The following is a 106,762-nucleotide window of genomic DNA, read 5'->3' on the forward strand; positions in this document are numbered from 1 at the left end:
GTTAAAAGTTTCTGTACCATTTTAAATAGATAGGTACAAATAAAGTGGAGTTTTGAAACCTTTGTTTACGGACTCTATCATCTCTAATAAGAGCAAAATGACACAGCTATTTTGCTCTATAGTCAGGCATAGTGACACCACGGTCATTGAAGCAGGTGTTGGTGCCTCCAGCAGTGTCTCCAGGTGCCAAGACCAGCATCTTCATGAAGCTTGTCAGAAGTGGCAGCCTTTCTTAGCAAACATCTGAGCTGGCCTAAAGTTTCATGAAACACACAGGTCAATACCAGCAGATGACTTGGCACCACTAATCATCACACTGGACCTCAAAATGGATTCTGCCTCTCTCTTCTCGTCCTCCAGACTCTGGCTTTGGTTTTCTAATGAAATTACAGCTTTATTGCTTCTGATGTTGTCTCTGGATCAGGGGCTGCAGAAAGTGTAGCCCACGTTCTGGGTCGGTCAGTTTATGGTGATATATTGACTTCAGCTCATGTTTTATGGATTAACCATTTTGCACCTGTTACTACCGGGCTTTTAAAAAAACTGTATTGAACCAGAAAGGAGAATGAAATACATTTTTCTCTTTTATTAAGGACTTCTGGCCTAAAGGATTCATATATAAAAATTAAATGTACATTTTAAGCAAAGAAGAGTTAATATAATCAAAGTACTTTTTCAAAGTCCTGTTTGGAAAGAAGTCATTGAGCTCTTGTTCTATAGCAGGAGTGTTTAAATCATTGTTCAACTATCCCAGTGAGACCAAACCATTATGCTTAAGTCTACTCTATAGATTATTTATTGACAAAAATAGAGAACACAGTCCTGCCAAGTTCAGTTAAAAAGAGTCTTAAATGTTCTCTAAGAAAGGTAACCCACTTTTCCCACTTTTGGATGCTGATAGTACTGTAAAACCGGCTGTAAATACATTTTAATCAAGTCCAATAAAGCTCATAATGCTACCAAGCCCTCTGACCATCAACAGCAGACCTGGCGGGGGAAGTAACTTGTCTATGGATTATTCGAAGCAGGGGCTAAAAGCAATAACCCTATGGTTAGAGGACAAAAGCCCTTCCCTCTGAGCCACCGTAGCCCACCAGCCAACATCTTTAGCAATTACCTTTTTATGGATGTATCATACTTGTGGAGTTCTTCATTTTGGAAATCTTCCCCATAATTGTGTGGGGCATATAATAACTTTTCTGTATCAAAAAAATAATTTTAATAGAGTTAAAAAGGTCTTGGAGAAACAGAACATTTAGCTTTGGTCAGTTATTACTTTAATTTAGCTTTATATAAAATTATTATATATTGTAACCTTCTGATTTCATTATATTTAATATATTTACACCTAAAGTGCTAAAGTAAAGAGAAAGAGTTTGAATAATTTCAGTCGTTACCGTTATTTTTTTTTTCTATAATCAGAAACGTCTCCTCACATCATGTGTTCTCCATTTTTCACTCTCAGGTATCTGAACTACTTCGCCACAAAGCCCAGCCCTACAGGTGTCCTGCTGGACTTATGGGAAGCGTGTCACCAAGGTGACGCAGACCTGGTCTCTCTGGCGACAGCTTTGGAGGATATGGGGAAAAGTGAAGTGCTGGTCGTCATGACAACAGATGGGGATTGCTGATTGGCCAAGAAACTGGAGATCAAGCAGGACATTTTAGGAGTTTTGTTTCGGGGGAAGGTGGGGGGTTGGTGTCCATGCAGGGATGAAAATGAGAACCCTTGCCTATGAATATGCACACGCTGACACAGATCTTTCAACAGCAGAGCATTTTGGTTGTACCACCCACTCCTTTGCTGACTCCTGACCAGCCGTTGTAGCCACGTATCAACCATAACCCATTCCCACGTGTGCCGTCCAACTGCCAACCTGATTCAGCTTCAGTTCTCCAAAGCAATATTGGATCAGCTAAATGAAAGAAAAAAAAAATGAGTGCCCAAATGGGGAAAATGCTGCAAAGTCTTTCAAGATTGTGATGTAACATGTAATTAAGTAATAGAAAATAACATATCTTACATATGTGAGAACAGTGTTAAATTGCAGAAATCTGTTTAGCAAACAAACACCTATATGAGAACATGGGGTTATTTTAGTAGCAGCATGGAAGAGCATGATTTAACACCATCTCATCTCATGGCACAGCCTTTTGTTTCCTTCATTCTCATTCAGAGTGGGCTGTGAATGACAGGCTGCACCAACCTGCCTGCAGCCGTACAGGCCAACGCACACACATACGTATGCACACATACACTCTGCAAAATACATACACGGAGAAAGTGGTCGTTAATCGGCTTGAAAACATGCAGGCCAGGAATTCTCGTCTTATGGATAAGGATCATATCCTGAAGGTTTCAGTCGGATCGCTTCTGGCTGAAAAGGGAAAAAACGCTCTGCCTTTTCGTAACTGTGGGAGTGGGAGATTAAATTGCAAAGTTGGTTGCAGGATTGGCAGATAACTAGGATGACTCTTTTTATTGTACCAACAAATGCCTCAAAGCCATGGTATATCGCGCCGACTCACAGGGGTGTTTCTCTTTCATCTCTCCTTGCATTCCTCCGTCTCTCTGCCACGCTCCCTATCTGCTGAGAATAAACTGCATCATCCCTCAAAAGTTTCCTTTGGGGAACGCTCTTTAATTTATTATCCATATTTGTGGATTGCATTTTTTTTCCCATGTTGTTGACAGAATTATAATATTGGACCTGTTTTACCATTTGTGCTTCTTTAAGCTGCTGAGCTGCTGTTGATTGTTATTTTGTTTTCATCTTAAAACGAAGTGCACAGCTTTTAGCCGTTGGTAAGAAAATTATCCTATTGTTTTTAATTTGATGCATCTTTTCAAAATGAACAATTTCAATTGCCTTGCAAAAGTATTCACACCTCAGACAACAGTTTTTCATATTTTGTGAGCTATAAAATTGTGATGGGATTTTATATGATAGATTGACAACAAGGAAGTTATAATTATGAATTAATTATGAAGCAAATGGATACTTATGCTCAGCAGACAAAGGTTATATACAATAAAATAAAAAAATGCATAGTATTTACACCAGCAAAATATGGCTGCTTTCCTAAACTTGCAGGGCAAGGTAAGAAGAGCATATGAGAGGCAGCCAGTTTTTCCATTGTAGCCCTGGAGGAGGTTCATAGATCATCTGCTCAGGTCATGGGCAATTCTAGAAAGGGGCCAGCGGGGGCCAGTGCCCCTGTAGATCATATCCTGGCCCCTGTTATGGCCCCTTTACTGAAGATATAATACTTAAAGAAGTTCTAATGATGATATGCGCTGGAAAGACATGGTTACTGATAGGTCCTTTGGATCTATTTCATTTTTTTCTTTAGAAATTCTGTTTTACTAATTATTTAAAAACAATAAGGTGATAGCGCCAGTGTTATTGAGATGGGAACCAAGTTTTTATTTGCTAAATGTTTTTTTTTTTTTCAAAACAAATTTTAAAAATGCTTTAATTCAGATTTTAGAGAAAATTTTAACTTAAATTAAGTCAAAAATATGTAATGTATGAATTTATATGGACCTTATAATGAATAGAATTTTAATTAAACCCAATTTAATAGAAATTTCACCTCATACAGTTTTCTTAATATATTTGAATCCCTTGCCCTGTTTTTTATTTCATTCTTTTCTGTGCCCCCATGAAAACACGCTGGCCCCCTCCTGGCCCTCTGGTACATTTGGTCTAGAACCGCCACTGGCTGAGGTGGAATAAGTTGTCAAAGGAGTGAACCAGCTGTTGTAAACTACGCATCTTCATAAGAAACAAACCGAAGGAATGGAATTTTTGAAAGACGCATGAGAAAACTCATTTATCATAAGCTATTTATAGCACCCTGCAAACATGTAAAAGAATGCCCATTGGTCTTCAAAACTCTATGTATGACTGGAAATGAACTCTGCAAATCCCACCATCCCCATAGTGGTACATCTTGGTAGCAGCATCGTTGTATGGGGATGTTTTGTTGTTTGGGTGTTTTTTGCAGCAGCAGCAATAGGAAACCTGTCAGGGTTGATTAGAAGATGGATCTGTAAGCGACTTCAAGCAACCTGAGAATCTAAAACCGCAAACATAATGGCAGAGCTTTAGGGGAATGTGTGGTCCCAAACTTTTGGCCTGGTTAAAATCCAAATCCAATTATTTAAAAAGTAATGTTCACAGATGCTTCCCATTTAAATTGTCTTAGACATCTTTCAAAGAACCAGCATATATGTTTGTTTCTAGATGTTTAAAGATGGTAAATAAAAAATAAATAAAAAAAACACACCAGACTTGATCACAATAATATCTGGAACACACAATTCCCAGTCGATAAGGAATTGAAGTTTCTGTTTCTGACATGACATTTGAAAAGGTTTAAGGTTGATGAACACTTTTGCAAGGCATCATAGTTCGTAAGTCCCAGCGCTTTGCTTTGTCTGAGAAGAGACGATTATAGAATAAATTAGCCTTACCTGAAATCAATTTGGCATCAAGGGACCATATATGTTAATTTACCGCAACACAAGCTTAATTATGTCTTGTAAGTCATTCTATCCTCCTTTATCCAGCAGTGATGGCTTATTGACGATCTATCTCCTGAGCTCCCTGCTCTGTGGCTAGGCTCCTGGAGCTATTTGTATTATCATTATCGATCTATCAGTTATTGTTAGATGAGAATATGAGAATTTCTTTATGTTTTGTTTCTTGAAGAAAGGCAAAGCAAGTGTTTATAGTTTTAAAACGACAGAAACCAAAACAGCGTCAGTATCCCACCTCCTCAGCTGTGAGTCATGCAGCTGTTTTGTGTGAATGAAGTGAGCGTGCCTGAGTAAATGGGTTTGTGGAGGCAGATTGGAGTTCACATACAAAAAAAATGTGTACATCATTTGGAGCTGTCATTTCTATAAGTGCTATGCAAGTAGAAAAGAAAAGTGAAGCTTTTCCAACTTCTTTTGGTTCCTCTAAGAGTATTTCTATTTTTACAGATCAGAACATTCACAGTTTTTTTGTTTGTTTTTTTTTTGTATCTTTAAGTGGTTTCTGGACATTCTGATTTTGCAAAAGCATTCTCCATCTGGACTGGGAGAGCTGGATCACTCATCTCACTGAGGATGCCATAAATGATAAAAATCAGAATGGCACATCAGGCTCAGGACAAACCGTGGCTTACATGGTGAACCATGCCTTGCAGGCCTTTGCCATGAAGAAACAGCAGACTACAACCCGTTCAGTGAGCCAGCAGGACTTTTTTTTTTGTCAATTCATGGAGCAGAACTTTCCCTGCTGAGAACTACAAAGTGTTTTGCCTGCAGATATCTGGGTGTCTACTTTTCGGCCATAATCTCTGGATTATTAAAGCCGAACGTGACTGGTTGGCTCATTTGAAGGAGACAAACTCTGCCTTTGTTCAAATATTGAGACATTTTTACAGAAAATCTAAATGGTTCAGTGACATTATTTCGTCTCTGTGAAGCACCGATTGTAAATACCTGTTTAGCATTCTTACTTGTAACTAAATATAATTTTTATGCAATAAATTATATTTCTTAGTTTAACATGATTATATGTTGTGTGCTTTTTTTATTTCTCTTAAAGTACATTATTGTAAAGTACCATAGTGAATTAGGAAAATCCAGCTGAATGTTTATCAAATGGTTCTGTTGGACAAAATGTCTTCTAAATGGCATCTGTTTCGTCAATTACGAACCAAAAAAAGCAAAGTACCTCAACCTGCACCACTTTGCTTCACACCTCGCTGAGAAATTCCCTTTAGGTCCATTTAGCTTTGAAAGCTTTTATCAGACAGGCCCTCACATTAACAGGTCTAGGAGACACTAATAGTGCCCTTCGAGGACTGACATTGGCATTTACACCGAGGGCTCTAACCTCAGTCCTTTTATGACTGAAGAATGGTTTGATTAAACTGTTTTGGCAGAAATAAACAAACCGGTGAGTCATCTTTACTGATGCTACACTTCAATACTTTGCACCTGTCCTATCAATTATCGCACAGCTAATTGAGAACTGACTTGATATCGATTGCATGAGTGAAGCGATGCTTTGATAATGTCGCCGACGCTGCCTTTGTTCTTTACACAAACCTTTCATGTTAACTAAATGAATGAAGTTACAAACCTGCTGTAAGTAAAGAGGAGTGAAAAAGTACTTACTCCTAGTTTTGCTTTTTTGTCTCACTTTAATCTTCCAGATCAAAAGACACATTTTTATGTGGGATAAAGATTACCAGAGTAAAACATAAACCGTTTAGGATTATTTTGAATGATAAACTCATGATTTACTTTATCAACGGAAACGTGTCCAAAAGACTGGGAGCTTGTGTGAAAAATTGCACACAAAACCTAATAATTGTTAGTAGAAGGGTTCAAATGTTTGTGTTAATTGGCAATGTTTTTTTGTTTGTTTTTTTAACATCTCTGCTGCTGGCTCTTCCTTCTTTAATTTGAAGCTGGAGCCATTAGAAAGTTTTGAAGTATAAATATTTAACATAAGGAATCTAACAATTATCATCCAAGCTTTGACCAGACCAATGCAGAAGCATGATTTAGTTTTGTCTACTTGCTGGTTCCGCTCTAAACCACTGTTCTACAGCATAGACCATTGTGTTTAAGTTTAAACACTGATGACAAAACGTCCTCATCAGATTCTGTTAGAGATGAGCATGAGAGACAGTCATTGGGGGGAAAAAAAACCTTATAAAGTCCTTCTTTGTCTCATCAGTCCACACCATATTTTCTGCCTTGCAAAAGGTTGTTGCTTTTGCTAAGTAAGCCCCATTCTTAATGTAGAATCACAGCACAAACTATTAAATTATTATACTGCAACTGCTATAGGGGAATCTTAAACTGAAAAGAGTTTAAATACAAGCATCAAGCATGAAGAGGAAAAATCTTGAGTTACTGTAAGCGTATTATGGTTTTAATTAAGCAAAACAGTAAGTCTATTATTGGGGACTTTATTTTAAAAATGTACAGAAAAGAAAAAAGAAAGGTTACATTTTTAAGAAAGTACACATCATGCCTCACAGCAGAGCAAATGAGTTATCAAAGAGACAGCCTGGAGAAGAAATTGTCTCACTTTTTTTTTTTTTCAAATAGTGCATTGTACTACCGCCTACAGTACATAAAGGTAAACATCTAAATAGGTTTTGTGCAGCATGTATGTGATCCACTGGGATGTCTGTAGGTTTCTTTCTGACTGGAGATTAGGAAAAATTCCTGTCATCGAACAATAAAAAAAGACAACAATCAAAAGATAAACAATAAAATATCACAGACGTATGTTTTCTACAAAACATCAGACTTTATTCTTTGCAGGAAGCTTTTTTTCCCCATGACTTGTCAGAAGGTGGCAGTTTTGATCAGTTTTTTTGTCTCTGTGATGGTCCCAGATTTAATCCTGATCTTTCCATCACTGAATCTGAACAGAAATAGTATGCAGACTTTCTCTTCCAGCACCTATTAGCAGCATCTCTACTAAAATGCGTTTGAGAAGAGAAGGTCCAGCATATGTATCCAGCATGAGAGGATCAGGATGACAGGATAAACTGTCCTACTGCTCCATCTCCTGGTTTATATGGATCGGTTGTAGATTAACTTTATTTATTTATTTATTTATTTTTATACAAATATACACACCTAATTGAGCCTTTGTTGAAAGTGATCATTAAAAATAATAAAAAAAAAACAATCTGTCTGGCAAAATGGCTCTTCTTTCTGGTAATGGTTATATTCTTTATGTTGTTGATCATAAGCTAAATCAAAAAAAGCTGTGATGTTTTTTTTAAGTTTTTCTGGTAGCTGTGCTATTAGGCCTATCTGAGGCGATACTCATTACAAAACCTAAGAGAAATGCTATTCTTTTAAGGGTTTAGTTTCTTTTTTCTAAATTATACTTAAAAATTTATATCACATCACATGTCAAAAGTTGTTAGGATTCTTGAATCATGGAATCAAGACACAGTACCAACTTTGTGACTATTTCTCGATCCTTTTAGATGGTAAATGCTATTAAACAATGTGAACTTTCATCTTCCTTACTAATGTGGTAAATCCACCCTAAAGACATGAAGGGCAAACAGTTCATATTTCTGAGCAGCTGAGTTTGCATTTGCTATAAGGCATAATCAATTTCAGTAATTAATTATATTATATTACGTTCATTCTTTGTTGTATTTAGTGAATTAAAATAACTTTTCAAACGTTTATATAAATATTATAATGTATAGAAGAAACTGCAGAATTAGTTCTTTTATTATTCGGCTTTTATTGTGAAAAGCTACTACGATCAACTTCCTGTCTATCAACGTAAGCTATTTTTCTGCCTTTAAAATATATAGGCCTATATATGTTCAGTCTTTCTTTTAATTTACATATATTGGCCACTATATTAAGTCGTTTTATATTTATATTTTTTAATTTCTTTTTTTTCCATATCGTGTTTGTTTGTTTTTGTCTTACAACCGGAAGTGGTGTTGCAGCTGCTAACCATCCGAGCTTGCACTTCGGAAGCCCCAGTAAATCAGCTGACCAGAAACACCAGTTTGCTGTCAACTGAATCTTTTATTTTTGGAAAAACCTGTTTGGAAAGCAGTGGAGCGAAAGTGTCGAAGTTTTCAGGGATGAGGTTTGTCTTGTTCATTTGTTTTCAACCATCGGTGGAGCTAGCTTGCTTTGCTTTTAGCTTTAACTGTTAACCCTAACTATTTTTTTAGACAAAGAATAAATAAGGTTAATGTAAAGTTTAGATAAATTATCGAAAAAACATCTTTTATTGATAGGGATATTGTGGTGCAGTATCCTGTTTCAGTAAGTCAAAGGGTTTTTGGTTTTAGTATCATGTGAATATTAGTTCCTCTTTAGTCACACTTAAGTTGCAAAATCAACTTTTACCTCAAGATAGTGGCTACATTTTACTGCGTAATTTTTATTTATTTATTTATTCTTCTGACACATCTGCAGCACGGTGATCGTGGAGGAGCTCTGTTAAACATTTAAGGACATTTTGATGAGAGGTGAGATTAAATTAGGGTCTTCTGTTTGAAGTCGGAGTAATGAGTCAAACAATCACATGTCTCAAAAACACGGGATGTGAGAAACGTTTTGTCTGGAATATTTGTCTCTGATTGAATAGGCAGGTCATGACTTGAGTTACTCAACAGAGACTTGATAGAAGACAGTGGGAGAGAGGTGCCTTCATAAACACATTGATGGTGATGGTGTTAATGAATAAGTCTGTGGGTTTCTCTGACTCCACATGCAGGGCCTGATGAGCAGCTTATTGAGCAGCTCCTCCAGAGTTACCTTTGATTAATGCTCTCTTTTTCAAGACATCCAGTTTATTAACAGTGGTTAACAGTGTTGTTTGATTTATTGTTTATTGTCTTGATCAGTTCTTGTTGGTATGTTTAGACCTTGTCATGATGTTTATAACCTTGCTGTCTTCTCTATAGATTTATCTCTAACCTGGCTTCTTTGTTACTAGGTCGTCATTAGCTGTTGGTCTTTATTGATGTTCTTTGATGAACCTCTGAATACTGAGATTATATTGCATTACTATGTTTGATTATATTATATCACTATGTTTAATAATCAGAAGGGAAATGGTTTTATTGGATTTTAGTAGTACAAGTAGTAAATGACACCGTATAAAAGTGCATGTCATATTTTTTTGGGGGGGATTATTTGTTAAAAGAATCTCCTAATGGATATGTGTTTTTTGTATTTACATCTAAGTTTGTGGATGTAACATGAAAAAATGGGGGGAAATTCAAGGGGAATGAATTAGGGCTGCACTATTATGCAAATTGATTGATCTGTTAGTTATTTTTTCGATTCATCGATTAATAATCAAATAGCACAAGGGTTCCTTAAAGGAGAACCCTTTTCCACTTGAGGAGTTCTGGATGGAGAGAATTGATTGACGAAAAAGTTTTTTCTTATCTTAAATGCACAATGTTTCTATATGTTTTTACAATCTTGGTATAATTTCTGCTCTAAGTTGGTTGCTCTGTCAGCTAAAGGCATGTTTTAGAGCTTGTATACTCCAGTTAGAAATTAATCAATTACTAAATTAGTTGACAATTATTTAAATATTCGATTAATCTGATTAGTTGTCTCAGCCCTAGTACGAATACTTTTTGCTACCTGATATTAAACTACAATGTGAGGAAATTATTGAGTTATAATTTAGGGGGATCTCTGCTGCTCTTTTGGAAACTTGTTTTTACTGCTCTAACATTATCTCATATTTCTCATTATTCTGTAGAACCAAACTTTTCACTTCTGTCTTCTCTTTTCCCCCAGCTTGCCCTTTTCTCTTCTGTTTTCACCCTCTGAGTACCCTGGACAGTACCTGTGAAAATGGACCGCACAGAGTCTGTGCAGCCCAGCGTCAACTCATCCTATCTCCCGCCTGGGTACGACGAACAGAGCTCAATCGAGGATGAGGAGGACGAAGATGCCAGTCCCTCTGCAGCTCTTCTTCCTAAAGTCTCCTCTGCGCCTCTGGCTGTGCGCTACAGTCCAGAGGACTCGTACTTTCTGGTATACCTTATCTTTTTTGTGATGGGCGTCGGTTCCCTGCTGCCGTGGAACTTCTTCATAACAGCCAAGCACTACTGGCACTACAAGCTGAGCAACAGCAGTGACCACAGCGGGCATTCTGGTCTCAGTGTGAGTAGAAGGCCAATGAGGTACAGCTGAATGTTTTTGTTTTGATTTGTTTGTGTCTGGACATTTCTAAAGATGTCTCTGCATCTGACATAGCACCACAAAGATCACAGTACGTTTGAGTGTCATTTCATATTTCGCTGAAATCCAACTTTCAGATTTGAACAGCAATTTAAATATAATAATGAAAGTATTTGGTGATTTAGATTCACTTAAACGGCACTAAAATAATGATCTGCCTATTCTTTAAAAAACATGATAGAAGAATATGTATATTTCTCTTCTCCTTTCCCAGGACTACTTTGAAAGTTACGTGACCCTAGCCTCAGCAGGGCCTTCTGTGTTTTGCCTAATACTTAACTATTTTCTGGTTAACAGGTGAGTAAGACTTCATGCACGTTTTTTCCAGCTACAAATAGATTCAATATGATAGACCAACACAGAAAATATATTTATATATTTTTTCTTTCCTGTAACCTTTTAATTATGGCAGCAATTTATTTATTACTCTCATACCCCTAAACAAATGGAGTTCAGCCTTCAGAAGTCCAGCTCTTTAGTGGAGAAACAGCACCATGATGACTGAAGAGCTTAACAACTGGGTTAGGAGGACTTTTCAATTTAAACATAGACATGTAATAATACATATAACCCTTAAAATTATATCATTGTACTAGGTCATCAAATCAATTCAGTTGAGTGTCAAATAAGCTGCCTGTAGTATCTTTAAAGGTCCAGCAGGTGTCAGTATTCTGTGGGACAATATCAACCCAGTATCAATACAGTTTGGAATCAACCCATCACAAGAGTTTATCTGCTCAGGAACATAACCCTAAATCTGCAGATTTATTAAGGTCAAATTTCAGAGCTAAATCAGATTTGGAATCGGAGTCCAGATTTAAAACTTTGCTTTCCACTTAATCCAAATTTAAAGCTGTTTTTGGAAAGAAGAATTTGCAAAAGTCTTGTCATGTTCACATCTAACATTGACCACTTTTATTGGCAGCAAATGTGATGCTTCTTATAAAGTATTAACTCGGGGGTTTGAATACATAAGCAGGTAAAAAAAAATTTTTTGATTAAAAAAAACAGGTTTTCATCCTGCTTCCCAATTTGGTCCAAGTGTGCTTTGCTTTTTCAAACCAAATATGAGATAATCGAGGATGGGAACTGCTTGGACGGATGGAACCAGCTCGCCCTCATTGTTTAATCCTTTTTCTGTTCCCAGGTTGTCGGCAAACGTTAGGATCCTTTCATCCCTCGTCGTGATGCTGCTTGTATTCGTGGTGACCACGGTGCTAGTAAAGGTGGACGTGTCGGAGCACAGGATGGAGTTCTTCGCCGGCACGCTTGCCAGTGTGGCTGTCGTCAGCGGAGCCTCCAACGTCTTCTGTGGCAGCGTGTTTGGGATCAGTGGCTATTTTCCCATGAGGATCTCCCAAGCCCTCATTTCAGGTTAGTCTGCTCACGTTTTCTGTGTGACGCCTTCAGCTCCAGTGCCTGTTGATCAGACAACTGTGTCAAATCGTTGCCTCATAACCAGAACTTTCTGCTGAGCTGAGGAGATCATTCAGAACATTTAATGTTGGTGGATTGGTTAAATTAAAAGACCCTAAAGAATTACTAGATATAAAGTTCCAAATTTTTACAAATAATGAACAAAATAAAAATAAATATATATGGGGTAATTCATATTTAATAAATACATAAGAAATTTGTGTCATTTCGTTTTACAAACTAATAGAAATTGTTCAACAATTTATTGGCCAAACATTTAAATTATTATGTAAATCAAGGATCAGAACCTACATTTTTGTTCTTAAAAAAATTTGTTGTATAACATAGAGGATGGAAAATAAGTATTTCAGCACCTTGTTATTTTACAAGGTCTCCCACTTAGAAATCATTGAGGGGTCTGAAATTGTCATCATAGGTGCATTTCCACTGGGAGAGACATAATCTAAAAAATACAATCCAGAAATCCCACTATATGATTTTTTTTTTGAGTATTTCATCAATGATACAGCTGCAAAAACTTATTTCAGCATCTATCAGCTAGAATTTTGACCCTCAAATATCTGTTAGTCTGCCTTCAAAATGTCCACCTCCAATTGATTTATTATCCTAAATTAGATGCACCTGTTTGAGGTCATTAACTGCATAAAGACACCTCTCCACCCCACACAACCAGTAAGAATCCAACTACTAACATGGCCAACACCAAAGAGCTGTCCAAACACACTAGAGACAAAATTGCACACTTCCACAGGGCTGGAAAGTGCTACAGGGAAATTGCCAAGCAGCTTGTTTTAAAAAGGTCCTCTGTTGGAGCAATCATTAGAAAATGGAAGAAGCTTAACATGGCTGTCACTCTCCCTCAGACTGGGGCTCCATGCAAGATCTTGTGGGGTCTCAATGATCCTAAGAAAGGTGAGAAATCAGCCCAGAACTACATGGGAAGAGCTGGTTAATCACCTGAAGAGAGCTGGGACCACTGTTTCCAAGGTTACTGTTGGTAATACACTAAGTGTCATGGTTTGTAATCATGCATAGCACGGAAGGTTCCCCATCTTAAGTTTGCTAATTACCATTTGGATGATCCAGAGGAGTCATGGGAAAAAGTCATGTGATCAGATGAGACCAAAATGGAACTTTTTGGTAAGAAGAGAATGACGAGTACCATCACCAAAACACCATACCTACTATGAAGCATGGGGATGGTAGCATCATACTTTGGGGGTGTTTTTCTCCACATGGGACAAGGTGACTGCAGTGTATTAAATTGAGGATGAACGGGGCCATGTATTACCAGATTTTGGGGCTCAACCTCCTTCCCTCAGAGCATTGAAGATGGGTCGAGGCTGGGTTTTCATGACAATGACCCAAAGCACACAGCCAGGATAACCAAGGAGTGGCTCTGGAAGAAGCATATCAAGGTTCTGCCGTAGCATACCCAGACTTAAACTAGGGTGACCAAACGTCCGTATTTCCCGGGACATATCCGTATTTCACGTCCTGTCCCGGGCGTCCCGGGTTTTTTTTAGAAAGTGAGGAAATGTCCTGATTTCACTGCGCACAACGCTCCGTGTGACGTAATCCCTGAGCCGCGTCAGTGCGGGCAGCCCTGTTCTTAATCAGAGGCTCTGTTCGAAAACTTAGGACGCATCCTCCAAGGACGCGATCTACCTAGACTGGATCTTTCGAAGTCCTTGAAAATAAGGAGACCGGAAGAGTTTTGGCTGTAAATTCGAACAGGTCCTCCCTTCGGCGGGTTTTACCGCCGTATGCTCTGTTGCTTAGCAACCGTGAAAGTTGACACACAAAGCAGGAAAAGAATGAATACTGAGGTTTTCAAAACTGTTTGTTTATTTATTTATTTTTTAAAAAGTTAAAGTGAACAAAGACTACACTCACAAGAATCCAGAGTGGAATAAAGGTTCCAACCACCGGGAGCAGGAACCAATCAAATCAAATGTAATGATAGAAACCTTAGTCAGTTAAATAACATGCTGCTGTCATTTTGCACATCTCTGATGTTGCTGCTATTTTCAAATATCCATTACTGTAAAAATGTCCATAGCTGCATATTGGTTATTTATTCCCCAGTTTTATATTGTTAAAACACTTTACAGTATTTAATTTTATATTTTAACTCTTCCCTATTATGTTATTCTTATACATTTTTGTAAGGTCCTCATTTGTGTGACCACTTTCAATAATCTTTCTGCTGCTGTAAATTTGCCTATTGTGGGACAACAAAGGGATTTTCTATTCTATTCTATAAAAGGGTTAGAAATATATAAGTAAATCAAAACAATGTATCTACAAAATGTATCTGCAAAATCTCTAATATTCAACAACAAAAAATACTTAGTTAAGCATATTGTGCAAAACAACAATAAAAAAATTAAACTCCTATCAGATTTATAGTTCCCACTATTTATAGTTCAAATGTCTCATTCCGCCCCCCCCCCCCCCCCCCCCCCCCCCCGCCCCCCGCTACAAGGTATCCTTCCCAAATGAAAATATGGTCACCCTACTTAACCCCAATAGAGAATCTTTGGAAGGAGCTCAAATTCCTTGTTTCTCAGTGACAGCCCAGAAACGTGACTGATCTAGAGAAGAACTGTGTAGAGGAATGGGCCAAAATCCCTCCTGCAGTGTGTGCAAACCTGATGAAAGACTACAGGAAACGTTTGACCTCTGTAATTGCAAGCAAAAGCTACTGTAACAAATATGAACTTTAAATATTTTTTTGCAGCTTTATCACACAAATAACTTTAAAAATAATACATTGTGATTTCTGATTTTTTTTATTTTTTAGATTATGTCTCTCACAGTGGTCATGCCCCTACGATGACAATTTCAGACCCCTCCATGAGAACATGCAAAATAGCAGGATGTTCAAATACCTATTTTCCTCATTGTATGTAAAAAAAACTTTTATTTCTGATGACCAAGTCAGTGAGAAGTGATTGGGAAATCAGTTGTCTGTGGATTCTTCTCCAAACCTAAAGCTAAACTCAGCAAAATAACACTCGAAAATTCCCCAAATGTAATTAATCAGCACTTTTTCAGATTTTTCTACAGTGGGTGCGTATTTACGCATTTTCCACTTCTCTCAAAATGTCCTATTTTGTAAAGGCAGTTATTTATTTCAGTCTGTCTTGCAATATTTCTAATTATTTTCCTTTTTAAAGGGGATATTTAAAAAAAATAAAATGTCAGTATGCACTGAGTTGTCATAACAGCACTATATTATTTCATGTCATTTTGCTGTGGTTTCATACAAATGCAATGTTAAACATTGGCCAGCAGATGGCATTAATATACAGGAAAGAAAGGTTAATCCGAATTTCTTGTTTCTATAAAAAATTTTTTTTTTTTTACATTTTTATCATTAAAGGAATAGTACACCCAAAACATGATTAGCCTTCATTTTCTACTCACCCCCATGCTGAACAACACTCTGGAGTACTTTTTTGATATCTCAAATGCATCTGGAGATCCGGGAGGCTTCTTGCTGTCTGCTGACATTCAAATAATGGAGGTCCATGGCGCCCGAGACAGAAAGGTCCATAAAAGTCCACAAAAACGTGTCAATATTCCTCCATACTGCTCGTCCAATGTAATCCAAGTGTCCTGAGTGGGTAGCATCCAGAATTTACTCGAAACGAAGTCATTTAGAACGTTTTAGATTCTAAACAGTAGTGTATAGGATTTCCTAATAGCGCCCCCATGCGCGCTCACGATTCTACGGAAGCCGGCAGACCAAACCGGAAGAAAGTGCGCATTCAGCGTCTGCTCTGCCGATAATGCAAGCGTAGAAGAAGAAATGTGCTGTTTACCTGTGCAAAGAAAGAAACAACGAAAGAAAAATGTCTGAGGACTTCAGTGATGAGGAAGAGCATGAGTTCTTTGCCGAGCTGAATGCGCTGGTTTGGTCTGCCGGCTTCTGTAGAATCGTGAGCGCGCATGGGGGCGCTATTAGGAAATCCTATACACTACTGTTTAGGCTCTAAAACGTTCTAAATGACTTCGTTTCGAGTAAATTCTGGATGCTACCCACTCAGGACACTTGGATTACATTGGACGAGCAGTATGGAGGAATATTGACACGTTTTTGTGGACTTTTATGGACCTTTCTGCCTCGGGCACCATAGACCTCCATTATTTGAATGTCAGCAGACAGCAAGAAGCCTCCCAGATCTCCAGATGCATTTGTGATATCAAAAAAGTACTCCAGAGTGTTGTTCAGCATGGGGGTGAGTAGAAAATGAAGGCTAATCATGTTTTGGGTGTACTATTCCTTTAATGTTCAATGCTAAATAACTAATGACACATTTAAGCAACAATTTTATAATGTATTTATTTAGTAAATGGTGTCATTTTGGGGAAAAAAGATCTATCCCTATGACTTATCTCATAAAGGATTTTACTCCTCTGCAGGGTTTACATGTTTGATGACTGAAACAGAAAACAGATTAACCAAATAACTATAGCATAAGTACTGCAATAATTATTTACAAACTTATAGGGAATTAAAGCTTTGAATAACAATTGTATTTAGTTATTTTGTTTAATGTTTATAAAGATTTAAAGTATTAAAACTTTATTTTCCAGTTGTATTTATTTTGTAACAAAATGTTTTTTTATTAACCATATATTGGTATTTTCACTTATTGCCCTCATATATATATTTTTTTTCTTCAAATGTAAACAGTACAGAGCTTCTTTTGTACATAAATGTCTGTTTTGTGGTGCTAGGTCAGGCCATGGGGGGAACCTTAACTGCGGTAGCATCAATAGTGACCCTAAGTGTGGCTGAGGACGTGACCAGCAACGCTCTGGCCTATTTCCTGACTGCAGACGTCTTTATCCTCATCTGCATCACCTCCTATTTGCTTTTGCCCAAGTTTGCATATTCAAGGTAAAAAGATCCAAATATTTCTTCTTGCTAAACTTTTTTTTTTTTCTTCCCTCCCATGTTTGGAAATGTTAATGTTCTTTAACTTGTGGAAAAATCAGTGAAATAAAATCTCCCATCTCTTCTGTCAGACACTACATGCTGGGGAAGAGCTGCGCCAGGCCCGGGGCGCTCACTGAGGACCACGCCGCTACAGTCCCACCGCTGCAGCCCATCATTAGAAAGGCTGGAATACTTGGCTTTTGCGTCTTCTATGTTTTCTTCATCACAATCTCTGTATTCCCCACCATCTCATCGGGGATCCAGTCTGTGAATGCAGACAGCGGCAGCCCCTGGACGACAACGTACTTCGTACCTCTGACCAGTTTCCTCCTTTATAATGTAGGAGACTTCTGTGGCAGGCAGGCGACGGCCTGGGTGCAGATCCCCGGTCCCACCAGCAGAGTCCTGCCCGCTCTGGTGCTGTGTCGCTCTGTAATGGTGCCACTCCTCATGTTCTGTAACTACCAGCCACGGGACCATCTTCATACGGTGCTGTTCCCTAGTGATGTGTACCCTGTGATCTTTAACTGCCTGTTAGGTCTCTCTAATGGATACCTGGGCACGCTGCCTATGATCTATGGACCAAAGGTGGTTCCCCGGGAGCAGGCAGAAGCTACAGGAGTGGTCATGTCATTCTTTCTCTCTCTGGGACTAGCGGCTGGATCTGCATGTTCTGTTCTCATTGTGCATAATATCTGAACTGGTGGTATTTCAAACTTTGTAGTGAGGGAACACTACAGCCTGTGTGCAATCAAGCATTTTATTTCCACTGAACCAAAGTGTTGCTCCCCCCCCATCTCTCATCATTTCAAATATAGTCTGTGCCAATTCTCAGGAGAGAATCCTCTTTCTACCTTTACATATGGGAGGCAGTATCTTCAGGATTAATTAATCAGATATGGTGGTATGTCACTTTAAATACTTGAAAATGAATTTATATCCAAATATACCCAATGTAAAAAAAACATTTGTAAAATCTGCAAAGAAATAAATTTGTTTTCTACAGTAAGCTTGTTTGGATCAGGTCTGTAGGGTTCCATGCTCTCACTATAAGCTCTGTACACAAGTCTAAGGTCAGGACAGATGCTTTTCCAAAACACTTTGAAATGAGTAAAAGTGGCTTTAGAACAAACTTCTATCCCTGAAGGGGAAATCTGTGCAGGTCAGAAGAGCAATTTGGATTCAAGTACACCAAGCTAAAAGCAGTAGAATATATAAAGATGTGGTGAGACCCAGGTATATTTGATCTCAGCTCTGCACTGGTGCAATTAGGTACTTTAAAGTCGTTTTTCCTACAAAATGTCAGATATTAGTCATTGCAATAATTGCAGCCTCATTTAAAAAAGAAAAAAAAGTTTAAAAATGTTACCATGAATATCTTTTACTAAAAAAGCAAAGAGAGAGGAGGCAGCAGGTAGGTTTGGAATCACTTTAATTGTCAAACTCACAAATTAACTGACAACCAGTTGCTTAAAACAGATTTGAGATTGTGTGCATTGGAGAAATATGTAAATCAAAGGTGCAAACATTGGGAGGAAGTCCCCCGATCAGCCCCTATAAAACAAAACCAAGATCCTCAAAGATCACATGTACACACTGCTAAAATAAGGACAAGCCAGAAACAAACTGGTTTGCAGATGCATTCAGTTTGGTTTAGAAAGGGGGAGGGGCTAGTTTAATTTGACATGTGAAGCAGGCAATACAGAATATAGAAACTAGTACAAAACTCAGAGGCCAAGTTTAAGGCCAACATACATAATCACCCCCCCATCCACAACTTCAAACCCCTTTCCAAGTCCCAAACTTGAGAACAAACAAATAGTCCCAGTCCCTTTCCACCATGCCATCATTGAAATCATAAAGTTAATTTTGTCACATCACAGCAGTTTTAGCCTATTAGACATGGATTAATAGTGGAAAGCAGCACTACAGTGATTTTATTTCCCTACAGGTCAGTTTTTTCTTTACACCCACACATGGCGCCTGCAGTGAGCCACAGCCTGGAAGACAGAAGAGCAGGTTTAGATGGATGTCCTAAAGACAAAAACACTACAAGCTCTAAAATGCAGTGCAATAAACCTTCACTGAGGTTTAGTGATTTTTTTTTTAGTACAAGAGTAGAAAATAAAGCATTTATAGGAAGTCAATTAAGCTCATATCATCCCGTTTTAAACTAAAGTGTCAAGAATGAAAAGTTTAAATCTGCCCCCCTAATACAAGTCATTTATGATGTAAGGACTTGTGTACTCACATTGCACTCTGTAGCTGTTTCCATGTTCTTGCACCAGTATCCAGGTCCCCAAGAGCACCTCTCTGTTCCCAGCAGCTTCCGCTCAGCCTCAGGGCAAGCTCCCAATTTCTGCAACACAGAGATCAGACTTGCCATTTAGATTAAAATCCATGACATCCAGAGGAAATCTGCCTCAGAATAAATCTACAAAAACTAAAATTCACGAGAGCTTTTGCACTTACTGTGCAAACGAAGTCTGGGTCTAGCATCTGGAGCAACAGTTGGACAAGCATCGGCTCGTACTGCTCCACCAGCTGGTCACACTAGAAAAGCTCTGGATGTTAGATGCCTGATTTAAGGAAATGTTAAAGACTATAGGAGATGTGACTTACCTCAGTCCTGTAAGCGTCGGGAAGGAAGCTGCATACTTTCTTCACAGCTTCTTCAATCTCTACCTCTGTGGCGTTCTTCTGCAGGATGCCATCGATGTAACTCACCGCCATCTTGCACACATCACAGTAGCCGCCAACCTTAAAACGAGTCTGATCCAGGGCAACTGAGGAGATTAAACAGTTCATTTGCACAAGTTGAACAGCTTTGAGCACTGCATTGCACAACTCCACGGTTTACATGAAAACAGAGTGGATTTTAAAGCTGTGATTTACCAACAAATGCCCGGCTGGCATCGTTGCAGAGTCCCAGCATTGTGCAAACAGTCTTTGGGTCAGCCTGCTGCACCAGCAGCTCAATGATGGCCTGGCCGTACGTTTCAATCAGGTCTTTGCACTGAGCGGTCAGAGAGGAGGGCAGCAACGTGCACACCTTCTCCACAGCCTGAACGACCTCCTCCTGCCATTAGATACAAGGATCAGACGGATGCCAGGAAAAGCAGCACTGATGGTTTTAAATCACTAGAACCTGTCAAAAGTCCCCACCTCTGTTGTATGATCCTCCAACATGGACTCCAGCTGCTTCATCACAAACTCGCAGATGGCACAAGTTCCAGACTCACGGACACGCACCATCGGCTGAAACAAGAATTAGGCAGCGTTTAATCATGCAGGACGAGTTATTTCTGATAATAAGACTCCCTTAAAACATGGCTTCCAACACCTACCTTGGAAACTGCAGGCTCAAGTTTGGTAGCAGGGAAAACCTTAGCCATTATAGTTTTGGCAGCAGGGACAGTCTTGGCAGCCTGAAGGTTCAACATGGGGACAGACTTCTTCATGGCAGCACAGAAACCAGCAAGAGTACAGATCTCCTTTGGTTGCTGGGGACAGAAAAGGACCATTAGCTTAGAATAGGTTACCCTAGCTTATGTGGTTAGAGTGAGCACGTCGTACAGCACTGCCAGTCATGCACTATGCACACGTTAGGCCACAACACCAGTCCAAACACGGTCAAACCAACCAATAGGGTTTACAACAGGAGAACCAGCTAAAACACAGTAACCCTGAGGCCACCACCACTCCTGTTTTATAGGAGGAAAGTGTATCTCAGCCCGATATGCCAACTACTGCCAAGATGCAAATAGGAGCATCTCAATAAACTAGATCAAGATGATAAAATAAATGCTAAGATTTTGCTATATAGATGTTATTCCCATTTATGGCTTACAGCTAATTAAAACCCAAAACTCAGTTTCCCAAAAAGTCCAAATGTTAAAGAAAACCCAGAAACAGCTTTGGGAATGTCACAACCTGCACCAAAAGACAGCCATTAAAGACCATTATAGCTGGCTGCTCAGGGAGCCATATAAAAGCAATGGAAAGTTTAACAGAAGGAAAAGAAAAAAAGGAAAAAAAAGGTTTAAACTTTCTATTCAAGAGTTTGAAAATGTTTCCTCCAGCTGGATTCTGTACTCACTGTCCTGCTCTCCTGATTGACACTCTAGATTTTGGAATATTTCTACACCTTTAACTGTTGATGCAGATAAAAATGTTCCTAACTGCTCAAGAATTTATTGAAAGCCTCTTCAGCATCAGATTTTTTTCTCCCCATTTTGACACTCCAAAGATCAGAATCTTTACAGAGAGTTTGGGTTTCTTGCCTCATTTCAGACAAACGAGCTCAATGCTATGCCACGTTAACAACGTGTGCAACAAATACAGAGGCCATACGCTGCCCAATATTCCAACTGAGAATTATTTTGGATTTTCGAATCAGCTGCAATCTGTCAAAGTTAACATCAAATACATCTATACAACAACAGCTTCACATTTTTATATTCAATGTTAACAGAGATGCCCCTGTGAGTTGCATGCGTGTGTAAATTGAAGCTTTTAGTCTGCTCACTTTATGCAACGCTCCTACAAAGACTCAAGTGTGGTGAATAGCCCAAAGCTAAAACCATTTCAAGGGTGTGAGGTTACCATTCCCATGCATCAGTGGCAGGCGTTTAGTGCTAGGGTGGATTTCACAACAGCAAGAAGCACTAAGGCTTTAAAGACTAAAGGCTGAACACAGAATGACCTACCTGGTCCTGGGAGCAGCAAATGAACCCAGGGTAAAAATAGGGAAAAGAACAGAATTACATGGATAAATGCAAATGGGGAACAGAAGCAAAATGAAATACAAACAAATAAGGGGTTTTTGGGAGCATTTCATACAGTGAAAACTGCTGCAGAAGTCAACATGGGCTCAGCAGCAAAAACAAAGGATCAGCCATTAGTACTCAGGTTTAGGCATTAGATCCATGTTACAGCCTGGCTTTAAGAGACAGAGAGGGGACTCTAGACACCTAGAGGACTCACCATGGACATGAGCTGCTGCACAACAACAGGTCCGTACTGCCCAACATACTGCTTACACTGCAATGAGAAATGGTAGGTAAACAATAAATAAAAACATCTCCACAGGAATTTGATTGATCTGAATTCTGAGCATAACAAGTCTTTACCATATCAGACAGGCCTGGTCCCAACAGGTCGCACTGGTTCTCAATGTTCTGAATCAGGGAGTCGATGAAAGAGGTGTTGGCTTTAGCTTCTGCCTGAGCATCAGTGAGGAACTTGATGCAGTCCTGACACACCTCATCACCATCCTACAAAAAAAAAAAAAAAGAAATATTTAAATAAAAAGACAGAAAAACTGGTGATATTAGATTAAAGATGTGACTAGAAGCACCTGCTCTGGAACCGCTTGTTTTGGAGTCTCCTGTTTGAGGTTCTCCTGAGGATACAGGAGCCCAGGAACATTGAGCAGGAAGGGAGCCACACGCTGGGAAAGATCCATCTGAGGGATTTCATTGGATACCAGCTCCTCCTGGGCATGAAGCTTGGCCAGAGCCATCTGCTCAGACTTGCACAAACCCATGGCGCCACACGCTACAGCAGGATCTTCCTTTAGAGACAAAAAAAAAAAACACAATGTTGAGTGGTTTAAATGTATTAGTGGATGGGAAGTTTTTCCTTCTTTCGATTTTATATTAAAGGCTCCACAAAGGGAGCCCTGTTGCCCTTTAGATTTTAACCAACTTCCCCATCAATAGCTCCCTTTCAGCAGGACACACAGCTGCTTCTAAACCCTCCATCCAGTGCATGCCAATGACCAGATGGACTATTATTTACTCAGTCTGACAGGAATAATAAACCGACATACTACACAATAGTAGCAGAGCTAATTAAAGCATTATATTTAGATAAACATTACGCACCACTTCCCCAGTAATTATCCCAATAAGGATGGGATAGTAGCTGTCCACCATCTCTTTGCACTCAGCACTCAGACTCTGGTCAGGGATGAGCTGACATGCCTTCTCCAGGTATCCCAGAATTTCAGCCTGTGACAAAGAAGCCAAACATATCAGCCTCTGATGCTGCTTTCAAAGCTCAGCAAGGATTGAAGAACCTCTGGATTCTGTTTAACCTTACCTGAGTTGCATTATCCTTCAGCAGCTGTCCGACAACCATCAACACCTCCTTACACAGGTCACATGGTACAGATTTCTGAAGACAGACAAAACTGCTTGGTAAATATTAGAGATTACTTAATTAATATTTTTAATGCAAAAAGCAAAATATAAAAAAGAATCAGAAATTAGGAGACTTCACCATCTGGGGTTTGTTCCACACATTCTGCTGGCAGTGAGGAACAGCTCCACACAGAGATGCAGTCTTTACATTTTGGCACCAGTAGGGGGGGCCGCGAGCACACTGCTCAGTGCCCAGCAGAGGCGTTCCTACAACTGAAAGAAAACAGTTATTAGAACACATCACCATAAACCAGAAAGAAAAGGTAGGAGAAGGTTCAATTATCATAAAATAAGAACTTCCCAACAGTAAAGAAATCCATCCTTTGATTTTCGGTCATTTACAGACTTTTATATGGCCAGAAACTGACCGTTACTACTACACACTAAATCATAAACAACTATCAATGTAGCCTAAAACCTCAGGAACAGTTCCACTTCACAACAAGTGGAACCAATGTTGCTGTAAAATAAGATGGTTCTCACTCAGAGGGCCAAACAGGAACAGACACAGGTTTGTACTTCCATCTATATAAGGTTTAACATGAACTGGCCTTCATTTTATTTACTATGTTTATGCTCTAATCTGACAGTTATGCTAAAAAGTATACCCTTAATCTTACCCTAAAGTGAAATTATGCTACCTCTAAACTGACTCCCCAGCAAAAAAAAAAAAAACAAGTGGGTGGGGGTCCACCACATAAAGACCACCCTTTTGTTCCCACACCCACAATATAAGTAAATACACCCAAATAGTACTAAATAGGCAACAAGTATACACATGTACAGTTTAGTGCATTTAAGTGGATTTCAGAAGTAAAGTTTCCAAGAGGAAGTTCAAAAGCTACTTTCAGTTATGTTATTGCTCAACCAGTGAGAGCATCAGGGAAGAGGAACCAAATGTAGATTTGACAGACCAGTGTCTAAATGGGGCCTCTGCTCCTGTAGATGTAACGCTGGGCTCAGATGCAGATTTTTTAAGAATTAAAAGTAATCCATCAACGCCTCATGTTCGGTCAATCCTTTAACATGCAGTCAAATCCTGATGTTGTGCAAACCAATTGGTGTGTTCATTGCTTAAGCAAGTTTGCGTGTATGGCCTGAGGGCAAATACTTGGCAGTCAGGATTCATGAATAAAAATCAGCATGATTTGCCAATTGGATCAGTTAAATTTGATGTGGCATTAAAAATACAAACAGTAAAGTACGGTTGTAAAACTAATACTGCTTAAGAGTAATGCAGATTTTTATATATATATATATATATATATATATATATATATATATATATATCCAAATAACCCAAATACAAAAATGATATCATCCCATCCTTACAGGGACTCATTCTCACTCTTTTAGTGAAGTGAAACCAATCATGTGGTAAAATACGAAAAGCACAGCTTTAACACTTCCCAGTCTAATGAGGGATCTTTCCCTACAAAGAGAAGCAAGACCTGAAAGTGACATTTAGATACTGCAAAGGAAATGTTTCCTCCTTGAACTAAATAAACTCAGAAGAACAGCTAATCGGGATACAGACAGGACAAAATATGGACTTGACTGATGAATAAGAACTTGCAACACTGAAACCACTGATCATTCACTGCAAAGAGGCCAGAGCCCCTCCCAACCACTATTTCAGTCACATGAGCAATCAGACAAAACAAGCTGTTCTCATGCAAACCAACTGTTCAAATGACGGAAACTTTCAGCACATGCTTTAGGATTACTGTAAACTTTTGTAAGTGAGCAAAAACAACATTTTTATTACTTTATGCATTTTATCAACCCACAGCTGTTCACTGCAATCAGATGACAGCAAGTTTAGCAAACAAGTAGTGGGACTGAAGAGAAAAGTTTGCAAGTTCTGTAAAACATTGACATGTTGAAGCTAGGATAGCTTAAAAAAGGCAAAAAAGTTAAATCAAATAATGCTTTATTTTAATTGAGAATAAGCACCAAATACACAGCCTTAAGCAAAATTAGAAGGCCAGATGGCTGCTTTTGTACCGATAAGAATAGCTGTATTAAATTTAGACCCAAAAAGATTAAGATTAGTATAAACTGCCTTTTTTTTAAGTTTTTTTTTCTTAGAAGTCATTTGTCACACTGAGCTATTTATATCTGAAAATTACCGGAATACCGGTTGATAAAGAGGAACATGCCAGCTAAAGGTACTCAAAACAGAAAAGAACTCTGAAAAAACATATATATATATATATATATTCAAATATATAGAAAGGCTAGTGAAAAATACTAAATTAAAAATTAAGCCCTAATATTTAAAAAGGAAACAAAAAATAAACCCAGTTGTGAAACCGTTAGCTAGCTAGCTTAGCTACATTGGCTAGCAGGCTAATATTAGCTAAACACTTACAGCATATACCTCAAAAAACATTTTGTCTTATAACTAGCTATGACTCGTTTTATATTTTCAGACGAAGCGATAGATTAATCATTGACTGGTGTCTCATAAAAATAAAAAAACAACACCTGATATAACGAGCCTTTGCCCTCCATGCTAACTTGTTTACAAAAACAGCGACTCATGAAAAACTTCCGCGTCCTGAAAAAGATCCGCACTAAGTTACACAATCAGAGAGCAGCTACCGTGGCCTGACAAAAGAAACACAAAAACGATTAAAACAACCGTGAAGTGTATCTAACGTCACCATTACCTGAGGACACGAAGAGCAGAGTTAACACCAGCATGACTGCGATGTTTCCAGTTGGACTGTAGAGGAGGAAGGTGGAAACTACCGAGCGGAGCGGCGTGATAATGCTTTTATTTCAGCTCTCTGTCAGCTGACTGCCCTCATGTGATTCTCCGTCAGCGATTCATCAGCACAGTATCAAAGGTCATCGCTTCAAGACTTTAAAGCCATTTTTTGAAGCCATTTTTAAGGGATATTACTTTTACCAAGCTCCGTAATTGATTATCCCCGTTAAAGTGCCTTATTCTTATAATTTGCATGCTTTATCAACACATCATGGTACCTTTACCTTAACAATTAAAATCATAATCTTACCCCAATTGCATATATAATTTAAATGTTTCTTAATTACAAATTTTAAAACTTAAATGCAAAAAACATTGATTTCAGCGTTTTTTTTATTTTTAACATTGTGTGTAGGGTATTGTCTCCCGCCCACTTTTTCCTACTATGAAACTATAAAGGTATTTCTATTTTTATAAAATGTTAAATTCCTTTCTAAACAATAAATCAATTACTTTTTAATGCAGTTGATTTAAAAGTGGTTGATCAGTCTATCTGAATTTAATATGCTTCTTTTGAAGTAATAATCATCAGATTAAGAGTGGGTCATACCTATTTAAATGACAATTTATATTTAATAGGGAGGAAAAATGATGATAAATGTGAAGGATGTGGAAAAAAAGATTGTAGAACATGTACTGATTAACTAAAACTTATGAACATGAAAAGGAGAGAAATTGAGAAGGATGGTTGGGAGGACAGGCAAAAAATGGAGAATACTTGGAAATGAAGGAAATATAAAGGATATTCATGGATTAAGGAAAGCATTATTTATCTACAGAATACAAAATTAAATTTTTTTTATTTGTAATGTTGCTACATACTAGTGTACAGTAGGTGGCGCTATGCACCTTAAAGTTGCTTGCGATCCACCATAATGGAAAAGAAGAATATGCTTTTTTTTTTTTTTTTCCCTCATTGGCCTCTTCTAGGTCATTTTGTTGCCATGGTGCCCAGGAGCACCGCTGGGAGGATTGCATGTGGATGGTCGTTTGGTGCATGGCGCGTGTTTTGAAGCTGCTTATGGAGAAATGTCTTGGGCAAGGGCGCAGATAGCGTGTACGTCAGGGGTGTTCTGACGTACACAGATTCGAATGACCCTCAATCCGTCCCCCCCACTTTTATAAAAAAAAAAAAAAAACATATGGCGAAACTCACAGAAAATCAAAAAGCTTTTTCTAATTTACTGCTTTGCAACAACAACATAAAACAGTCAGATCATAGACGGGCAATCGTTTTGTTTAACTGCAGGCTGCCTGCGTCGTAGAGATTCTAATCTAAAAATTATCCTGTCTCTGGCATTTACGTCTCGAGCCTGGTTTCCATGGTTACTCAGACAGACAGTAGTGGCGGGACAGTTCCCAATTCCGGAGTCCGGACATCAACATGAGGCCAGCCAAACCGAAAAAACAGAAAACAATTGCATCCTTTTTTTGAAAAGCACCAACTGTAAGTAAACTGTTCATTGCGGTATCATATCACCTTGCATTTTTTTGGTTGTCTGTTCGATGTCGCCGTGGAAAAAAGAGTGGAGACGGTCAGTGAGAATAGCGTGAAGAGAGGTGCCAATGTCATAAGGCGGGAGGCAGGGGGAATCGACTGGCATTTATTTATTTATAATTAAATCGACTGTTCCGACTTTTTCTGGAGTTGTTGGGGGTCTTTCAGAAATATGTAGGCTACAGTAGGCTACTTGAATCCGTATTTATGCCAAGCCAAATGGTTTAGGTTGTTACAGGTTGAATCATGAGAAAAACGAACTTCAAAGCTAGACAAATTCCACTACACAGGGGCGGATTTTGGAAATTTTGGGCCCTAGGCAAAGACAGGCATGGGGCCTTCTGAATTGAGAAGACAACATATAGAACAGACCCATTATACAGATACAGAAATTTTAATAGAATAGAAATTTGAGGATGTCATGTATCTTCAAGTTTGTCTATGTCACTGTAACTCGGAGGAAAGAATCTCTCTCTCATATATATATATATATATATATATATATATATATATATATATATATATATATATATATATATATATATATATATATATATATATATATATATATATATATATATAATGTGTGTGTGTGTATATATAAATAAATAAAAGGTGCATGTCACAGGAAAGACTAGTGATGTTACAAATATGACAATTGCTTAAACTACAGAACAGTAAATTATTTAATCTATAATTAACATGGCCCTTAACATCCCCAGCTGTACACAATAACACACATTAAAGCAATGTTAATACAAAGCTGTAAAGTAGAGTGAGACGTTGATAATAACTTCCTTATGTTTTTTGAATGTATAAATTTAATTATAAAGGACTAAAACACCTAAAACTTATGGGTGATTTTACAACATTTAAAAGCCTGAGATTTTACTGAAATTGGGGCTACTGGGGCTCACTGGCCTTAGATGTAATGAGCGAACTGGAAGTGCTGAATACATCGCTCCAAAAAAGCACCCAGACATTGGAGGGCATGGTCTCTGCAGTCTCAGTTGTCCAAGAGAGATTACGGGACAAAAGAAAGCCAGCCCACTTTGAGGCAGTCTTTAAGGAAGCAGTGGATATGGCTGAGAAGCTGTCTCTAACACATAGGCCCCCAAAGAGATATTCTGGGCCAGCACCTGCACACAGGCCAGAATCTGCTGTGGAGTACCACAAAGTGGAGTTCTACAGAGTTCTTGACAAAGTAGACACACAACTTTCTTCATTTGAGGCCATTTATTGAAAAGCCATGTAAAGTACTTATTTACAAATTTGTTTTTGTATATATGTAGGCTTTGCTGTTCGTGTTTCTGTGTGTTTACAGCCTGCACTTAAAGTCAGTCCATGTTTAAATAAAACCTTTTTTTTTTCACACGTCATGTGGCATGTTTGGTGAGTACTTGGTACCAATACATGTTATTTTCTTGCAATGATGGGCAATTAAGATTGATGGGTTGTCATAGCTGAGTAATAGCCAGTAATAGGGCTCAGGATCCACGTTGCATTGTGGGACGTCGCAGCCATATTGACTGCTACGCAAACGTAAGCATAGCTCTGACACAACGTTGTTGTTGAAAGAAGAGACAGAAGTAGAGAGAAAAAAGATGTTAAAATCCCGAAAAGGATCTGGAATTTACCGGGACACATTAAATAGAGAAGCCAGGGACCGGTATGGTGACAAAATCAGCATTGTTAATCATTTGGATCCATATAAAGTTCCAAACAATGAGTGGAGCACCAATGAGTGAGCGCCTATACTTCAAAACAGTTCCCAAGCTACAAGTCCCTGGAGTCTCATGTGCAGTTCATGAATGGATGGGTTCAGGAGCTGCAGATCATAAAGCCAGCAAACAGTGGGAACACAGTAATCCGTACGAAGGTAAGCTGTGATCAGAGGGGCTCTGGAACCTGCTAGTTTAGCAACTGCTAACCGCTAAGGCTAACAACCACTCACGCATGTAATGTACTTTTAACTAGCTGCTATGTGTTTCAAAGGTGTATTTAGTAACGTTAACTGCCAACCCTCCGGGTTTCTCGCGTATTTGAGCCTTTTCCCGCTGCCGTTTTTATTATTTTCCCGTAAAAGATCCCAACTTTGAAGGAAAGAAACAAAGTAGGCTATAAAATAAAACCGTGCATCTTTAACTTACCAGAATGAAAATGCAGGGAACACACTCTCATTGACATCGGAATACTGTGGAAAGTTATGTTCGGTCGTCTTACAGCCGCGATCCAAGCTAGCCGACGACTCTTTATCTCTGACACTTGGTCTCCATGGTTACGCCTCCAGTCAGGAAAGCGGTGGAAAGTTAACCCATTTTCTATGTTTCCATGGCGATCATGTGTTGAGCTGTTACAGCCCACAATACAGCAACGGTTTACCATGGTTGAAATCAAGTTAAGGTGAAATTAATCAAATTAAAACACGGCTGAGAGGGAGTACAGTACGCGGTAGTCATAGGCAGTAGTCTGAGCTGCTGTAAAAGACGCATTCAACATGGCGGCGACGCGAAGTGCTTACGTCACGATGACCAAGCCCTATAGTAACTGTCCCCCACAGTTTCAAAAACCTATCTGCGCCCCTGGTCTTGGGCCGTGAGTAGTGAGGAAACAGGAAGCGATTCTTGTGGGATGGAAGAGGGAAATAGTGACAATGAAGGTTGGAAGATAGCAACATCAAAAAATTAGAAAAAGCGGAAAAAACAGAGATCAGTTCAAGGGGAATCTAGTTCAGAACAATCCAGTGATGATCATTCCATACATTCCACAGCACAACAAAATGAATTCAAAGTCATATTCAAAGTCGTTAATCAGGCAGACTCTTTTACAAATTGGAATCCGGTTCACTTAACAAAAACCATCAATAAACTTGTCGGAGAAGTCAAAGGTGCCAGAATTCTGTACAGTGGAGACCTGCTAATTAACTGCAGAGACAGCGCCCAGCAAGGCAATCCAATACGGATCAACAAAATTGACGGGATAAGAGTTCAGTGCAGCTTAATGGAGAACAAAAAGATCAGCAGGGGAGTCATTGGAGGAGTTCCTCTAAAAATTTCTGAAAAAGAGATTCTGGAAAACATAAGCGGTGCAAAAGTAAAAGAAGTAAAACGGTTAAAAACAACAAGAAACGGAGAAAGATCTGACAGTTTATCTGTGCTAATTAAATTCGAAGTAGAGCAATTACCAAGCAAAGTATTCATCGGTTACATAAGCTATAATGTCAAAATCTACAATCCTCCACCATTGAGATGTTTCAAATGCCAAAAATTCGGTCACATTGCAGCAGTTTGTAAAGGGAAACAGAGGTGTGGAAGGTGTGCAGGAGAACATGAGTACGGAAAATGTGGAAAAGAAGCTAAAATAAAATGCTGTAATTGTGGTGGAGAACATACTGCTGCCTATCGCGGCTGTGAAGCAAGCAAAAGGTCTGAGGAAATTAAAAAAATGAAATTTGAGCTCGGAATAACCTACGCTGAAGCTGCAAAAAGGATCCCATCTCAGTCAGAAAAAACCAAACCTACAGTTCAACACACGGCAAATTCCAAACCTCTAGAGAAATCTCTAAAAATTGATGAAGACTCACTTATTGTTAAAAAGACAAATTTTGTTCTTTTCATGGTAGAAGTAATTAATTGTACTGCACAGACAACAAAAAAAACGGAAAAAATCTAAATAATAGTGAAGGCTGCAGAAAAATATCTGGACATTAAAGATTTGAACTGGGAGATGGTTGGAAGTATGATGGGAGGACCGATGGGACCATCAGAAACTGGCAGAGTTAAGATGACCTAGAGTAAATTAAAATTATATAGGCAAATGTGATTTAGTATTATGTTGGTTTAAGTTACACAGGTTTTTTTTTTTTTTTTTTTTGGGGGGGGGGGGTGAATCGTTTCCTGTTTTCTTGCTTTACTCCATATCAGTTGGTGGCGGTAATGCACAATTCACAAGTCTGCCAACCGCCATAAAATCCCATAAGAAGAAGAAGAAGGAGCACCGCTGATGAGGAACAGGTGTGTTCAATCAGCCTCCCTGGGGAAATAAACAGTTGAGAGATTTATTTATTTATTTAACTGTGTGTGTAAATAGTGTGATTTTTCTCTGATGGTAGAAAATGAATTACTTTCCAAGGTTTTCAGAAACGCAAATTATTTTAATCTGCCCTTAAACCAGGAATGTCAGAATCCAGTCCTGAATCCTGACCTTCTGCGTCTCTGCTTTAACACACCTGTATCAAATAATTACCAATTTGCAAGACTTTGAAGAACTTGATTTAACATGAGGAGGTAATATATCTGTTTGTTGGGTTATCTCTATATGAGCCCTTCAGGGCTTGAGTTTGATGTCCCTCCCTTAACCCATAAATATAATCATGCATTGATGTTTATTTTTGCTTTGAAGATAACACATTAAGAAAGCATTCACTTGATTATTTACTGAATTTTGGCTGCTTTTTCTCTTTGTTACATTAACAGATTTTTTTTATATAACTGTTTGATTTTATCTATTTTTTGTGATGCTTTATTGTGCGATTCTTTTTAAATGGTATTATTAGCTTATTCACTGTAAATATCTGCGGTCAGAACGTTGTTTTAAATATACTATATATACACACTTTGGTTTACTGTAATCTTGCCTTTCTTGCAGAAAAACTCAAATATTGACCAGAAAATATGCACAACTTTTAGTTTGTCTCTTTTTATTAAGAAATTCTCTTACTTCTGACAGATGGAAACTAAAATATTTGCAGTAAAAGCTAAATTCCCTTGAATTTTTTATTTGGCAAAAAAACAAAGCATTGTTTTTCAGTGTTTTGAGTCTGAATGATAAACCATGTTTTTTTTTATATCGATGGAAAGGCAAACTTCACTCAAAAGACAACTTGAATGGATCAGTTGTCTAAGTTGTGGCTTTCAAGTTTAACAGCTGCACTGCGGCTTTCTTTAAAAAGCAAACCATGCTTTAAACAAAATAAGTAATCTCGTGGCTTTTTGGAGGAGACCCAGAGGCAGTTTTAGGTAATTTTTTACCAACAGTCATCAATCGTGGATGTCTAACACCCACTTTCAGAAAGAAATAAAAATAAATACCAACACCATGTCAAATCTGTGTGTGGAATAAAAGCACGAACAGAGCGTTGCTATCACATGACTATAAAAGATCCCATGACTCAAACTGTCTCTAAGCTGCAACAACAAAAAATTAATAAAACACGTTGCAAAAAAGTAAAGTCATTTATTATTGCATTTTACACAACATCACATCCATCAGCAATGGGAGGTCAGTGAGGGAAGTAGAACTGTGGTCTGTCCGGATGAGCAGTGAAGCCTGTGAAACAAATGACAGTGTAAGTTTACAGCACAGAAACCTTTCTACATAAACACATTTATACAGCTGTGCTAAAAAGTAAGTCATGTGCAAGAAACTCACACCTCTAAATCAGAGCACATTTAGTAACATACATATCCTAAACTATTCAACTGCAACATATGGCAGCAAATCAAGATAATCAGATGATAAATATTTTTAGACCAATCATGAGCTGACATGTTTGCTATGAACCAATGAGCGATAGTACTAGGCAGAATATAAAAAAAAAATGCAGAGAATAAGCTGAGGAGAAGTGGAGTTTATCACTGGGAGAAACATAGGTTCCATTATGTTTGAATTAAAAAGGAAGCATCTTTTTGCAGAAGAGAGGTTTCGGTTTGATAGAGATGAGATCAAGTGTGGTTAGTGAGAAACAGGAAGTTACATTGATATTCATGAATGTTTCAAAAAAAAAAAAAAAAAAAAATATATATATATATATATATATATATATATATATATATATAAATAGTTGAATAAGTTTTATGCTTGCTTGAATCAGTGTTGCTATCTGATCACTGTGTGACACGAAACAAAATAAAAACACTTTTTATGATGGAAAAATCAAGGTGCAAAATGTATTTATTTTTAAATAATATTTTCAATCTTATATTGAGATGTGTATTTTTCCCCCTTCTTCATCATCCAGGAGCACCTTTTATTTTTACTTTAATTGTCTGACCATGTGTTGTAAGCTTTTATTTTCTGCATATTATAGCACGTACGCTTTGTACTGTATTTGTTTGCTTAAATAAAAAGTTGGAAGACGCATCCAGCTCATCAGAAACCTTCAAGGCCTTTTATACAGAATGATTATGGCCAATCTGATTCTCATGTTGACTTAAAAGGCTTTTAAAAATTTCAACAGGACCTGACTTTCAATCCAGAAAAAGCAAGTATGGATCTTTATATTTTGCTCAAACAACTGTTAGAAAAAAAGTTCTGGTAGAGAAGGATATAAATATTTACTAGGACTCAAAATTGAGATTTGAAGAAAAAGAAATTGTGTATTTTACTGCTATTTTATTTTTATATTTTTTTAATCCAAGGATTAACTGTAACAACTATTTACCATAAAAGAGAGAGAATGAGCTACACATTTATTGAAAGAGGTGGTTGTTTTAATCTTAAAGAAAAGGGGGATGACAAGATTATCCCTCATTTCTACCTCAAAGTGTATGTCTATAAACTCTACTTGACTTTAGCTAAACTAAATAAAATATGCAAGCATAGAAACAGCTTGCTCTTAAATTCAAAATATAGGCTTTTTTTTTTTACAAAAATATCATCCTGCAAACAATATTATGATTTAGCAATTATTAAAAAAATTAGCTAAATTATGCTAATTTCCTTTTGTCCTAGTTTACAACCCCATAATTCTTGCATAAATTTTTTTTATTGATTATTTCCATTTTACTTGTATGTGTGTGTGTATTTATATATCTGTATATATACACACACATATATATATAAAGAGAAAGATAGCAGTATATCTTTTTATGTGCCAATTTATTATGTATATTATAGATTATTTTATATTTCATGTGTCACTTTATAGTGTATATTATTGTAGACATGAAGCCACTTCTTACACTATTTGGAGGGGCCACAGCAGCTGCTTTTGGGCCCCTGCTCGTCCTTCTTCAGGACTGCAGGTCTCACCACGTCCACGTCACGGTGCAGGTGGTCCAGCAAGCCGTCAAGGATACTCGGAGCAGCATAAAAATCCACCAAAAAGTAAGTCCCTCTACTGTGCCTCTGATTGTGTTTGGTCATCTTGTAAGGCAGGAGCCTCTCTCCCAGGTTCTCCAGGTCTCTCACCACCGCACCCCGCTCCATCAGGGTCTCCACGGTCCGCCGGAGGGCAGCCGCAGTCTCCGGTCGCTGCATTGCCTTCAAGATCAGCGCTAACTCGTAGCGAGGCATGCTTGCACCAAATGGCCCCTTATTCCACAGCTATAAACCCTTCAACAACAAGCTAGTGTCAAAGCAGTGGAGGCCACCATGTTATGACACGAGGGACACGGAAGCACTTTTGTGACGCGCATGCGCACAACTTGGAACGACTTTATAAAAATAACTATGTTATATAAATAAAAGCTGGTTTAGAAATGTAACGTCAATGCAATATTACACTTGTTATCATCTCATTTAAATATATATAGATATATAACTTCCAATTCAATGTTCAATCTTTTGTTATATGTAAATTTCAGAAATAAAAGGCAGAGGTCTCACTCTGCTGGGAATATAATTAAAACAATTGTAGAAACATTTCAAATAAAACACTTCACGACGCACGAATACTACTAAATAAAAAATCGGGAGAACTCCTAATATGTAATTTAATATCACAATACCAGTACGAATTCTTCATATTTTTAAAAATTTTTTGTGCTTTATTTTTTTAAAACGGAGGCAGCCATCTCTTCATGTAATCGTCTGTTTGTCGTCATGAGGTGTCCGTGACTGCGTCACTTCCTTTCTGTCTACAAGGAGCGTGGTAAAGATGGCGGAGCCAAACTCTGTACCGAGTGATCTTTATAAATGTGTTTATTCGTTCCTGTTGGAGAACAAGTTCACCAAGGCAGCTCAGGAGTTCCTAAAGCAGACTAAAGTTGTAAGTACTGACTCGTAACCACTGACTCGCTGTTTGTTTTCTACAGCATCATATTAACTGTTAACGCTCAGATAACGTGCGGGGGGGCCCGGCGATATAAGCACGTGCAGCAATGTTGAATGTGTTGTAGCTGCAGGGTGGATTATAATTGACAAAAACGCGTAGATGCTATATAAAGATAGATAGATTATGTAATATAGATATAAAATCAAACTAAAAGCCTTCGTTGTAATCAGTAACTTCTGTTTTCCTTTTTGCAGAATCCACAAGATCAAAATGAAGAAAGTCTCGTCAACATCTACAGCTTCTGGGTGAAGTAAGCTGTCCTTCATTTTTATTTACTCTCTGAATTAAAACTAAACCTTAGATGAAACAGTCACACCAGGCTCTATGTTATGCTTATCAAATAATAAAGAAAGGTGCTGGTTCATTCTTTTTTATCTTTTTTTTCCAGATGTATTTTTTGATAATCCCTGAATTAGATTTCTGATCTTGTTTATGCTTTGTATACTTTCTGGTAATCTTATCGTCTATGTATCACAACAAGCATAAGTGTGTCCACAAACTGATACATTCTCTTTACACAGAGCATATGTATTTGTTACATTTTGATGTATATTGCTGTAAACCCATCAAAATATAAATATGGTATATTGAGGGCATGTTGTACAATTAAGGCTAAAATTACTTACCTGACAGTAGTTCATCAGGTTATTTAACACACTGTTTGCCTATCTGTGTCAAATCATTGAAACTTCAGTGGAAGGAAAAAGTACAGTATAATGTAAGAGAAGGCAGGATATCAACAGCTTAAGAATAATGTGAAGCCAAGTCTTTTCAGGGGTTATTGAAAGGTGTGGACAGTAGCCAAGGGTCAGAGTTTCATTATTTACCAAACAGTTCCTGTTATACCTGAACTAATGCATGCATGAAAATGCATGCATTAGCTCAAGCATTCAGTGCATATACTGCAGAGAGCATGAATATACTTCTCTGTAGAATCCACTTTTTCCCACTTCCAATTCTGATAGTTTATTTTTTTAAGTATGCCATAAACTTCCTTCTATAAGCAAGCATATGTACTCTTGTATATGCCTAAAGACAGTTCAGAAAATGAAACGATCAAAACAGCAAATTATCTTAACAGAAAGAAGTCCCCCCCCCCCCCCCCCCCCCCAAAACGAATGTGCAATTATAAGGGTTCAAACAGATTGTATTTATTAAATCAAAGATTGATGCCTAGAAAGGGTTAAACCTTTCTACCAATTATTATATTTTTAACAAAACTTAAATCTGTAATTAAAAAAGGACCAACTGCTTCTATGGATCGGGGCCATTTCCTCCAACATCTGATCTAGTATGTTCTTCAATACTGGTGTGTGTATATGTATTGGATCAGTGGATCTCTGGTATTCAGTTGATGGATACTCATCAGTCTTCAGTGACGTTCCAATCGTTTTAAATTTTGGGGTTTCATCAGCTGAGTCGTCTTTAAAACTAACAGGAATTAAATTAAAGCATATTCCTGTTCCCCTGTTTTATGTAGATGTCTGAATGTTGGGTTTAATGGATGTTTATTTAATTTGATGCAACAAATGTCCTCCAACAAGTTTATTACTGCTGACTGCATGACTGGAGGCTCAATCAGACGAAGAGGAAACAAGGAGAGGCCATTTCTACTTTTAACAAGATTTAGAAAGTGTTATTTACAAAAAAGTTTCCTGAACCAATGAAGGGAGAGAGGTGAAAAAGCTGATTTGGAATATCTCAATCCTTTTAGTGAGAACTATTACTTCATCGTTAATAATTGTAGATAAGTTGAAATCCTTTGTGCTTCTAATGCTTTTTTTGAATTGTGATCAGGTGTGAGAGAATGTACTTTCAAGAGCTGATTGTAGGTAATCTAGTTTCTTAGCGTTAATTTCATTTTCATTGACAAGGTCTCCTGAAGCCAAGAAACGAAAAGCAGCTCCTAATGATCCGGGGTCTGTTAATGGGCCATCAGCCAAGAAAGCCAGACCCAGTGCAGAAAGCTCTAGCAGTGAGGACTCAAGCGACTCTGAGGAGGAGAAGACTCCTGCAAAGGTGGGCAAAATCCTTATACTTAAATCAATCAGTTAAAGACTTTAAATTTCACCAAGTTCCTAAAATGAAGGTTGGTGTCTGTAGGCTCCTGTTAAGGCTGCTGCTGCAGCTGCTGGCAGCACAAGGAAGAAGGACAGCAGCTCCAGCAGCGAAGAGTCGGACTCTGAAGATGAGCAGCCTACCAAAGCTCCTGCTGCCAGTAAGTCCGAGGCCATTATGAGTTACAATCACGAGAATGGAAACCAGTTAAAATGTGCTCTGTTGTTGATAACAGAAGGCGTGACTGCAGCCAAAGCAGCGGTTTCTGCTAAAGGAGCAGCTCAGAAGAAGCAGGAGAGCAGCAGTGAAGATAGCTCTTCTGATTCTGAAGATGAGCCACCAGCAAAGGTAAACAGGAAAAGGTTCCCCCAGCATCAGTGTATAAATGTGTTGATAATGTACTAATGGCTTATTTTGTGTTCTGTAAGGCTCCCGCTAAGCCTGCTCCAGTAAAGAAGGCTGCAGCTCCTGCTGAATCCAGCAGTGAAGACTCATCTTCATCTGAGGATGAAGCTCCGCCAAGCAAGAAACCCAAAGCAGGTTTGTTTTTTTTACTTGGTTAAATACTGAGAAATTAAAGTAATAATTTAAGCCTCCTAAGAACTCTATGAAATATTTTATTCTGCTCACTTATTGTAAAAAAAAAAATGCTGTTCAGTTGCATTAATCCATCTGATAGAATCTCTCAGGTTACATTCTGCTGAATTCAAAGTTAATCAAATGGGATCATTATGTTAAGCAGAACCACATCAACAAAAAAACAATTAGAAATTTCCTACTTTCTGGGAAGTTTCTTCTTCTTGGTCCGTATGAAATTCTAACCCTATGATAACCATAAAAGGAAAATTTACAGTTTGATATCACAATATTATAAATACAGCTCTAATTCTAATTATTACATAACGGACCACTGTCCAGATTTATTTTGCTGAAATCAAAGCAGAGATTCCTCTTTGCATTTCCTGCTTAATGACACTTATCCAAATCCTGACCAATTACACAACTGTTATCAGGCATGATGTGAGAAAAAGGCTCTGCCCAGAAGTGCCTTACACAAGAATAAGAAAACCTCATTGGTTTAGGGACCTCTATGTTGCAATAGTAACATTATAATCCAAATGTCCTCCTGTGTTATTAGGGGCATACAGCGCCGTCCCTCCTCCTGCTTCCATCCATAAGGCTCCTGCTGCAGCGGCCGCCAGCAAAGCCAAGGCAAGTGAGTCCTCAGACAGCAGCGACAACAGCAGTGATGAGGAAAAGAAGGTGGCTGGTAAGAGGTTCCCCATTTGTTCAGCCTGGCTTTTCAAAAGATTTAACACCTTAAAGGAATAGTACACCCAAAACATGATTAGCCTTCATTTTCTACTCACCCCCATGCTGAACAACACTCTGGAGTACTTTTTTGATATCTCAAATGCATCTGGAGATCTGGGAGGCTTCTTGCTGTCTGCTGACATTCAAATAATGGAGGTCCATGGCGCCCGAGACAGAAAGGTCCATAAAAGTCCACAAAAACGTGTCAATATTCCTCCATACTGCTCGTCCAATGTAATCCAAGTGTCCTGAGTGGGTAGCATCCAGAATTTACTCGAAACGAAGTCATTTAGAACGTTTTAGATTCTAAACAGTAGTGTATAGGATTTCCTAATAGCGCCCCCATGCGCGCTCACGATTCTACGGAAGCCGGCAGACCAAACCGGAAGAAAGTGCGCATTCAGCGTCTGCTCTGCCGATAATGCAAGCGTAGAAGAAGAAATGTGCTGTTTACCTGTGCAAAGAAAGAAACAACGAAAGAAAAATGTCTGAGGACTTCAGTGATGAGGAAGAGCATGAGTTATTTGCCGAGCTGAATGCGCTGGTTTGGTCTGCCGGCTTCCGTAGAATCGTGAGCGCGCATGGGGGCGCTATTAGGAAATCCTATACACTACTGTTTAGGCTCTAAAACGTTCTAAATGACTTCGTTTCGAGTAAATTCTGGATGCTACCCACTCAGGACACTTGGATTACATTGGACGAGCAGTATGGAGAAATATTGACACGTTTTTTGTGGACTTTTATGGACCTTTCTGCCTCGGGCACCATAGACCTCCATTATTTGAATGTCAGCAGACAGCAAGAAGCCTCCCAGATCTCCAGATGCATTTGAGATATCAAAAAAGTACTCCAGAGTGTTGTTCAGCATGGGGGTGAGTAGAAAATGAAGGCTAATCATGTTTTGGGTGTACTATTCCTTTAACTAAAAGCACTGTAAATGTTACAGAAAAACCTGCTCCTGTAAAGAAGACCAGTGCAAAACCTGCAGCGACCAAACCTCAGGCAAAAAAGGAAGAATCCAGCTCGGAGAGCTCTGGTAAGCCTGGACCTGATTATACTTTTGCTGTGAACCTAAAAAAAACGCGTGAAATGACAAATTCCAGTGTTATTCCTGTCTTAGATTCAAGTTCTGATGACGATGAACCAAAGAAGCCTGTAGCTAAAGCTGCCCCAGCTAAAGCTACTCCGGCTAAAGCTACTCCGGCTAAAGCTACTCCGGCTAAAGCTACTCCGGCTAAAGCTGCTCCGGCTACAACAGAGGACTCTGAGGAGGACTCGAGCTCAGAGGAAGAGCAGCAGGTGAAGAAAAAAGCTGCAGCAAAGGCGCCTCCTGCCAAGCCTGCGCCTGCTAAAACCTCTGCACCAGTTACTCCCGCTAAGGAGGAGGACTCCTCCTCCTCAGAGGACTCCAGCTCAGAGGAGGAACAGAAGACGGTTAAAAAACCAGTAGCCAAAGTTGTTCCTGCAAAAACTGTCACTACAAAAAAAGATGAGACCTCCAGCTCAGGTGAAGAACACTAAAAAGAATCATTTCATGTCATTTCTAATTTTGTTGCCCTCAGGTTGTTGTCATGAATTCTTTATGCTAATTCTAGTCTTGCTAATGTTTTTAAATGGTAGCTGTGTGTTATCTTTGCAGAAAGCAGCTCTGAAGATGAGGCTCCACCAAAACCACCCACTAAAGCTGCGACTCCAAAAGCCACCACTGCTGCTTCTAAACTTCCAGCCAAGGCAGCAGAGAGCAGCTCAGACTCTGACTCCTCTGAAGATGAAGAGCCTGCAAAAACCAAACCAACAACCCCTAAAGTGGGTACGCCGGCTTCAAAATCTGCAGCGAAGGCCTCTGCTGCGGCAGAGAGCAGCTTAGACTCGTCGTCAGAAAACGAAGAAGAGCAAACCAAGTCAAAGCCAACAGCAGGAAAAGCTACTCCAGCCTCAAAGCCTGTTAAAACTGCAGTGAAACCTGCAGCAGCAGCGGAGAGCAGTTCTGACTCTGATTCATCTTCTGAAGAAGAAGCGGCCAAACCCAAACCTGCAGTGACTAAAGCAGCTACTCCAGCTTCAAAGGCTGCAGCTAAAACAGCAGCTGGATCATCAAAGCCAGCTGCTGCAAAACCTGCAGCATCAGAGAGCAGTTCTGATTCTGAAGATGAACCAGCAGTCAAACCCAAACCGGTAACTAAAGCGACTACCCCTGCGTCAAAGCCTGCCACACCCACAGCGAAGGCTTCTACTCCAGCCTCAAAGCCTGTTAAAACTGCAGCAAAGCCTGCAGCAGCATCAGAGAGCAGTTCTGACTCTGATTCATCTTCTGAAGATGAAGAAGCAGCCAAACCCAAACCTGCAGTCACTAAAGCAGCGACCCCATCTTCAAAGCCTGCCACACCCACAGCGAAGGCTTCTACTCCAGCCTCAAAGCCTGTTAAAACTGCAGCAAAGCCTGCAGCAGCATCAGAGAGCAGTTCTGACTCTGATTCATCTTCTGAAGATGAAGAAGCAGCCAAACCCAAACCTGCAGCTACCCCAGCATCGAAGCCTGCCACACCCACAGCAAAGGCTTCTACTCCAGCCTCAAAGCCTGTTAAAACTGCAGCAAAGCCTGCAGCAGCATCAGAGAGCAGTTCTGACTCTGATTCATCTTCTGAAGACGAGAAAGCAGCCAAACCCAAACCTGCAGTCACTAAAGCAGCGACCCCATCTTCAAAGCCTGCCACACCCACAGCAAAGGCTACTACTCCAGCCTCAAAGCCTGTTAAAACTGCAGCAAAACCTGCAGCAGCATCAGAGAGCAGTTCTGACTCCGACTCCTCATCTGAAGATGAGGAAGCAGCTAAACCCAAATCTGCAGTCACTACTCCAGCTTCAAAGGCTGCAGCTAAAGTGGCTGGAGCCTCAAAGGCTGTTACACCTGCTAAAACAAAAAGCAGCTCTGAATCTGAGAGCTCAGAGGATGAATCAGCCAAGCCTGCAGCCAAGAAACCGAGCCCAGCTGCTAAAGGTTCAAGCAAAGCTACTGCAGGAAAAAAAGCAAAGGAGAGCAGCTCTGACTCCTCAGATAGCTCTGACTCTGAAGATGAGGCCCCGCCTGCTAAACCTGCAGTCTCCAACGGCAAAGCAGCAACTCCTAAGAGCACAACAGCAGCAAAGGTGGCAGGTAAGCCTGCCGAGTCCTCATCCAGTGAGAGCAGCTCTGAAGAGGAGGAAGCCAGCAAAGTTAAACCTGCAGCAGCAAAGAGTAAGACGACCCCAGCAGCTAAAAGCAAAGAGAGTAGCAGCTCATCAGACAGTTCATCGGAGGAGGAGGAGGAAGCTCCACGTAAAGCAGCCACTGCACCCAACACACCCACAGCTAACTGTGAGTTCCACACAGTCTAAAAGGGGTTCAGATCCATGATTTTAACTTTAGACTTTGCCATGGTGTCACATTAAAATCACAGACCTGTCATGACACACAGATGGTTGATAATTTTACACATGCTACCATGAACTGTTGTCTCTGAATGTGAAAATGAGACTGAAGTCTTTTAACTTCTGCAGATACAAATGGAAAGAGAAAGCGCAGCGAAGAGTCATCAGAGAGCGAAGAGGATAAAAAGACTCCAAAAAACAAGAAAGTGACCACAACGCCACAGACTTTCCCAAAAGCCAATAAGAAGGTAAGATCTGTTAAAGCTATGGCGGCTAAATTCAGATAGTTTGCTGAGGAGAGGCTGATGGCTCTAATTTTGTTGCAGTCCAACGTACCCTTCCGTAGAATAGTGGAGGAGCACGTAGAGGTTGATCCCCGACTGGCAGATAACTCATTTGAAGCTAAGGTGAGTTTCCTCTTATACCAGCAACCTTTAATATTCAGCTGAAGGGGTTTCCAATGTTTTAATGTTCCCTTTTTCTTTCAGCGTGGAGCCAACGGAGACTGGGGACAGAAAGCTAACGAGACGCTAAAGTTCACCAAAGGAAAGTCCTTCCGCCACGAAAAGACGAAAAAGAAGAGAGGGAGCTACCGGGGCGGAGCCATTTCCACCACAATCAACTCTATCAAGTTTGAAAGTGACTGATCCCCTCCTGATCCCAGTGAAACTGTGAACAGGACTCTGATTTGGTCCTCCTGGGAACCATCTGTCACCGCCACGTCTGAGGCACTTCACCTGAGCGAGGAGTCTAGCTGGCACTTTGATTTATTTTCCTACCTTTAGGCAACATTTGATCAGATTTAAGGTGACGGAAATCTTATCAATGATGCAGATGTTCCCAGCTGTGTCATCAAGACTGCACAGTTCATTTGTATGATGTTACTACTTATGGCCACTAGGTGGCTGCAGGCCACCAGTTGATAAAATGGAGCCAATGTTTGTCATCTCTGGTTAATTAACCTGTCCCTTCATCCTATAAACATCCCGTCATTTTCTTTATGTAGGTTAATTTGTCAGTTAGCTCGTGGTGAATGACAGCCATCCAACCTAACAAACTCATTGTTTGGAGAAAAGACTGTAATGATCTTTTTTTTTTTTTTCCTTCCTCTTTGTTTAAAATGGATCTGAGGTAGCGTTCAATTTTATTTCTGAGTTTGAGAGGGGAATATTTGGGCTTTTTTTCTCTTACAATCACATTAAACATTAAAGTTTTATAAGGTATTTATAGTCAAGTTTTATTCCATTTGGATTATCAGGACCATTGACGTCTGCTCCATATTTTCTAAAGGAAAATTTGCTTTGATCCTGTTTTGATGCAAGGACGCCCATGTTAACCCCTCCCTGTTCTGTTCATCAGTGATAATGGAGCCATATTTGTTTCAGTTTCCATGTACTGTATGAGAATGTACGTACCACGAATTTTTTTTATTCTATCTTTAAATAAAACCCTAGAATAAATGTTGGTGTCAAGGGATTATTGTTACTCCCTGCTAAATTGTCTGTACTGCTCAAATTTTACAAATTTTTATGCGTTTGTTGAAAAAGATCAACACAGGATGGAGCAGAGCTATAGACAGAGAGTTGACAGTGGTACCAATAAAAATGTTGCTTTTCTTTTGTTCATGCTCTTAGATGTCTGGAAAATTTACAAGTTCAATTTATTGTAGGCACCAGATTGTTCTGCATTCTGTTTAAGAAGAAGTTTGTTGAAGTACAGTGACAAAAGAATCATGGAAGAAACGTTGAGGTGTCATAACCTCACGCACAAGAGTTTGCAGTTCATCTGAGAATGGAGATCTACAAATAGTGGTAATCTAAAAGACTTTTGGACAGTTGGGGGAAAAAAACACTAGTATAAATACAATGAAAGTCCTAGAAGTAAATTTTTCAAAGTACTCAAAAGTGCCTCATCACCCTCCTGAGAAGACCAGGTACATGGTAAAGCATAATGATGGCAGTATTATGATGTGGGATTTTTTTTGTTCACCAGGCTTGGAGAAGGTGAGAGGATGGATGAAACTAAATCTAGTGGAAAACAATGCTGGTGAGAGTTCAACCCAATTGTTCTTCAGCGGGGCGATTGAGCTATATTTACAACAACAGCCTAGTCAAAGTCTGTTTGAAAATCTCTGACACACAAATTGATGTTCAAAGATGTTCTCAGTTTAGTTAAATTTAACGTGTTTTGATAAATATGTCTCTACCTCAAAGACTGGCAGAGAAATATTCGTTAATGAATTGTAGTTGCAACAGAAACCAAAGATTTTTAATCTTAGAATAAATTTCCTTTCATTTTGAAATAATGACCCTGTGATGGGGAAAAAATTATTCTCCTATTAATTCCCTATTACATATATTGATTTATGGGTGCTGAGTTTCGTTCATTCATTTCTCAGCTGCAAGGCTACAAAGTGTCCAAGGGAGAGGAGTTGTTTTTCCTAGGGAGTGTTTGGGATGAAATTAATTGTTCTCATAAAAAGCTAGACTATTTCTCAGGGTTTATCTTCATAACATTTTACTAATTTCTCCAACTGTAATTTTATTTTAGTAATGGTATGTGGAGACCTCCACGGCCTTTCTGCAGGGTTTAAATTGGTGATATAGATAAACTTTGTCTATCCAAAGCAGGGCTGAACATTATGCTATTTTGTTCTCTCTTTGCAAAGAAAATGAAATGATTCTCTTTATTTAATTCAAATACCTAGTTGAATACCTTTTTCCCACTCCAGAAGCACTTTGTGTTGGTCTGTGGATTCCAAACCGTTTACCATGGGGGGGCAAAAATCTTAAGAGTTCTCAGGCGCCTCAAAATTATAGCACCCTTTTTTCTCTCTTATTTTTAAACTACAGAACAGTAAACTAAGAATGTAATATTTGAAGGAAACCAGCGGAGCAGTCTGACAGCTGTAGAAAGATACTCAATAAATACCTTTGGATACAATATGTCTCAAATAGACAAAGAAAACCAGCAAGAAATGGCAGGTTTGTATTTTAATAATATAAATATATTTTTTATTTGTAGTGTTTTATCGACAAGAAAATGATATCACTCTTCCTTTTGAATAGGAAAGTTTGATATGTGGTGTCTCTGTATGTTCATTTTAAAACAAAAATAAAACTGCTTTGTGATTAACTTTAAATTGCCTATATGATGTTTTTCACAGGTCTTTATCTTTAACATATCTAACCTTATAATTCTATAAACATGTATCTGCATGTTGGTAACGAACCTCACAAGATAATCCCCATGTCCACGGACCACTTTGGACACCACTCTAAGAAGAACCAACAGGTTTAATAGAGAATGTATAAAATGAATGAGGTATTAAATAGGTGATAGAACTGTTTGGGTTATTTCCCCCTCAGAGCCTCCAGAGGACAGTAAAGCACCTCTGTGTAAATGTGGAATAGAGTCCAGTGTGCAAACAGTCACTTGATGATGTGGAGCAGCTCTCAGTGGGTTTCTGTGTCCTGGCTGCACAACTCTCTGCTCTGGGCTTCACTAAAAAGCCTGTCAAGATGTGTGAGGATAGTGCTTGAAAAACCAGCTACAATTTAACGTTCAGCTCACATAGTTGGAATATAATCCCATGAAACGGTCTCAGAACCCTTAAACTCACCGGAGCTGTCAGTCAGAATATCAGCCCCTTAGCTGCATTCCTCTCAAGCTTGAATAAAGATTTAATGTCATATTTCAGATCACTTTAAAAAAACAAAAAAAACTGTTCTGTCTGCAGTGTCCATCAGCTTCATGTAAGCATCAGCTCGTCAAATTCTACAGCCTGCTGTGATGAAAACTCTGGGTTGGTTCTTTTAGAGTGCAGCTTTAGTGCTTTACAGCATAACAGAGGGGGGGAAAATCCACATTTATGTTGGCAGATTCTGTCACTCACTGCCCACAGAAAGCATGTGAGCGGAACATTTTAAGTGTTAGATGTCAGATATTGGTTGTTTCCGACAGTGGTTGTAGTTGATCAGAAAAGAACATTTTTCTTACCTTTATTGAAGAAGTTTTGTATTCATAGAACCAGATCAGCTAAGAAAAGGTAAGAATCACATTCTGCTTAATGTTACTGAAGTTCTCTACTTTGTAGGAATGATTTAGTTCCCTTATTATTATACCACACTACAAACAAACTTCAGCACATTCTAGAAAGATTTTACTCTGATATATGAAGGCAGTACTGTAGAGCTTATAGAAATAGTTAAATCTGAAAAGTGTGGCATGAATATGCATGTATCTCAGTCTTAAGTCCTTTGCAGCCTCTTAAAATAACAGGTAGTGTGTAAAATGACAAACATTGTAGTTGACTGTAGAAGTATAATCTTGTATTTTTTTCATGGATGGAAATATTTGCATTATCTTTATTGCAAATCTATTGATTCTGTCTTACAAATTTCACATAAATAAATGTAAATATTCCATAACTTCTCCGTTTTCATGCATGAGCTCACCAAGTGACTCCTAAAAAAAGGCACATTTTTTAAAAAATGTTTTAAAGAGTAATGTGTTTATATCGTTTTTCTTTATGGCTTCTTTATCAGGGCACATTACTGCTGTTTTCTATAAAAAAATTTATTTGTACAACTTTTGTCAATAAAGTTTCCTGTAGAAAAAAAACAACAAAAAAACAGCTGGATATACTTAGAACAGCTGGAGTTTTAGAGATAACATTACACATGTGGACTCTATCAAATGGGTGGCAGCTGAGGGTAATTAGTTATTTAAGGGCACTGGAGCAACTGGACTTGAATACAAATGATCAAAAATCCTTGAAGTTTGCAGCTGTAACATCATGGTTTATTAATAGGCCCAAAGTGGCTTGATGAGGCTTGGTTATATTCCAGTACAAATTAATCTTCAAATATCAAAAACAGTTTTTATGATTAATGTTTAAACCTCCTAAAAAATAAGAATGTGATCCATTTACATAAACAAGCTGGGCTTTATGAGATCTGTCTGCTGCTGGGATACAGCTCCAGTCTACAGTGATGGGTTCTGAAATAGTCTCAAGATTCCCAAACCAGGAAGGCAGGCTGTTTTCAGAGATAAATCTCTTTTAATTAAAACATTTGGATTTCTATGCGATTGCAATTCCAGACGTAAACTCCAGGGAAGAACACGGCTGAGGAATACTGATGGGACGCCCTGGACCCCAATCTCCTGCCTAGAAATCACTCCTCAGCACCAGTTCCGCCCGCCAGTGGTTATAGAAGAGAGGGAGAGCAGGGCTGCAGGCTTCAGGCCGATGGCGCAGCGGTGCGGCGATTTTGTCTGTGTGAGCGAGGACGCTGCAGGACAATCTTTTAATGGGCAGCAGAGGCAGAGGACTGCCCATCCTTTTCCATTTCAATTAGAAGAAACTGCTGACTGTTGCTGCGCAAACATCCATTGCTTTTATTTGTCTTTTCTTTCCAGACTCGTTATGACTCCCAGACTCTCACATAAACATGTTATACAACTCTTCATTAAATCTAACTAATGACTAAGCAGGTTATTAATCCAGCTAATCTCTAAAATTCAGTCTAAGAAGAAGAATGAGGCTTTGAATTTATTAAAACATCTTTAATAGGATATTTCTTTAAAGGTTCATATGAGTCAGAGAAGCATTTCACTGTTTTTTTTATTGGACAAACTGGTGAGGAATATAAAGACAACAGAAGCAGGACTCAGTTTGCTTGTTGCAAATTTAACTGAAAAGCTGTCAGTAAAAATTGAGTATTACTGAACTCACAAAGGAAGAAAAAGGAATATATTAGTGTTTTCAGCTCTGAAAATAAAAAAAAAAAATATGAGAAAAAATAAGCAGAAGCTTTGCAATATTGTGAAACATACAAGTAGAATGCCAGGCCTAAAAAAGGCACCAGAGAAGAGAGCTGTTCAGGTTTGCTTCAGTCACTGGATTAATGGCAGCAGCATGCAATAATTACTGATGATGGCCCTCAGAGCTGCAGCTTCACTGAGTTCATGTCGATCCTCTCTCAATGGGAGCGTCCCCGTCTTTATCTCTCTCCACGTCTGAAGGGGTGTCCATTACGTCTTCGGAGTGGCGAAGTCCCAGGCGGTGTCCTGGGCGCACTTCCACATGGCACGCACCAGGCGGGTGAAGCCCATGTCTTTGGGTTTCTCCAGCCCACGCATCAGCCGCTGCTTCATGATGGCTATGAACTCCTTGTTGCTAAGCTCTCCGTTCCCTGAGGAGGGGGAGAGGGGTGATGGACAAGGGAGGGGAGGTGATGAAATAATGAGGGAAGAGAAAGTAACAGGAAGTGGGTAGAGCTTCTATTTTTTTTAACCTCTAGAGGTGCTGTCAGTAGTATGCAGCCCCTCTGTCATTTTACAACCAGAACCTGCAAAACATTTTATGAGACTTTTAAGTTAGACAATTAAAAAGCTGAATATTTTAATGAAGGGAAAGGAAAAATGTTTCTCTTTGGATGGAGGAAAACTAACACCACTGCCTTGGTAAAACATGGTGGTGGAAGTATCATACAGTGGGAATTCTTTTCAATTTTATTTGTCAACGATTTTTAAAGAATTGTTTTCCCATCACTTAAAAATTTATGAGGATATTTTCAACAATGAAATTATTATACGTTATATATAAGTTATATTATACGTTAAAAATGCATCATTGTGCTGTAATCTGCTAAGCATTATCAGCTGTGCTGCTGCGTCCTGTTTGGTCATGCAGCCCACCTGGCGTGTAGCGGTTCACATTCTGCATGGCCACAGATGGACCATGGCAGCAGCTGCAGGGGGGTACTGCGCTCAACTCTGATAAACTGCTCTTCCAGCTGTACTTTTGCAGAAATGCCTCTTTGTGCGCGGCGTAGCTCCGACTGCGCATGTGCTCCACACTGATGTTTCTCTCTCAGCAGTAGGGCTCTTTCTGCTCTCGCTACTTAATAAACTATACGTGGCTGATCATCCTCTGCCAAGTGTAAAAATCCTTTTGTCTAACTATCAAAATTTTATTGCTTCCAGCTCACAAGAGCTGATACTAAACCTTCTTTAATTTCTACCAAAAGGAATCCCTAAATTATTTCCAAAGCAAATATTTAATTGGATAACGTTTATTTTTGGAGAAAGACCCAGATCTTTTTTGAAGTAAAGAAGATTGATTGATCTGAGTCTAATCCATATTTCATAGTAGATAAGGAAATATTTGCTTTAGGATGGAAACCTTGTATGTCTAAAACCATTCCTTTACTGAACATTTTGATAGCTTGTCTGTCTGCTATATAAACCAACATGTGTTGAACTAGATCTGCTATTTTCACAATTTTTGTGAGAGACTTTTGTATAAAGTAGGGCCTTAATTCATAAAAAAGAAAGAAATCATAAAAAAGAAAAAAAAAGTTTTTTCTTTTTTATTTTATAAATCAAAGTTTTCTGCCAAACAGCAATGATGAACTGCATGGCACCGTTGCATCTCCAACAATTGTACTATCTAGGAAAGAGATGTCAGTCTGTTAAAGAACCTGGTTGTTAATCAAAATTGTAAAGTTAGCTGTTTTATGAAGTCCAGCATAAAAGTGACTAAAACTAAATTAAAACCTTTTTGAGTTTTAGTCAACTAAAAAGGACTAAAACTATCACATATAGTAATGACTAAAATGGTACTAAAACTAATAAGACTAAATCGAAGATGGCTGCCAAAACTGTTCAGTCAAGACAATTTTATTTCTCAAAGGAAGAGAATCTGAGTGAATCCAGAAAGTTGTCAAAATATAAGTTGGCCTTGGTGACAGAAACTGGCATCAGGCATCTATGATACCTTTCATAAAACCATAGAGGAGTTTATAGAGAAATTAAAGGGTTTCAGAACAATAAACAGTCTGTTTAAGGTCTTGCCACATCATTTCAGATTGAAATGAAGGCCATTTAAAAATCCTCCTTCTGGTTTGTTTTGGATTAAAGTCACAGCTGGATCTGCTGCTGTGCTTTGGATTATAGCCCTGTTCAATAACCCCAGTGGGTTTCAGCTTAAGGTCATGAACTTTCTGCTACAGAGCAGCCTTCATGACTCCATGAGTTACTGCAAGTGGTTAAAGACCTGAAGAAACAAATCAGCTGTAGAACATCACAGTAGCACATTATCTACTTTGATCATGATGATGATGATGAGATGTACATCCTGCACAAAGATCCAATTTTAACTTGTCAGTCCACAGATTATTTTCAAAAAAGTTTAGGGACGCATCAAGATGTTATTGGGAATTATTTTGGATCAGAAATGTTTTTTTATTTTTTTACCGTTTTCTCCAGTCTCTATCTTACTGTTAATAAAGCTTTGACCTTGACAGAGGGAAGTTGGTCTGCAGGTATTCTATTTTTTTAACCTCCTGGATGAGTCATGAAGCTTCTTCTGTAGTAATAATAGTCGACCATCCTCTCCTGGGAAGTTAACCACTGCTTCATGTTTCCTCCATTTGTGCTCCAACTGTGGCTCCCTGGAGTAACAACGCCTGAGAAATGGCTTTCTAACAATTTGCACATTAATAGATTTCAATGACTATTAAATTGATGGATGATGTGATGCTTTTATCCTACTTCATGCAGTCAGATGGGTTCTTTTGAAGCCATTCTTGAACCTACAGGTCGGATGTTTATTAATGAGTTCAGGTTCATCTCATAAAACCTATTAAAATAATCCTGTTGTTACAAGTTGCAAAAAGGACAAAGGAGTGAGTGAGTGTGCGTGTGTGTGTTGGGTAATTTTCTTTTCCTGCTCAAGGGGGTCTATCTGCTGTCCCTAATTATCTATAGTGGAGGGATACGGTAATGAGGCTGTCATCCGCTTACCGTCACAGTCGAAGAGAGCAAAGACTACGTCGCACACGTGATCCGACAGCTCCACCTTGGCTACAGTGCGGGCCACCTGCTTCATGGTAACTGAGATGGGGAGACATTTCAGAGCAACAATGGTCTGAGTGAGTTTGCGTGGAGAACATTGTGTGCACAAGTCAAACTGCGTTGGATCAATACAAGGCAGGTTTTTCCATTCACCAGGGACACATGGGGAGGGGTGGGGGGAGCAGACAGCACTGAGACGTCAGCATGAGAGAGGAGAGGGATGGAGGCTGTGAGAGGATCCAGGTGTTCGACATTAGAAACTGATTAGAAACATTAGAAACTGAATTTGGTTGTTTTTTCCTTCCATTTTATATTGGAGCACCAGTATGTTAGTCTATCGCATGAAATTATTATTTGGTGTTAAAAACACGATGATAAAAGGTGCACCATAATGGGAAAAAAAGTCCATTAGAGGCTTTCTTTTGTAGCTTTCAGAAAGCCATTGTGCACTTCCCCACTTAAAACGCCCACATATGAGAAAAGGTGTGAGATTGTTGGATCTTAGAAAGAGATAAAAGCAAGAAAAGAAAAACAGGAACTAAGACGGAGAAAAAAAGAGCAGCAAATAATCTAAGAGCTCCTGCAGGCAGGAGCAGAGAGCCGGTTTTAGTGCACGGATAACAGTGGGAAAAGGATAACTTGCAGACTCATGCCTAGCAGCAGGCTGTGAACCAGGAAGCAGGCTGATGGTTTCACAGCAAACACACAAAACGTTGGGAGCTTAGTGTGTTTTTATATGCGGCCGAGCCCGAACTCTGGAAACTTGCACCTCAGGGTGGACCCCCCCCCCGTCCTAACACAGCAGCTGCTTCATCAGTAAACAGACATGCAGACAGAAAGCATATGGAGGTTTATTCAAGAGCTGACTTCTAACTATAAACCAAGAGACACTGAATAATCAAACAGCTTCCAAATCAGAAAGCTGCAGATATTCAACTGCTTATATCAAACTGATGAACAGAAATTCAAATGATCAAATCAGTGATTTCACTCAAATCACTCTGATTAACATTGAAAAAGCTACAGCAAAATCTTTCCAAAGAATTCGGCTTTTATTGGAGCAGCATGATGTCTAAAGATACAACCTTTAACTTACATTTAACCATAACTTATTCTGAAGACCACTGCAGCTATAAATATTGGCAATCCAATCATTTATCTAACCTTATCAAGGTACTTCAGTTTTTTTGTTCAGCTCAGCTCAGGTTTTAAAAGGTCTCCTGGGACTGAAATTCACAGTAAAATGTGTCAGATTAGAATCAATATCCATTTAAACTAACAGCCTTTATTTTGAAGGTGATCTTGACAGGAAATGGGTGAACAGAGAGGGGGAAGAAAAATATCAATTAAGTCGGAGCTCAAATGGGCTCCACCTTTGCACCATCAGTGACCAGCTTTTACATTTCTAGTAGATGTGAAGTGTTTTTGTTTTTTTACATTATAAAATTGTGTTTTTTTTTTTATAATACTGAACATTTTAAATAAACGTTTTGGGCAAACTGAGTAACCAGCAAACCAGAGACAGAAAATGAACTAGAAATAGATGTAGTGGTGTCTGATTTATGTATGATTTATGCAAATATCTTTGATCTGAAAGGCTAACCACAGCTTTAAGGCATAGCCTCCTCTTCCATCTTTTCTCTGGACTTTTATTTATGCAGCAAGAGTGAATTTAAAGCTTGTTTTTGACCATTTATTTTCTTCATCTGTTTCTGGAAGAAATGCTGATCTTCTCTGCTAAATATCATTAAAACTTCAGGGTTTGATCATGTAGACCAATCCTCACTTCAGAAGTTAAGCAAACATCCGCTGTAACTGAACATCACGTTGTTTGCATGTTTGGTTAAATATTTGGATTTTGTATTGGGTCATATTTAAGCCTAAAGAAACAGGAAGTGATGGATCAAAAATTAAAAGTTTAGTACATAAATTTAGTAAGTTTAGTACATAATTTAGTAAATAAAAATGCTTTATTTCTATATTCTCTAAATGGATTGTTAGAAACTATTATTTCTGTGCTAAACTGCAAAAAGAGATTCAATTATTGAAGTATTTTTACACATCCTTGCAGGGCTGAAGGTAAATATGAAGTCCATCATACTCATCAGTGATGACAACGACCAGGATTACAGAGAGCGGGTGGAGCAGCTAGTGGGCTGGTGCAGAGATAACAGCATGATTCTGAACTGTTCATTAACAGCTAAGCTGTAGAGGTGATCAGCAGCACCAAATTCTTGGGGGTGCACATCACAGAGAACCTGACCTGGACTGTAAACATCACCTCACTGGTAAAAGGGTACTTCCTGCAGAGGATGAGGAGAGCCCACCTGCCCCACCCATTCTCTGATGTTTTACAGAAGCACAATAGAGAGCGTCCTGACCAGCTGTCTCACTGTGCGGAGTGGAGGCTGCAGGACCTCAGACTGGAAGAATGTGAGAAGAGAAGTGAAACAGATGAGAGGATCGTCGGGGCTCCTCTTCCCTCCATAGAATACATTTAATCCCAGCAGTGCGTGTTCTCCCTGCTGCCCTCTGGGAAGAGGCTTCGCAGCATTCGATGCAGGTCCAGCTGATTCTAAAACGGCTTCTTCCCCACCGCCATCAGACTCTGATTCAAACTGACCACACTTTGTGTATACAAAATGACAATAAAGTTTGTCTAAGTCTAACCCAATTGGCAGCTAACTCTGCATCAAACACACAGGTAAAACTGGTCATTCCGATTCATAGCGCACAATCCCTCTGCCTGAATCATGATGATGCCGCCATGTCTCAGTGGTAATCAGGAGTTTGCACTGCAAGCAGGGAGTCATCTGTCATTGGTGCATAAGCAGGTCTTGAATTGAAATGTGCTCACAGTTGTACTACTAAAGGGAGAAGTGGCAGAGAAACAGATGGATGGACAATATAACGAAATAACGCTGAGTTAGGGGTGGGAGCAAAGCCAAGTTAAGAGATGTGGGAAGAACTGGAATATCTCTGGGAAGGACAAACATGAAAATAGGGGAGTGGGAGTACCTTTATCAATTGAGGCTCCAGCCATGTGGTAGAAACTGAGTGCTGTGTCCACGTCGTTCACGTTCTTTAGGAAGGTAAAGAAATTCTCCACCTCCTCAAAAGTGATTCCCTGTGTAGAAATTGAGAAAAACTGTTAAGTTTGGGTGACAATCTGACCTGCCCCTCCACATAAAACAGCAGATCTACCAAAAAATGTCACAATAAAAGCTTCAACTGCGCAGGGCTGCATGAGAGCAGCTCAACACTGTGACACAAATGACAAGAGGAAGTGGGCAGAAGCCATCGACACACATGAATGATCGGAGAGTGGAGGAAGGACGGGCGGACAGACGGTGCTAAACACACATGCATAGATAAACACAGATCAGACAGCTGCAGTGCTGCTCAGGAGTTCATTTGGAAAGAAAAGCAAGCAGCTGGTCTCTGGCAGTATTACTGTTTTTTTTTTCATTTACAATATGGGTTGTTTGAAATCTAAAAGAGCAAGGATAAGGAGGTGATAATAGAACCAGATTTTTATCAGAAGCTTTGAGGCTTTAGTTCAGACATGCCTGGTTCTCCCAGAGGAAGATGAACACCACAGCATAATACCTCCCCTGACATGTTAAACTATAGGAATGGTGCTAGTTTTCTGATGATGTGAGCTTCAGTGTTTAGTTTTTGTCTCGACCACCAGACTTAGAGAAATTTTAAGCAGACCTGTTTCTGCGCTGTTACCCCGCTCCTGAGGCAGTAGTACGCAGATCACAGGAGATTACCTGTTTTATCAGCCGTTTTCTAGGATAATTGCTGAATTTCTCCATCAGACATGCCTCATCGTGCCTTATGCAAAGTCCCTAAACTGACTGAGGGGATCATTACACTGAAGATGAAGCCAGAAATGAAGCTCAAAGACAATGAAGGAGGAATGTATGGTGGTTGGACTAAAATCCCAATTACACTCCAGTTTTTGTCTTGACTTCCATTTGGTGATGTTTTTCTTCATCTTAAATTGGACACAGGTTTAAACTCAATAATAAGAAATCCTCTGCTTCATCTTCATCTTCCCAGCAGACAGGTGAAGTTTCCAGTTCTGAACCAACTGATGTTTGAAGCTGCTCACAATTTATTACGTCATGACTGAACCACGTCATAAAACTGTTCCATACCAGACCATGAGGTATCCACCACCATGTTTTACAGTATCCTCTTGGTGTGTGGTGTTTTTTTTGTTTAAAACCAACACCATGTGTTTTTGTTTTTTTTATATTCATTTTTAGCTTCAACAAAACACTATTCATCCTCCCACAGAATTTAGGAGTTTACCCATAACTAGATATTTTTTGGGATTAGTCCAAACATGGCTCTTCGTGACCATTTTTCTTAGATTATTTCTACATTTCTCCATCAGAGCTGTGTCATCATAGCTAAGCCTCACTCCAACGTGCAGTTTTCTATTTAATTGTATCTAATTGTTAGCAGTCTTAACTTTCCTGTAGTTCCTATAACACTTTTGGGATGTCATTTGTATGAACAGAATTTCACTAAGAAGACAGATGAGCGAATTACACTAAAGAGCAGATAACTAGAAAGCAAATAGAAAACAGAAGGCACATATTTGTTTCCATTTTCATCTATTCTTCATTCTGTGGCTTAAAGCAATATTTCTGGGAGAAGTGAAAGAAAGTTTCTGCCAAGAAACAGTAAAAACTAATTTCTGCACCATCAATTCCAATCAAGTTAGAGGAAAATGACTGAAAGAGAAATATTGAAGAAGAAAATGAAAGTCTGAAATATTTGGAGTCTATGGTGAAGCAGCTTGTAAAGAAACTCTTCTCCTGAGAAAAGACGCTCTTCCTTTGATCAGAGGTAAACAGAGTGTTGACCAGATGGATGACAACTGGCAGAAAAACCACTGATGCTTTGCTTCTTGTGGTGTTATTTAAAAATACTATTTCCGAGGTGAATCTCTACCTTTCTGTCATGTTAAACATCATCACGTCTAGGAAAGTTAATACCAGCACCAGACGTAGATATACAGCGGAGACATTTACATTCAACCAGAGTTGTTTTGGCCGATAATGATTCTGAACTACTTTTTGTTAAAAGCAATTATTATTAGACAACATATAATTTCCATGAATAAAAAAACAAGGAATTTAATTTATTATCAATCCTCTTTAATCCACACCAAACCCCAATGATACTTAGAGGCTCAAATGTAAACATTTACCAGCTGTTGGTTAAGTTTCCATTAGAAAAGTTGCAGCCTGATTTCATTCTTTTTGTAGCCACTTTCTGGATGTTTAATCACGTATTAAACTGGTTGGTTTTCTAGTTACTAACCCATTGTATCCAGCATAGCCCCCAACTTAAAAACAAGCAGACAAAAAACATTAAGTTTATGTTAAATCAAACAATATGTGTCGAGTGTTTTTTCTGATAGTCTTTATTTCGTCCTTTAAGAGCCGGATAAGAACTTTTGTGCTAGGTGCGTCTGCAGGTATAAACATTGTTTTATATCATTGTCTTCTGCTGGCAGTAATCAGTCAGGTTTCACCACCTTGGCAGTTTTGGGCAGCTCGAGGTCCCGCTTTCAGTAATCTCAAAGGTTCACATCTCATCACTCTTGGGATTCAATATTTTTAGCACTTTTTCACACTTGAACTTTGCTTTCTCTCCACTCCTCTGCTGGGGTAAAACTTCCTTGTTTACTTATAACTCGCATGGATAACATTGTACTTCAGGTCATGTGGTCCATAGCAAACACTGGAAATGCTTTTGGAGTATACTAACAAGTGTAAAAAAAAAAAAAAAAAAAAAAAAGTCAACAAAGCACCAAGTTAAAATCAAAAAGCCTCTGTATGCAACCAGATTGAGCAGCTGGTGTTGCACTTGGTAAGGTCATAGTAATCTACTGGGCCTGTTTAAAGTTTTCTGTTCTTTCCACTCTCTGGCCAGATGTGATGTTTTTCGGCTCTTTGTCTAATTGAAACAACCAACTGCTTCCAGATGCAGCCATGCCGCTGCTGATTTCAGCTGACAGTAAAAAAAAAACTCAAAATAGTGTTCTTTTGTTGTTCTTTCTACTCGGAACCCTGCACTGACAGAAAAACAGCCCCACAGCATGATCCTGCTACTGCCATGCCTCATAGTGTCTACACTGTTTGCAGGTTTGAAAGCATTTTTAAGCTCATTCAAACATTTTTTTTTTTTTTTTACAAGCTATTCAGTTTGTCTAAAGGGGAAGTGATGCATTTAAGCCAAGCTGGAAGATTTTTAAAGCTTACCATTCTTTTATTTTTAGCCAAAACCCACTCTAAACCAAATCAGTGTGGGTGGTGACATTGATTTTCTGGCTTCAGCCTTTGTAAAATGTTGTTTGTGACATTTTTCAACCAACTTCTTCTCCATTAAATGGCAATGGGGTTCTTTCAGTTGATTGGAGGAAAACCAAGTCTCTATAAAGGACAATGCTCCCTAAATCACCTCCGGTCAGAAAGAATAGATAATTTGGGGAACATTGGGCTACTTGGTACAACAGAAAACAAATGGACTACACCTCTAGGCAAGAGAAATACAAAGAAACCAATAAATTAAACTAACTTTTCCAGATATACAGGAAGAATTATGTCAGGGCTGCTTTAATTGGCTATAGTTTGTGTGTTAGAGGCATCTTGCTAAGGGCCATTTAAGTAAATATGCATTCATAGGTGTGTGTCTACATTTGAACCACTTTCCTCCCTGGAAGCCAAATAGTTCAAAGAAGTAAAAGACTATGAGATGCATACTGATGATGGAAGAATGAAAGGTTCTCTAAGGATAAAGAAGTGATCGTCTCTGAGCGTGTATAAACACAACAAAAAAGCAGAACTACCTGTGCATCCTTAAACATCTTCTTCAAGCCCTTCTGCATCTGCTTGAGTTTACGTGACTGGACGCCGCTGTACGCCAGCAGCATCCCTCCAAACTGTCTCTCTGTGATCCTGCCGTCCACGGGGTCGTTCCTCTCAAACTGTGGAGAGAGAAGGATGGAGAGTGTTTATCACGGCCGCACTTTAAAAAATGAAATTGTCTAGTGAGCTGTTCTAAACAAAATTTCTTTTTGTTTACACTTGTGTATACAAAATGACAAAATAAGTCTAAGTCTAAGAGTGAGTGTTCTCCAGAGGGGCAGGCAAATCAGTAGGAGGAGGATGGGCAACGTTAAATACTTGTGTCACGCTTCATGCTGAATGTTGTTTGGAGCTGCTGCTGCTGAATTGGATTTTTTCCCCACAATGATTCACTGCAGGACTGCAGAAAAGTCTTGGATGAGCTTAGCTGCACTGAAATCTTGTACTGTTTGACAGCCTAAATACTCACATGTTCTTTTCTGGATCTGATGACTTGTGACAGTTTGCTGTACGTCTGGAGTCATGCAAGTCACTAAGCTGTGGCTGTTTGTTTAATCAACTAAGAGCCTGTAAAGTCTGTTCATGAAAAACAGCTTAGAGTGTTTGTACAGTTTTAGCTTTTGGGTATGGTGATATAATCAGGAAATGGTAGATAACCCTTTCTATTAGAGCTAAGCTTTGTTCTTGTCCGTCTCTAATTAATACCTTCATGTTTTGGGAAACTGCCAATCAACAGAAAACTCTCTTTACCAAGGCTGTGGAAACAAATGACTGAATTCATTAGAAACATGTCAGTTTTGTGTTTGCTGTTTGTTAATGATTCTGATGTGAGAACTGCTGCCAGCGCCTGCAGTAATAGCTTGTTATTGCAAGAACTACAGTGTTGCTAGGCAAACACTGTTCATGGTGGCAGTCATAAAAAACAACAACACATCAAATATCTGGATGCTTAAACGTGCACGCCCTTCATGTTTAAAAATCTCGTTGAACTTTCCAAGTTGTCATTGGCAGGAGGCCTAATCTTAACCATGGTCAAATTTGGCCTCTTTGTGTGACAGTACTCCTTCAAATCAGTCAGATTTGGTTCTGGATTCTTGTTAACTTCTATTTTCTTTTAATGAAATCATTATTTTCTAAAGTCTAAATCAGAGGCCTTCATATCTGCCATAAATCTCCAAAATGGCTGCTGAAAAGTAATATAAAAAAAATCAATAATAAGTGTGGATATCTAAAGAATGCAGTTTTTTTTAAATGGAGCAATTTCATTGAATTTCGACTAAATAACAACAATAAAAGTAACAGTAATATAATTTTAGTAAAATTTTTGTCATTGGGTTGGAAATGATGTAAATATTCCACAATTATATGTAATATCCTGTTTCTGTATGTTTAATTTTTTTCCTTTTTTCAAAACCTAAAAACAGAAATAATTGATAAAAAAAAAAAAAAAGTAAACCGTTTTGGAGCATCGATTGTAGGACATTTTCTTAAGATTCCTGTAACTTTTGTAGCTCTAGATGTTTATCCAGCAGGACTGAGGTTTTGTAAAGGCTGCAGACCTCTGATACCGATCAATGTCTGGACTCAGTCCACCTTAACCTTCATTGGTCCAGCAGATCACTGAAGGGTTAAGTCAACCTACAGTGTTTAAATCTAAATTTCACACACTTCTCTGTTAAATTTCAGAGGCTATTGTGGTAATCCCTAAATAATTAACTTTTGATTCAAATATACCCATTTTATTTATTTTTTTATTGTTTTTCAGATCATCTTTTCAAACTCCCATAAGGTTTTCCCAGATATCAGTCATGCAGACTTTTCCTGCCTGATCAGTTCCCATCTACTCTGTTCATCAGCATCAAACAAACATTGTGTTTTTGTAACATCTCTTATGTCCCAAATTTCTGCTTTGACTAGCTTAAGGGATGCAAATGATTAAATGTTAGAAAAATATAACTACAAAAAATAAAGGCTAAATGTGTAAACTCTTTAGAGCAACAGTAGAAAATGTAAAAGGTGTGAAAACTTTAAGTGTCTACACATTTCTTGATATCTCTTTATGTGCACAACTCAGATATCAAAGATACATGTTGATGTCAGTGTCAGCTGGTGTCACTGCTTTCGTCATGACTTTACGTTCCTGCTTTATTACCTCTAGTTTGAGAACATCGTGCTGCAGTTTCCTCTGAAACTCCAGAAAGCTGCCGATTGTGAGTTTTCCCTTCAGGTCTGCCCCAAAGAAGTAAGTGGTGAGAGCAGAGCTGCAGCCGGCTGTCTTCAGTGTGTTTCCTGTAGTGGAGCGGTCGCGGTGTCGCATGCCCATGCTGGTCTGGGATCGAATGATGCTCTGGACCTGTTCAAGAAGAAGCCACATAAACCAAGACTGTAGAAGCAGACAAATTAGCTGATGACAGGAATCACTTGTTTTATGGTTTGATCGACTGTGACCTAAATGTTCTCATTGCTCCTGACAATAGATGTTTGGAAACTGGCCACACATTTCTGATTGGTTCATCTTAAATCAAGACAGTTATTATAAAGTATTTAATCCCACTTGTAAAAATAAAACAATCATTGTATTCTGCAAAAACGGATCCAGGTGGGAAAGTACTTATTAATCCTAAAGGTACATTTCATTTGTAGGTCCATGTCACCTGAACCTTTCAACACCTGTTTTCTTAGTTCTGAATCATGCTAAATGTATTGCTGTTGACAGGCTGACCTGTTCAAACTCCTCCAGGTCCACTTCTCCATCGCCATTTAGGTCAAACATCTTGAAAGCGATCTCAAAGTTCCTCTGGGGAGCTGGACAAGACGCAACATGAAGACACAAAGAGGGAAACCTTCTTAAATCAGTGCAGGACAATATGAAAAGAAAAGCAGCAGCTAGAGATAATGACATATTTACTAGAAAGCAGCCTCTCTTAACACAACTGGGAATGAGTTCTGAGTATAAAAGGACAATAAACATCCCTCTGAGCACAAAACAAAATACTGCTCAATTAACCTCCCCATCTGCCAGCAATGATGCTGATACAACATAAAGCACTGAGAAAAAAATTAATACAACTATCCCTTACGGAATTCAGCTTTTACTTTTTTGTCAAATTTACATATTAAAGATCATCTCAGAAAAGTAAGCAGAGGACAACATGTAGCTTTTAAACTATTGTTTTATTTATTGAACACCTTTAAAAATTATATAAATCTAAAGAAAAAGATAAATATCTGGAAACTAAGCTGCGTGTATGCGTAAAGGGAATCCTGATGAGTGGTTGTGTTACCATTAGCAGCAACAACTGGAATCGAGTGCTTTAGATGACTGCCATGGAGTTAATATATATGTATTTTTAAATCACTGCAGGAATTTTGCCTAAATCTTGCCTCCAAATTACTCCTGCGATCACAGCCGCTCAGTTGGATTTTACTCCAGGGCATGTTTTAAATCCTTCATACTGGAATTTTTGAGCATTTCAGAGGAAGAATCTGTTGGGGAACTTTGGATCATGTGCTGCATGTTTCAGAAAGTTGCTTGAATGGAAAATGTTCTGAGATGAGCATAAAACTGATTCAACTAAACGCAAGATCGTTTTAATAAAACGTGTCAAATGACAACACAAAGGCAAGCTTAAATAAACTAGAGGCCGTAAAATAACTGAACTGTTGTTACCGGTTACACAAAGATGGAAAAAAAAACAGCTTTGATCTGATGATCAAAATGATCTGAAGTTTTCAATCAAAAAATTTTTTTTATGAAGCTTTAAAAAAATATTGTTTAACAAAACGTCCAGTGCTTTATTTAAAGCAATTTCTAATATTACTTCGATATAGATTATAGAAAACTGCTGCTAAACGGAAATAATAAGATAAGAAATAGCTGAACGTAATCTGTCAAATATGCCTAAATTGACCTCAAAGATGACGCTTCTGCTGCTTTAAACACCCATTTAAAAGACATATTGGATTTATTTAATATGATCTACTAAGATGGAACAAGTTTTATGCAAGCAGGCAAATGGTATCAATCATGGTCCTCCATTTCCAAGTCTATAAACCGAGCAGAAGCAGTCCTGACATATCAACACATTGCTTTAAAAATGACTCAGCCGGAGACATTATTCACTCAAACAGATTATTATAAATAATCTAGCTAAGACGGTGATATTCATTTAAAAGAGGAGAGAGAGAGAGCTGCCATTAACTAAAATATTCAAAGCAGCAACATCACCGTGCAACTTCCCCTTTTTTTGCACGCTTGATTAGCTGTCTAATTTTAAAGATGGTGGGCTGAGAGCTTAAGCACTTAAATAGAGGAAGCACCACAAACAGAACGCTGACCAAACTCACTGTAACTAAACATCATTTTACTGAAAAATTTTTTTTTTTTTTGTCTAAAAAGAAACAAAGATAGATGCAATTAGAAAAGTTTTCAAACGTTTTTAACTTTTCCAAATGATATTAATCGGGCATGTTCCTGCCAATACAAATAGGTTTTTAGGGGTTATTCAAATTGTGTCAAATGAAACGAAAAGCCCTAACCCCCTTCCACTCTGATACCCCTAAGATCTCTGCAGCAATCAGTTTCCATGCATTCGATAAAAGATCATATTAAAAATCTAAGCCATGTTGGTTTTCATCCTCAGTTAAAACTGATGGACCAGAATCTTCCGCAGTTCTTTTAGTTTTTATATCAGCTTTATTATTCCTTGAGTAAAATACACACAAACAACTATGATCATCAACTTTCAAGTCTCACCTTGTACTTTGACTAGGCCATTTTAAATAGAATATGCTCTAATCCATCTACACTAATCCATTGAAAACTTGACTAGATTTCTGGGGTCTTGATGCCAGTTTTAAGTGTTTTGTCGCCCCTTAAAGTTTTTTTCTTCTGGTTTTGTCTTATATTAACTCAATCCAGCTTGTCTGCAGAAGAAAAGTATTCCCACTCCCTGATGCCACCACCATTGACTTTCCACACTGTGAAATTCGCTCTAGGGTGATATGCTGCCTAATTCTAGTTTCACTTATAGGGAAAAGGCTAAAAAAAAATATAAAAAAAAAGGACACTGGTTTGCAGCCCTTGGATTTGCTGTTGTTTTTATTGCAACTTGTATAACTGACTAAAATGTATATAATTGGTTTGTATTTAAATACAGAACAATTACAAATTAAATCATCTAAATGTAATTTACATTATTTAAGTTTGAGATACAGTTTAGAAAGGATTACTTTATAATCCTTCACACAAGCCTTTTACAGTTATAAAAACCAATGTGAGAGAAAAAAGAAACTATTAACATTTGCAAACCACTGTAAACTTGTCTACCCACAGGCAAAGTATAGACCAAAATACTAAAATATAAATAAATATAAGTTAAATCTCATACTTACTGGACAGCACAGTTGTGAGGAATATGTAGTCAGAGAAGGAGATAAGACCACATTCTCCTAATGTGTAAAATATGCTGTCCTCATCTGCAAACTTCTCTCTCTCTTGGGCGATTTTCTGCTCATCCAGGTCAGAACAAAAAAAAAAAAAAAGGAATGAAAAAATTAAAAGCAGCACAAACCTTTTGATTATGCAGAAACACCACTTTTTAGGAAATTGAAATACAGCTAATGGACACAAACATTGTTTTTCTCTCACGTACATTTAGAAAATAGTCACAATGCACACCACGGTTAATAATGGACAGGTTTTGACAGGAGTCATGCAACTGCTGCATACACATGAAGCCATACAGATGGGTGAGGGCGACATTGTAAAACAATCAGTCTGTGGTCCGGTCGGGTTGAAAAGTCGTTATTCATCAGAGGCTTTACTCACGGTGTTAAAAGGACATAAAAAGAGGGGAAAACATCATGAGAGACACAAACACATTTTCAATTAAGCATCTCTGAAGCCCAACCCACACAGAAAACAGGTTAATTTTAGAACACACAGAGATGCCCAGCTGACCTGATAGTTCTCAGTCAGCACGTGTATTAACAGCATTGCATGACAGTCCTGAAGTCACATGCAAACTACACACAGAGAAAGAGAGACAGCAGTAGGACGCTCCACCTCACAGAAGAACAGAGCATGCCTAGTGGAGGAGCGACGGCTGGGTGTGGTAGGGGGAAAGATTTGGGGCCCCACTGAGCCCTTGTGGAGTTACCTCCATCTGCAAACGGGTCCATGTCAGAGGAGGAGGAGGAGGGAGGAGAAAAAAACGATTAGAGAACATTGTGGCCTCTGCTGTGTTCAGCAGGGCCTTGAATGACAAAAACACACATTTGCATTGAGAGACACATCAGACATCATCTCGATCAACATAACAAAACGGTTTCTAGGCCACTCAAAGTTAGGCATAGAGATATGTCTCATCATGGTGGAACTGAAATATGACGGGAAATCCCAAAAAACACAACCCTTTTTATGAATCATGATTTTATTCCATCAGGTCCTAAGGTGTTTTCCAGATTTAATATCATTACAGCCACAAACTTTGACATGCTTATTAGGATTCTATAAGAAAACACAAAGAAGTGCATGATAGTGAACCAGAGGAAAAATTAGATTAATTAGTGCACAGGAGGCCATGTACTGAGGCCTTTGTCCTCAACGTGGCCGACCCGGGTTCAAATCTGGCCTGTGGTCCTTTGCCGCATGTCTCTCCCTCTCTCTTGCACCCACTTTCCTGTCCGACTACCCTACCATAACAAACCACTAGTGCCACAAAAACCTCAAAAAAATCTTCAAAAATAAAATAAAATAAAAAAGTGTTCTATGTATTTGTTTTCAGCCACTTTAAAACGAATATGTCCTTAAACAAGATCCAGTGCAAACAACTTAGACTCAACTTTATTTATCCACTGGGATAACTCCTTCAGGAAAATTCTGGTTCTAGTAGCTATATAGAGTAGAAAGAGTTAAAGCAAGATGCCATTAGAAAATAATAAAAAAAAAAATACGACAATATAAAAAGTATATAGTACAATAGAGCTTAAAAAAGTTCTAATGTCCTGGAAGATGTTTCCTTTAGATATAAAAATATCTACACAGTAGAGAGCTCAGGAAAGACGACACAGTAGTTGACTTGATTATTGCACTTGCATTGTAGAAATGTACTGAACATATAAATAAGTAAAAATTAAACCGACTACACAGACTGACAAACTGCCAACAGAGGTCCCCATATTATTAACTAGGATGTACCTATGTGTAATTTAGTTCAGTGGAAATGCAGCTCTTCAGTGAAGCCCTCAGAGTTTTGTTAGAGAACATTTTCCTTCATCATTCAATCCTACTGAGATTAAGGTTTTTTTTTTTACAGAGAATAGAATATGTAACACAGATGTATTCTATCAGCAAAAGAAAATAAATAAATAAAAGGTTCTTCAACAAACTATGAAAACAGTGGGGCAGAATATATACGCAAAACTATTTTATTGCAGTTTTATTTGCAAACATTGTGAAAAGTCATGTATCCTATTCCTTCCTGTTCCAAATCATGCACTATTTGAACTATTCAGCTCATTAAATACATAATTGTTTGTGGCTGTAATGTGACAATATTAGCTCAGCACTGCATATTTGTGTTTGCCTTTCATCTGAAATAAACCAAAGTGATGCAAATCTGTTCAGTATTATTATTTGAAGACTGAGCGAATGTTGCATAAAGCAAATCCCAATACCCACATCCAGTCCTTTAGAAAAAACATATTCAATGCTTAAAATTGAGCGGCTAGTTCATTGCATGGCAATTTTTTCACAGTATTGATGGCTGTCAAAGACAAGTGAATAACAGTTAAACATAAATCCGTGATTCAAGTCCAGTCAGCAATGCAAAGACATAAAATAGCAGTTTTCACTGGAGCATGTATTATTAATGCTATCTGCATTAGCTGGTGTGGAGAAGGAAGTGAAGGGAGACAATGAAATGTTATCACTGGAGCTCTGATGCCAGCTATAGAAAATAAAAGAAATATATTAGAAGAACAAAAGGTTAAAGGTTGTTGGGTGAGCACAAGTATAGTAGTAGTGGAGAGAAATTAAAAAAGAAAAAGCAGAGAGTTTGGCTTGTTATAGGAAAAACAATTGCTCTAGATCTGTGTGTTAACTAAACGGGCAAATAAACAAGCATTACTCCAGTCGGCAGGTATCCTCCATACAGACCAGAGACACACAGGGCCTTGTTATTATCCTCATCATCATCAGAGCTGAGGCACAGAGGACATTAAACATAATGGCTTAGTTTTTCCCCTGGCCTGAGTCAAGGACAAAAACAGCCCCACAGAAAAGGCCTGAATCACCCTGACAGAAATACAAACACTAATAAATAGACAGAGGGGGGGAGAGAAGGGCATACTTATTTGCTATAGTTGGAAATCTTTAACCAGCTCAAGAGAAAACAAACTAATAAACCCACAAAGACCTTCCTGAGTAACGCTCTATTTTAAAGACCCTAATCTTAAGTTAGTTTTCTCCCTCTTAAAAGGAGGGTTGTGAACATACAGTATATGAAGCGATCATATTACTTGTTGTCAGCCTATACAGGAGCACAATTATGGAGCAGTAAGGTAAAGAGGCTATGCAGACTTTCATCTCAGAAAAAGCAGCAACAGTAATTGTGAGAATTCAGCTCCCCTTGCTGAAAGAACCTAATCTGAATGCAAATCACTTACTTGCCGTCTGACATGTTATGCAGATATTGCTGCTATCATATGGGACTTGTTGCTTTAGTGATGGCAAGACTGCTTGGCTTCCATGCATCAGTTATTTCTATTTATCAATCTGATCCATCTGTAGCAAATGAATCTAAAAGCCCTCTGGCTGATCAGCATATTTAGCTAAGTTAAGTTTGAAAAGCAACACAAACTTAAAATTCAAACCATAGTTGCCAATGGCAGAATGCTATCTTAATATTAAAACTTAAAGTGGAAATGTCCCTAGAAAAAGAAAAATATGGGACAATTTTCCCCTGAAAACTAAATACCAACATATGGAGTCATCTTGACAAAAAAAAAAAAAAAAACTTTTAATTATATTTATAGGAGCATTTAGCCACCATTTCAGATCCCAGAGAAAGGTTACTTTCCCCAAAGACTGATCTATGAAGAGAGGGTGAGAATAAAGTACCGTATACAGACAAAAAAAACAAAAATTTTTTTTTCCTCAGCCAGATAACACCAAACCACCATTTAAAGTAGTTTTTTCCCACAAACTATAAAATAACTGGACATTTTGATTCATTTAAATGCTTTCATGTTTAAAGTTGGAGATGAATCACAAGCCATACATTAATCATTTCAGGTGTTTGAGAGCATTAGGTTTTTTCGTTGCATTGTCTTATTAGATGATGCTTTTGATGAGCCTCAGTCAGTAAAAAAACATCTGCTCATATCAACTGATCGATTAAGTAAATAAGTAAACAATAAGTGCCCACAGTAAATGTTCTTAAATGACCTAGTGTTTGAAAGCAGCTGCTGATTGGCTGCATAAGACGTTTCCTTTTAAACAATAAATATGTAGCTCATCAGAAGTGACAGTTTAGGTAAGATGTTGTTCCATTTGGGAAAACAAATTATGCGCATATAAGTGTTGTGACAGAGTGTGCTCTTAATGTTTTCACAGGTACATCAGCTATCATCCCAAAGAAGAAAACATGGATTAATCTTGTTTTATTATACCCGTGTTTCCCAATCTTTTTCACTTGTGTTCCCCTTAGGGCATTTTTTCTTACCATGAGTACCCCTATCAGCCAAAAGTATTGATGATTGTCCAAAAGTGGAACTTACAATAACTGATTATAAAAAAAACAACTTTTTTTTTTACTAAATCTTTTAACTTCATAATTTCTTTCTAAAGTATTACTTCTTAATTAATTCTTAATTCTAAAAAAAAAACAACATACATATTTTGACTGTAAGTTAGTAAGGAATCGAAATAAATACAAAATAAAATACTATAAACCTGTGTTTTTAAAACTGGAGCTCCTTTGAGTAACTCCATTATAACACATTTAAACTTAATGAATTGGGTACAAAATACAGAACAAAAATTATATTCAGACTGACTTAATTAGTTTTATTTTGTTTTCATCAAGACACCTGAGCTGCTTTGATGAGCTCCAATAGCTCAGGGTAAAAAAAACTGCTGATACCAGGCTGTTCTCTACATCCAGACTGTTGCTCTGCCTTATTTGGTGAACTCAATATATAAGAAAAACTTACTTTTTGGTTTCATTTTTCAATTGACTCGTCACAAAGCAAAACAGACCCCAGCCTGATTTTATTTTACTATCCAAGAAATAAAATACTCTGGTGACCCAATTGTGGGTAAAAAAGATGCACAAATCAGAAAAGAACTGGTGCCAATCTTTGTATTAACTGATCAAGTCAATACTTTCTTCTTGGGTGGATATTTTGTTAAACTTGGCGATTGTTGTCATATTTTGTCAATTTGCTTATCTTCTTTTTTAACCTAGATATCATAAGCTACAGGCCAGTGCACAACTTAAAAATTCACCCTGTAGGAATAAAAAAATAAACAAAAGGAAAAAAAAAAAAACAAAGCAAACATAATAAAAAGTGTTTGAAGTTATTTTAATCTTTTAAATGATACTTAATTCTGTTCCTTAAATAGCTTGAATAAAACTTGAATAAAAAATAAAAGATCCAACCTCTGATTTAGTCTGGATTTGTTTTTACAGCCCATAATACTAAAATTAAACAAAGAAAGTAATTACAGCTGAACGTGGAGTTAATTAACATCTGTGGGTGTCAGTTGATCAGTGTCAGATCTGATTGTTTCTCTTAGCGAGCCAGGTGTCGGAAAACATCCTTACCACAGGGACTGCTGTATGCCTCATACATCTCTTCACATGTCAGCCAAGTTATAGCCAAGCCCATCAGCTGTATATGGATGACAAACTGAGCTGGCCCACAGGCCTGTGAGATAAGGCAGAAACATAGTGCTGACAGAGCTGCTGACTGAACTCTCAGCTCTGCTGGCGGCAGGACAGTGAACAGTCCTGCTGTCGTATAGACACACAGACGTGTGAGGGACTTGGCTTAGTCTTACCTTTCCCCTGAACCAGTCCAAACATAAGCACATTAGACCCCATCCAACAAAAAATGCAAGAGGAAAAGGAAGAAACAAATGAGGCTTGTGAAGGCTTACAATCCTCCCATCCAACACATCCATAAAAAAATATCAGGCCACAAGACCGCACCTTTACTGCACATCAGGCCACCTGGCTTTGGGCCGACAGCGGCTTAAACTTGGCCTGCTATGCGTGAAAAGACCGCAGTGCTCCGTCACAGATAAGATCTGTGAACAACACTGCAGCAGCTGGCAGGCAGGGAACTGAATAAAGAGAGAATAGGATGAGCTTTGTAGTCTGTGTCCGAAATTTCAAACACTAATAAGCAATCTTAAGATGCGGTGCCACTTCTGTCTGCACAGTCTCCTCTGAAAGTCATGAGAAGAATATTATTCATACCAGTCATTTTTTATCTGACTGAAACCATAAAGTTCTTCCTATTCGATCTGAATATGGTAGACCAATACCAGCGGTGCATCATTGTGCAGTGGAAGGAAAATTACAAGTTCTATTTGTTTGTTTTGTTAAATTCCAACAGAACCACCAGTTACAGTTTCAAGTGGTTTTAGGGTACGTCTGAAGCTAAGTCAGACTCAGGTGGGATGCAGAACATTTGTTTATATCAATTTTATGTTTTGCAACAGATTTAGATGACTGGGCCTTTCTACCAGCTCTCTTTGTTTTGATCTAAATCTTTTCAGCGGAGTTCTGGCTCTGTTTTTAGGATCATGGTCCTATTGAAAGGCGAACCAACACCCCAGTCTCAAATCTTTTACATTCTCTGGTAGATTTCCCTCCATCCATCTTCTAATCTCCTAATCGGATAATTAGAAGATGGATGCCGTCACTGTTTTTCGCACCGAGGATGTTGTTTCATAATTAATTGCAGTGTTAGATTTCCACCTCACATATTTTACATGCATACCAAAACGTTGGGTCTGTGTCTCATCTCAGCAGAGCACCATACTCCGTTAGCTTATGGCTTTTTTTCTACTACTATTCCAGTAAGGCCAGATTTTTTAAATGCAAAACCTTTTAACTTTCTCCTCATCAAAGAAAGAAAAAAGAAAAACTTCTGGTTCTACTGAACCCATTTTCCTTAGATAGGTTTGAAGTGTAGACATGCTTTCTATTTTGAGATGATGGGCTGAACAGTGCTTTATGTCATGTTTAAAGTGATAGATATTTCTAAATCATTTTAAACTAATACTTTACTGAATATATAATATACTAATACCAGGTTGAAACCCATCTACTGTTTTGCTTGGTCTTTCTACTTGCTCACTAATTTCACTCTAATGAAACACTGAGGCCTTCACAAAGGCAAATTCATTATCATATCCAAAAATATATATTTTGTGATACCAGAGAACTTAAAACCAGGTATCACTTTCTTTCCTCTTCACAATTAAATGACACTTTGTGTTCGTCTATCATATAAAATCCTAATAAGATTAATTGAAGTCTGAGTAAATAAATGGTTCAGGAGAACTGAAACACTAAAACTGATCTCTGCTGATAAAGCAGACTATGATTCTGAGTGATGTTTTATTATTAGATTTGTCTGTATCTGAACTCTCAGTGGTTGAAGATGCAGGTTAAAATAACCTGTGAAACTGGAGTATAAACAGTAACAAGTGAAACGGGATCAGCATGTGCAGCGTGACTCACAGAGTAAAATGGTGTCAAAAAAAAAAAAATAAATAACGAACCTACAAATCAGAACCAGCACCTGTGTGTCCCTTATGTGATGCGATAGCTTAAGGGTTCCTGTCACTTTAGCCAGAACAATACAGGTTTCAGTATAACGTTCAGAATGACTTGCTTGAGGCTACAGGTTACAGTTATCTGAGCTGGATATAGAGACTCCTGGGCTGTAAAACACTAAATGAAAACCATAAATTATCCATGGCCATCTGAAAGGTCAAAAGTCCACATTTGCTGATGCATACTGGCATAGGGATGAAAAGAGGCCGCTGTGTGTGGGTGAACAGATTGTTGTGGGTGTGGGATAAACTAATGCATTCACTCTCCACCTCTAATTCACCTCTAATCCCAGGAGTAACTGCATAGCAGGTGCTCCGTTAATAACTCATGATCACTCAAGGAGCTAGTTTTGAAAAACGGCTCCTTATGCAGAACATTTCCAAGCTACTTTTACTTGTTTAACTAAGTGATAAGTCTCATCATACGATAAACAAAATGAGCTCGATAAAAAACAAACCTCTAACAACTTCAAACAGCTCAACTGTACAGAACTAAAGAGACGGGAAAGTATTTACAACATTCATGAGTTAGCTTTCACAAAGTAAATCATATAGAGAAGTTAAAGAAAGCTAAAGCCATAAAATGCACAAACTGCTATTAAAATCTGCACCCATACATGTTTATTTTATTTAAGGATTAGTGTCACATTTCAGATCTTCAGAAAAGTTTATATCGGACAAGTTTAAACCTGAGTAAATACAAAATAGAGCCTTCAAATAATAATTTTATTTTTTAAAGGATAAAAAAAACATCCAAACCTTATTGACTGTATGTGGAAAAGAGGATCCAGTCTAAACGAGCTAAACAATCTCACTGGGAGAAAACACTGCAAACAAGTGTTTGCAGTAGGTGAGATTAAAAAAATAATAACACATTTTTGGAGCAATGCTGGTCAGTTTTCATGCATGATGTGTAGACCTTGACTAGACCCAAAAACTACTTTCTTTTCCTTTTTTGGCCCTTCAGAGTTGGACTCTGCCAAGCCTTGGTCCAGCCCCAGATCAACACACTACCACCACCATGCTTCACATTCTGTTTGTTGTTAATTCTGCTAAACTTAATGGTTAGATGCTACTCTAGGTCTTACTCTAACCTAAACGGGTCAAATGACATTTGTTCTCTACATTCATGATTTGATGAAGGGCCAAAGCCTTTCTACATTTCTTACAATTTAAACACGTTTATTCCAAATGATATATCTACAATCCTATGAAAGTTAGTGGTCTATTTATGTAGCTGTAGCACCTCATCATCAAAGAGAATTTTTAGTAAGTGTAAAACAAAACTTGGCTTTTTCTGATTCTGACTCACAGCTGATTCATGAAGTCACAGAGAGCCAGGTTGGCTTGGTAGCTTTTTCTCTTAAAAATTACATTTTGAAAACCATTTCTTTGGCTAATTTATAGGCTTTGATGCTAGATTTTGTTTGATGATCTAAAATATGTAACTGGCTAAGAAAAAAGCAAAAAAAAAAAAACTGGAAGGGGACAGAGACTTTCCCCAGCCCTGTGAATGCAAGTCTTAAAAAATAAAATAAAAAACAATAAAAAAACTGATGTTATGATCAAAGAGGTCGTCCAGGAAGCTTCCTGTGAAACAAGCAATAGTCAGTATGACATGAGTTGACATAAAAATAGTCTTTTTTTCCCTTCAAACTCCAAGCTGTGTGTCTTCCATCTTAGCAGGTCACACTGTAAACAGTTCAGCTTCAAAAAGGAAGAGACCAAGCCATGTCATGAAGATTAGGAAGAAACAGACCAGGTCCTGAAGCTGCAGGACCTCTGAACCATGCGCTTTCAAAAAAAAAAAAAAAAAAACCTCATGCAGACTCACATCTCAGCAATCCAGAGGATGGATTTGTGAAGGCTTACAAGCACATCAAAAACAGCCTGACATTAGCTAACAAAGCAATCTCCTAGATCCAAACCCGGGCCGCGATGCCGCCATGCGCAGGAAGGAGGCGCCACCGACGGCTACTTTCCTCTTAGGCACAGGCAAAGAGAGCAATGCATGCTGGAAGGAACAGCTGGAGCATCAAAAGCATGTCGAAACTAGAGCCGATACTTTTCCGAGGAAATGAAAGGATGGGGAGAAAGGGAGTGTTCTTCCAAAGCAAGACAGAGGGAGTGCAGGGGAACAGCAGCCGCTATGATCTGGCATTGACTTTATGAATTAGTTATGGTTGGCTGCTCTTAGCATCTCAGTTTGCAAGGTTTGACTCTACTCATAAAATTTAACAATGAACCTAAATGAAACTCACTTTTAGGGAGTGACCACTAACGTGTGCATTATGTAGCCAGGCTGCAGCGTTTAATAATCCTTGCAAAGGCGAAGTATAGTCCTTACATTCAATAATTCAGCATAGTGGGTATGGCACAAAGCTGCCTGGAACAAGCTAAACAAAGAGTAACTGGAAGGTCGCCAGCTCAACGTACAGGAACAATACAACACCTACACTAGTGCACACACAGTGGGGTGTACAGCCACTCCCCTGGATGGCACACCCTATTCTTCAACAGTGAACAGGTTATAACCTGCCCTTTGCTGTGCCCGACTTAGCTTTTTATTACCCTTAACCTGTTTACAGGTTTAATCATTCAGCAGATAAAGCACTAGGTCAAAGCTCTTTTATTTCTGATGATTTTGTTTGTCAAAAACAAACGGCATATTTCGCTTAATGACTCCCCGCACCCTTTGGCTGCTGCCCTGTTCAAACTGACCATAACTAAAGTGAGGCGATGCTATGAGGCAGTCTAATGCTCGCTACTGCAGAGATTTAAATAAAAAATATTCAGCTGTTCCCCTGAACTAATAAGAAAGTGAGCAGCTACACTCTTCATTGCATCAAAGGTGTGGATAATTAAAAGGAGAGAAAGATCGGGATACGAGGAAGGAAAGTACAGAGTGGAAAAGTAGTGACTACAAAGTGCACTTAATCATTCAGGTGCGACACATGCTGCCCGGCACACACCCCATACCTGCCAGAAGTCCTGCAGAGGGAAGGGCAGAGCGACACGGAGACGAAGACGAACGGAGGGAGGGGAGGGGAGGGAGGGAGACAGAGGAGAATTAGAAGAGGTGGAGAACCAGACAAATGGTATGATTATAGGTGGAGTTGGGGGTAATCGGGAGGAGGTGTATTTTGGAAAGGGGGGACAAGGAAAATGTAGGGGGATGTGGGGGGGTTTGAGAGATGTGGAGTCATGTATAAAGTTTTTATAAGGGATGGAGGAAAGGAAAATAATGGAGAATTATTTATGTGGAATGAGAGAAGGTAGCTGATTAGAGAAGAGGAGAGTAAATCACAGTTAAAAGCAACATGAGGTCACATGAACATCTCTGAAAGCTGAACCGTATTGATGGCAGAGAGAAGAAGAGTGAGAGCAGCATAACAGGTTATCACCAAATACAAATCGTTCTATAAAGAGAAGAACATATACATAGAGACGATATATACAACTTCAAATATAAGCTTTACATTCAGACAAATCAAAAAACAATCTTTTTTAAAGGTAAAACAAAACATTTACAACCTGATATTATATAACAGAACATATTTACCTTTTAGCGTCTATGAAGCAGTGTGTTTGGCTAAAACATTTTAAATTTAATCATAAAAAGGCAGACAGGAACAGATGTATCTAACTATGAGAGGCTCTTCTCTCTCAGTAACTCGGTTGAACTGTTTTAGAAGGGAAAAAGGATTTATCTTTTTTCATATTTTATAATACCAGATTTTGTGTTTAACATTTATTAATAACATTTAAATGCACATTTTTGTGCCCAATGCAATTTTAAATTCAGGGTATAAAAAGCACAAAGAGGTTATTTTAAAAAAAAAGCCCTCGTTTTACTCAGATCACCTCCAGGATATCAACTTTAGCTATTTACGACCTCACCTCCAGCTACAGCCCTCTTTTCTGACTTCTCCTCTGTCCTAATTTAGTCCCTACTAATGTTTCACCGAAGGCTATTCCAAGTCTCATTTCTTGGCATTTTTACTTTTATGTGAGCAAAATTTTATAGCTTTTTTGGCAGATGATCATAATGCTTTATTCGTCTTCCAACTAGTTAGAGGAGCTCATAAAACCAGAGAAGGAGGTATGTGTCTCTGAGCAAATGGGAGAGTGGGTGAAGCCAGCCTCAGAGGGAAGGGTACACCAAGTCACCCTTTAGCGATGGCAGCAAACTCCCCTGGGTCAACCGAAGCTAAATGCAGTACCACAGTGAAAGCCATGTGTCTAGAGATTTGCATGGCAAATAAAAGAGACATGTGGCCTTGAGATAAGGGCAACATTTACATAAGCAGACAAGAGTCATAAACGAAGAGTGTTTAATTTTGATTTTTAGGTGCCTCAGAATTAAAATCTAATTTTTTTTTGATTGGTCTGCATTCCAAGCTCTTTAATTATACACTCAAAAGGGCAAATGGAAGTTTTGGGAAACAAAGTCTTGAAATGAAGAAGAATAAAATGGAGTAAAATAGACAACTTGTGGAAGAACTGACTCTTACAGACTTGGTGCGTTTTATCATTACGGAGATTAGGAAGATTTATACCAGCCTGAAAGGCTGATGAATTTTATAATGAGATAGGCAACTCTAATCCCATATTTATGATTTTCTATTATAGAATGAATAAGGATGGCAGCCTGCTGGCTTTGAGAATAATCATTAGTATCTATGATAGAGCAAAAAAGGTCACAAATCAAAATCAAGGAAAGCTGTGATGATTATAATAATGGAGATGGTGATTTATATTCATGATTTCTTGCCTAATGACGGTAAACAAAGAAAAAGTTACTTTTCACGGCCTAAAACTGGGTTCTAGGAGTTAGTTTGTGGGTAAGATGAGATGTGTACAGTCTATAGCAAAAGTGGCCATACTCCAACTTTTTCTATTCATTTGATCATTTTATTTTTATTAATTAATTTATTTTCATAAAACTAGGCATTCTTACCAATGGCCCAAACTAATAGAATTATGATTAATAGTTCTACAATGTTTCCCTAAAATTACTGTAAAAATGTCAACAGCTGTGTATATATATATATACATACACAGGTTTATATTGTTAAAACACTTTACAGTACAGTATTTTATTGTTTATCCTTTAACTTTTCACTAGTATGTTTTCTTATACCATATATTTTTTCTAGGGTCCACATATGTATAACATTTTTTTCTATAATCATTTTGCTGCTGTAAAAAACAGAATTTCCCTATTGTGCAAAAATAAAAGGATTTTCTATTCTACTAAAAAAATCAGAAAAGTTAGATTGGTCAGCTGCAGCTTTTAGGGGTTTGGTTTTTAAATTTTTGCACATCTATAGACAGACACTCCCCCCCCCATTCTTATTAAAACAGTAAGTTTAGTTGATGACATATAAACGACATATATATTAACTTTGAAGTCTTGCCACAGTTTTATAATAGTTTCTCTGGGCTTTGTCTAGACCCAATAAAAAACAATTATTATCCTTTAAACTAAAACAGTTTCCAGGACCAATACTCTGCTCAAACTGTCCTTCATATTTAGATGTTTATCTGCTCCAGCAAAACTGATTCAAATGATTGCATTATCTTCTCATTGTGCCATTAGAAGATGAGGAAGCACCCATTTACTTTAAATGGGGATTGCTGAAGAAGGAAAAAACCTAGTGGAGTTCAAGGACCGGCGAAGAGAATCAATGATCTAAACCATTTTATTTTAACCCTGGCTGTATGTCTACTGTCACTACCCAGCTTGAAGGTGAACCTCTGCACCGCTCCTGGGTGTTTTCTACCCTCTAACAGCTGTTATTCCAGTTTTGCTGAGTTCCCAGCAACACTAACCAGCCTCTCAGCCCCCGTTGAAGATAATCATTCCCACAATCTGATGTTACCACTGTGACGTTTCACTTCATGTTCAGGGACTTTTCATTTTCTACCACACAAGGAGTACTGCATATTGTCAAAATGAAGTTAAATTTAGGTTTCATCTGAACTCTTTTCTTTACCATTTCCCCTGTATGACTTGTGTAAACTGCTAACAGGTCTGTTCTAGCTTTTTTTGAAGGACTTCTATGGGCTAGTCTTCAACAAATAGAGTAAATAAAATTTTCCAGCTAAGAAACTGAGCTAAGAACTTTGCATCTCCTCCAGAGTCACCCTGGTGTTTACTCATGTTAGATAATAAAAGAAAAAAAAACTAAGGCTTAATCACACACAGCTAAGCTGAGTGATCTCTGAAGTTAAAAATCTCTGCCAAGCAGATTATGTTGGTTAGTCTGTTTTAAAAAATAACAAACAGTCATGGATGGATTTTCATAATTTTTTTTTCCAGTTAGAATTTACTAAGATTTATTTGTTTTTCATTTTAAAAACGCTGCATCCTGCATATCCTCCATTTTAGTATGATATAATACTTGGTGCTAGCTGATAATACCCCACTACAATGAATTTAAGTTTGCTGTTGTAACAAAAGAGAAAAAATTCATGTAGTACCAATACCTATAATAAATAAAAAGGTTGCACTAAAACAATATGTCATTGTATGTGCAATGTGCATCATAATAGTGTAAAGTAACAATTAGAGCGATATTTGTTGATTCCTATAAAACACAGCCTTGTTAGTTTATTGGTATCATCACAGGATGACTGACAGTTTTTATAGGGCTTGTTTTTTTAAAATACACATTAAATATTATATTGTCAAACCTATATTTATAGTTCATTATTTAAGTCTATAGTTTAGTGAGCTTTAAGATGAACTTAACAAAATGTTAAAATTTCTCACATAAATCTCTGAAGTCTTTTACAAATGTGGAGAAAAATAAAGAACTGAAAGATGAAAGCTGTTTTCCAAACAAATACAAGGCATTTAGTTTGTAATTAAGTAGTTTTCATATTAATTCCAAAAAAGTTAAAATAATCCAATGGACTTTCCAAGTTTGAAGATGTTTCGCTTCCCATCCAGGAAGCTTTTTCAATTCAAAATAGCGTTGACAGACAGATATGGGGCATTAGAGCTTAACAGAAGAAGCCAAATGACGCCCGTTCAAACGGGGTGGACATTTTCGTCCGTTTCAATTTGCATGTTGTCTAAGCAAAAACAAGGCTTTGTTTGCAAAGCAACTTAACGCTATTTCTGACATTTGAATTAAAAAGCTTTCTGGATGGGAAGCAAAACATCTTCAAACTTGGAAACAAAGTCCAATTAATTGTTTTTTTACTTTTTTGACTATGACCTGGATGACTGAGAATATTTACCAGCATATTTCATATTAATGATCTGAATAAAAATGTAAATTAGTGCAAAAATTGAAATAAAATGCAAGCCAGATAAACCTTGATAGCTTGATAGTTACAACCTTTTCCGACTTAACTGTATCCCCCCCCTGAAAAACCAGACCCCCCTTTCTTACCTTCCCATCGTAGCGCTTCACTAGGAACTGATCCAGGCCAAGATCTGAGGATGACACATTAAACAAAGATATGCAAATTAGCAGGAAGAGTCTTAAAGCAGATATTAAGGAGACTAGTTATTCTCACAGGGGGCAGAGAGTTATGTAAAGCTTAAAGCTAGGAGATGATTCTGTGTCATTACTGAACCTCCTTAAATCAATGACCCCGATAGAGATGGATGACAGCCATTAACAACCCATTTCCACTGCTCCAATTCTTTTAGGTAAACAGTCATCTGCATCTAGAGTTTACTATCCTCATGCTCACATATTACAGAGTGCTTTGGATGACAAATAGGAGAATTTATATTAAGGTTTTAAGTATCACTGAAAAAATAAAAGGAAATATTCAGGATATAACTAATTGAACCAAAAAAAGATTTTAAAAATCCCCTAAACCACGTTAACAAAATATTTTGCAGCCTGTCATATTTATCTGCTGGATGACGTTAGTCACCGATAAAGAAACAAAGATGTGCAGAATTTAGAGCTTTAGGTGCCGAGTTCAGAATGAATGTGGTCAGAAATGTACAGATCCTGCACTGATACCATTTGACCTGTTTCAGATATGCTCTACAACCACAAACCTCAGAACATTTTACCAAGACTTTTTGTTTAAACACAAAGTCATGTATTACTGTGAAGTAAAACCCATATTGTGTTTTAGAGAAGAGTGGCTCGCATTCAGCTCTCAGCTGTACTAGTTTGCATAAAACAAGTCTCCTATTTTTAGGGTAGGTCTCAACCAGCTTTGCTCTAGAGACCGAAGCTCTAACCCAGTCAGAATGACAAAGGTCGACTATGAGCATCAGCTTTGTAGGTTTTGCCAAAAATTCTCAATTAGATTAAAATGTAGGCCATCAAATCATGAAATACTTCAGTCAAAAGAATGTCTGTATGTTTAGAGAATTTAATTAAACTAATATATGAATATATATATACATATACACACATATATCCCACAGCTTCAATACCATCTGGGCATAGCGTGCTCCTAATAATTTTCTGGTCAACATAGCACTGTGGAAGGAGACCAAAAAGCTATACTTTGTTAATGTTTGACCATGACACCTTTGACTTTAATCTTTCCCTACTCAGCTTGTGGAAAATTTCCAATGGTCATCTTCATCTCAGCAGATCCTCCAACTTACCAAGGACCTGTTATCTGCATCTCTGAATAATGCTCTGGATTATGGAGGCTAATATCTTGGTAGGATTGCAGTTGTGTGAAATTGTTTACATTTTCAGATTAGGGATTTGAACTAAGGTCTATGAGATGTTCAAATCATGGCTGTTTTGCTGTTATCTTATAACCAAACCCTGGTTAAACTTGTTCACTACTGTTAAGATAAAAATTTGGAGTTTTTACTGAACAGCAAATTGATACTGGGATTACTTCACTCACAGATCACCTTAATTTACAGATTAGGAGGTGTCTTAAGGTAACTGGTTGAATTGAGTTTGTGATTTCAAATAATAATAAATACACAAATAATCAAGTCAAAATAATAGTTTACTAAAAAAAAAAAAAAAAAAAACAGGGACTGATAGTCTGTTTGTGTTTATCCACCAAAAAGACTCCCAATGATATACATTAAAATTTGTGGTTGCAAAGTGACCAAATGAGGTATTAGTACTTTTGCAAAGCACTTAATTTATCCAGTAAATCTTAGTTTAGCCTTCATATAAAATCGAAATCTTATCTTTAGTTAAACAGACAAAAAAACATTCTACTGCTAAAAAAAATAAAATAAAAGCACAATACAGCTTACACAATACAGTGCAAAGTTTAAAGTAGATCTGTTTGATGGGTCAAAGGAAGCAAGAGAGAAATAGTTCATTTTTATGAAGCTCAGTAAACTATGGCCTGTTCTAGTCTTTAGAGAGCTTAGACACCACAAACCACAGAGGAAAGGCCCTAGATCCAGCCTTTAAAGTTTAATAAAGGGCCAGGCTAGAAGTAGCCTTGAAGGTGATTAAAAGATGAAGGTGGTGAGCTGAGTGAGGAAGGTCGGTGTAAAGGTGTCAGGCTATAATAAGTTCTTATTAATTGTGAATCATTGCCTCAAAGGTAACATTCCTCACATTAGGTGAATTCAACATTAAACTTGTGATTCACATCTAACTAATAACATGTCAATCATATCAAGCACATTATTATTATTTTTTTTTTAGCATTGAATGAAAAACATGTCTGCTGCTTAGACATGTAAATGTCATGTTAACCCCCCATGCATTCACAAGGTTCCCATTGGTGAAGATCAAATCTCTGTCTGGGTGTCCATTGGATGCCTGATATCTGCTCTGGGTTCGGCTGGCTAATTGATAAAGCAACTGCTGTGTTGTCATTCCCTGACATCCAACCTTCCACCTGCCCCCTGAGATGCTCACAGCTATAGGTGCCTTTATATGAAGAGCTGCTGCAGAGTTTTTGTAAGAGTTCCTGTAGCTTAATGGGGCAAGCATGGAAAAGGGGAAGCCATTAAGGAACGCTTATACAGCCTCCTTGACTTTTATTAGGAAAGATGCACAAAAACAGCCTTTATATTAGTTCACTATTATGGTGCAGTTGTAACATTGCAACCAAATATTTAGAAATGCTTAATATTAAACTTTAATACAGTTGAGTCAGTGGGGGAAAAAGCACCTCAGTTAAGAAAATAAACACGTCTGATGTACACTTTATTTTTTAGGGTGATTGTATAGCAGTTAAAAAGTTTAGCTGTGTCAAAAAAAGGATGGACAGGGACCTAGCTTATTTTGCCATAACACCAAATATTAAGGCTCAGGGTAGTCTCAGAAGCTCCCAGATAAGCTGATTTATCTCGGCCATTTCTATCCTAATAATGTTAATTTGGAAAGAAGAAAGGAGACCCTGTCAGTAGAGGAGGTCTGGCGGGTGCAGGCTACCTCCCCGTTACTGTAGCTTCCTGTGGGTGGGGTTAGTCACACAGGGTAGGGCAGCATGGGAGTCCGGAAACAATTAAAAAAGGATTTGAAATAAAACCAAATAGTTTGAGTTTAAAATAACACGATTATACTTTCATAGATTCTTCTTCATCTACCAGTTGCTGAACAAGGTGACATTTTATTGGCAGTGACATCGACAGCTCCAAATGAAAACTGCAGTGAGCTATATATATGTAAAGTAAAGTTCAGCTGTAACTTTCACAAGGACGTTCTTGATATCAGTATTCCCTCCAAGAGGAGTCTGATGTGCAAAGGTAAAGCCAAGGGATTAGAGAAGAGCAGCAAAGACCGAGCCGCCATAACAATAATTAAAGGCCATCCCACTGCCAATCGGTTTACTGGAAGGCCAGCCAGGAAAATGTCATTCCTCTCCTACCATGAGATGAAAATTGGGTTTTTGGCAACAAACTGTCTGTTTGGGTACATCATAAAACAAAAGAGGAATCTGTAGAGAGGCACCTCATCCACTCTCGTACTCTGTCTGCTCTAAAAGGACCTGGGAACTTTGTCAAGAGTACATGAAGCGGACTTATTTGAAATACAATACCTTAAGTAATAATCTGCTAAACTGTACCAAAACATATATACAAATGTCATCATATAATGATTGAAAAAAATGCGGCCAAATAATGGAGGAATCTTTTACATCTCAGCCCCTAGACCTAAATCTAACTGAAAAGCTGAAGGGTAGATGCAGTGAAAAGATAATCCACAGTATTCGACTTAGTGTGTATTTACAAAAAAATCTATTTAGAACATCTTTAACCCCATTTTAAAACAGGTTTGCTTTAAGGCAGAAGAGCAATGTTCATAGTAACAATCACTCTGCTTTACAGTATGTTGAATGTATATATTTCTGTCTAAATATCTAATTTAGCTCTGAAATACTCTTTATATTCATTTGAACAGGTTACAATGAAACTAGAGGAAGTAAATCTAAATGTTGGACTGTTGATAGAAACATGCTACCATCCAAAGACGAAGCACAGAAACTTACTCTCAGGCTGCTTCTCATTGGGTGTGATGGAGCGGATGAAGTCCTGGGGTGTCATGTAAACCTCTGCGTCTCCATGCTCGTTGATGACCTTCAGTGTGGCGAAGTAGCGGAAAATCTTGTCTGGAGTCGAGTACGCTCTGATTCTGTTCTCATACTCCATCACCTGCCAAGCAATCAAAAGGCAAAATTAGCCACAAGCCGTTTGAGCAGAAAAGTAGTTAGAGAAGTCATTGGTAAGGGATCAGTGATGAAGATAAAACATTATGATGAGTGGAAAATTCACCAGACAAGCCATGGAGGAAGTTCTGGATTAAATTACAGGACAATATGTCAAGCTCTCTTCTCCCGGAGCTTCATCCAAATCATAATTTGAAAACAAAAAGCCATCAAGCACCACTGCAAACCTGCACAGACGTGGCCAACCATTTAAGCAAAAAACCTGTTAACTTGACGTCTTTCAGATGAGGAAATTTTTCAGGAAGAAAGCCAATATTGCTAGAATTTCCAAAGAAGTCTACTAAAGTTAGCCATAATCCATTATGGGAGAAAAAAATTAGAAGAAAACAATCTGGTCTGACAAGGTCCAGGTTGTTGCTGTCTTTGTCAGTTCTTCTGAGGCTTTTATTTTCCGGAATATAGAACGCACCTCACAATAAGCCGCTGCCAATAAATAGAAAAAAAAAAAAAAAAAAAAAAAAACAATGGAAACATACATAATAATATGAGCCACACCAGGCTATAAGCACAGATATCTACTGAACTTTGCCCCACCAAACCTGTAGGGGGAGCTGTACATATAGCCCCTAAAATAGGTACAAAGAAAAATGCTAGCTCCCGTTAGCTTGTTGGCAAGCAGCAGTAAGAGCTTCTATTGAAAGATGGGGCTTCATTAGCTCTTTATTTCAGCTCTGCAGGAGTAAAGCCCAGTCTCTTCATTGGTTCAGAGGCTTTATTGCGGAAAATGCACGTCAAAATGTGCGAATTCGGGACGTTTTTTTCCTCTTTTTTACTGCTAGCATGTTCTTGTGCTAAATGAAAATTAATCCCTTATTCTTTCATTTCAAACTTTAATTTATATCCCCTGGCAGTTAGGAAAAATCCACAGAAAAGCTGCATGGTTCAAAGCGTGGGAAAAAAGTAGCGGCTTATAGTATGGAAAACACGGTATATCTGTCAAGCAATATTAAGAAATGTATTGTGATCCAAGTATTATATTATTTTTCCTTAACTCAATTAAAAACAGTAAAGCAAGATGATAAAGTAAAACACGAGTTATTTCTGATTGAAAATCTCTTGAAGGTAATAAAAGTCTGAGTGTGTTTGGAGTTCATCCTCCAGTTATCACCCAAATTCAGCTGGAGCTGGTTTTTTAATGGTATATTTATCTGTTGGAGAACAGCTCAGTAAAATTTCTTTTTAAGAATATTTGGAAAGATTTGGAGAGAAATGCTCTATAAGCAAAGATGCTCTGCAGGCCACAAATTTCTGTTTTTTAAAAAAAAAAATGAGAAAAGATCTCAGTCAAGTGAAATGTGTAATTTTAGGTGATGGTAAGGTTCAAGGGATAAAAAAAACAAAACAATGCAAATCCTTAGATAACTGGGAAACATTAAGATCAAAGTTATAACACATACTGTACACAGAAAGGAGTTTGGAGTGCAGGGAGAGAGGATGATGAATCAGAGTAAAGGAGCCAGAAGTTAGACGCCCGCTCCAATTGAGAGGTATATTAACCTTTTAACTGAGGCAACACAATCAAAACAGGAAGTTGGTTCTCTAAGGGTCAGAATGACTGACAGCCACAAATGAGCGAAGGCCGGCGAGTTATTGCAACCCCACAAGCAGGACTATCAGCTTCAATGACTAGCCCTGCTGATTCTGAAAACAGGAAACTAATTTATTCAGTTCTGTTACACATACAGTATTAGTCACATCTAGTGTTTGTAGGCACCATCCACTTTCAGCAGAGTGTTTGAAAACAGATGCTGAATTGCTGGAAAACTGACAGAGAGCTGTGTGTTTAGAAGCCAAGTGATCTTTTCATATGACACAGAAAAATGTGTTTACTACAGCTACTCCCTGCGGAAAAGTACAACATGTTTTAGAGCTTCAGGTATTTCAGAATGTCGATATGTTCTATTTGGTTAAAGCCATTTTGTGAAAAAGGTAAACAGACACAGATCAAGTAAAGAGGTGTTCTTTTCTGCTTCACTTGTAATGCTGTTGAATTTAATCAGTCTTATGGTATCAGATGAGGCTCAGCTGTTTTTCAGTCCTAACATTTCAGTAACCTTTAACATTAAAGATTTATTGCAAAGGATTAAATACACAGAGAGGTTATCCAAAATCAACAAAATATTTTTTTTTTATTTAGATGATTTTTTTATGCGTTTGAATTCATTCATGACTGAGGGTGGTAGAAGAATAGCACGCATACATTTTTTTGAGGCTCATAACTGAAAAAAATTCTGAGCAAAAAAACTGGAGTTTGGGTTAACAGGAAGCAATTATTTTTTACTCTAAATATATTAATCGTTTTTCTTTTCCAGTTTTTATCCCATATATTTCAACATTTATAGTTCAACATTAGCTGAATCTTGTCATGTCTTTACTTGGTGATTTGAGACAGCATGACCGTGGAGATATATCAGAAAAACAGAAATGGTATGGGAATAGAAGAAACATGTGGTGTGTTTTGCTGTAGTAAGGACTGATGTCTTCCAAAAAATAGATGGCATCAGTAAGAAACAAAACTATGTCAACGTAGTGAAGAAACATCTCGATATATCAGCCAAAAAGTTGAAGCTTTGGTAGTAATATGTCTTCCAAATGGCCAGTAAATTTCTAAATTAGTTGCAAAATATGAAGGAGTGACATGGTCAATGTTCTGGGGGAGGCATTTACAAAGTGCTCAGCTCTGTCTCAAAGTGTGAGAAGCTAAGAGTGTGTGTAAGGGTAAATGAGCCTTCGAATTGGACTGGATTACACCAATTCTTATAGGAGGAGTGGGCCAAAGTTACAGCAAATTACTGTAAGAAGAATTGCCTGAGGATGCCATCCAGTGAGTATACTGCCTTACACTCAACAAAGGCAAGTCAGCCCATAGCATACCATTTACAGTGATGGGTAAGGTAGCTATATCCACTGACAAACCCAGAGCGTTGTGGTACATCCTACTTAAGGACTGTAGGAACCTGGTAGAATTGCAAATATGCGTAACATCATCTTAATCAGATATCAGCAAAACAGCTGTTATCAGAAGCTCCTCAAAAGCTCTGAGGGAAAAACATGACTTGCATCTGTAAAAAGAAAAAACAAGCTTCACGGTTAGTTTGGAGATAAAACTTTCAGCAAAAACTCCCCATCAATAATTTACCCTGGTACTTTTAGCTAGTTACAGTTCGAGAGTTTTACCTTGGTCAGTTCTGAATAAGGGGCTGTTCTCCAAGGGCACAGAGGAATTTGGAAGAAAACAAACATTCTGTATTTCTGAGCATAAAAAAAAAAATTATAGCTGCAGCACATCTGAAAAAAGACCTAAGAAAGGCCTGTGCAGCAGAGTGTGAGCAAAGGTTCTTGCGTACTTTAAGCTACTGCATTTAAATAACCTGGACTCAACTTAATAACACTGAGATTTAGGGCACGTCTTTGCATTGGAAATAATGCTCAGTAATTCCACATATCCGAGTAAAGATATAGAAGGTTAAAACATTTTCTAATAAAAAAAAAACATGGTGCTACATGGGAGACAGGAATGACCAAAAGTTTGAAAGCAACCTTTAACAGCTTAAATGCAGAAAAACAAAAAGCCAATCATTAAAATATCCAGACCACATTCTCACACTGCAAAAATTATCTAAAAATTTGTTAACATAAGTGTATTTGCCCTTAAATTGAGTAGATAAATAATAATAATTTTGTTACCCTTGCAAAAAAAATAAGATAATTAAATATTAGGCACTTTTTTCTTGTTCTAAATGACAATCATCTTATTCCATTGGAAAAGTGTCTAACTTAGCTGCTCAATTCAAGAAAACAAATACACATTTTAAGAAAAAAATTGTATTAGATTTAAATAGTTTGCAGCGCAACACAAAAGAAACAACCCTATCAAACTAGTTTAAGGTTTATGTACTCTTCCCTGCATATATTGAAAATCTATATGTTCAAGAACATTAAGAGCATAGACTTCTGTCTGCCAAGTTTTCTGCTGCTGCAGATGAAGGCCTGACTACACAATGTTCACATCTGCAGTTATAATTCAGTCAAATGGGCCCCTATTTCACAGAAAAAAAAAAATAACTGGCTTCTATTGCTTATAGTCTTCCTCCTCAGTCATTTTTATAATAATAAGCTAAGCAAAGGCAGGTGTTTATTTGGCAAGAAAATCTCCCTCTGTGGTTCTCCTGTTTTACCTTTCTCATCTGATGCCTAATTAAAAGCTATAAAACCCTCAGGGTAATACATTTCTGCTGTTTATGACAGTGGAAATGCACACCGATTACCTCCGTATATCACTGTAAATGTTGTTCAAAATGCACCAGTATTTGCATATTGCTCATTGATTATTGGGCGCAGTTCTAGTGAGTGACTGAACAGCTGCAAGCCGATAGTTTATTGATTACCTTGCGGTCACGAAATCCTGAGCGTGGTTTCTTTTTTTTCCCCTCTTCGCCTTCATCTTGGGCTCCCTCATCTCCACTGCTGGACTCCACCATTTTTTCAGAGTCCCTCGCAAAATCGGCTTCCTCTCCAGCCGTTTGCTCAGGGTGTTGAACAGAGGGTCCTGCATCAGCATATGCTCTGTTGTTTAGGAAGAAAGCAAATGAAACATGACAAATAAATCTTAATACTGGCAGGACTTTTTATGCCATCACGCATGATTATGTATTGCAATTTGTCTCCATACTTTAGTAATTTAAACAGAATTATGAGAGGAGAACAGAGTTTATTTTTGCAGCTTAACGAGAAGTATGGCAAATATGAAAAATTAAGATAATGTTCTGCTCAAGTTTTTAGCTCTTCTGCAGAATGAACTGGGGTTTATCTTGGCAAAGTCTCTCTTAACCATATTTCTGTGACTCAACTGAAAATTGGAACAATAATAATAAATCGCATGCTCTGTCTAGGACAGGCTAAATAATTCAAATTAATGTGACACAAGGAGAATGAAGTGCGAGGTGAAGGTCTGGAACAGTCTCATCCCATCAGTCTCAAACGTACAGAGGGTCCATCAATCACTCCTGCTGCAGCTCGTTCTCTGTCCCCAGAGTTTTAGCTTTCACCGCAATTCAGTTGAGGCTGGACACACCTACATTTCTATCAGCATAGAAGGGCAAACCTGAGACTAAGTGCATTACCTTTGCCAAAGAAGTCCAGCACTCGCAGACACACCAGTCACACCAGCCAGAGCGGCCAGCATCAGCCTCCTTCTGCCAGAACCCCCGACTGCCCCACTGTGACAGCGGCGGGACAGCTGGGTCAGCCCCACTGAAACTGCGGCCAGAGCCCGCAAGCGGAACATGCTGCAGGGAGAGAATACAGTGGTCACTCAAGGTGTGAATAGATTGATAGATTTAAAAAAAAAAAACACATGTATAGTTATTATATAGTCAGGGTTACATTCACTTTTAACTGCATGCTTTGCACTACAGTGAATGTCCCACATTTATGCAGTTTAATTATAGCAAACACACCCCTTTATAAAGCCCACGTTTTATGAACCACTACTCTTAAAAAAATCTGTTACTACACGGACCGTCTACCGCAGAACAATATGGCAGACAAGGAACAGCTCCTAATGGCAGGGCTCTGCAAATATGAACATCTACTGACATCTTATGAACTGGCTCATATGTTGCCCCAAAGTCCACAGATTGTGAACCACATTTTGGAAAGAAGTTACTGTCATGGCAGTCTGATCCCTAGAGAACAGATATCAAACTCCAGCCCTAGAGGGCCGGTGTTCTGTCAGAAAAGCATACTTCATCAGACCAGCATACCCATAGTCAATACGCATGTGTAAGACGTCAGATTTGCGTTTACCTCTTTAGTTTTTTATAAAAATTTGAATTTAAACTACCTCTACGTGCGTGTATCCCTTTAGTTATATACAAAAAAAAACTATTTAAGGTCAGATCTCCATTCGCTTAAAAAAAACACCAAAAAGTGAGTAAGTAAATAGTTTTGTTATCCATGACTAAAGGGATACACTCCCGTCGAGGTAGTTTAAAATTCTTCATACAAAACTAAAGGTATTAACGGGGATAAACTAAAGGGATAACTGGGTATTGACTGTGTATACTGGTCTGACCGGGTATCCTCATCTGACAGAACCCTGGGTATCCTACACCTTTTAGATGCAACTCTGCTCCAACACACCTAAATCAGATCATCGTCAGTAGAACTGTGTAGAACGTGACTAGATACTGAGGAGGTAATTAAGCCATTTGATCCAGGCGTGTGGGATCATGGATCTATCTTGCAGGATACCGGACCTCCAGAACTTGAGTTTGAAACCCCTGCATATACTGGAGTATTGGGCAGAGCGTGGGAAAGCTGCCGAGAAAATAATGCTGCAAATGCTGTGCTGGCAACATTCCAGATAGAACATTGATGAGCATAAACCAACATTAATGTTAGCTGGTTGCAGCTGTCCATCATGGAGCACACAGTCATCAATGTGAGAAAGAAGCAACATTACAGGAAGACCAAAGGTGGGTGTACCTCACTAAGGGCACGGTTTATGAAGCAGGAGGACATCATTTCTTTAAAGGAGAAGTTCGGTTTTTTACACTTTAAGCCCATTTTCTGTAGTGTCCAGGATGAAATCGAATGAAGGACACCAAAATTTTGACAATTGCTCCTGTCTCTGCTTTTTGGCTCATTTAGAATCAACCCCTGGCTGCTTTAGAATGGCTAGCATAGAGCATGTCCGATAATGTCCTTAAAACAACCTTAAACGTTCTTTTTTTTAAATATGCTACTCACCGTGTCGTCAGCGCTGTTCAATGACGTTCCAAAAAAAGTTTCGTGAAGAAAAAACGTTCCTGTAGTGTTTTATTTAGCATTTTGTAAATCCCATTGAGTTCTGTAGGAATAGTCAATATTCCGCTGCCACCGGAAACGGAAATGGGGCCTGTTTACACAGTTGTAGTCTTTTCGCTTCACTCTGTGTACTCCGACGTCGAGGTGCTAACGTCTCTGTTAAACACTTTAAAAAACTCTGAAAATGGAATACGAAAGGTGGATTCTTGATTCTCGACGTCGGAGTACACAGAGTGAAGCGAAAAGACTACAACTGTGTAAACAGGCCCCATTTCCGTTTCCGGTGGCAGCGGAATATTGACTATTCCTACAGAACTCAATGGGATTTACAAAATGCTAAATAAAACACTACAGGAACGTTTTTTCTTCACGAAACTTTTTTTGGAACGTCATTGAACAGCGCTGACGACACGGTGAGTAGCATATTTTAAAAAAAGAACGTTTAAGGTTGTTTTAAGGACATTATCGGACATGCTCTATGCTAGCCATTCTAAAGCAGCCAGGGGTTGATTCTAAATGAGCCAAAAAGCAAAGACAGGACCAATTGTCAAAATTTTGGTGTCCTTCATTCGATTTCATCCTGGACACTACAGAAAATTGGCTTAAAGTGTAAAAAACCGAACTTCTCCTTCAAGTTTTGTTTTTCCCAGGTGGTATAAAACACACTGGCGTTAGTCTATTATATAGATCATATTATGTGTTTATTTAGCTTAATGTGGAAGTTGAACATAACAAAACCTGAGTAGTTGAGCCACACAGACTAAAGGCACGTATAAGCCTGTTAGGTTGTGTCTTACACTTACATCTTAGCCCCTAAAGTACATTTTTACAAATAATCAGAACCAAACATATATCTGTTTACGTCAAGTGCCTCTTCTGTACATTTTATGGCTCATACATGTCTTCTTTCAGGCCGATAGACTTTTGTTGTTTTCTACCTGACTCTACAGTCAAGTAAATAGCCTATAATATTTTCACACTATTGCTTATTCAGTAAATATTTATGAGAACAATTACTTCAATTAGACCCAAAGCCAAGTTCTGAAAGGTCTTAGCAGGAAAATAAATAAATACACTAAATGCAATGAGCAGTTCACTTTCTGAAACTGCCTTTACAATGCACAAGAGGCAAAGCCAGACATTATCAAATCAGTGCATAAATATCCTAGAATCCTCCTTTAACTCAGAGCAATGCTGAAACTAATTTCTACTGCTGCAGCTAAGCTCCAGAATCCATTTTGAGCGGGGCTGTCTCTTAAGTCCTGTCACGGAAAGATGATTAACAATTAAGCAGAGTTCTGCAGCAGTGCGCCTGGAGGTCCCATATGGGAGCATTTTAAACTACGGGCTGGAGGAGTTAACATCATAGAGGCCTAAATCAACCAACTGTTAATGTCACAATTCAGGCATCAACTGTCAAACTGATTAATCAGAGAAAACGGACACCGAGCACGCCTCTTGTAGCTTAAAAAAATGAAGGCTGAAGGAAACCTCGCTTAGATAAAGGCTGCGTGACGAAAACATCTATTCATGGCAAACCGCTGGAGAATTCTATGGTAATGATATCAGCTGAGATATATGCATATTTTCTACTATCCCCTCTTTGTCATTCTGTGACCTTTAGCATTTTTTGAGAATGTAATTTGTGTCCAGTGTGATAACGTGCAGCCATGTAACTGTCCACCTGGCTAGACATTATATTGCTCTGTAAAATGCATGCTCACAACACTTGCAATCCATTAGCTGCTATAGCACTCCAAACAGCTCTTTGTAGGGTTGAACAATTAACTGGATTTGCATTTAAATTGCAATGCTAAAAATTCATTTCCAAATCATAGGGGCCCTCATTTTCTGGTCTTGTCACACATAAGAGTTGAAACTCTAACCCCAGGCTCACCCCTTGCTCACACTGGCTCCGGTGCAGTTACCGAGCCGACGGAGACCGCAACTCCCGCACACCCCCTCTCACACCGCCCTTTTTACTACGGTGCGGTGCGGCTCTGCGGCTCCGGCAACAGGTCCGGAGATTTAACAGAAGTTCACTTGAGTTCACGTAACTTCACGCGATAACACGGCCCAAATAAAGGATTTCTGCGAGAGCTTGTTGCGGAGGGCTCCGGCACGCCGCAAGGATAGCTTTCTTGCGGAATTTTCTGCAGCGCCGGAGTGTCTCGGTAACTGCAGCCGGACAGCTCAGCAGCCGGTGAGAGAGGTTTACGTCTTTTTAATGACTTGGAATCCTTGCGGCGCCGCACACACTGCACTGCAACGGTAAGACCGGAGTCTGTGTGAGCCTGGGGTCACACCGACTCCGGTCTTACCGTTGCGGTGCGGTGGGTGCGGCGCCGCAGTGATTCCAAGTCATTAAAAAGACGTAAACCTCTCTCACCGGCTGCTGAGCTGTCCGGCTGCGGTTACCGAGACACTCCGGCGCTGCAGAAAATTCCGCAAGAAAGCTATCCTTGCGGCGTGCCGGAGCCCTCCGCAACAAGCTCTCGCAAAAATCCTTTATTTGGGCCGTGTTATCGCGTGAATTTACGTGAACTCAAGTGAACTTCTGTTAAATCTCCGGACCTGTTGCCGGAGCCGCAGAGCCGCACCGCACCGTAGTCAAAAGGGCGGTGTGAGAGGGGGGTGTGCGGGAGTTGCGGTCTCTGTCGGCTCGGTAACCGCACCGGAGCCAGTGTGAGCAAGGGGTAACTTTCTCCTTATAGCCCTTTGGGTGACAGCAATGTGTTTACAGTGGGTTTGCAGTCACACAGAAAGGTAGAGTAGCACCTAGCATGGAGATCCATGGATCCAAGCTAAAAGTAATCCCTTTTTCATACAATAGCAGTCCTGCCATAATGAACACTGGAAAATAAATTATTTAAGGGCATTACAATCTGGAAAAACTCATATGGAAAGAAAAAGGAAATTAGAAGAATTTTATTGACACAATTACTTTAGTCTTTGGCGCTCAGACCTCGGCAGGAAACGTTAGCACTGAATTTTGTTTGATATGCATGAACTAGAATAGAGAACAGGGATGTTTCCCCCCAGGCCTGAAACTGGTGGTGGAGTGGAGATGGAAGAAGTTGGTCGGTCCACAGACTGCTGTTTGGCGTGCGATCTCCTTGAGTTGAATGGATTGATCCAGTGGAGTGCGTGAGCTGAGCCTAGTGGCTCACTCAAGGAGCTTAAAAAGCAAGACATAGGATCCTTATGAAAAAGGATCCTTACCTATTTCTCCTTTTCATTGGGGCCTGACTTCATGAATTTAACTTTTAATTGTCTATGGATTTTTTAAAGCTTCTAAAACTCATTTGTATAAATCTTCATCCAAGTCAACAAGAAATGCAACAAACATTAATAATAAAGAAAACAAAGTTGCTGCTTGATGTAGTATTTTCATTACAGTAAAGTATAAGGGGATTAAACGATTACTCTCAATTATGGAAACATAACCGTCTCTTTTTGCTAAATTCAAAATAAAGTTAATCAGTGAACCAGCCATTAATTTTTGTATTTACAGACCAAAAACAAGTAGGAGTTTTAAAACTTGATGTACGACGTGATTCAGATAAAAAAAAGAGGACTTAGGAAGATATCAAACAAACCAATCACAATTTGGAGAGGATAAACTGGAAAAGAGGAAGGGCATCTTCAAAAATTAAAGGTAAGTGTGAGTCACTGGTAATGATGGAATTATCTTGTTGATCATGATGGGAAAGGAAAACATGGAAACAATATTTTGGAAATGAATCCAACTCTGAACAGCTGATCAAAAAAACATGAGAAAAACCACCATGTACATCTGTCTTATAATCAGCAGTATCAAGACAGGTCCTTAAAAGACACAACATTCCTTGTTTATACGCTTAAGATGTAGATAAGCCCCAATCAATCAGCCAGGAGCTGTAATCAGACAGTTTCCCCTTGACATGATTAATTGGCAGGTAAAATCACTAAAAATAAAAAAACAACACAGACAAATCAGATGCCTTTGTTTCCTAATAATTAAATACTTCAAAACTAAGAAGTGCCACCAGTAAATGTATCAAGCTATTTTATATAAAGTCAGTCACACAATATAAAATATTATTTTTCCTTATATAAAAATATGGAATTAGGGTATATTTTGGTATTTATTTTCAGAGTATAAAAAGACTCTAGTTAACGATTAACGGAATACTTAATAAGTTTATGAATATTTCAATAATTCATTACTCAATCAAATGAACTGTCTCAGATTTAATGAAGATATTGTAAGTCCAAAACCTTCCTATTTTCCAATGAATTTCAAAACAGATTTTATCAATTTTTTGTGACAGTTCTGAGAAAAATCTTTACAAAGGTAAAACAAATAGGGATCATTCCAGTCATAGTTCAAAACTCCCCAAAAACAGATGAATTTAGACCAAAGATTTAAATTGAACATGCAGCTGTCAAACTAGGGGTGAAACCTTGGCCAAAAAAACATTTATTACTACCCAAACAATACTGTAACCTTCTTTGTACAGGTTATAAAACATCTCACTGAGTTTTACTAATATCTCTACAATAGAATAATGCACCATCAAGATTAAAAACTGTAAATTTACCCGAAATTTGTTATTCACACTAATATAAAAGAAACTCTACTTTCTACTTCTCTCTGGGAGAAATTCTCCTTCTAAGACCCAAACAGCTGGACAGATGTAATTCATGTAGAAGCAAAGCATGCACAGCTGGATTCCTCACATCATGATTAGGACAAAGCTGACCTAGTCTAGGGCTCAGCTAACGCTCCTCAACCATTGCGGCATCATCCTACGCAAGCAGTCAAGGGTGGGTCAACAATGCCTGGTTTTCTTTGTAGCACCAATTATTAGAAAATGCTGAGAATCTCCACATTAAGAGGGAACAAAGAGACATTTTAACCATCTGTTCCTTTTTTTGATCTTGTAGAAACTGAGCTGCTATAGTGGCAGACAGATGGTTTAGCCAATCCCTTGGCAAGAATGCTTTGAAGGTGGCTAAACAAGCCAAGACGATGCTTCATAACAAACCATCTGTGCTTAATGGCTACACCAATTAAAAATCATTTCAAACTTTGCTGATGTATTGGCAGCTAAGGAACTGACCAAAAACAAATTTCCAAGAGGCTGAGCCCAAATATTGCAAAGTCTAAGCAACGTTTATTTTAATAAAGGACATCATAGACATTGGGGTAATCACAGGTGATATCCAGGAGGACAGTGTAGTAACCCCCAAAGAGTCATCTCTGACTGTCCAACTCAACATAAGGTGAATCTGTACACAAGCAAGGAGAAAATGCTATTCAGCCTGATTAATGAGCCAATCAGGCCTCTACTGGCTAATATTGATTGTGCTTTTGTGAAAACATTGTAATGTATTCACTATTCAATTAATACAAGCATTGGCCTTGGAAAAAAATCTCTCAACTATCCTACTAAAAAAGAAGGAATTGCTAGATTGATCCCATGCATCAATTTCTACAAACACGCTGATGTTTAGGAGAAACTTTCATTTATTAAATGTTGGAACATGACTTAAGATCGACAGATAAAAGGTTTTTTAAAGTGGATCCTGAATAATTTGACATCTGTCTAACCGATCCACCATATATGATGCAGATTATTAGGGGGCAGATTCTGTAGACTGGTATTGCTTTCTCTCACAAACAACACAATAGTAATACATGTTGCACAAATCTAAAACTGAACAAAAATAAACATGTATTAACAAATTCAAGAAAACATTAACAATGGATAGCAAATGTAGGGATTTGGGCTCATTAGGTTGCAGCTGCACAGATCCTCACTAAAACAAAGAAGGTGGAGCACATAAACCCAGTTCTGAAGTCTACACTGACTTTAAAATACGTCTGTTAGTTTCTAAATCTCTGAATGGCTACACTGCAAAATACATTAAAGACTTGCTATCAGTGAATCTACCAGCCAGACCTCTAAGGTCTTCTGGCTCTAATATGCTTCGTTTCCCTGGAACCACAAACCAAAAAACAGCAAAGCAATGTTTAATTCCTATATTCCAGAAATCTGGAATAAGCTTCCAGAAAGTCATATAAGCGGTAAAACCCTAATTTGCTTTAAACTGAGATTAAAAATACATCTGTTTAGAGTTGCCTTTGACTGTGCTATTTAAACAGTAGAATTTAAGTTTCTAGTTTAACTTCCTTTCTATCTTCTTCATTAGTTGACCCTTCACCCCACACTGCTCCCCTGGCACCACACAATGGCAGCCCACTGCTCCCCAAAGGGGATGGCTTAAATGCAGAGATACATTTCTCCAATGTGAGATTATTAAGTTCAATTATTATTAATATTATCATCCATTAATTTTTTTTTGTGTGTTTCAATGTTTCACTTTTATTTTCTATATTTGGGTTTCCTCTATGCCACTACAACTTTGTTTCCTCATACAGCACTGCAATATGAATAAACTTTCCTTTTCAATTTATTGGTTCAGATCTGATTGATGCTCACATGTCAAACTGTGCATTCTTACACCTTTCCATCAAAACCAGCATTAACTTCTTCACCAGTAGCTCCAGCAGCTTGACTGTTAGTCCAACCATGATTCTCCATAAGACCTCCATAAAACCCTGCAGACCTGGAATACTGAGAGGGTTGATTTGAAGTTGTTCTCACACACTCCTTTGGTTATGATTTGACCCTAGTTAAACTAACTTTAGTCCTCTGTCTTGGCCTTCCCTTTCTCCAGACTGGAGTTTCAGTTTTAAGTGTGTTTTTTATCCCACCAGCAAACAGGAGAAGGAATAGTGACCATAATATTCTGCCATTAGCAATCAGACAAAATAAGGTGTCAGCTCCAGGTCTTTTTAAATGTAGATTCTTAATAAACAAAGGTAAACAAAGCCAGGTATTGTTCTAAATTTAACCATCTCGTCAGGGAAGATATGTCTTTAACATTATCAGCAATAGCAAAGATTAAAAACATGATTAATTTGTGATTTTACAGTATTTTTATATATATATTCCACAGCAAATCGTGAAGTCCCATTTACTCTGCTGATAAATAGGAACCCCGCTGGTTTGTTTTTAGCCTGAAGTTGACGTATATAGCAGCAGTCTGAAGAGAGAAACCATTATAGTTGTTTAAATCACGAGTACAACTTATAAGCAATAGCTTTCTGAAATAAAAGATATTAACTAAGCCTTTTTATGGCTCAGGTTTATTAATCTGTTCATTTATCTGTCATCCTTCGCAGCTAACGCCTGCTAGCTTCAGGGTGAACGCATTAGTATTGATAGCTGCTATTTTTACTGACAGGCTAACAACACTATTCTTTAAAAAAACGGTTTTATAGCAATGAATTTACAGTATAACTTACATTAAAGACGACCACACACCTGTCGGTACAGCTATAATGAGGTATTCTTAGTTGAGATAACGTTTAAACCGCGTTCCTCCTCAGAGATGCAGCAGCGGTGCGTTGAGTTCCGCGTTCAGCAGCAGGCAGGGGGGCGGGGCATTTCTGTTTCACCGCCCCACGGCGCCCAGCAGGCAGACAATAAAACAACACTTCCCCTGTCCTGTCCTGACCTGTCCTGTCCTGACCTGGATGGATCAAATCTTTCTCAAAATTAAAATATCTTTCCAAAACGCTGCACAAGGTTAGTTTACATATATTTTTTGACTTACGCAGAACCCTGTAATTCCATAAAAGCAACTAAGTATTTTTTTTTATATTATGCGTTTTTCCACACAGCAAATAGTATATACAGTTATTTGCAAAATAATTTATATTCTTTACTTTTTCATATGTATTCACGTTGCAAAAAAAAAAAAAAAAGGTTTGGAGTTGCAGTTTGCAAACCCCTGCTTTAAAGGGTGGTCCAACCTCGACATGGCTGAAGCTAAAAATACACTACCTTTAATTTTAAATGAGTATTAAAATAAAACTGTCAAGGTAAAACAAAATAAAACGGGCCAGTATGACCAGCATCGGGGGGTGAAACACTGAGGTGGCTTCCAGAAGCCCACCCTGTCTCCCTGAGCTATTGCAGACGCCTGGGCCCTTCAAGTTAACCACTGCTCTTTAGACTGCTCCAAAGCATGAGTTAAATACAGACTCTATTTACTTCTAATCTGCATTTGTCATGGCCAATAAAGTTCATTATCCCTGTATCTTTTATTTAGAATTATGTCTTTAAAACAGTGGCCAGGACAAAGTCAGCAGGGGAACTGACCCCCTATGGCCCCTGACTCAAATGCCCCATTGACCAAAATACTTTCTTATTCTCTGTAAAACAATTCAATCTCAGTCAGATTGGCAGGAGAGAGACTTTGTAGTAGGCCTACAGTAGTTTGGTGCAACAAGGTTATGTTGTGTACCCCGCCTCTCGACCGTAGACAGCTTGAGATAGGCACCAGCAGCCCTTCCAACCCCGCTTGGGATAAGATGAAAGAAAATGGATGGATGGATGGATGGATGGATGGATGGATGGATGGATGGATGGATGGATGGATGGATGGATGGATGGATGGATGGATGGATGGATGGATGGATGGCGCTCTGCCCGAGGGCAAAAGGTTTTACAGTCTTTATCAGGCATTCGGGAGATATTTTCTTGTATTAAGTTCCATCCACCTTTGCATCAGTTATGACCAGCTTCTCCATTCAAAGAATGGGTGATTCCAGACAGGAGCCAACAATTCAATTCAGTTGACTTCTATAGCGCCAATTCACAACACATGTCATCTCAAGGCACTTTACAGTTCACCAGATCATACAGTCAAATTGATTCAAAGTTTTCTATCTAAGGCAAACCAGTTGATTGCATCGACTCATTGACTCAAATGCAATCCCTCACACTAAGCATGCTTGCAGTGACAGTGGAGAGGAAAAACTCCCTTTTAACAGGAAGAAACCTCTAGCAGAATCGGGCTCAGTGTGAGCGGCTATCTGCCAAGGCCAGGGACCAGTGCCCTAAAGAACACACCATGGCCCCTGTACTGAAAAGAAATGCTGCAAAAGTTTTTTTTTTTTTTTGTGCTATTTTTGTGTTCAGTTATGTGCATTTCCCTTGATATAAGCAGATAAATAAGACAATTTGCCAATGTAATCTGATTATTCATTTAAAAAAGATAACAAAAACAACTCCATTACGCTACTTGAAGTGCATTGTGTCGGATTGTCCTATTATAACAGCAAATATATTAATTCCTTAGGCAGTTCATCTAATTCACCTGCTTAAAATTGAAGGAAAATAAATTTATTTTATGAAAGCTTTTTAATTTACTTTGACAAGTACTTAAAAATAACCCCCATTAAAATCCTCTGGTCTAGAGCTGCCAGTTGTTCAAATAATTCATGCAACATTACACTGGCTCTATAATGTTTCATTGTGGAAATTATGTAAAAAAAAATTTTTTATCCCACCACATACATGATTTAGAATAGAAGTCATAATATTGCAATATGGTTGCTAAAGTTCCCTAACAAATTTATGAGGCCTTCTTTAGAGCTACTGATTATGAATTACATATAAATGGACTTCAGGTAGTATTTTAGTGAATTCTAAAGTGGTTTAGTGGTTTTATTAAATGGTGTCAGAGTAGTGGCCACACCACAATTCTCAGATTTTATTTGTAGAGCTTTAAACTTTAATAATATGTGTCTCGTTTCTTCATCTTTAAAGAGATGTGCTAATTTTTGGAAAGTCTGTAGTAAAAAATCCAATAAAACAGATAAAGGTTTATAGGGATATTGAGAGAAAATGCCAAGAAACTCAAAAGGGAATGCATTCATTTGAAAGGCATAGTTTTCCTAATGTATAATATCAAAACAGGGATATTAACATTCAGGTTTAAATTGAAGTAGCCCTTTCTGTGACAGTATTAACTGAGTGACTTGATTGGCAGATTTGAACAGTGCTTAAAAATGTCTCACCTCCTTACAGAAGATCAGGGTCTAAGTGTTGTCTCATACACATGTCAGTGAAGTGAATGCAAATATGAGAAGAGATGGTTCCTAGCTCACAGCAGATAACAGGACTTGACAAAGAGTGGCTGACAGTGCAAAGCAGATTTCTGTTTTAATGTGACCCTGCATCAACAAAGGAGTAATGATGTTATGAGTGAAAGAGTTAGATTGGTTATTATGTGACAAAACTGACTCAAAACACCATCTCATTCATTGTAAACAAAATAAAACATTGCAACTGCAACATACTCCTCCATTACAATTAGTGTTTTCAATTATATCTCATAGTATATGTATTATTTATTACTACTTTTATACATACACTGCAAAAAAAGACATATAACTTGTCTTCTTGCAGTCTGACATATTGACCCAAGCTTATTTAATTAAGGCAGTTCAGATGCCCAAAATTAGTTCTGTTTGTTAAATACAAGAATAATAAAATTTGTTGCTTTCTCTAAAATTCGCCTTATTTAAATCACATGAATCAAGAGTATTTCTTCATATACACTAAAGTCTTATACCTCCAAAAATTTCTATTTCACTTCTTTTGTATGAATCAGAAACCAACAAGCGGTGATGGTGTCATGGTGGGGAAAGGTGCTCATCATCATATCAAGATGGAAATCCAAAAAGGACAATGACCTAATCAAAGCTCCGAATTGGTTACAGGTTGGTTAAAATAGAAAATTTGTAGGCAGAGCTGCAGAGTTCGACCCACAAACCTGACATGTTACAGCAGGAGAAACTGGCTAAAATTATTGGAAACTATTGTGAGATGCTTTTGGAATGCTTCCCTGAAGAGGTATCCGAAGAAGTTAAAAACATAATAAAATCTGAAGAAACATTATGTTTCTTCAGATTGTTAACATCTTTTTTAACAGTATGTTTTAACATGCATATTACAGCAGAAACTTCACATTACCAGATCTATGGAAAAACCAAATTTTGTGTTGTGAATTGTGTAGCCTGGAGGTTAGAACAATGGATTTAATTTAGTGTCACTTTGTTAGATTTGCCTGCATGGCCTGGAATGCAGTAGTTTTAAATTACTCTAATGTATCAGATCATAACATTTATTAGGGGCCGTTTGGGGTCCTGGTGCACAGCTCCATGAAGTTTAATGGCCATAGATTGATGAATAAGCTCTATTCTGGGGAAAACGGAGCCAAATCCTAAATCTTTTTGGATTCATAATATATAGGGGAAATATAATAGAATCCCTTCCTGAATGAATCACTGTCTATAATTATTGCTCTATCAAGACAGCCATACCCAACACCAAATAGTCAGAAATGTCAGGGGTATTAAAAATATGACAGATTGCTGTACAGTTTTATTTATTGTCTTATCGCATGACTTCTACAGCACAACTGAACTTACTGGCTTCGCAGACTATCTTTAAATAATGTGTTAAAACCAAAACATTTACATATTCTGCAGCATTGCATTAAGTAATAATCTTAGTCTTTTTCCTGCTATAGCATGTTTAGTCAGTCTGGCCCTCGCTCTAATCAATGCAATGCTTAGATTAATAATCGAGACATTAAACTACAGCTCAACCACTGCAGGATTCATTAACGTAAAGCTATTCATCACGAGCGAAAAAAAATATTTAATTGTCCGCTTTTAAATTTCAACTATTAATAGGTATAAAGTCACAACAATAATATTCTCAGTAAGACTCTTATTGCTGAGAATGTTTCACATATTCTGAGCCTTTTGTCTTATTCACATTCAATTTATATCAGTCCTATATTAATCGTGTACACAATACAAGGGTAATTATATGTTATCAAAATTTCAAAGCAAGGCTTTGGAAAATTATTGTTTTATGATTTATTCACGAAGCGACTTCAAGTAATTAGGTCCTCAACAAAAGGATCTGAATGCGTCCAATTCCTCATCATTACTCTCCATTTTGGGTGATGCAAAGAGATTCTCAGCCCCACATTGCTCTGAGGGGATGTTGGCTTGCTTGTCTTCACAGACCTGTTTTTAATTCAGCCTGATTGGATGGTTTTGTAGTATAAAGGGCCTGTTTAGGCTCAAATCAAAGCATTTCCAGCAGACCTTAACTGTGCCACTCCAAAACCTTCTTTTTGTTTGAATTGAGCCATTGAGAGATGGACTTCCTGGTTTGCTTCAGATCATTGTCCTGCTCTATAACCTGAGCAACCATTTATGTACTACTATCGTATGCTACCCTAAACAATTCTTCTGGGCAAAAATGTGGTCCAGAGTTTCATGTCCAAGACAAAACCTACACTGCTATTTTTAAATCCAATGAGGTATAAACTTCAGGTATGAGCTTCCCCTGTGAGGCTAAAAAATATACTCTCTCTAAAGTTAGAAGAAACGATCAAATCCTCATTTCAGATCTCCACAGATATAGAGTAGAGAAGTTGATTATGAGGCTTGATGATATAAACACATATTTAGTGAATCCACCTCATCCAAGGCAGATTTTGTTTCAGGATTTATGTCTTAGACTTAAAAAGTTACATAGGTTCATTCATTCCTCAACCAAAGAATCCAATTTAACATTTGCTCATTTTAGTTGAAGGTTAATGAGTTGTAAAAGTAAGGTTTTTAGTTTTCTACTCCTGTGTTAGAGTGGCTACCAGAGAAAGGCTGGCTGATTAAGGTCATGCTGTTATAGCATTATGGCAGTGCAACTTGAAACAGAAGATAAAGCAAACCTGCTAAAGCCCAGAGCGTTTTTGGTGACTCTTTTTTATCAGGAACAGTGTCGCCGTCTCTGTGACTGATTCAGCTACTTGGAAAAGCAACATAAGGGAACCTGTGGGTCTCTGCAGCAACAGCACATGTTTTCCCAGTTAATCATATTTGGCTGTTGAAAACTGGTGTAACTTGATCCACAAACTTGCTTTGTAAAGAGGTGAAAGACAAAACATAACTTGTAGACAAAAGCTGGGCCATATTTCTGCATAGTCTGTAGGGCTTCATAAAAATGGAAGACACCCTTCCTTATTCAGACCAAGTTTACAGAACAAACCAATTGGTTGAAACAGAAATGACGCACTGCTAGGGATTGCCTTTTCTGTTAGACTATAGGCTCAGCCCTGTTTCAGTCATGCATGAACCTGTGCAAGCACAAGCAGACAGGCAAACCTACCTACACACCTAATCTTGTTCTCAAATTTTCTCCTTACACCATGACTTCATCTTGTTGTTAAACCTTAATATGCCAGTAGAGAAGGATAAAAAAAAAGAGATTATACCACATTTTAGAGTCATTGCTTTAAAATTGGGGAAACATTTAACTTAAAGAATCTATCTCCAACAGCAGTTTATCCAACTTGAATTGCATTGGATCTCAATTGTTGCGGCCCTAAACACTTTAAAGCAATTGTGAATGTAAATTCATTTTCAATGCAATTCAAATTTGATTAAATAATACTTGATGAATCCCAAAGGGAAATTGAATGTTGCAATAACACCTACGTTATTTTTAAAAAAGGTGTTGTTGATGTTGATAGCTGTTGACAGGAAGGATCTTCTGTATCGGTCTGTCTTGTGTCGGATTTTAGAAACCTCTGACTGAAGACACTCTTCTGAAGAGGATGCTCACTTTCGTTCATAATATTCTTCACTTTATAAAGAATTCCTCTTTGTGAAATCTCAAAATCAAAGTGAAAATATCTCTATGACTGTAAATTAGGCTGTTAGAGTAAAGCACTTAGAAAAGGTTTAAAAGAACTTGTGCCTCTCTAGGTTATGATCTCTACTAAACTTTAGGTATGAATTACATTTTCTTTTTTGTCACTTTTGAACACCGCTCAGATAAGATGGGTCTCCAACCCATATATAGCTAAGAATGTGATTAATGATTTCTAATTAGACCGGACGGCTTTACAATTCTTTTCATTTTGAAAAATACAACCACCTGATAAGACTGGGCTGAATCTCTTCCACTAGTTTAAATAACAGGTGATAAGATATTAAAATTATGCTTTATAATAATAATGTTACTGATAGTTTTAAGGAGTATCCCATGGCAGATGGTCACATTTAATACCACAAAAATCTATTAAAAATAAATAAAAACTAGAAAGTTATGAAATGATTGAATAAAATAAATAACTATTGAGCACTTTAACAATTTGTGTTTTGGAAAACCTTTCCTAGTATGCTAGATGTTGCATGTTGTGCTGAATCAAACCAAGCCTGCATTGATTAAACATGTTCAATATGCACTGTAAAAGGTGTACGTGTGCCAGGTAACCCACAGAGATTTTCACTTTCTGAACCAATGCAGCCCTAGTCTTGAGTGGGTTGCTGTCCTTGGCTGGGAATTTGCATTTAAATAGCATTTCCCACAAGGATCAAATGCTTTGCACTGTTAAAGGAAAAGAGGGGATTGGGATGAGTTTAGGAAAAATTACACGTAACTATGTTATGGCAAGAAAAAACAAAAACAAAGCAGAATTACAATAAACACCAAGATAACCATAACCCTGTTAGCCTTTAATTGACTCCATCTTTAGGTATATTGCATTGTCTTAAGAATAAATAACACATAATATTAATAAATATTATAATAATAAGGAATCCATGTTATCACACAAATTGGTAACCTAAAAGTTTCTCAACATGTTTACTCTAAGAGTTATTGTGGCGTCAGGTTTCTCCTTCGACCAACACAGGTGTGTCAGAGGAAGACGTTATGGCAGGCTTGGTCCAGGTTAGGCAATACAAATTCCTCAGAGGGGTGCCTCCTTGCTATTTGTTTTTCCAGGAAAACCTCGTACCACTATCATTATCAGCTTTTGCAGGGATTCACTGTTTCTATACAAAAAACAAACTATAGAAAATATAAAAAAAAACAACTTCCATGCCATTGCTTGTTTTTTAAAAACACTGATTTTAAAGTTTCAGTTTCAATGCCATGAATATCTTAGATCTGATCCAGTCGGATTGTCTGTGGAGCACAGCGTAGTCACGAGCTACTTGAAGGACAGGCTATTTTTAGACAGCTGAAAGGATTCTCTGGCTATTGACAGCAAATCATTCATGATTCTTTGCATGTATCATCCTGTGGCAACGTAGATCTTAAAAATAGACTTCTCTACATTAAACTCAGACATTAAGGGTTTAAACAGTTTAAAGCTACTTTGGAAAGCTGTCAAAATGAATTAACTTCACTAGATATAAACTCGCTTCTAGAATCACCTGACTTGGCCAGTTTTTATAATTATTTTCCTATTTGCTATTAGTCTATTATTGCAAATAGTCTATCACAGTCATCGTTAGGAAAATAAAGCCTTCTACTTACTAATCCATAATAAGCATTGCTGTTGCAGTGAGCTTTCTAAAATCCTCACTTTTTTGGATTTACTGATCCACATATCATTTGACATTGTTAATTAATACACACTGCAGCATCTGAGTGTAAGGTTGCCAAGGGAAACCATCTAAACAAACAGAAAGGAGGCAGTCAGATTTCTAAACCCCGGGGCATATCACATGTCACCGGTTCATACATTATAGGAGACTGGTAAACAAAAAGAAAAAAAGAAAAAAGAAAAAAAGAGAGGTTAAAGAATTTGGTTTGATTATTATAGCTCAGTGGATATATTTTGTTATTGATCCTGTGCTACATGTCAGTGCAAACCTGAGCAATGCACTTAAAGGTATTGTGGAGAATTTTTGAAAAGTCTCTCTACTTGGAAAAAAAAAAAAAAAGCACATGCACAACCCTGTACCGGCTCCCGGGAGGGAAAGCCTTCAATTACTCCTCGTGCACGCTCTGTTGAAAAGTTGCTGTTCTCATCGCTCATACAACCTTACCGTCCGCCCTAACCCCTAAATCCCTCAATCACTTTATAAAGCAGGGACTATATAGTGGACTTTATGGCAAACTCAGTTAACTGACCATTTGGACAAATGATCACTGCTTTTTACTCCCTGTTGGTTAGGTAACTCCTCCTCCTCCGCATGGTGCCTGCGCCATCGTTGTTATTAATCGCTGCTGTCGGGTAGCGGCATCCAATGGTGACAGTGGGCCACTGTGACAGTAAATCCCATAATGCTTTGCCTCTTCTGAGACCTTTCTTTTCTTCTTACACTTTTTCTCTTACGACACTCGACCATTTTCAAAAAAACGCGGTGAGCTTCATTAACTGGCTTAAACAGTAGCTCATCACAAATATATGCCTGAAAGGGCGCATGTGCAGAAAAAGCTAACTGGGGACAAGCACGTAGGTCGCCCTTACGTAAAGATATCACCGGAATGATTGACAATTAGGAAGACCAGTTATTATGATGATCCACCAGGAAATAGAATAGATCGTCCTCAGTACCAGGCATCCCCAACCTCGGTCCTCGAGGCCCGCTGTCCTGCAGGTTTTAGAGGTTTCCCTGCTTTAGCACAGCTGATTATAATGATTGCAGTAGACCAAAAGCCTGTTAATCAGCTTTCAATTAAAATCCGCTGTGCTGGAGCAAGGAAACCTCTAAAACCTGCAGGACAGCGGGCCTCGAGAACCGAGGTTGGGGATACCTGCTCTATACCTTAAAGGCTGCTGGAGAGCAGAGATGGCAAAAGTACTCACTTTCCGTACTTGAGTAAAAGTACAGATACTTGTGTTAAAAAATACTCTGGTAAAAGTGGAAGTACTGATTAAACAAAGTAAAGGCTTGTAAATTTACTTAAAGTATAAATGTAAAAGTAGAAACCACTTTTTTCATGCCGTTGCCTACATTTTAAATGGATGTCTGCCAATAGGATTAGATCTCCGTTGTGTTCATTTTCAATCATCTCGTCGTCCATACTACTATGCTAACGCCACCGCCACCAAGCTGCAATGATTTGCCGCAAATGAATACCGCCGAATCTGTCGATTCATCTTGTAGTGGTGCGTCAAATGCAACATAGATTCTCATCCAATTGGACTGAATTTGGTATTGATGACGTGAAAAATAATAACGGTAACTCCATTGAAATGATTCAAAACTAAAGTAACGAGCCAGTTTTTTAAAATGTAAGGAGTAGAAAGTATAGATATTTGTGTAAAAATGTAAGGAGCAGAAGTAAAAAGTCGCCATAAAAATAAGTAGTAAAGTAAAGTAAAAATATCAGAAAAATCTACTTCAGTACAGTAACGAAGTATTTGTACTTCGTTACTTCCCATCTCTGCTGGAGAGGGGTTCCCTTTCTCCATTTCTGGTTTTTACAAATAAGACATTATCCAATTAAAAACACCAGCCTATTCTTGTTCTGAATATCCCTGTTC

At 38.2% G+C, this 106,762-nt stretch overlaps 6 protein-coding genes across 16 annotated transcripts in view; 3 read left to right on the forward strand and 3 right to left on the reverse strand.

The window, feature by feature from the left end:
- Positions 1 to 5,569, forward strand: part of unc5b (unc-5 netrin receptor B) — an 86,996-nt gene extending 81,427 nt beyond the window's left edge. Inside the window, 1 exon segment of the mRNA XM_038307208.1 lies at positions 1,466 to 5,569. Within this exon segment, the coding sequence (XP_038163136.1) occupies positions 1,466 to 1,631 (166 nt within the window). The 3' untranslated portion in view covers positions 1,632 to 5,569.
- A 2,910-nt stretch (positions 5,570 to 8,479) lies between these two features.
- On the forward strand, positions 8,480 to 18,174 carry slc29a3 (solute carrier family 29 member 3). Of its 3 annotated transcripts, none has more exons than XM_038307249.1 (7): positions 8,480 to 8,651; positions 8,987 to 9,039; positions 10,331 to 10,699; positions 10,992 to 11,074; positions 11,925 to 12,151; positions 16,964 to 17,126; positions 17,255 to 18,174. In XM_038307249.1, exons 3-7 carry the CDS (start codon positions 10,388 to 10,390, stop codon positions 17,862 to 17,864), a joined length of 1,395 nt encoding a protein of 464 aa, XP_038163177.1. In that variant the 5' UTR covers positions 8,480 to 8,651; positions 8,987 to 9,039; positions 10,331 to 10,387; the 3' UTR covers positions 17,865 to 18,174. The 3 variants fall into 3 exon arrangements, with proteins under 3 accessions (XP_038163177.1, XP_038163169.1, XP_038163184.1); XM_038307256.1 differs by lacking the exon at positions 8,480 to 8,651 and adding an exon at positions 8,680 to 8,833; XM_038307241.1 differs by lacking the exon at positions 8,987 to 9,039.
- Positions 18,175 to 18,580: 406 nt separating this feature from the next.
- LOC119797940 (prosaposin) lies at positions 18,581 to 26,203 on the reverse strand. 2 transcript variants are annotated; one of them, XM_038307220.1, is made up of 15 exons: positions 26,047 to 26,203; positions 23,451 to 23,584; positions 23,271 to 23,345; positions 23,054 to 23,179; positions 22,525 to 22,740; positions 22,298 to 22,441; positions 22,152 to 22,208; positions 21,875 to 21,880; positions 20,513 to 20,668; positions 20,331 to 20,423; positions 20,061 to 20,244; positions 19,788 to 19,951; positions 19,638 to 19,718; positions 19,417 to 19,524; positions 18,581 to 19,165 (listed from the first exon to the last, which is right to left on the reverse strand). In XM_038307220.1, the coding sequence occupies exons 1-15, from the start codon at positions 26,078 to 26,080 to the stop codon at positions 19,130 to 19,132; spliced, it is 1,614 nt and encodes a 537-aa protein (XP_038163148.1). In that variant the 5' UTR covers positions 26,081 to 26,203; the 3' UTR covers positions 18,581 to 19,129. The 2 variants fall into 2 exon arrangements, with proteins under 2 accessions (XP_038163148.1, XP_038163156.1); XM_038307228.1 differs by lacking the exon at positions 21,875 to 21,880.
- A 6,657-nt stretch (positions 26,204 to 32,860) lies between these two features.
- On the reverse strand, positions 32,861 to 35,059 carry mrps6 (mitochondrial ribosomal protein S6). The gene is made up of 2 exons (XM_038307273.1): positions 34,608 to 35,059; positions 32,861 to 32,973 (listed from the first exon to the last, which is right to left on the reverse strand). The coding sequence occupies exon 1, from the start codon at positions 34,939 to 34,941 to the stop codon at positions 34,609 to 34,611; it is 333 nt and encodes a 110-aa protein (XP_038163201.1). The 5' UTR covers positions 34,942 to 35,059; the 3' UTR covers positions 32,861 to 32,973; position 34,608.
- A 415-nt stretch (positions 35,060 to 35,474) lies between these two features.
- On the forward strand, positions 35,475 to 43,941 carry nolc1 (nucleolar and coiled-body phosphoprotein 1). Its single transcript, XM_038307265.1, has 13 exons — positions 35,475 to 35,635; positions 35,896 to 35,951; positions 37,576 to 37,720; positions 37,805 to 37,919; positions 37,995 to 38,107; positions 38,188 to 38,299; positions 38,898 to 39,029; positions 40,020 to 40,109; positions 40,194 to 40,580; positions 40,713 to 42,428; positions 42,611 to 42,729; positions 42,808 to 42,888; positions 42,970 to 43,941. Exons 1-13 carry the CDS (start codon positions 35,525 to 35,527, stop codon positions 43,126 to 43,128), a joined length of 3,336 nt encoding a protein of 1,111 aa, XP_038163193.1. The 5' UTR covers positions 35,475 to 35,524; the 3' UTR covers positions 43,129 to 43,941.
- A 4,093-nt stretch (positions 43,942 to 48,034) lies between these two features.
- Positions 48,035 to 102,661, reverse strand: micu1 (mitochondrial calcium uptake 1). Of its 8 annotated transcripts, none has more exons than XM_038307312.1 (14): positions 102,643 to 102,661; positions 87,865 to 88,029; positions 87,130 to 87,307; positions 82,505 to 82,667; positions 78,499 to 78,542; positions 74,072 to 74,083; positions 64,398 to 64,403; positions 63,631 to 63,745; positions 60,959 to 61,041; positions 60,389 to 60,589; positions 58,218 to 58,355; positions 54,362 to 54,470; positions 51,293 to 51,382; positions 48,035 to 48,678 (listed from the first exon to the last, which is right to left on the reverse strand). In XM_038307312.1, exons 2-14 carry the CDS (start codon positions 88,026 to 88,028, stop codon positions 48,518 to 48,520), a joined length of 1,464 nt encoding a protein of 487 aa, XP_038163240.1. In that variant the 5' UTR covers position 88,029; positions 102,643 to 102,661; the 3' UTR covers positions 48,035 to 48,517. The 8 variants fall into 8 exon arrangements, with proteins under 8 accessions (XP_038163240.1, XP_038163223.1, XP_038163214.1 ...); XM_038307295.1 differs by lacking the exon at positions 102,643 to 102,661 and adding an exon at positions 96,928 to 97,059; XM_038307286.1 differs by lacking the exon at positions 102,643 to 102,661 and adding an exon at positions 96,909 to 97,053.
- Between the last annotated feature and the right edge of the window lie 4,101 nt (positions 102,662 to 106,762).

The sequence above is a fragment of the Cyprinodon tularosa genome, unplaced genomic scaffold (assembly GCF_016077235.1).
Source record: "Cyprinodon tularosa strain WSP-4 unplaced genomic scaffold, ASM1607723v1 ctg116, whole genome shotgun sequence".
In the NCBI taxonomy this organism is placed as follows: Eukaryota; Metazoa; Chordata; class Actinopteri; order Cyprinodontiformes; family Cyprinodontidae; genus Cyprinodon; species Cyprinodon tularosa.

Bases quoted from the DNA above. Each gene is read 5' to 3' on its own strand.
- LOC119797940 (XM_038307220.1), bottom strand. From the start codon at position 26,080: ATGCTGGTGTTAACTCTGCTCTTCGTGTCCTCAG. The intron at 20,245-20,330 runs GTGGGGACTTTT...ATCTAATGGCAG, and splicing joins TGGAGGATCATACAACAGAG to GAGGAGGTCGTTCAGGCTGT. The intron at 19,166-19,416 runs GTGAGTACACAA...TCTGTCTTCCAG, and splicing joins AAACAGCTACAGAGTGCAAT to GCTGTGGCTCACTGCAGGCG.
- slc29a3 (XM_038307249.1), top strand. From the start codon at position 10,388: ATGGACCGCACAGAGTCTGTGCAGCCCAGCGTCAACTCATCCTATCTC. The intron at 11,075-11,924 runs GTGAGTAAGACT...TTCTGTTCCCAG, and splicing joins AACTATTTTCTGGTTAACAG to GTTGTCGGCAAACGTTAGGA. The intron at 17,127-17,254 runs GTAAAAAGATCC...CTCTTCTGTCAG, and splicing joins CCCAAGTTTGCATATTCAAG to ACACTACATGCTGGGGAAGA.
- mrps6 (XM_038307273.1), bottom strand. From the start codon at position 34,941: ATGCCTCGCTACGAGTTAGCGCTGATCTTGAAGGCAATGCAGCGACCG.
- micu1 (XM_038307312.1), bottom strand. From the start codon at position 88,028: ATGTTCCGCTTGCGGGCTCTGGCCGCAGTTTCAGTGGGGCTGACCCAG. The intron at 61,042-63,630 runs GTAAGTATGAGA...CGTCTTGTCCAG, and splicing joins CCTCACAACTGTGCTGTCCA to CTCCCCAGAGGAACTTTGAG. The intron at 54,471-58,217 runs GTAGTTCTGCTT...ATTTCTACACAG, and splicing joins AGATGTTTAAGGATGCACAG to GGAATCACTTTTGAGGAGGT.
- nolc1 (XM_038307265.1), top strand. From the start codon at position 35,525: ATGGCGGAGCCAAACTCTGTACCGAGTGATCTTTATAAATGTGTTTAT. The intron at 39,030-40,019 runs GTAAGAGGTTCC...TAAATGTTACAG, and splicing joins TGAGGAAAAGAAGGTGGCTG to AAAAACCTGCTCCTGTAAAG. The intron at 40,581-40,712 runs GTGAAGAACACT...TTATCTTTGCAG, and splicing joins AGATGAGACCTCCAGCTCAG to AAAGCAGCTCTGAAGATGAG.